A 144,179-nucleotide genomic window follows, 5' to 3' on the forward strand; every position below is an offset into this window, starting at 1 on the left:
CACAATATCTTTCCTTTAGTACAGTTACTGTCTTGAATACTAATCGGTTTTGACCTAAGCAAACGCTAACTACACTGTCAGTTGGAAATTTGTTCAGTTCTCTACCACTCATCTCAGAAGCAGCACTGTATAGGAAGTAATAAATTAAATAATACATTGGATTTTTGCCCTAAGTATAACGCACTGAGAAGCGGAAAAAACACTTAGGCAGGATCAAACTTCAAATGGGTTAAGCATGAAGCAGCACAAATATAAATCAACAGTAAGTCTTTCCTGTCATCAGCAAACAGTCATGTAATTGGTCTGTAAAAAGCAAATACAACTATACATAAGTCTGCTGAATGTGACTGCTTGTTAATTTAATAATGTTATGTATTCTGTTAATGTAAATGCATTCTGTATTACTCACTTCAGTAATGCTAGCGGGATCTAAACAAGGAAGTTAACATAGATGTCACCAGAAGCGGAATTAAAAAAATTGATTGAAAAAAAATCCCCCACTTAATTACTATCACCCTGGGTACTTTTAACTTTGTAAGTAAAAAAATACCGTACCCATTCTAGACCACAGTATACTCATAGCTCTGTTGTCACTGTATGGCCATGCATGCCACTTCTTACCCGTGTTGCATCTCCGTCCTGCTTTATCATATCCATTCCAGGCAGCTGGTTTGGAAAAAGGTTGCCTCCCCTCATAGCAGGATCATTAACCTATTGGTAACAAGATATTAAGGAGGATGAATTAAAAAATACATTGGGAAGTAGGCTGGGAATTAAAAAGGAGCATTATAAAGCACTACGCTACTTGCATATACCACAACAGCCACTTTTGAGACGACGCTGCCCTCAGGGAAGCGACTACATAGCTGAGCATCCTTCTTGCGCATTATTCTGCTTCAGAGTCAACAACAAAGATTTTATTCCCGATACTATGACCCTTGCACACGTTTCACAAAACAGTCTCCACAAATTAGGTCAGTATTATTTGAAGAGGACATCCCTGCTATGGAAGTCCTGAAAGCAGAAATGCTAACTCCTTTCCTAACCTCAGTAACACACAGCTTTTCTGCTTGCAAACCACCACACTATTATTTCAAAGCCTGATGAGGTAGCATGTGGGCTGAATTATACCGACTATTGACTTAGCTTTAATGTCACTTATTTTTCTGCTTGTAAGCAATGGGAGAAAGATAGAATTAAACAGGAAAAAGTGCAGGAGTGTGCTTTCCTAAAGGGACAGCCTCAACTATTTTCTGAACATAGCCACGGGAAAGTATTGATGCTGTGAATCTCTGCACAACCAAAGGGTCTGTCATGCTTAGTTATGTGGAAAGAGTAAAAAAAATTTACAGCATTGCTTAATCAAAAGATTAATCTCACTCTGTAGGAACTGGTACAGAATACAAAAAGCAGCCCTTCAGCGCAGTTCTGAAATATTAGAAAATCCAGCTTTCCCTAGAAGTTTTACAGGGAAAGAAAGCTCTTCCTAGGGAGACTTTGTTGACTTGGTTCTCTCTGTTACTTCCCTCAGCCTGGATGGATGTGGTAATAGTGAAGATATGCCACTCCAGATTTTGCTGGAAGGAAAAAGATGTTTAATGTGTCACCTGTCCTTTAGCAGACTCGTGTTGCCAAGGAGAGGAGATTCTGCCACTGCACTCCCTCATGTCAGCTACAACAACCTGCTGCAGCAAGGGGGGAAGACTGTCTTGAATTTACCACATCAAAATCTTCTCATCTCAGGTCCTCCCGTTTCTTGTTTCTGTTGTTATTCACCGATACTGGAAAATGCCATAAATCTAAATCCAATTGCATGCAGCCACCTGAATGGGCGACTTCAAATGCTGCCAGAGACAAGACTGCGGTTCAATAAGAAAGGTTAAAAACTGAAAATATTTTTGCCATAAGAATTTCAACTTGGAAGACACTGATTAAGTGCTGCAAGCCCCCGGCGATGCTTTCTGCTTCTTAATACAAATGGGCAGATTTTTAATCCTGAATGTGAAAATTTAGGGAAGAGAACCACACTATTTTGTTCAGAAAGAGATAGCTTTGCAGCTTTATCTACATGCATTTGACTAAGCAGCAGAATCCACGTTTTAAAAGTGTTTTCTGCTACTGTTCAACATTGATCAGAACGTACAGACAGAAATGTCTTTTCTGTTTATTCAGTAGACAAAGAAAGAAAAAAATTAAGAGCAGAAATAAAAAATTGTATGCTGACATAACAGCAGGTTTGGAACAAAAAGATGACTGGCATGATTTGCATCATGGCAGTTCAGACAGGTACGGAAAAAGAAGACGGTTCCAAGCTGCACACCACAAGAGCAGCAAAGGCATCAGTGAAGTTCCTATCATGGAATCTCTCTTCCAGTGACGATCCAAGATCCTGACCGGCATGGTATCAGATATAACAATAACACAAAAAAAAAAATCTTCTGTTTTGTTATAGGAATGTATTTTCTTCAAAAGTCCTTGAAACAAAACATGTCACATTCATACACTAACTATTCTGACTGCCTCAACAATCCAATCCAAAAAGCGCAGAGAAGGACGAAGAAATTCTTAATTTTCTAAAGATAAGTCAAGTGATGTTATCAGATATGAAACCTGACTAAAACAAGACAGAAGTTTTTCAACTTCTTTGCAATTCAGCACATTAATATAGCCTCCTGCTAATAAAGCAGAATTATAAATAAGCTGCCTAATACGAAAAGTCTTCTACCACTCCAGAGCTCCTTCCACCCAGTATGCTTAGCAAAATGAAAATACCATTTCAAGACAACCCTTTGTAGATGCCATGATAATTTTGGCCTGTGTAGATTAATAAATATCAGCTCTGAGTGGATATTTAGATAGGGATTTATTTCATATAATGAGAAATCTCCCTTTTTGCATAGGCTTCAGAGAATTAATCTGTATCATACAGACATATCCATGATGCAAAATAAGTAACAGGCAAAAAGATCACAACTGTCCACTGTGCAAGCAAGAAGACAAGGACAAGGACACAGTAAGTGGTGAGAATGGTGCAACAGTGGGAAGGTTTAGACTTTCTTGATACGTGGGTAAGATGTTTTGGACAGAGGGAATCTACAGACCTGACAGCTGGTATTTGAGCTTTCCTGGTGGTAGCCTCTTAGAAGGTACAATAGTAAGAGCAGCCTGAAGAGCTTTAATGTAGTCATAAGGTGAGAATGAGACAAGTCTGATCCCTGAAGCACTTTAAAAGAGTCTTCAAGAATCATAACTAGTAAGCCCCTTTTGGCCATAATCTTAATTTTTCACTTGGTGATGCTGGGAGTCTTAGGTAGAAAAGAAGAGAAGCTTGAGATATACCAGTATGAGAAGATAAAAGCCAAACCTAGTATGTCTGAAGACAGGGCCAAACCAACCTGTTTGGTACTAAAGATAATATACCTGCTTCTCACCAGGTGAATAAACCCAGGCACAGCTTTTTACTAACAAGTAATGCATATTACTTCCAAACTATCCAGTAACATGTGAAGTGTTAAGTTTTTTTCAAAAGTTGGAACACATTTGTAGTGTAACCACTGTTCTTCACTGTGGTTAGAAACAGATGAGCATGTGAAGTTAAAATTATGTATTATGGAACAAGAAATGGCACTGAATAAGTAAGTAAAAGTGTAGGCGACTATAAAAAACCCCAAAAGAATGAATGAAATGGCAACAGGCAGCAGAATTAAAGAAATTGTAGTCATTTTGAAAACCACCAGTTACAAGAAAAAGTTCAGCACAGCCTAGGTCAATTGCTAAATAAAGACGCCAAATTGTAAAACACTATGCCCTGAAAACAGGAAAAAAAAAGTATCAATTTTAGTATCCAAATACGTATTTTTATTCATGTCTCTCAGAAAAGAAAACGTGGAGCTGCACAGGAAACATTCCTGAGGACTAAAAAGTACTGTCTTGTGGCCCAGAAGTGGCCCCTCAGCTGTCAGCTGGCCACCTCTGACCTAGATGAAATATAAAACATTTGCTTGCAGAGTTTGCAGCCGACACAGTGCTGAGGTGGTAACTCAGGAGCAAAACAGGTTACTGATACAGAATGAGCCACAGCACTTTGGTTAAACAGACTCAGTTTAAGAAATGCCATTTGGTGTAGACAAAAGGAAGGGCACACATTTGGGAACAAAGGATGCAGGTTTCATTTATGCAGAATGTGCTCAGGAGGATTCAGGGATCATCATAAGGGTTTAAGTAGGTGCTCTCGAGCGCAACATTGTCACCAACAGTGCCCAGGCAGCCCATGGACTGAAAGAGAGATTAAAAGCAGAACTTGACTCTATAGAGCTTTAGTGCAGTCGCTGTCAAATCACCCTCACTGGTTAGTTACTCTGCTCATACTTCTGGAAGGAGGTTACAGCAATGGTGTCTGAAGTAGATCACAAAAGAGACAGACAGGTTGAAAAACAAATGTTGAGATGGATAAAGGCCCTCAGCCTATTTGGCTTACTGGAAGTTAGATAAATGCTATCTTGAAACAAGATCTCGTATTCTACCAGGAAGGAAAAGTGGTGTGACAACTGTGCCCGTGGAAACAGTAGTCTGCACAGAAATATCTGAAATAAAACCAGATCTCTCTCTATAATGCATGTTTCTCAATTCAGATTCCCGGGGAAAATCACGTAGCAGCAGAAATCAGACTGGGCTGTCACCTTCAAATTGCCTCTCTTATCTTTTTTTTGGTTTTACTGTTGTTTTACTACATTACATGTGTGCAACAGGATGCACTTGGGAACTAATAATAACTAATAATAACTAATAACTGCTATAATTGGGCTTAGCAACTGGGAATATCAGAGAAGGTGACAGATTTGGGAGTATCAGAATTACTTCAGGTCACCAGTATGTGGCAGCTGTAAAAGACAAATGTGATCTGGGGCTATATCTGTCAGAGTATTCCAAGAGAAATGGGGAAGAACTAGTGTTATGCACATGGCTCTGGCGCTTGGGAAATACTGATTCAAACCGGAACAGGTGCAGAGAAGGAAAGGGAATTTAAAGTCCACAAGAAGACACTGAAACACTGTGGCTTGTTTAACTTACAAGAAAAACCCCAAGAAACCCCAAACAAAACAATCCAACAATCTCAAAACAACAAAAAAAATCATGCTCATAGAGTGGCTTTTTCTAAAATACAAGAGAGAAGAACTAGTTAAGCTCAAGGGCAGTATTAGAAAATACTCAGTTATCAAATTTAGGTTGGAAAAAGGGCGTACATTAACAAGGCAATAATATAACCAGCTTTAAAGTGAAATGTTATGGTCTCTGAAAAAAAGTTTATGGTATTGTTCACCATAGCAGAAGATGCTGCCTGAAGACATTACCTCTTCTTTCCTGCCAGTATTTCTAAGAGAAGTCTGTAATTTCAAGTCTGTGTTTTGAACAAATGGGAGCTCAGCTCTGAAGCAAACTTACAAACCTGTTAATTAAGAAGACTTGTTTGTCAAATACTTATTAATGTATTGTGTGAATTTAATTGCAGGTTGACAAACGGAAATGTTATTTTCCTTATTTCAGATACCCTAAGTAGCAATCTCAAATAAAATGGACTGCGTAAACCTCCTCTCAGCAGAAAAGAACAGGTTACTTACCTATTGACTCTGCAATCTATTTTATACGCACCACATGGCAAAAAAGTGTGGATTCTGTGCTCTTGAAGGTGCCAGATTGATGGTTCTCGAAGTTGACTGCCTATTGGCTGGTACCACAAATACACTGGCAGTAGACACATCTTCTAAACACTGCCCATGCCAGCACCTTTCACTTTTATCTTTAGGAAGCAGCTGCCTGCCATTCAGCCCTAGCCTCCACTGCTGAGAAAATTAGCCAGGACAGTGGTGATCTGCAACTTTGCTACAGAAACTTACCTACTGAGAACAGGAGCTAGGTCAGGACGCACTTTCCACAGAACTCCAGGAGCAACTACGTGTGCTAGCTACAGTGGTGCTAGGTCAAAATGGGAAATTCAGAAGCAAAAAGTGCCCTCTACTTCATCAGTCACTCTGGTTATCTGAATGCAGAGCTAAAAGTAAAGTCTTTTTAACATCATCATTTCTCAAGAAAACTATTAAAAGAAACAAAATGGCTTACAGCAGTTGCAGCCCAACGCAGCAAACCTGAAAAACTACTGAAAGTCAAAGCAAATCCTCTAGCTGTCATCTCACATCCTTAAATTCTCACCTGCTCAGGACCCATGGAGGACAACCCTGATGTAGGCACAGAGGTCGCTGAGGTCATGCTGATCTGCCCTGTCATCTGGTTCATGTTGTTCATACCACTTGTGTTGGTTGCCATGGATACACTGATGTTCATGTTATTATTGTACATGCTGGTGCTTGCTTGCTGCCCAAAATGTGGTGGGGACTGTTGTGAAAACATGCTACAGCAAGGAATGGAAAAAGCAATGTGTCAGACTTAGAATGCTGAAGCCACTAAGAAACTACTCTCTTTTTAATATATCTTAAGCTAGAATTTGCATATACTATAATTTATTCCAACTTCAAAGGAAAAACTAGTTTTCAGCTATGTTCATGTCTAAGGAACAGATTTTCAAAATTTAAAGTCCCATATCTGTGCACAAAAATGCATGCCTTTGCGTGTGAAACTATGGCAGAGTACAAATCTGTTACACATGTGCAATAACAGCCAGTTAGCTGTCTAAATGGGCTGTGTGTGCATTGTAAACATGTTTGGCAAAGTAATTTTTGGAGGGAAAGGAAAACACCTTTTTCTCCCTCCAGCGTTAGCACAGGACTGTTGAGCTGAAATTCGATCCAGCCTAACAAGCTTAGTTTTTGCAAAAGAGGCTATTTGCACATATCAATACCAGATTTGCATATACAATTATGGCAAGTGGGCTCACAAATATAGACATGCAATTGTGCAGAAATTAATTTACTAAATCTTAGCATCAAGGTTTTGAAAATGTGGCACTGTAAGAAGCAACAAAAAGTCTAAGGCAATTACCCTCTATGCTCCTTTCAGGCCATTTCAGAAGAACTTAAGGAGTAACTGCAGAAGACCTCATCCCAGATTTTATTTAAAGCCAAGTGCTTTCTGAATAGCATCTTCCTTCCCATTATGTCAGAATTCATAATAGAGATCTTTTTTACATTTCCTAAAATCCACTTTGCTGTTTACATACCAGCCTGTTCTACTCTTTGAGCATAATCCAACAGTCAAAGAAGGAATTATTACTGACAACGTATCTGCTTACAGGATCTGCATTAGATTGAAGTGCCATGGTAGTGCTCTGGCGTGTCAGGTGGCACACAGTGACCACCTCTGCATCAATGTCTGACTCTTACTTCCCTGCGAAGCACTGCTCCCACAGCTGAGGAAATCTGTCAGGGTTAAGCACTCAACCTCGCACTTGGGTACTCCATTAGGCTGTTGCTGCGCACTGTGAGACTTGGTGGAGCGCAACGGCATTCTGGGCACAGGACCAAACTCAGAAAATCCCACCATTCTCTTCCTTCCAATGTCATGTCTTTTCAGGCCACCGAACCCCATTTTTAAGTTGTTATCTGGATGGCTGAAACAGCACACTACACATCATTGTGAATACTCAGTGGCTTGTGTAAACGCATCTGACATGTCTCCGCTGTAGAGCTGCAGTTTAGCAAGCCAACCATTAGTCTTATCGAGCTGCCCCTGCTGCAGTTTCAGCAGAGGCCATGACAGTGGTAGCTATGACTCCTGCAGATGCTTCCGGAAGACAGTGAGGAAGAGGCATGGATGAGGATGAACATTAAGAGATAAATCAGTTGCTTTAAGAGGAACTTTACTTGGATCAGCCTCATCACTGAAATACTGGTGGTTTGGGTTTATTAAATCTTTGACAACCACCGTGTAAAATACTTGTTGCTGGGCTGGGACAGTAAGAGCAGCCTGAGAAGTTCAGGATGACAAATGCTCTGCGCTAGAGACAACTATGGGCACCCCAGTGTAAAGTGAGACAGGCTGTAGACCAGCCTCATAGCTCCTCCTGTCTTCCACTCAAACACACAGATAATTGCCATGTGGAAGCTCTTTGCTGCCTATTGACAGCATTCAACGTCCAACCCATTCCATGTGGACAGGCTGATTATTAGAGCTTTACCGACTAGGGCATGAGCCTCAACTGAAAAGGTGACTGCATGCATGAGGCATGCTACAATGCTCTCGGAGAATGACAGTTATATGCTGACCCCCAGTTATGCGCAAGCACTAATGGACTGAACTTGGTTGCACTCCAGCATTTAAAGTGGGAGGTGATATCCTGTCACCGCAATTCCAGAGCAGTAGGGAATGCATAGGCTCCAGCTCAGCTGATCCAGTCATGTGGAAAGCAGTGTGGGAGCACAACATGAAAATCATACGCAGAAGAAATGCATCCCCACAAACGTTAGGGGCTGGACTTCGCTGTGCGGTAGAGGTGCTCCTTAAGGACACACAGTGTTTCATCAGTTATCGTGGACAAAGCGATGCATTGTGTGGATGCAGGTGTCGTAGCTATGCACTCGCTTTGCCTTGCACAAAGACAGAATTTAAACCAACTCGCCAAGCCAAATTGAAAAGAAATCTCTTTCAAGATAGTTAACAACAAACAAACAAGTAAACAATCACATAAAACAAGGCCATAAATAAACATAGACCATAAATGACCCCAGTACTCTGTGTGTTCATTTTAGCTTTGTTCTGGATTTACCTGTTTCCACCCATATTCCCTTGTGCCCACCCGTTCATCTCCGTAGAGGACTGATAGGCAGGATTAGCCTGAGACTGCTGAATCATGGGGCTCTGAGTATGAGCCAGTCTTGGGGACATCAGTGGGCTCTGAGGAGTTGTGGCCCCTGTGAAGCCTGGATCTGGCTGCTGACTAATACCTAAACAAGAAAATGAGAAATTTAGACAATGTACATTCAAAGTTAAAATAAGTCAAGAGTACATGCATGCAGATACATCCTTGCACTTAGGTCACCTGGAACCTTCAACCTTGTGTCCTAATATGGGATGTAGATTAAAAGTAAGATGCCATCAATTAGTATGATGTGTTTAACCTTAAAAAAATCATTCTGCATTAAGTATGTTGGCCACCTGTGTGCCCTACTCACATAAATGGTCTCTCTCCCTTTAAAGACCAAAAGAAAAACACTGGCTAGTGACCTTTTCCCCCCTAGAAACTGCATGCAAAAGAACAAATAAAACATATTACTTCTGTCTACAAATCTCTTTTGGCGAATGTTATGCACAACCTGTTTACTGTATGGCACCATATTTTAACATTTAGGCTATGATTTTCAATTTTTTCTATAGTTGCTAGAACGTTGTATTTTCTGTGTCCCTGCAAAACCAGGCAATGCCATTTTGTGTAAGCATTTAATGATTTTGTAAAATAATAATAAAAAAATTTAGATGCAAAGATAACCTAATTTAAGCATGTAAAATTCCAGTTATGTGTGGAAACTTTGTTTTAAACCAAGTCACTTCAGTCTTAAATTCATCAATAACATACTTAACAGAAACAAACCACTGAATGCTGGGGTAAGAACCAGGTGGTATGGAATCTATTCTTGTATTCACTGTCTGCATGACCTAACCTCTCTATGTTTTTGTCTTTTGTTCAATTTCATAAAGCAATTTCAAATATCTGGAGGGAATGCACTATTATGATGTAGAAATTAGTGTAAAGGATAACAGATCAGTGAGTAGATTGCAAATTTAGAATTGGATGGACACAATTTGTTATATCAGCAGAACTTGCACATAATATAATAATTATACTATTAAAATAATAATGTAATATAACTTAGACAATATTAATAGATAAATAAGCTGTATAACAATAACCATACGGAGGTAACTGCCCCATGCACTGCCAGAACACAGCAGTATGCAGCTTTGTAAAATATACAAATAAAATGGTATTAATTATCACATTACCCACAGGTTTAAGGACAGGGAAGGGAATGCCTTATCTGAAACTAATTTATTTTTAAATTCAACAGTTAGTTGTTACCTTCACACTGTAATGTGTACAAGAAGAATTATCTTTCTTGGGGAAGGATCTATCTGATATTTAAGCAGCATCTCATTATCAAAATTTTAAAAAAATTATGCACAGCTTTGCTTCTGGTTACTTTATGCTGTTCACTAACATCTTACTCCTCATGTGCACTTTTAGTGTATACATTGGATTGTTTAGTTCAGTCAAAATTCAGAGGCCATCAAGCCAATACACACACCTATGTGTTCACGTGTGCATGCACGCTTGTATCTGCATGTAGCTATATATATAAACACACACACACACACACACACACTGCAATTCTGCTGTTGCTCAAAAAGAAGAGTCGTGCTTGGAGAACAGTTGGCAGTAGAGTTAGGAAAGCAGAAAGCACTCTGTTGCATTTACAGATTCCCAAGGGGCCCAAACCTCCACATTTCTTATTGTTCCCAGGGAGCCAGGCATGGAGCTGTGGGAAGGGGGCTTGGACCCAGCATGGGAGGGGATATGAGGGAGTGAGGACTGCTGAAAGGCACTGGGGAGGGTGGAACCAGTACCGTAGTTTGGAGGAAAGGGAAACTGCTGTGCATTTGCCTGCGGGATCCGTGGATTGCTCATGGTTGCTGGTATGCCACCGGTGGCCACCATGCTGGGGGTCATGCTCAAGCCCTGCCCTCGCATCATCAGTGTCCGCTGCTGGACCTGCTGCTGCTGCTGCTGTTGCTGCTGCTGCCTCTGCGTCTGTATCTTCTGAGCAGCGAGTTGGGTAATGGCTCAGGATCTCCCGTTGCCTCTGCGCCAGCATCTGTGCATTGATAGGGCCCTGCAGGGAAAACCACCGCCACCCATCAATAACCCCTTCCAAGGCAACCCCACCAGTGGAGGCATCTCCACTAGAGCAATCCGGAAGAATCGAGCTCTTACCAACCACCCACTCCCCCAACTAACAATAATATTAAACAAGCGAAAATAATTCTAATACTTCTGCTGGGAAAGACTTCCAACAATGCAAGAATCACTAACTGAAACTGCAAGTCAGTGTTCAATGTTGCAGTGATTTGTAATTGCAAACAGAACAGCTTATGAAGAAAATGCATCTTTAGGAAATGAGAAGCTTGGTTAAAAACGCAGCTATATCATATCTCTAGTAAGCAACAATCCACCCCATATAAATATGGGACTTGTCAGAAATAAAACTGTAAAATACCTCTTATCATATAGACTGCATTATTTGTATTCAAGCTTTAGAATTTAATGCATGTATTTGCCCCATAGCATCACTACTGTGTTTAATTGGGGGCAGAAAGAAGAGTACAAAGCAATATTTTTTTTTTTTAAAGCACTATTTGTCTCACCTGTGTTGGCACTCCAGGTCTCAAAGACAGATTCATATTGGAGACACTGCTGATCTGATTTATCAGTGGCTGCCGATTCTAAAGGAAAACACCCAACACCCAAAACCAAAACCCAAAAGTTTTTAGAAACAAAACAAGAAAACGGAAAATCTATATTCAGAGGTATATACATCTACTTCCCAATCAGTTGGTTTGAGGATCTAGTTTTACATACTCAAGCAGAGACTAGTTTTCCTGCTTAAGTCCTACTATCATTCACAGAATACTGTTTCTTAAGGAGATAATACACCATACAAATAACAACACAGGCACTAAGCTGTTTATCAAACATGCTGCCTTTGCAGCTCCTACCCTTTCTGAGTTTGGGACTGGACTGTTGAGGTTTACTCTGAATTAGACCTCATCCTGATGTTTGAAGGCAGACGTGATCCTTCCTCCTCCACTAGAAAAGCATTAATATCTTATAGTACTACAAATCTTTATATTTAAAAAATGAAACAAGAAACAACAACTTAAAATTATCCTTAAAAGTAGATTAAGGCCATGAAAAGGAAAAGATGTAGGCAAGAGTCAAGATAAAACAAATAGAAAAAGACCTGTGTAACAGACAGCATCAGTGTGGCCTTGCTTAAAGAATTAGGCTTAAATACGATGCACATTCTTGCACGATATTATAGAAGGAACAATAGAAAGATGCAAAAAAGACTAAAAATAAAAAACAAGCACTAGGCACTGCCTCAGCAAAACCTCCAGCATTAGAACAAGAAATAACAGGTTTAAGTTAGAATATTGGAAGTTTCACGTCAACATGAGGAAAAGCTTTTTAAACTGTGAGGGTGACAGAGCACTGGCACAGGCTGCCCAGGGAGGTTGTGGAGTCTCCTTCTCTGGAGACATTCAAAACCTGCCTGGATGAGTTCCTGTGTGACCTACTGTAGGTGATCCTGCTCTGGCAGGGGGGCTGGACTAGATGATCTCTAGAGGTCCCTTCCAACCCCTGACATTCTGTGATTCTACAATTACAGCTAGCATTTTTAATGCGTAAGTGGAATGAGGCTGTCATAGAACAGGGTACACAGTTCAGACCTGGATCTATTTGTGAGGCCGTGCCACCTGGGAGAGGAAAGCGGGAGCGGGAGGGGCTGTACCTGCTGTGCCTGGAGCCTGTGCTGCAGCTGGAGCCGCAGCTGGTTCGGCTGGTTCTGCACGATGCCGGTGGGCCGGAGGCCGGGCCGGGGCTGCATCCGGAGGGCTGCGTAGCCGGGCCGCTGCCCCATGGGATGGAAGTTCGGGTCCTGCATTGGGGCGTAGCTGCCCTGAGCCATCTGAGCCTGCGCCGCCGCAGCCGCGTACTGCTGGGAGAAGACCGGAGCCTTCTGCTCCATCAGGATGCTGGACTCCTGGCTGGGGAAGGTGTCCGGGTCGACAGCTTGGCTCTGCAGAAACACGTGGACGAGGGAAACAGTTGGCAGGATGTGGCTTTTCACGGGATTATACAAGGCTAATAAGGCCTCTCCTGCAAAATGAGTCTTCTAGGATGTGAATGTTTTCAAGGAGAAAATTCTGTTTTCCTCACCCAAGTTTAAAAAATAAATAGAACCGCATTTTTGAGCGTCAAAACATATCAATGGAGACAAATCCCTCCTCTCTCTTTTTCATAAACAAAGGCCCAGAATCTTTGTCATGCTCTTAACATAAACATTGTATCATTCTGCTAACAAATAAAAACCTGAAATGACAAATGCCATAGGAAAATCTGTAATGACGTGGCGGCAGCATATTTTTGCCACTGAATCCAAGATAAATTCAAAGATGTTACAAATGAATAAGTAGGCAGATTTTTATCAGTATCTTTAAACAAAATAACAGCTTCAAGTAAAGATGCCTGAAACTATTAGAAAAGCTAATGTGAAGAGAGTGCCTAATTCTTTCAGGGCATTTTCGCACAAACTGATCATCCATCAGCATAAAAAAGCTAACACAATTTTAAACTCCATTCCAGATACTTCCCTAATACTTGCTCTGGCCAGAATAATTTTATAGCTTATTCCACTCTGACTTTGGAAATCAAGTTAATAAAAATTTCAGTGCCCTTTTCAAAGAGACTTTAAGCTTCTATAAAATGTTTGATGGATACTTTAAAATCAGTTTTCTTATCTGCGGAACTTTTCAACTGTTTCCACAGAGTTATTAATTAAACAGAAGGATATTTACCACTTAGTCTGAAATAAACATTAGTAATATTTTTGTGGTGGTGGTATTCCAAAAGCTATGTCACACTGCATGAAAGTTCCACGCTGCAAAATTGAAGTCTGCCAATAAATTATATCTCCAGCTTAACACCTCACTGAGTTCTGTGTAGCACCAAATAGGCTTGAAGATAGTTTTCTTATGTCCAAAGCAAGACTTCATTTGCCCTATTTCATATCTAAAATGCAAAGCTAGTTCTGAAGTTCTGCTCAGGATGCTGACAAGTGCTGGGAAACAAAATAAGTATTCTAGGCTTGTCTGAGAATATTAAATCACTATAGAGGCATGTACAGTTGGTTTTGGAAACAGAATTTTGATGCCAGAAACATGAGGCACTAACTTTCCTGTGCGAGCGTCCCCATTTTTACCTTTCTTTACCACACTTGTTTTGTATCACGTAAGACTGAAATGGTCAAGATAAAAAAATTACTGTGGGGGAAAAAAAAGGAAGAAAAACAATAGAACAAATTCATGCAGCAAAGTTTAGGAAGCATGCTCAGAATTTTTAAAAAATAATTACAATTTTAAAAAAATAATTACAGTTTTAAGTGCTTGGAATGAGATCAGCTGCTTCAGGTGAAATTTGTCCCTTAACATACATTCATCAAATAAGACAGAAAACTATGGGTGAAATTACCAGCTAGAGGTTTGCTTATGCAAAAGCTTACTGCCCGCTTCACACAAAGGTCCTGACCTTGCTCCTCTGCTCCTAGGTCTTTATAGTCTTCTTCTAATATTTTTTTTTTTGTATACACACATTTCTCCCCCACAGAGTCATTCCTCTGACCACCAGATTAAGCAGAAGCCTGATAATTTTTTGACTTGGTCAGGTTTGCCACATAAAGCGAAGTGGCTCAGCACAGGTCAGAAGTGGGAGAGCTAGATGAGAATGGCAGGAGAGAGAAAGGCAGACTAAACCTAGGGCAGAAGGAAACTTTTCAGGTGAGGGACTCCCACCAAAATTGCTTACAAGAAATGTTTTATAATCTCCTTTTCAACTCGTTTTACCTCCACCTTGACAATACATCCTTTAAATGCAATATCTAACATGTGCAATGCCATGTCCAGTATACCTGGCTAACCAGTTCTGGTATTCCTAGAGCTCTGTCGATTTCTTCTAAACCATCAAAATTCCTTAATGCCATGTAGAGCTGATCCAGGAGAGCACCCTCATCACTTGGTGACTCTGATGAAGGATGATTACATAAGAGATCGTCTGGTGAGCTGCCAAATGGTTGCCTGTGAAAACATGTACACAGCATTGGTAAACAGCTGCTGAAAACCAAGAAATAATATCAGAGGATTAGTGCTCAAATTGAACTAACAAGTGGAGACAGATATTATTTTCATCATTGCCAGTTTTGTTTAGGAAACTATTCTGGATGAAAGTTATGTTACATGAAGAAATAACTATATAGGGTGATTAATGCCTGTCAAGACCCTACTAGCACGGTGGATCTGACAAGCCAGCAAACACACAAAAGGTACGTCGGAGTGCTGATTTCACATTACGAGGTCAGCAAAGAAGCGCAGAAGTCAGTACAGAATATAGTCACTGAACACACAAGACTAAATAATTTCTTTTAACTAACCATAAGTTTGAATTTTAGACGTTAGATCAGGCATGCTGTCACAAGTAGGAAAAGAACTGATTTCCACAAACATTCTTCCTAACTGGTTTTCCGTCAGACTAAGCAAGTTAAAGAGGTCACAGAGGGGTCCAAGGACTGTTTGAGCTCACACAAACCTAACACCTGAAAGAGTTGGCCAGAAGCATGAGGGAGAAAAGGACGTTCACCTTTTTGTTTGCAGTAAAACACTTCATCAGCTCAACCCATCTTACAGAATTGCACACTTGGGTACCAGTTTATGCACTTGGTTATGTGCTTCAGAAGGATGTCAGCAAGAATTTGGATGCTGTCAGACAGAGCGTGCTGGCTCTATAAATCCTGCTTAGCTCACCCCTGAATTTGTATGCAAAGCACACTCATGGTTAAAAAGGCAGAATAAAGGTTTATTCCAAACCTGAAGGACAAAACTATTGAGAAACAAACTAAATCTGAAATAACACCTTATCTGCAGCTAAATAACATATTTTTGTCTTGTGGTTTACACACAAGATCTACTTCATGCACAATACTACAGGACTACAATAGAAAAAATAAACAGGAAAGCATTCTGCAAGTGAGGGCAGCTACTATATGCACATTGTGGCAGAATCTCATCCCAGATAATTACTCAGAGACAACAAAAGCTGTCACACATGGAGGGAGGAAACAGAACTATATGTGAACCCTTTTTACATGCCTGTTTGGAAAAACAAAGAAACATGTTTGTGTATTTAGTTTCCATGATGAGATATATGGTTGCCATGGAAGTCTAATCTCTATGTCAAAGCTAAGCAGCAGGAAAGAGCTGCATGGTCAGGTCATACACAAAAAACCCCAAAGGATGACAGGCAGGAAAACTAACAAAAATGTATTATTTTTAATTAGATCCCAGACTGTAAAAAATAAAAATAAGGATATATATGATGTACCTTGAAAACAGTGCAAAGTATTAATCTCACGCAGAGAGAAGTTGCTCTAACTCTCACAGATGAAATTATAAATCAGTAAAATGGAAGACCAAAAAAACCAGTAATCCTTTGAATCAAATTGCTCACAAACTTTAAAGATGACTTATAAGAATACATATGATAAGAGAAAGTTTAAAACATTTGTCAAATTCTGTATGTTAAACAATGACAATGATTTTGGGTTTTCCTCATTTCTTGTATATACCACAATGTTAATGTTTAATTTTTATCTAAAAGAATTCTTTTTACTCATGATTTAACTTTTATCCAGTTGAATACTCATGACAATAATCAGGTTATAAAAATACAAATCCCAGTGATTAATAAAATAAAAAGTGGCAGCACTAAGCAATTCATCATCTCTGTTTGGAAATAAGTGATCAAAATATGGTTACTTTCAGATATAACACAATGGGAATTTTTTCATCATCTTCAGCTCTAACGAAATTATGAGAAATGCAAAGATAAAACAGTTTGGTGACCAAACATGGTCCTGTACTTCATTTTGCAGTGTCATTTTCTAAGTGAATAATTAAGTTATGTAAACAGTGCTTTTGACATATGGACACCCTAACTGGGGGAGAATCAGCACCAGGAAACATCTTGGAAAGCATGAAAAGTAACAGAAAAATGCCACGTTTAAATTTACAGATAGTATTTTCAGACATCCTTTCATAACACAAATTAAGAGAACGTAGTCAGAAGATGAACCCTTTTTTCAGACATACTTCTTTCCCATCTGCTTCCTCTTCATATTCTTTTCAGAGCTCCCCCATTTACAACTGAAAAACATCTCAACGCAATTCAAAATATTTCAACATTTTTCACTTACTTGTCCAGTTTGTATCACTCATACAGTCTTTCTCTCCCTCATTTCTCTAATGTAAGCTGCAAATTTTTTGGAGAAGACATGGCTTTTTTTAAGAAGCATAAACTGCTCTTCGTAGTTTTGATGTTATTTAGAAGTATTAATAATGATCCCATTACATAGGAGTTAACAGTTCTGGTTATCTGAGAAGAAGCTAACTTCAGGGAAAGGCAGCTCCCTTTCACTTAATCTTTCCTTCCTCACCTTTTACAGAATTTAGGTCAATTAAAAAAAAAGCCAGACATAAGTTAACCATGTCACACACTACTTAAAATGCTACTCTGTTGCAGGAAAAGACAGCTATATTAGGACTACAAAGGCTCTGGCATTTCCCCACATTTAGTGTTAAGTATAATTGTTAACAATAACAACAGCCAAATAACGCTCAAATTAATGCTCGAGAGGTGAAACTACCAGAGCACTGGCAGTGTTCACTGTGATACAGAACTTCCAATTCTTCTAATGCATTAAATGGCAAATACAGTATTTGTGTCTGTAGCCAGAGTATTACTGGAGCACGTACACATTTCATGAGCAAAAAATACCACAGGCATGAAACTGATGTGACTGTTTAGTGACTATTTTATGTAGAATTTTGTTTCCATGAGACATACTGTAAAATCTCTCCATGTTTTGATATGACACTAAGACTCACCTGTTTTGATTACCAAAAGTTGCCTGATCTATAGGCAAGATGCTGTCTGGCCATGGCGCAGTCTGATTTGGAGGTGCCTGTTGTTGGCTATACTGAGGTCCTCCTATGTTCATCTCCAATTCGGACGGCCCTAAACAAGGAGAAATAATCACGTAAGTTTTGTGAAGAGAATCTTATTTCTCGTTAATTCTTTCAGTTGAATTATCTATGTTACAGTAAAAGTAAACAGAAACATTAAGACTACAGTACCATGACACTTCAAAGCATCATGATCTTTTGGTTAAAAAATGCTTTTAAAATTTGAAGCAATAAGATGAGAACTCTGAAAGTAGTTTGAAACCATAAAAGAGAAGATACAGCACCATAGGTGAAAAAATGAGTAAGATAAGCATTAAAAAAAGAAAGTATATAGAGTCTGTACCATTATGTACCTGCTTTAAAAGTGATCATGCATCAAAAGTTAGTATTTTACACATCTGCCTTCCCACTTCCATGGGAAACTTTCACTATGGAACATGGTTCTCATCAAATCTATAACTGAGGTAATATTTTCCCCCTCCCTGCTTTGTCTTTGACAATCCAGCTTATCCAAAAGGCACAACTCCACAGGTGTCCTGACTTACCCATATTCATGACCTGAGATGGAAGCATCTGCCTCGGGCCAGGCTGGTTGCTGGGTCTCAGGGGGATGCTGGCCGTGGGGTTGCGGATCATGCCTGCTTGCACCGGCCTGGTCATGGCACCAGCTGTGGGCGCACAGGTCACCCTCACAGCAGGAGCTTGGCTTCCCCAATCTCCAGATGTCATGGCAGGCCGAGGGGCATTGCCACCGATCATTCCTGCACAAAAGCCAAAGACACTCAGGTGCGGGCACATGATTCGGAACAGCTTTAGCATTACGACCACCTGATGAGCTGCATTTTTAGCGACGAAAATGCAGTAGTTTCACTCAAAGCGCGCCGCACCACAACTGCCCGGCCAGATGTGCAAAGCTGCAGAACAATGCCTGACACTGCTTAGTCAAGGGACTGGAGATTATTATGCATTTTACAGGGGGAAGATCCTTTTATCATTTCCGAAACTGTTCAGAGTAAGTGTTCCCACATGTAGTCTGCAACAGGTGCCGAGGGTGTGTGGATAGCTCGAACTTCCTTCCTCAGGAAATGAATCACGTTTGCTGATGTGTATGTCAGTGCCTGACTTTCCAAGTGCTAAGTGAGAATGAAGACTTGAGTAACAACATGTTATCGCTTACACACGTTTACAAATCAGAAGGACTGTTTTTAAATTCGCATTCTGCAAACATCTTTTGGTGGGTCTGTTCTCTCAGAACCTAGAGCCTTCTTAGCTTTGAGGCTCACACAGATAATCTCAAGCCAATATACAGTGCAGGGAAATTACTCACAGGAACTTTCCGATAGATGCTGAAGTTCATTACCGTTATTTAGGGGAAGTCCTCCTACATCTACTGTAAACAACTGATGCAGTTTATTTACACTTGGAATATATAGAGTATCACACTGTGACAGTAGCCAAAAAAACCCCAACCAAACCCCAATGTAAAAGTCCCCCAAACCAGAAGACATGCATTCACAGTATTTACACATTTCAATTTTATACAGTCAAGAGAGAAGATGAAACACTGATTTCACGTTAGACTACTGGTCTCTTCAGTTGCATTTTGCAACATCTTTAAACGAATACTAAAACCACACAAATAAGTATTACTCCTCAGTTCAATTATTTGGCCATATATAACAGAGAAGAAAAACTCTGATGAGAGTAATTGTTTCACAGCTGCTGTACAAAATTCGCTTCAGTGTTACATCGTCAGGTTTGTTCTATTTGTGTACATACTCTACCAGCTGAAGTATGTGGTGTGCTTGAGCAAATGGCAGGAACACAGATAATACTCTCTAACTTGTATACGTAAGATGAATAACATCCTCTAGTATGTATACAGAACATGAAAGTAATAGGACACTTGAAAGACTAGAAGCTGACCTCTAAACTGCTTAAATAGGATATTTCAGTGCCTGGCAGCATGTCTTTTATAATACAGATGCAAACTAAATATAAAATTTTGACAGCGAATATAGCCAGCTGAAAGGACTTACAACACCCATTTATCTACTCAGAGTTCTTAGTGGCTGCTGTACACTTGGACAGCTTCAGACTAGGTACTAGCTGAAATAAATCAATTAGCCAGACTTTTCTCGTGAAACCATCTACGGTATCTTTGTACAATATTAGGGCAATATGCAGAAATTAATACACCATAGATCAGGCATAATCCATGACAAAAAGTAATACCATTGCAACATCTTATAGTTCCCAAAAAGTTTATGTTTCAGAAAATGATGGAAATATTGGCATTTTTTTAATTTAAAATGAGAACTAAGGCTAATAAATAAAGGATAACCGAGAGCAAAACCAAGGTCTGCACAGATACACATCACAAGGACAACATTACTGTCCACAATTTTGTTTTCAAAGAAGTGCCCTCTACAGGGAACTGGTTCATTTATTTGCTTTTTTGAGGCAGAAAGATTGGTTTATTACCTATGTAAGCTTCAGCTAAGTCTGAAACGTTGATGTGAAAAGACTAACTGCCAATATGCTGTGTTCATCTAGAAGAGTTTAGGTAGGTGAAAAGTAGTGCATAAAGAGCAGAACTAAAAATATTCATAAACAGGAGTTCAAAATAAATATTTTCCCCAGAATTTTTGGAAAGTACTTATATTAATCCCAACATTAAGTTACACATGTTTTGGGCTGCTACTCAATGTATTAAAAAAATAAATAAAACAGGAAAGTCGTCTTACCTGTGCCACTGTTGCCTAAAGTTCCTTGACTTCCTATCATCCCTTCATTCCGGCCCATCAGTCCCGGCTGAGGTATCACTGAATAGGGGCTACTCGTTCTTATGGGTGGGAAAGTTCCTGCACCTGTTGGGTTCTGCAGTGTGATGTCAAGTGGTAAATTCTGGTTTGGTAATAACCTGCCCAGTTGCCCTGCTCGTGGGTTATTAAAAGCTAGACAGGAGGAGCAAAGAAAAAAAAGCAAAGTTACAAGAATGGAAACTTCACTTGTTAAAAAAAAAAAAAAGACAAAAAAAAAGAAGAACCCAAACACACGCAAAGCTCTTGGGCTGAGCTATTTAATGCTGCATAATTTACCCACTCCACATCTGCCTGAGAAATAGTCCTTCTTGACATTTTTATGTAAATTTCAAAATGGAACATTCTGACACTAAAACAGATATGATGTATATTTTTAAAACTTTAAATGGTGCAATTCAACTGTCAGAAGAGCCACTACAGCAAAATATACCACAATGTGATGTGCATATTACTGCCAATTAATCCTATACCTCATCGGACTGTAATTGCACGCAGATTGTCATCCTGAGGCAGATTGTTAGGAATTATCTGTTTTCAAAGTTTTCCAGCACAAGCTAGACTCCTGAAGAAGTTAAAAAAATTAAGGGCAGACTGAGGCTATATCAGATCCTGTAGCCTCATTTCTACATCTCTCTCTTTTTTTCTCTTTCCATTTTTTATCATTAATAGAAACAAATACTTCCATGATTCAGCAGCACCAAATCAGCAGTGCTACCGTAATGATTCTGTAAACAGAACCATGCTTGATGCTTGCTGTCACCTTTATACAACTGTTTTCTTCTGTTGAGGTGTTCTGCGCCCTTAAAATCAGCCTCTGCAAAGGAAACTGCAGACTGTCACAGAAAACCGAGCTTCAGATCATGACTGGCGAGCATCTGGCTCAGCTGGTCTTTGGCCAATATTCCAATGAATGAAAGCATCTCCTATGTGCACAGCTAGTTCTCAAACATGAATCAAACACTGACCTTGGGGCTATGATTCCATTTCCAATCATACCAACAAAATATATACAAATAAATTAATATTTTTTTGGTGAAATTATTATTTGCAATACCTCCCCACAGCTGCCTCTAGGAGATTCTCTGATACAATGGCATCCTTAAAGCGACTTCTGTAATTTTATATTTACCACATTACAAAGAAGTTAAAGAACTTCTTTCCTATTTCAGATCAAAGTGGTGATGCTTTTGAATTTGAAAACTTAGATGAAGTTTATTAAGCATCTTAAAAAGTACAGAAACATTACAAGGGCCTCTGACTCTTCTTCTTATTTTATAAAACAAGACTACAGGAGCCCATTGTATTTATTTAGTTTTTTAATATAAGTTCTCTGCCAGGTGAATTTGTTCATACGTGTGTATAGGAAATACATCACAATATATCTAATTCCTAACTATGAGATCAAAATTTTGTCCTGATTCTGTTCAAACAATCAGAGAAAGCTCATTTATGAGACAAAAATGACTTTCCTAAGCTTAGGGGCATCATAAATTCTAAGGATTGAACGAAAACCAAACTTCAGCGAGAGTTTCAAAACAACTTTTCCCAGAAGCCTGAAAAAAATCACATTGGTAAGTTATTAGATGGGTAGCTTTGCCAGCACCAACTGATCCTCCAAAAATGAAAGCTGGAAATGCAGCACAAAATAACAGCACAGTTGATGAGATGTGATGGTGCTCAGATCCCATATTCTGCTCTTGGTCAGGATGAGACTGAAGGAGGCTACCTCTCCCCCACACACACCAAATTAGCAATTTGGCAAATCTAGCAGCTTTTAAGATTTATTTTTTTTAATAGATAAAAATATCTTAAGTATTTTCATGTAAAAACTGTAAGTGAAAGATGGTTATCTCTTCAGAAAAAGAAAAACAAACCCCAAATCTCTCTTGGAATTGTATATGATTTGAGCTTCATTCTACACTGCTTTTCTGTAAGCATATGAGAAGCTAGTCACTATTTCTGTGCACGTGGTTTCTGTACGCTCTTCTACTGAAAACAAGGCAGAAGTTCCCTGGGGGACTCAGGCACAGACTCAAGACTGAGGTGGGGGAAAATGTTTTAGGGTTTTAATTTACATGGGAAACAGGACGCTGTTTTTACAGAACCGCTGTTAATAATCAAGACACTCTCATTCACGATCATACTGTCACTGTACTGCCAGTAGCTCTGAAAGCAGATTTAAAACTAGGTTAACTCTGGAAAGCCAAAATGCTACAGCAGAAGGAACCAGCAGACCTTGCTTCAGAAGGAATATACTAAAGATTTCAGATGCACAGAGATTTCCTTCTGACTTATGTTACTAGCCCCATAGTTACAAATAAGTACATTAAATCTGAGCATCCTTCTCTGTGCAACATTGATAACAAATGATAATTTAAGGATGTGCGGTGGTTTAAACATTAATATTTATTATTAATAGTAATGTTAATATTAATCTAAACATTTTAAGTAATAATTTGAGTTCATTTGAAAGTGTCACTGTTTATTTAAGTATTGTAAGAATGTCCAAAGGTACTATCTAAGCTCAATGTTTTATTAAAAAACATAGCGGTGTACATTTAAGGAAGCAAATAGATACTGTCATCCTAGCCAAGAGTAGAATAAAAATGAAGCAGTGGCTTTTCTTGCTATGTTCTTCATCATTTGTAGCTCACAAGACTCCTGCCTTGCTTGCTTTCCATTACCCTATGTTGGTAGACCAACATTTCAATGCTGACTTGTAAGTTAATTAATTAAGTTAAGGAACGCTGTCAGCTGAAAGTGACTCAATTAAAAGCCACAATTTCAAATTAAACTTGGGCATTCCTCTTAATCATTCGTCTTTCTATTAATCTTGTGGTTTTAGAAGATGACTCTCCTTCACTCTTAGACAAACCTCTCTCACCCCTTTTACCAAAAAGGTGGCTGGAAAGGTGTGATCGGCATCACAACAAAATGCATGTCCTCTCCCGTAATCACAGAAGGGGACGTTTCATTTATTTCGAGGGTAGCCCGTAAATCTCCTTAGAGGGCAGGGGCTTCCACGGGTGCTGGCATGGATCAGACATCACCTCCACATGCGTTTCGAAATGGGACGACCGCAGATGGCGCTATGTCATCACGCAAGACCAGAGTAGGACAAGGCGCTGCCCCGTGTTCCTCTCTGGCAATCATGACCCACTTGGGGAGCTTTCTGGGGTTTATAAGGTTGGCCTACACCCGCACAGAAGGTGGACTCACTGCTCTGTGAAATCCTCATTGCCGGTTTCTGGGTGGCCACAGCCGCGCCGGGGCTGCTGTCACTGGTGAGCTGCATGAGGTCATTGATGATGGCTTGCTTGTCGACCGAGCCCGCCGGTGCGCCTGGGCGGCTATCTGGGAAAAGCTGCGGCAGCTGGCTGTTCTGCAGGTCATCCAGAATCTCCTCCAAGTTATCCAGTTCACTGCCTGGCTGCAATAAAAAAAAACAAAACCACCACAAACCCACAGTACACGTCACTGTTCGCCTGCTGTTGGCGTCCTGCTCCCATCGAGCCGGGCAGCCCGTAACCCTGACCGCCTGCGCCGGCTTCGGATGCTTCCCGAGAGAAGCAGCCCAGTGTGGAGGAAGAAGCTCACAAAGTTGTCAAAAGGGGACTGTGCACACCTCCGAGGGCTCATCCGCCTTGCATTTGGGGAGCCCACTGTGGCACGAGCACCCCTTTGAAACCCCGACATTAGGACATAGGAATCCAAGCGATGTGTACCTCAGGAAAAGGGGAGATTCTCCCCAGGCACTCTGTGATCAGTGACAGACAGCAGGGATAATTTGGCAGGGGAAGAGACCCGACAGTGATGTAGAAGGGGTTTTATGTAGGTATAACCAATATTCCTTTCAGCACAGTCATATTTCTAGTCTTTTTATAACTTGATTAAAAGCTTACGATGGAAAAGTTGCTTCGTGGCTAAAACAATTCCCATACGCACTTTCTTTGTTACAATCAAAACCTTAACACTGAGTAACTCCACATAAGTTGGCTGGCAAGAAATAGACACTTCAATGAATTTCTATAAATTAAAACCTGTCAACTAGTTACTAGCTTAATGAATTATTTTGCTCACAACTTCCCAAATCATTGAAAATAACATCTCTAGAGTAAGAAAAAAAACCCAGAGAAATCCAGTTACATTCAATTGAACAGAAAATTATTATGAAATAAAGATGGGAAAAAACCTAAGTGCATGATACTAACATAAATACTGACCTGCGTGTTTTTCTTAACAATGCTGATTTTCACCAGTATATATCTTTTTTTCTGGTCAGCTTCTCTGTCTATAAACCTTTAGAATTAAAATATTTTTCTGACTGACATTTGGAAATTATTACAAGTATATTCTCCAATCCTAAACCTTGGAATAGGGTAAAACCCTTTTGGGTAATAATTACCAACCAGCATTCCAGTCTCAGTTACCACCAGGTGGAACAGGAAACATTTCACAACAGTATTTATAACAAAAATCTACTCAAAATCATCACATTCATTAGGAAATGTGCAATGACGGAAGAGAGGCATAGAGCGAGCAGCCAGCTGTGAAGGATGGGGAACCGAGAAATAACACCACAAACATGCAAACAACTGAAACACAATTCTTCCTGTTCTTTTTTTTTTTTTTTTTTGATGTGTGTATGTCCTACCATCACATTCTGAACTTGTTGATTATTGAGAGAAAACCTACGCCACAGATCACAGGATAATGTAGAAATACCTGACATGGCTTTAAACTACCTGCCAAGGCTCTCGCTAGGAGGCAATGCATGTTAGTCTGGACTAAACTTCTGCTGCCACAGCTGCTCCTGGGAAGTATGGCTATTTTATAACAAAGGTAGCTAAGATGCCTCGAGGTTACATCTCTACATACCTTTTTTGGATGACTGACTCCAGATAAACATGGTATTACTCTTTAGTCCTTCCACATCGCTTCCTAGTTTTACAGGTCGGAATACACGGCGCAAAAGAGGGAGGAGTTTGTTAAAAGGGAGCATGTGGGTGATCTGGAGGCTCGCAAAATGGTAGAAGTTCATATGGCCACTTGCTAAAGACATCCAGTGACAGAAAATTCACAGCTTCCCCAGGGAATTGGTTTCAGCACTCTGCTATCCTTGCTACTTGAGTTTTTTTCCTCAGTCTCAATGCAAAACCTCCCTCACTGAAATTTAAGCCCTTCCTTCCTGTTGTGTTTTGAATCTGGAGAACAAATTGTGTTCCCCTTTCTTTTTCTAATCTTTTCTGTATTTGAAAACATCTGCCTTTTTGGGTTTTAAGCTGAAGTTTATAAGCAATCTCAACTTGCTGTGTTTTCTTCAGCACATAACCTGTTTTCTAGACATCTCAGTACTCTTGTTGTTTCCTTGGACTGTCTTTAGTTGATCCATGCTTTTCCTCAAGTTCTGTGTTCAGAAGAGAATTTAAAATGAAGCCTTACAACTGTTGAGTAAAGCAGCAAGTTTACTCTACAGAGTAAACTCTGATGGCATATTCCAGAAAAGCCTTTGATTTTTTTAACATTGACACTGTATTGAGTCTCATCCTGTGCTATGATCCCCAGAACACAGCTCTGAAAGTGTTCTAGCTAGTCAGTTGTCCCGTCCTTTTCTTTTTTTTCCAAAATCTATTACGTTATTCTTGACTAATCACCATAAATAGCAGTTCTTCATCCTGAATGTTCTCCTAAGATATTTTCCTCCATCTATCTTGTTGCAGCTGAATTTGAATTCTGTCCTCCAGTGTATCTGCAGACATTCGAGTGTCACACTCAGCTTTACCAACCAAACTCTGAGCAGCTCTTGATGTGGCATGAGCTCCTGCAGCACCTCCGCTTTGGTAGTGAAGGCTTAAATAACTACTTCATGTGTAAGGATTTCCAAATAGCTTCCTACCTGCTCACAGTAGTTTTGCCTTGACCATGCACCTCTAAATCTGCTTACGTGAATGTTGTGCGTAAGAGTGCAAAAGACCCTTACTCAAACCAAGGCACCTGGTGTATGCTGCTCCTCTGGTGCCAAAAAAGCCCACTACCCTTTTGCAGAAGGAAAACAGGCTGGTCCAACATCACCTGCTCTCAACAAACGCCCTTGCTGACTCGCTGCCAGCAGCTGGGTGGGCACAGCACACCAACAGAAAAGGCACAGCTAAGAGGAATCAAGTGTGATTATGAGAAGCCTAAATTGTGGTGAGGAATGAAGAGCAGACTCAGAAAGGAGCTCCAAGAGACAGTCGTGAGTGATGTTTGTAGGAGCTGCATTTTGAGCACTGGGAGATCTAGTACAAGAGGACTGCAAGAGCCAGTAAAAGATACTGATGTAGGTTATCATAAATTACAGAAGGATGATTCAGTGCTCTTTGGGAGAATTAAGACATATGGCCTTCATCAAAAAAAGGGAAGTTTTATATGTTGCAGGGTTTGGTTTTTTTTTTGTTTGGTTTTGTGCGGGACTTTGTGTCTTTTTTTCTCCTTTTTTTTTTTTTTTAAAAAAAAAGTTTTGGCTACTGCAATTCTTTGTTTAAACATCAGATGTAAAAAACTCACACCACCAACCGCAAAATGAAGCCAGAGAAGAACATATTGATCCAACTGTGTTGGAAAACTGCACTCCCCAAGATGCTTTTAATTCCTCTCAGGAAGTGGCAAAGAAAGGCCAAACACAGCAGATGTATTATAACAATACAAATACATAACCTTCCTTTTTTTGCTTAACATAACCAATATAAAATATTTAATCTTTATTTTTTGATGAGATGAGGGCTCTCAACTGCTGCAAAAGCTCCAAGATAGATTTAGAATTAACATTAAGCTACGATGCTACCCTAAGTCTTTCCAGACTCACCCTCAAATGGCACCATATGTGCAGAAACTTGCATTAAAATATTTGCTTGGTTAGTTTCATGGGATTTTTCTTTTATTTATATTCTGTATTTATTTTGTTAATGGTCTAAATTGAACTTTATGTAAATAGAAGGCACACCCTAACCTCCCTGTAAAACAATTATTTGTCATGAATTTGAAAAAAATATGCCTGATAAAATGCTAAGCATCACAAGGAAGTTCTCATGCACATATTTTCACTATCTCTAAGCAATGCAATTACAACAATCTCCGTAGAACTCGGACGCTAAGTGCCAGAAAACATAAGACAAATTGTGCTCAGAAATACTTTTGCATTCAAATAGGTATCTACTTTCAAAGTACTTATCACTGTAGTGTAGAGAAAGGCGGATTAAAGTGTTAATTGCTTATGGATTTTTTTCAGCTCTACTGAAAGGCAGTTATACCTCAACACTAAGTTTCATTTACAAATGTTGCCATGCCAAAATCTAGCTTCCATGGAGTGTAAAGGACTGGGTAAGATCCTAAACTCTCTGTAGATCTCTTTTCCATCACGAGCAATGCCCATGGCTGGCACTGAGCCCCCCTATTCTAAACTTCACACGTGTACACATTTCCTTTACTCCTACGTATGACAGGATGTCTTTTGGCGGGGACACAATTTGAAACTATATCTGCTGTACGTAAACTCCAATTTAGCTCATAAGCTATCTTAGTAGCATGGGCAAAACATTCGGCCATAAAAGATAAACAAAACCAAATCCTTGATCCAAACCGGCCACAAATTTAAGGATTATTAAAAGAATGAAAAAGTAAATCAGAAGTGGAGTCAATATAGTCTTTTTTCTCCCTGGTAACTGCAATAAACATAGAACTGGTTAAAAATCCCATTATATTATGAGGCTAAGCTAGAACTACTGGAAGCAGAATTCTTAATTGAAAGACATTCAGAAAATGGAATCTTCATTCTAAGGTTTTGATAGAATTTCCAGAAGAAACCAATGTCCTTCATTAATTTAATGAGTTCTGACATCAAGAAATAGATTTCTGGAAGATGAGGGGCATGTGCAAAGAAAATGTTTTAGTATTGGGAAGATGGTGGTTTCCACATAAAGCAAGCGGACAGCAGAGTAATAAAGTATGTGCAGAACACCAGAATCTTTTCTGAGTTTTAGGACAAAAAGGAACATGCCTAAGATGATTTCTCTAACAGCAATGGTGGAGACTGTGGCATTGCAAAGTCCCTGTCAGACAAATAGCTGTCTATATTGTCTCCTGGCTAAAATGGAGGAGAGTATATTCATGGAGATAAACATTTTATTCCACACTATACCAAGTGCTTTCTCAGAGAATAAGCTACTTTTACATTTTAGCTCCTTCATCCATAAAATGAATATAATATTCCATACCCAATTTTACAGCAAAGCTTTGCAGTGCAAAACAATACTGCCAAAAAAAATGTTTCTTTAACAAAGCAATACCCAACATCATCAGGGTGTGATGTTTCTCTGACATAACCCTATACTTTCACCCTTCTTCCTCCAAGCTGTTAGCCTGCCCTCGCCAGGTTTGACTATCTGCTGACCATGACATGGGCTGCTCCCAACCAGCAGCAGCGTGTGCCGCCTGGACTCAGAAGCACAAAGAGTTTTTCGAGGGCCAGCACAAGCAGTGGGGCACAGGGAAGGAGGATGCGAGATCAAGTCCCACCACGGCAGCTCCGCAGCAGCTGGTGGGCTGGCAGGGTAATGCAAGCTTACTGCTGAGGGATGTCCTACAAAATAAATCTGTAGCAAATCAGGACTCATGTTTCCACTGCCTGCTTTTTTTTAATAGTGCAGAACGATACGAGCACTCACGGTGCTTGATGGCAACAGTCCCACTACTGTTGGTGTTGTAGGAAAAGCTCTGCTGAGTCTCTTCAGCAGGTCTCTCTTCCACTCTCTGCCTCACAGCTGCCTGAACTGGAATAGCAACCAGCCTAATACAGCTTGAAAACCATCATCCCATCAAGGATGGGGAAAAGGTATGGTGGCACTGGAAATACTCTCTGCAATTTGAGAAAGGCTTCCTGTCAGTGCCTGCTCTCTGCAGAAGTGTATGCTTAAACATACTACCTAGAAGACTGCTATTTTTAGTACAGTGGTGTGCTTCAAAGCACTTCCTGCTCAGAAGTCACACCAAAACCAAAAGGAGAAAATGTAATGGCTCAACACCCCGATCCCCCTTGCAGAAGCCATCCCACTGCCGCTCCGCTGCAGTTTCCAGAGAAACTGCACACTCCAGTGACTAATTGCTTAAAAATACAACATTCCTCAGGGAGGAGAAGTTTTAAATAAACCTGCAAAATAGGTAACACAAGCACATGGCTAATTTTTACATACGGGAGGAAGATGGGGGGAGGGGACGAGGACGCAGGAGGATGGAAGAATTTAGCACAAGAATCTGTGTTCTAGTCTTGTACTAAATAGTTCCAACTTTGATCTAAATTTAGGCAATGAGTACTTCCTGTGGGAGACCATCTTCCAAAGTTAAAGAGTTTTTGATGCTAAATATTTTCAGTGATTTTATAATTGGGGTAAAGTGGTTATTTGTTTAAAGGCCGGGCCTTCAGCTAGAGAAACACTTGCATTATTCCATATTCCCCACCATTTCCTCTCCTACTCCAGGCTGGACTTCTATTTATTCAGTTCCAGGTTTCACAGCATTTTAAGTAGGTTTTAAAACTTTATTTACAACCAACACGAGCAACAAAAGCCCTTCTGTCACTATCCAGCAGTCTTCCATCACAGCTGCAGGACTGCCATCCCCTTACCACCACGCTGAGAAAGCCCCAGCACTTCAGCCCTCACCACTTCATCATGACTTCTGCACTGCTTCGTGGTTTTCTGAACAACCCCAACTTTGGGACTTTCCTGTATCTCCGGGTCCCTCTTTCCTAGGAGACAATCTCTGTCTTTAAACTTTAAGGCAATACAACCATAGTCTATACACCAAACCCCTCAAATTCCTCCCCTGACCTCAGAAACACGAAGCCTAAAAATAATAAATGAATGGACTATTCACTTTACAAAGTTCATAATACCAGGGGGACCTGATTTTCAAATGCTTGAGACACTGAAGTCTCTTTCTTTAAAGTTAGTTTTAGAGTTACATGTTTATATTTAGAGTGAGACTCAACTTGCCTATCTTTAGTAATGAAAAAGTAAGGCAGCTAGTTTGAACTAGTCTTCTGCGCTGCCACTAGTCAATGGGAACATCACTAGAGAGCACCTTACCGTCCCCATTTTAGACACACTTTGGGATAAGATAATAAAAAAAATCTTGTCGTATTTTTTCTGTTTTTCCATCAAGGATAAAAGGTGTTCACAGGACTACCCTGGACTAGGCAGCTAACTTCTAGAGGGCACTAAATCTGTTCTTTGTGAATGGTTTACAAGTTAAGCCATTTTTTGTCTCCTCCACAGAGATCACTAAAGAGGAAATTTCAATTCTTTTAGAAATTTAATTCTTGGGGAGCAAACCACCTGCAGGCCATGAATTTGATCTACTTGGATGGACACAATTTTTCTGGTCATTACCAAATTTTACATTCTTGCCCAGTATCAAATATTGAGAACTGAAGGATCTCTGACTTCAATCCCGTATCAACTTCAATGTGTAGGATCTGAACTAGGAACTGAAATCTATTGGGTATTTTAAAAATAGTTCATTCTTGCCAGTTTAGCTGTGAATTTCTTAAGTGCTTTTCTACTCTAACAAAGCATAAGTTCTCACAGAGAATCTAAGCTGTTCCTCTACAGGCACTACAAAATAGCAGCTGTATTCAGAACTAAACTAACATCCAGGCTTGAGGATAAATCCCTGTAGAAATTAGTGTAATTTGGCTCAGTTTCTCCTTAAAGTATGGGAAGGATTGAAAAAACACAATTCCTCCTACATAATGGCAATAGCTGTCAAATCCTGTTGAAACAGAAGTGAAGTAACCTTAGGAGACGCCTGGATAACTGTGATTTTAACAATGCTGCATCCACACTGTAGTGGCATGTTTGGCCTTGATGTTTTGTTGTTATAACCACTGTTGAAAGAACTGTCAACTGAGTCACAAAAACAGACAAGCTCAAATCCAGTCCTCACATTAAAAACACCAGTATCTTTAAAGTGAAGGATATGCCTGTGAGTGGGAGAGTCGTTAACGTTTGCACAGCGTATGATCTGATTGTGATTTACAAACTAAGGCTTCATGCACTAAGGCCTCATGGCTAAGGATTAATGACCAGCTGTGGGAGTTGATAGTGTAGGACAAAGCTAAGGATCATTAATTCCAGCTAGTTTTAAACTTCACAGAAAATGCTTCATACTAAAATTGATATTGTAATTACCCACTTTATAAATAAAATAAACAGTAATATTCAAATAGCAAATTGCTTTTACTGCATTGCTTTTTCTTGCCAAACTCTCCAAACTGGAGTGCTCTGGGTGATGTGAACCTGGTACTTTTTGAAAATGAATTCTGCATGAAAGCCAGTGAAGCAACACTTTTTAGCACGGGTCCTAACAACACATAGATTATTAGTATGTTGGGCAGCAGAGCAACAAGCCATCTTGCACAGAACACCAAGAATCCTGAATACAAACTGAATGCAGATAACCTTGCACAGCGAGATGTGATCTCTGCACAGAACGATGGGGCTGCACAAGAACTTGGGGCTGGACACACAAAATTTTTAAGTAAAAAACCCCACAACCAAACAACACCCCACCCCACCCCCCCTCAAACTGGAACAGAAACAAGTCTATTTGCCTCGATTTTCATTTGCAGGTCAAATATAGCACAAAGAGCACTAACGCAAGGCATCAGCCCTTTCACACAACTCCTGTCCTTGAGCATGATCCTGCTTTACATGGGAGAAGTGCAGTTGCTAAGCTGGGCTGGGTCAAGAGCCCATCTAGCCCACAGCAGTTCGACAACAGTCTACGGGAAAAGCTGTCAATAAGTTAACATTAACCAACTGTGAGAAGTATTTTCTCTTCATCTGACAACCATCTGGGAAAGGCTCCCCAGAGTCCAGCCCCTGGGTTATCCACTTCCTCCCAGGTGGGGTCTGTTCTTTTAAACAGAGCAATGAGCACAACTCAGTAACACCAACTGGAAAACTGAGCGAAGACTGGATTTCAAAGGACAGGCAACAGCCTCTGGAAGCGTCAAGAAATTACTCTCAGAGGAAGTGAAACAGCAGGAACGCAGGCCTAGAACACGCCATTCGTACTCAATGGAAAGATTTGCTTACCTGTTCGTTAGGCTCAAAGCTTATCTCTTCTTTTTCTGTCCTCATAGCTATTAACTTTGTGCTACCGGAAGGGTCTGTCTTACTGTCCAACCGCTCCAGTTTTGGGGGTATGTCTGGTAAACCAATATCTTTAGTATCATCTTTATCTAGCAAGTAGCGAAGTAGTGCATTATTATTCTTCTTAGGACTCACTGGCTCCTGTTTAACAGTCACCTCCGAACCAGGAGCTGTGCTACTGGACTCCTGGTTCAGTTCTTTGCCTGTGGCCTCTGCTGTGAGCTTGGCCAGATCTACAGGAGAACTACTGTCCTGCAATAGTCTGTGCAAAATTTTATGCTTCTCCTTGAGCGAGGTTCCGTGTGTCGAACCAGACCCAGGCAACCCTCCCGTGGAGTCCTTGCTAACGTCTGCCATGGTACTGGACAAAGGCGAAGGCTCCATCTGATCCGATTTGGTGGTCAGCAATTGTAAGAGCTTTGTCTGGCTTTTTCCATCGTGCAGTTTATTCTGTCCATCAGGTCTCTCACCACTGACGACCGGTGGCACGTTGCTATCGCTACTGTCCTTCTGTTCTCCTGAATGGCAGCTGCTCTCTGCTTGTCCAGTTGTACCTTCCGGTTGCTCCCCATATAGTCCAAAGCAGTCTTTAGAGTCCAGGCTTCCCATCTTGCTTAGCTGGGGGGGATTCATATTCACAGGGGAATTTTGTAAATTTCCCATTTTTAGGTCTGGTGAAGCCAACGACGACCCGAGAGAAACGCCGTGGCCCTCGCTGAGGGCCTGAAGCGCGTTCAGGGAGCTGTTGGTGTAGTTATGGCTATTTCCTGTGCTGCTGCAGACTCCCACGGGTGAATGCAAGCTTCCTGCAGGGGAGAACTGACTGGGTGGGATACGAGGGCTTCCTGCCACTCCAGGGCTCACACGATGCCTTGGGGAGAGCATAGAGTTTGGCTGCCCTGGGTTCACGCCGGGGCTGCTTTGTGAGGGGCTGTTCATTTTTAGTGCATAGTTACTACCCTGAGGAGTGGATGCTTGTATGCTTGACACATGGTTCATTCCCCCTGAACTGCCAAACCTGCCTGCTGGCATGCCCATTTGTTCCTTTGGGCCATTTATGGCAAAATTTATATTGCTACTGATGGTCATATCCTGACCTGGGTTCCCACTGCACATGGCCTGATGGGCAGGGCTGCTGGAGCTAATTGGGTTCAGGATCTTCCCCATTCCTTGTCCAGTCAAATCCTGATTCATTCCACAAACATTCTGCTCTCTATGTGGCAAGGGGAAGAAAAACAACCCATTACCTAAAATGACAGTAGCCAACTTGCAATCACATTACAGAAAAAGAAGCAAACCCCCCAAACCTCACTTCAGAATAATACAATAAACCTACGACTAAAAACAAACTGACAATTTGACAAAAGTGATATGCAGCTCTCAACATGGCTGCACATTAACAGTATGGTTTTTCAGTACTTCATTAAAAAATCAGTAAAAGAGAGGAAAAACAAAATTATACCTCATTTAAATGATAGTCATTAGAAATGTAGATAAGTTACAATTCCAGGCTCTCTCCCTTTAGTGTCTATCTCGCCTCTACAACTTGGCAACAGCTAACTTCTAGAACTGACAGAAATCTTATCTGAAACATACGACCCAAGGAAATACATGTTTTACAGGACAGCTGTGGACAGCTGTTTGCTCCAGTTTTGAATTTCTACGAGTTAGCCCCACCACAAGGCTGGAGTGCGCTATCTGCCCACCAAGTTCATAGTGAAAAGAAAGTTGAAAAAGTCACATTTCTACGCTGCCAGAGTATTTCGATACTGCTCCAAAATAGCATGTGAGCCAGCAGAACTACTGGATACTGCTTCAGAACAGGAACTGTCTGTTAGCAACCCAGTCCTGCACAGGCATTTAGGAAGAAAGAAGAATGAAAAAAGAAACACACAAACAGGAGCTGAAACTTGTATTTTAGAGATACAGGCTGTACGACAGAGGAAACAGAAGAGACGCATCCACAGAAAAAAAAGCTCTTGTGAGAGCACCTGAAGATCACTTGTCCTCAACAGATTTTAATTAGTTTATGGAAGGATGTGATCTACTTTTTACTTCTGTGCTAAAACTTCAATCAGAAAAACCAGACATACTCCCAAATGCTAAAAGCTATAAAAGAGACAGTGTCAAGCACATAAAGAAGAGAAAAAAAAAAAGGTTCTGAGAAAAATCAACTCTGGACTTCCAAAACCAAATACTAACAGAACATTCCTATTAAGTATTTTCTATGAGATGAAAACCATTCCTAAATGCACAGGATAAATGCAGATAAAACTTCACATTTTGCTAAAGCCTGAGACGTGAAACAATGAAGCACACCAAGCACCGAATCTTATTACGTATTATTTGTTCCTTAGGTATAAAAGCAAAGGTGAATAACATTAGCTATCAAAAGACAGGTGGACTTCTAAAACTTTATTATAAATACAATAGTAGAAGTTCTGCTAAAAACCAGCAGGAAAAAAAAGTACCGTTTTTAACTTAATGCTGCTTTTTTAAATTTAAAACTTAGCACTTCATGAAATACTAAGTATATTCACCAATCTAAAGAAAACAAATTTCAGACATGTTTTGGACAGGTCAATTTCTAAATCTGCAATCTCTGTAAAATGGCTTCAGTTTTAATTACATTTAGGGCTCCTTTCTTCCTCTCAAAATAATGATACTGTGGATACAGGGAAACAGTATTGTAATTATAATCAGCAAATAAAACCTGTAACAAAATCTGACACAAATATACCGGTACATGCAATGACTTAGTTCAAATTTTTACTTTGAAGGTCTGAGGTCACTGATTACTTATCATTGACTCCAACATACTATTGCTTGTGTCTTTTTCTAAAAGACTGAATAGGTGAAAGCCACTACTCCATGCACCAGAAAAGACACGGAATGAAGAGACACAAAGAATTAATATATGCAGTTAGTCTAAAATGCAGTTCTAGTTATCATAACACATCCCTTAAAGAAGACCCAGGCCCAACATACAACTGACTGTGAACTACAGGAATTTAACTCTTCCAAGTTTCCTAGATTTAATTATGTTCAGAAGGTTTCTTGTGTCTACTATGAAAAATATAGGAAATTAAAATGCTGAAATTAAGTACATGAGATTAAAGGTAATTTTGTATGTTTAATGGAAGATCTTGATGTGAAAATCCAGCACACCATTTGTAAGCTCTGAAATAAAGATCTGAATAAGTCTTTCCCTGCTCTAAGCACTGATTTCAAAAACTTACTTTGTTTTCGTACTATCAGTTCCAGGTCAACTGAATGTCTATCAGCCTTAAACAGTTTATTTGCTTTGGCAACTTGATACTTTCCCTGTCTCTCTGATGAGTGCATAATATAATAAACCAGCCAGGATTACCTGTGAAGCATATGCAAGGAGATTACAAGCTGAGGTTCACTAGTTGTCTGAGAACGGATGAGTTTGCTCTTCGTTTGGGCAGAAACGATAGTGCCGTCAGACAGGGAAAACCGATAAACAGGACTAAACGCTAGTCCCTGCCTCAGCACTGCAAGCGAGAAAAATGACAGAATTAAATTAATGAGAAACTACAGGTAACTTAGCTGCTCAACATCTGATGTTCTAAATACATCAGCACTCATACCACATACACTGCGTAAATTTGGAAAAAAAAAAAAGAAGAAAAAATTTGAAAATAAGTAGATGGGATGTATATAAAGGATTCTACACACTGCAGGGTGATCAAAAGAAAACCAAAAAGGAGTGACAGCAATAACCAGACAGATACTGTGAGATACAGAGTATTTCAGCAGCAGACCAAGAAGTCCTTGACTCCCATTTCACTTTTCATCAAATATGTGTCTAACTCCTCTTGTTCCTCACATATTTTTTCAGCTGTAACATCTACATCACGATGATTAATATAAAATGCCTTCAGCTTCTAGATCATCTGTTTCCATTAGCCTGTAACTTTTCCTCCTTATTGCCTGCTTAAATTATCTTGGAACAATTATTCTCACTACTTCTTCAATTTAAAATAAATCTCTTAAACAGGATAATTAGAAATAAAAAGAACTGGAACAAGAAATTAATATGTTTTGAGAAACAAATACAAAAATACATAGCTCAAAATAATTACAAATACAACTACTTAAACCAGAACTGAGGCTGGGCTATCCTTTCCCAGTGTTACACATGACTGCATTTCAGGGTTTGTTGGGGTTTACTTCACTGCACATACTCTGCATACGTTAACCCTAGTTCAGTATAAATCTGAACTTCAACAAATTCAGTTGTCTAACTTCTGTAGACCCCTGTGACATTTCTTTTAATTAAAAGTGAAAACCACACTGTGGAAAAGCAAATCTCCAAACATTTATTCTACTGTTCTCTCTTTGCCATGAATGAAACAAGTCTGATCATTTCCAATTCCTAGTCCAAAAGCTATTACATCAGGACTATAGATGTGTCAGAAGGGAAATATTTAACTCCAGATTTTTCATATAATTGCTTAGTGAAAAAATAAGAATGTAGTAGTACAAACACTTTTAATTTCCTATTTTGTTCATACATGCACATTTTCTGTGGTTTTTTTTTATTTTCCAGAATACAATTAATAGTATCATCTGATCTTCATTGCATTGCTTGTCTTTTAATATTTCCTGTTGTAATGAAATGACACGGTTTTCCGAGTGTGGCTTTATTAAATAGTCTCCTCTACAGAGCTACCAGACTTTGAGCCTTGCAGGACTGGTAATGATTGCTTTCCTTCCCTGTCCCCCCCCCACTGTTATATATTGTTCTGCAAGGTTTTACAGTATTATTTAGGCAGTGAGAAAACAGGAAGCACAATTTAAACAACCAGAAGGGGGTTTTCAGAATAAAAATGTAAAGAAAAACAAAAACCTACAACTGCGAAACAATACAAAGCAAAATTTCACTGTTAGGTATGTCATTGTTTCAGTTTAACCTTTGGGCACCAGAAGGTCCAAAGCTCTTAACTTTAGCATATACCACATCAGGAAATTCCAGCACTCAATGCCAACAGGATACAAGTGAAATCTCTACTTAAATCATTTTCCAAACTAATTCTTTAAGCAAACAAGAATGTTTCCGTATTCCTCTTGAGGAAATGCTATTTTTCTGACTGTGGCCAATAAAAACTTACCATACATTTTGCACTTTATACTGAGAGTTAATTCAAAAGCTTTGTGACTTTTACTGTTCATCAAGCTAATGCTGATTTTTTTTTCACACTATAACACTGAAATACATGTTGTTTCTATTCTCAAATGAAAATGACTTAAACAACGCAAATGAAAAGATACTTCTGCCCAAGATACGACTTGTTCTTCTCCAGGCTGCAGGGCAGGGGAAGGAAACGTTTTGGCCATTATTCCTCCCTAGTGCTGGATCTGTTGCAGCAAACCAATTCCACAGGTTTTTCTTCCTCCTCTTACCACTCACTCTCTTCACTTCCAGAAGAAAAGCCCCCTCATTTAGACTGATTCTACAGTTTATAAGAGGATCCTAAGCCTCTTCTGCAAAATGATACAATGTAAACTCCAAAACACATGTATTTTTTATCACTTCACAGAAAGCTTAGAGAGGACCCTCTCAGCACTCCATGTAGGAGCTGTTAATTTGAGCCAGTACAATTTGAAAAGGACTGAAGTAACAAACGTCTGGATGCCACAATAAAAACTCCTAAATCACCTTTGGCACAGACAGGTACATACCTGAAACTGCTCTCTAAACCCCTGATGTAACTTTAATTGCATACTAGTTTCTTCAATACTGTCTCAAATCACAGCATACGGCTGTGAACTTTTAGAACTTCATATACTCCCAAAGCTGTTATCCAAAATATCACAGTATTTCTGTGGCCCCATATTCCCAAAACAAAACCTGAAGGTTTCACAAAAGCAGAACGTATTAAAGAATACTCAACTCATGCCGCATGACTAAAGCCATATCTTTTTTTTTGCGGAGGACTGTGTATTTGGTGGAATAATTTGAGATTCCTGTTACAATTTACTTTCCAATGGACCATGCCAATTGTTTAATGACCATGGCACAACTATTTGTTACAGGCTAGCTGTAAACCCTGTTCTACAAACATGAACCCAAAGAATGATGCTCCTGCACTGGAAATGTTCCAGCTATTCTCAATGGGTTTTGAAAGGATGTTCCTGTGGACGTTTTTAGTAATTTGGACCTGTGTTAGCAGAATTAGCAGTATCAGGGGTTTATGAAAAGAAGTCCCCACCCTGTCACTACCACGGAAACCTCATGGGGAACCTTTCACAGGGCATTACACTCCTACATCTTACCTACCATAATCTTGACTGAGCAGATGTGCTTGTGTTGTATCCTGTAACACTTATCAGCTAAGTTATGGCACAGCAATGGAGGTTTCCAGACAGTATGAGTGCTGCACCTTCTATAATTCACACTGACTGGCTCGCACAGGAAACGTGACAGTAAAAGTCCATTTTTGTAGAGAAAAGGAACATGGGTCAATAAACTACCATGTGTGAGCTGAGGTTCTGAAGAGTAACGAGCAGTGAATGTTTTATTGGGCAACATGCAAGGGTCTTTCTTTCTAAAATAATTGCAACCATTTCAAGATCTAAAGCACCCTCCAATATGGCACAGTTATACCACTGAGGCTAAAACAAACAGGGAGAAAGAAGCAAAACCTCTCTAGAGAAAGTCATCAGTGTGTTAGGCAAATCAGCTTGAAAAAGGGACTGTTGATAGCCCTTGATTGTTCCATGTAAACATAACAACGAGAACACAAGCAAGAGTTATAAATGACAAACAGTTTAAACATAGAAAGTGCTAAAAATATGAAAACTAACCTTCCTGGTGATGCCTCTTGGCAAAAGATATTTCTCCCTCATGCTGTGAATGAAACCTCTGAATGCATCTTCTCACCAAATCTTCCCAGCCAGGTTTCATAGCTGCTCTCATGGTACTTGTGTCCAATGAAGTTATTTTGCCTGATACCAGATAAAACATTCATTACAACAATTTCCCCTTTGATGGGTGGAAAAAAATAAATAAATTAAAACTCCTCTTTCACGATACCTTGTAGATCCTGGCGAGTAGTAAAGCTCTCTGACGAAGGAAGAAGTGGCCTTTCCTTCATTGGAGCTCTTCTTGCAACACAAATCAAGCAAGACTGCAAATCTTAAAGAAAAATTTTACTTTGGTAATTTGTGTAGAAGAGGAAGAAGATTTTTGTTTCCACAAAGAATTCAGACATATTTTTTAAAAGTTCTTTAAATCTTTTTTGGACCAAAAGAACAGATTTTGTATCAATAGAAATAAAGATAAAACTCAGTGGTTTTACATCTTCAGTATTTTCTACAACATTAAACAACACAGGAGAGATAGGCTTTGGGGTATTTTTTAGAAGAAAAGTTATCAACCACAGTTATTACTACAGTCCTTTACTATTAGCATGTGTTTATACATATACCTGTAGCAGATAAACCACTCAGAATAGAAAAGAATATACTGCACATGCAGGGAGCATATTTCTTCAACACTCACCATTTTGTAGCTCCTAAGCCACATTTCTTAAACATGCCCCAAATGCTTGCTGTCCCTGAGAAAGCAGCTTCATAATAAGTCATTTTTACTTATCTGAATACTTAAAACACAATCTGAGGAAATTTACCTGCTGAAGTAGTAAATGGTAAAGGAAATGGAGAACCATGATTGTCCTCAAATTTTCAGAACACAGAAAAATGCCTGCTGAAACTTTTCTTCCAGTCAGCTACATTCTTCTTACAATTGCAGTGATATAAAGCTAGGCTATGTCTTTAAAGTAAACTGTTTTTCTCTCAATCATATCGGTTTAACAAATAGGTACATGCAAGTGTACACATTCAAAATCCAAGATGAAAATACATTTCTACCATTAAACAAATCTTAATATTTTTATGTTTTTCAGGATTTAGAAGCCACTTTATGAACTTTATCTCACTTGATCAACTGCACCAAAACTGCTGGCCCACAACAGCATGGAAAGAGAAAATACTAACACAAATTAAAAGTGGTAATTACCTTCACCATCCTCCTTGAAGGAATTTGGTTGAGAGACAGCAAAGCACTGCATAGTTTCATATTTCTGATGTGCTTCCTGGTTATCATGGCCTTCTTCAGAATCAGTATGAGGTTTTACCAGCATCCGACAATTAAAGGTATGGCTATTACGCCTAGGAGTGTCACCAGACCAGGATCCCCCATTCACTGAGCAAATCAAAGAGCATATAGTCAGATAAATCTGGTAGCAGTCAATTCTGCTGCTTATCCACAGGAAACTAATCAAGGTGCTTTGCAGACTGGTCGGGAAACAAGCTCATTTAACAACAACAATCTATTTTTAATATTAGAACCCAAAGTAGCGAGGTAATTTATAAAATTCTCAGATTTTAAGAGCACTGCTAGTTTCTTCAGCTATCACATTTTTCTCAAGTGACTTATAATGACATAGTAGAAAAGCAGGATAAAAGTCTAAATATCAGTGCGTGTAAAAGTTATAGAGTACAGTGAAAAGCCTACGGGGTAGACCAAGTTAGTTTACATGCCCAGAATAAATAAGGCAGTAGATAGGATCTGTGTAGTGAACTTAACTGTGATTAACAGAAGAGATGGTAGCATTGTAAAAAAATATCTGTGTCCAGATTAGAAATAGAAAGAAAAGAAACTAATAGGCATTTATAAAACCAGGAAGCAATACAATCTGTAATATACCAAAACACAGCTACAACAAGAAAGACTAAAGGATGAGAATGACCTGGGTGCAATGATGGATAAAAGTAAAGTCTAACAATAAAGTGCTTAAGACAAGTAAAAATGGAAACAAAATTCTGAGATGCACAAATATAGGTACTGGATGTCAGTCAGATCGAATTAATGTAACACCATATTAGGAAACAGCAGGGTCATATTTAAAATACTCTTCACTCGCACTCTTCAGTCACAAAATGCAATAAAGGCAGTGATTTATGGGGCTTAGCCATTTATATTTTTGATTCTTCAGGGATTTATAAGTCAAGTAGTAAAATGCTGAAGTGAACCGTGTAATACCTTTTAAACTGTGAGAAATTTTTAACTCTTCCAAAAAACAGTGACAATAAACTCACTATTAACAGGAATCAAAAAATGGCTGCAACAAAAACATTTTTTGAAGGAGATGGGTAAATATTGGTGAGACTAAAAATATTGAAAGAAAAATTCAAACATGAGGATTTTTTTGATTTTTCTTTTATATTCTCTTTTTCTTGGGCCATTATTAGAATAACCAACCTAGATAAAGAATTGTCAGAGAGTTCACATAGCTAATGATGTCTTTCAGTGATTCACTTTGGAGATCCATTAAAAGCATCAGCCAACATGAGCTACTAAGAGTAATTTTAACAAAGAAGAATCTGAGAAGAGTAGAGGATGCTTCTGAGAATAATATTAATCATTCATACAACCTATATATACATTAAAAATAAATAGAGTGTATATTATTAAACTGTAAGCAGTGGAAGGACATTAACTTAAGTTACTGAAATGCTTATTTATGAAACCAAACAAATTAGTAATGGTACGATATGAGGAAAAGATATATACCTAAAGATTTTGGCAGCAGGATTTTGACAAATTCATTGTGGTCCCCTACATGCAGGATGCTATATATGCTTGTGTTCATCAGCTCCTCTTGGTTGTACCTTAGGTACTGTGTCACATTCTCAGAAACAAACACAACGTTACCTTCTGGGTTCACTACAAAGAAGAACCCATCTAGGGCCTAAAGGGAAAAAAAAAGGCAGAAAGAGAAAAAGAGAGAAACATAATACCAAACAGTCAGATTAACAACAAGACATTTGGAAAATAAGTATTTTCTTCAAAAGACATAGTTGAATACTTTTGCATCCATTCCTAGTTCTTATACTCTTGTCTGTAATAGCAAAGGACACATTTCAGACTGAGCAGGTTACTTATACCAAGCCAGCGTAAAAGCTCAGAAAGGTGCACACCTTGCGAAATAAAGAAGCCCATACATGAAAACAAGCCAAATCCCTCTCTCCAAGTGAACAAACAAAAATAAGGGAACATGTTTGGTTCTATCTGCCTGCCTATGACATAAGAAACTTGGAAGAGGAGCTGGTTCTGCTAAACCTAGAGCCTGTTCACTCCTCCATGCAGCACAGGGAGACTGATCCCAGGAAAACATCACAAGATGTGCTGGCACAAGGCAAGGAAAACACTGGCAGAAAGACATCCCCAGCAGTGCATCTTTATAGCAGTGAGGCCCCGTGCAGCTGGGAAAGCGAGGGATTAAAAGCAGAGAAGGGCAAAGGGAGCTGAGAGCAGGCAGTGAGCAGCGAGGATGGGGCAGCTTTAGTCTCTACTCCTGGGACAACTTCTTTTTTTGGTTTTTTTTTTTTTAATTTGACACCAGCTTAATTCAGTCCACACATGATCCACAAACAGGAATCAAGACTTTCACCTCTTCAACTCTTCAGCTCCGTGGTATTCCAAAGGATTTAAAGTTTCAGCGAGGAAGTGTCTAAATTAGTAATTTCTGCTGATTGGTTTCCTCCCTTATCTCTTGTGACAGTGACAACCTAGCTGCAGCATTCTTTCCAAGATAACTGCTGTATGTTATCTGAAGCCTAAGCCAAACATCACTTCTACCTAACAAGGATAAAGCAAAAATTCGAGTAATAGTAAGACTTGTCATGTAAAGTTTAAATTTAAAGCACCAAAGCTTTTGTTCTAAGCATTCTATTAACCCATTAACCCATACAGACTTCTTCAGCTTTGCCTAATTCATTCACCTCTCTAAGGGCTGGTGAGAAATCACTAGAACAGTAGTTAGTTATTGCATCTCCAGGGCTAGAAACAAGTCAAAAACAAGGTAACTCATGATTCATTATAAGTTAATTAAAAGGAAGGGGATCCATACTTAACCTGAACTCAGCTGCTCTAACGAGGAGGAGCTGCTATAGCAAGCATACACAGGCACGTGGTGGCATTTTTTGTATAACCAAACTCACCTACTCTACAACTTGTGTGTTGTTCTTAGCAGGCAGTTCTCAAGTCCTCAGGCTACAGATACATATTAAGGATATTGTGCACTCTGGAGCAGTTAGCAAATCCAGACAGTACAAAAGAGAAGGCTAAGGAGGGATCTTATTTCTGTCTTCAGCCACCTAGCAGAAGGCTACAGAGAAGACAGAGCCAGGCTCTATTCAGAGGTTCACAAGGGAGGGATGAGGTGCGACAGACAGAGGCTGCAAGACAGGAAACTTCATGGGGGTACAAGGAAAAAAATCCTTCACCATGAAGGTGGGTGGTCAGTTACGGTAAGAGGCTTCCCAAAGAGGCTGTGAAATCTCCTTCCCCAAAGATACGTAAACCTTGTCCGAACTCAAATCTGAGCCACCTGCTCTAGCTGGATCTGCTCACACTGGGAGAGGTGGGATTACACAAGTTCCCAAACTAAGTTAGTTAATGATTCTGCTAAAGGGGAGGGATAGTGAAAGCATAAATGCCCGAGCAGAGTGGCTGAGTCAGTGGTTGCACAATGCCTTGTTTGCTCTGTTTTTTAAATTAAAAAAGAATAAAACCCACAAATAAATGTATGAGTACAAACTTTTCCTGACTGTCTCTAAATTAAGACAAACTAGATCTTTTTTTTCTCCTGTAAATTGTCACAAATTCCAATATCTGACTTCTTTTGGTTTCTGATCATTGTTGTTTCCTTCAGTTAACTCACTTTGGAGAGCTCTCTCCTTTCCATGTGCTTTCATAACACTCATGACATTTTTCCTAAAAAAATTTAACTAACAATGACTTACAAGATTTAATTAATTGAGGCTCTAATACAATTTTCTATCAGCATCTCTGCTATGGATTAGTATCTTACAATGACTTCAAGCAGGGGTGAAATACAATGTAAGCATGACCTCTTTGGTTTAGTCCTTTCTAAATCATTACAGGTCCCAGTACTATCTGAGGATACAAAGAGCTGGACCAGAAGCTGAAAACTAATGCAGGAATTAAAAAAAAAAAAATTAATAAAAAATCCTAGCCCCATCAGTCCCCTGAACAGGCCCACCATGGAACCACATGGTGTTTAGTGCTGGCAGAAGGCTGTGGATTTCGCTGAACCATTCTGCTTGGCAACAGTCCGTGCTTACATCAGTTGAAAGGGATTGCAAAACCAAAGCCATAGCACATGTTTATCGAAGACCTAAGGAGAAAACTTTCAAAGGCAGAGATGGCAAGCAAGAGATTATGAGAGTTACTGGCATCCCACAATCATCTTCAGTTTTCCCTACTGCTTCCTACTATGGCAACTTCTCTGGCAAGGAGAGGCTCTGTGCCGTTCCCTCACAGCTGCTTCTTGGGTTGACCACAGAAGTGGTCATCTGGGCCAAGAGTATCACAAGGCTTTACATGCTAGCCTCCCATTTCTTTCTGTTCTGCTAATAAAATAATCTTGTGGGTAAACAGCAGCAGGATTCCGGGCAAGTTAATGCACCAAGCTACCAAAATCTTTTGTAAACTTTCATTTTTGCAATAAATTCTTAATTCTGTGCCAAGATGTATGCCACCACAATAAAAAACTTTTCTTCAGAGCTATTGGGATAATGGGGGAAACAAATAATGGACAACATGCTGGAAGAGAAATCGAGAACAGACATTATTTTACATGATATACTGGAATGGAAAACATACTTGTATACTTTGAGATGTTGTCAGCTCTCTCTTGACTATTTTTTCACCCTTTCTTTCTATCTGCTTTATGCTTTAACCAAGAAATAAGTTAAAATATTCCACTGCATGATGATGAATTCTACCCACTTTCTTCAGCTGGAACCACTATTTTGAGGATTCTGCATTTTTTTTCTTTAATAAAAACAGACAATTACATTTCTAAACCAAATCAACTAATGAACCATTCATCAGCATTGCCACTTTTATTATTATTCGGCAATGGAAAAGGGTAGGTTTGTGAAGAGGTTGTATAAAGGGGCTCTGTAAAGATTAAATAACTTAATTGCATTTCTTTAAGGAGATAAAGACACAAAGTATCTGTAGGCTTTTCAGAGCAAAAGTATAACAACTTTGAGTCCTTTAAAGTTTCTTGGTGCAAAAGGGACCATGGATTATTAATTTAGTTCCACAATCTTTCATTGTTAATATGCAATGGTTTTACTGAGAAGAAAAACTAAATTAAAAGGAATAACAGAATAGACGGGTGACTTTACATGTCCCGTTTGCTGCAACAGCCAATCATGCAAGATAAGCCAGTAAAAAAAAGTCTTGTTCTTATTTTCCCTGTGATTAAAACAGGTCCTTAGAATTAAATTAGTAGGAAATTAAAGATAAATTTTAACATAGGAATGTAGGAGATTAATGTTTCAACCTTGTTTGATAGCAAAACCAACAACATTCATTTCAGTAAGCACATACAATAAATATTAAATTAAACCAAATTATTTGTTACCCCCACTTTTCAAAGGATGTTCTCACTCCAACCTATCTAATCTTCCTTATGTTTAGCATTGTGATTTTGGACCCTTTATTCCATACATAGTACAGAAAACTATGTTTTAATCTAACAAATGATGAAAATTAATGCAAATACTTAAAACTTCTGCATCTTGTTCCTGCAACACTGAGGAATGACAGGATAATTATGCTTCTGCCAAAGCTGGTTCCTTTAGCTTGATTCAGAGTTTGTGGGTTTTTTTATCTGAAGTAATATTTATTCTCCCTTACAGATAAAGTCCACAGAACAGGAATAAACAGTGTGCAAGTGAGCTGAAGCAGACAAAGCAGTAGTGCAAAAGGACAGTAGCATATGACATTAGGATCCCAGATAACATACCTACCCAGCATACTATTAATACATTTAGAAGCTAGGTTTTAACCATGCAGCCTTTTGGGATATCAAGATAGGAAATCTGAACTGAACAAACTGAAATACGCAGCTTGGAAAGCTCTCCTAGATTACTTGCATTTTCCAGAGGGAAGAGTCATGCTGTGAGTGGTGAGAAGGCAAAGCATTAAAACACTATAGCAATGACATGCAATTTTAGAGGAAGCATTATTTATGCGTATCCTACTGTATATGTAAGTCACTGTTTAGGTGCAACAGGTCTCCCAAATCTGTTGTGGTTTAGAACAAACAAAACATGCACATGTAGACTCCCAAGGCTTGCTACCAACTGAAGCCCCTCAAGTCATCTGTGTTACAAAGCAGCAGAATTATCACTTTCTTTGCCTCTCTCCACCCCAAGTTAAAGAGTTTCATCACTGAATGCAACAGAAATCCGCTGCCTGCTCTTAAATGACATAATCCTAAGTAGTCAGGATGGCTTGTCTCTCTTGACCATTCTTTTACAGTGACCTCTGACCGCACTTCTTCATTTCATTACACTGCTCTTCATTCTACGGGGAGCAGAACTGGCTTAAATAAAGAAATTTTGTGCTCTTCACCTCAAGCATCATTGGTCCAAGTGCATCCTTGTCAATGACACTCTGACCCGTAGATGATACATCTGCTTTTTGCACTTCATCTTCATTAGCTGCTGCTGCTTTTTCTGCAATAAAGAAAACTATGTGTTAGATGACAGAGAACTATGTGTTAGATGACAGAGCAATGCTCTCTGAGCGACACAGTAAGACTATCGAGACCAGCTATGAAACTGTTACAGTGCAATAGTTCTGAAAATGAGATTAAGTAAGTCTCCCACAATGATTCAACAGAAGCAGAACCAGTATATTTGCTTCTCAGTTTTGAAGCTTTATGACACAAATGAAATAAATTCCACTGTTTCTCTGCTAGGCATTTTACTAAGCTATAAAATGTAATACTGGGCAAAGACCAGGGCTCCTTACGAAGGTCCAGCAAGCAAAAGTCAGGATCAAGGTTAAGTAAAAGACTGATCTAAAAGAGCATGCAAAGCTCACAGCTGCACAACTTTTCCACGATCGCTATATTTAGAAGGAAAAACATAAGTCCGCAATCTACTGTTTCAGTACTGAGAAACAGCAGTCTCATTTCTGTTCCCATGCCTCCACCCACATTTTACTATCACATAATTTTCATACTGCCTTATTTACCAATACATTATTAAAACAACATACAATTTCAAGTGCTGTATTTCAAAATTACACTCAAGAAAATAATGATTTAAGGTTTCTGGAGCTTATTACAGTACGTTGTACACAGTATGACAGATCATACCCAACTTCAAATGAAAGAGATATTCATATACATTGGAACTTTCAAATCAAGAAGGTTTGTATTTCCTATCAAGTAATGAACTATATTATTTTTTCTATTCCAAGAATGAAATTGGTGCTTAAGGGGGAAGTAATAAAAGTAATAAAAACACTATACAAAATACACATTCTACATTGTAAGTTAATGAAACGAGTAATTTTTTGTTCTATACTAAACCCGTTTTTATTATTTTTCAAGCAATTATGTAAAAGCTAGGGCTATACTGCTGCATAGGGTATTAAAAATAATTAAACATTTTTTATTTTTAATTTTATGCAATACATTATTTTAATAAACATGAAAGCACACTGAAATTATGATAACACGAATTTGTGCCTTCTACCATATTAAACCACAAGAAGATTCATTGTAGGCATTACTGAAAGGACCATGTGTAGATGAAGCAAAAGGCCTTTGGAAAATCACCCTTAGTGAAAATTAAAGCATCAGTCATACAAATTGAAATGCATCCAAATGTGCAGTATTTTCCACTATCTGTAGATGTGCAATACTGCAGTCAAAGTTCCTCCAAACTCTTGGCAGAGGTTATAAGGTCAGCATGCATATACGCTGTTTAGACATAAAGTAAAGGAGAGAATCCCTGTGTGTTCTCCTGTCGGTGACGACCCGCTGGCAAAGAGGCTTTGGTCACTCTCAGGCTGTCTCATCCTAGATTTCTACGGTTTCTTGCTTTCATGAAAAGAGGCACGAAAATCTTAACTGTCTTCTTAGGGTACGGTCACATACAGTATAACACCACTGTGAATAATGATGAAATGAAATTGTTTGTAAGATGGACTGCTGCAAATAATGGAATAATTTTATACCACTTCGATTAGCATAACCTGATAGAAACAAATACGCTAGAAATAACTAGCAACCCTTCCTCTGCCACTTATACTCACCAGGACACAAAATTAGTATTTGTGGTTTGGACTGAGGACTGCATTAGGATTTCCTCCCCCTCCCCCCTTCGCTTTCAGCAAAAAGCAGATATTAGGTTTAACAGACAAAAAATAAATTCTTCCCATACTACAATAGAGCAGAGTTGGCACCATATGAGGATACAATACTGAAAACATGTTCTAAAAATTGCAGAATAATTCTAAAAGATTCTAAAAATAGGGTTGAGCTTTTAATAACTCCGGTGATGCTATTTGTTTCCCATCTGTTCCTGGTAACATCAAGTGATCCCTGGTTTCACACTGCAAAACGTTATAATGGATACGGATACCAGCTTCCTGCTTTCATCCCCTCTCTGCTTCAGCCGTCGATACCATCTTGAGTACAGGAGAATACAGGATTATTCTCTATGTGCTAGAAATGGAGGGGCTGTAGATATGGCCCAGCAATGGTGTGCAGCTATATTCATTACCCAATCTTTCCTCATTTCACTGATTTACAGACTATTTGGCTGATTGTGATAATACATAATACATAATATTTGCTGCAGATTTTTTCCTTTCTTATGACCACAGAGTTAATAAAAACTACCAACAACAAATCTATAAAAACAACTGCTCTCTTTTATGCACACAGGTGAGGTTTCATATAAAGAAAAGGAAGGTTTTAATTACTGTAACGGCAATCAACACAGAAGCTGCAATACCAAGTAAAACCAAGGATCTCTGAAGCCTCACATCCAGTCCCCAGCAGCAGCTGCTCTCCCCTCTGGTTCCCTGTTTCTCCATTTTGACCCTTTGATCCCTGACTGCTTCCATTCCATCATTAGCTGTCCTTCACACTATGCCACCTCTCCCTTTTCTTTTCCCTTAAGACACCCTTTTCCACAGAGGGCCCAACACCTTTGTGGGATCAATAAACACAAATATATTTGCTCAAGGGACCAGTCTAATGAAAGGAGAAAATAAGAAAATGCTATTTAGACACAAATGTTGCCTATCTGCCTCTCCCAGTGATGATGACACCTTACACTGCACTACTCATGACACTTGGTTATGCATTCTGCAAAGCTTTACAAATCACAAGTGCTTCAAAATGATGGACTTCATAATTGGATCTGTAACTTAATTGTGTACGGTGGCTGGAAAGCTTAGAAGAGGCTACCCATTCAGGCCACTGGTTCCTATACATTTATTTAAGTGTCACTGTATAGGAAACCATGGCCTCAGACAGCCTCTGAGTAGGACCAGCAGTAACTTATGTCAATGTTACAAACCGCGGCTACTGATAATGTTCAACTACACAATAAATTATTCATTTTTCACCAAACTACAAAGCCCCTTGTGAAGACTCTATCAGCCCATACAGGAAAAGTAAGTGCAAGCCCTGTCAGCAGTGTTGTCCCGACAGCCAGGCATTGGGAACGTCTTGAAATGCAAATCTGTTCTTCAGAGATACAGCACATGGGGCTAATTGAGAACAAAAATTTTTTGCACGAAAGTTGGAAAAAAACCAACTGATGCACGAATTTCTTGTGCTGACAACGCTCATGCATTTAGCACAAGTCAGTATTTTTTTGTTTTCTTAACAGTTTCAGCTTCTGGTGTTAAAAAGCAGTGCAAAAATGTAAAGTTTACTTTTCCCTTTTTTTAACTTCTCCTATCTCTTTTAGGTTCACTGGGGGCCTTACAAACAAATCAAAAAGCACAGAGAGTTTATTATTCCTACACTAGATTAATGATTTTTGAATGTTAGGGGTTAGGAAAATAGCTGCAGAGGCCCAACCTTGCAAAGCCTCTCAGCAGTCTTCTCCAGCCCCATGGGAATTGCTGGTATTACCCTCTGACTAACCACAGCCGCTAGATTTTTCCACTGTGGCCACTAATGTGGAGAGCGGGAGCCAGTTCCCCAATCTCGCGCCTTCCAGCCATGCTCTCTCCTAGAACAGCGATGCCCCTGTTCCAACGTAAAATACCAGGAACGCGTTCCCGGGCATCCCACGGGCACAGTGGCTAGAGCAGAGCAGAGGTTTAGTATGGAAAGAGAAATACAGCCTTGTGCCGGCAGAGGAAGTGAGCAGGGTGGAAAGGGCTTCCCAAGGCTTCACCTCCACGTAAAGAATTCTCCGCTGGAGAGGGAGTGTGAAGTTACAAACTGGTCCCATTCCTTATGAATATGGCTGCCAGGGATCAAGCATATTTTATCTAAATTACAGCGGAATAAACTTCATGTGCATGAAATAATTATTAGCTCCGCTCAATTAAGAGTTTAGCCTAGAGAGAGAGAAAAAATTTAAATAAAATAGGAGTACTCCTGGGAGAGATACTACAAAGAATATACACATGCAATTATGTAGCATTTTAGTGATGTGTATAATTCAGACTTTAAACTGTGGGTATGTTTACAATTGTATAAGCAGAGATACACTAAAATACATATTCATGTTTTCAATTGGGCATCTTCTTAGTAATCACAAACTGTATTTACTTTTCTACATTAATATACAGAAGAAGAAGAAAGAAGAAAAAAATCCTTCACAAATATTTTCTGACAAATTTATCAGTGGAAAAGCCTCAAGCTTTATTTGAAGCTCATTTCAGATTCTGAAAGCAAACCTTCGTGAAATCACATTAGTTTAACAGAAAATGATAAGTCAGAGAAAGAGAAGCCAAAAGCAATAGTTTGAAGGATCCTGCTATATTTTAACTTAGGAAGCCTTCTTGGTTTTCCACCCTCCCAACTCAAGCTATGTCAGCTCTCTCTGGATTTCTGACAGCAAACTCAGAAGTGCTACTGACGGGCATCACCTTCTCCTGGCTGTGTTTCAAACCCTCCCTTCCTACAGGTGGGCAGGCAGGATCACCTAAACCCCCCGAAAAGCTCTCTTTGTATTCAAGCTGTACTCCAACTTCCTTAATGAAACTGGCCACCAAAATATTTCTCCCCTGATGCTCGTTGCAAAACCAAAATGCATTTTCAAAGAACAAAATCCATAGCCTCTGCTGGGACTGCAGAACGACAAAGTATAGTCTGAAAATTTGCATCAACACACATTTAGTTTATCGCTTGAGGTTCTTCATAGAACAAGAGAAGAAAAGAGATATCGGTGAAATTCATGCTCTATAAACTGCTGAGGAAAGAGGTCCGGAGAAAAAAAACATGACCTGGAATGGACAGAATCAAATTTATTATAGAATACTGTTTAAAAGAAGTTTTCTCAGGTGGCCCATGTAATCCCTGTTCTTCATAATTTTCTGGAATTGCTATTGAAATGCCACACCCACTTCAAATCATATACCAACATTTATATAAGAGGAAAAAAAATTATAAATAAATACATTTATTCTAAGGGATACCAGAAAGCTCAACACTGCACATGAAAAACATCACACAAATCAAGAAAGATCTTTATAACAGTAACATCACTTGAAAGTGATTGTAAATGCTATATAAAGTTTAAACATGCAATTAAATTTGACACTGCAACTGTCTTGAGAACAACTCATCATCTCCATCTTTTCCTATACATTAGACAATACTTTTGTCTTGCCTCATTCCTGTTTGTTGTTAAGTTTACCCCGTGTGGTACTTCTCACCTCTCCTGAATTGCCATGCAAAAATAAAATCCGAACAAATAATCAAAGAAACAGTAAAAGTATGTAACTGGACAAAGATAAGGGTAGATACAATATTAAAAACTAAGGTTAACATGCAATAGATAGTATACTCAGTAAACTGCTAAATTTTAATTGACTTTACAAGTTAAGTATTAGATTTAACATTTGAAATATTAGATTTAATAACATCTGTGTGTGGCTATTGCTAAGTAATGATATTGATTGTGTAATTGACTGTGAGGGAGAGACAGGAGGATTTTAACATGAATAGGCCTATACAAAAAGTACCTTCAACTGTATTGAATAAAAAACAGAGAAACAAAACAACAAAAAACAGAAAACTTGTATTTGGTAGCGTGAGTAGTTTTGGATCACTACACACGATGAAGCAAAGCAGTGAAGAACGTGTAAGTTATTTTGATGCTTGGTTAACCACAGGGAGAACAGCTCTGCCTTGTAGCTGCGGAATTCAAAGCACTACGATCAATGGCCCACGTGGAACTTGATACCCACATGCATGTTTCTTATCCGGTTCCCATCGCCTCGACACAAGTTTTTTCTCCCTGAAAGCAAGCAATTTTTCAAAAGACAAAAGACCAGTGCCTAACTATTTCAGCAATCCATTTTAAGACCAGCTTATCCCATCACTGCGAATAAAGTTAGCCTGTATTTCAGTAGATCACATAGCGCTCATCACACAGCACATGTTGGTCCAAAGCAAAGAAGCTACTAGACTCTTGAATTTTTTTCTCCCAGAAACCATCAATCAATTCTTACGGGAAAAAACTATGCAACATCTCAGGAAGGTTTTGGGAGGTAAAACAAGGGAGAATTATGCATCTGCACTGAACTAAAATTAGAAAAGCTGCCATATGGCTCTGTGAAGCCAGCAGCACGTTCTTATTCATTAGGAAGCATTCTGCTAACATAAAAACACAAGGCCTTCCTGTGCTCTCCAAATGTGTTTATCTTTTCAACATTAATGCACGATATATCATCAGGCTGCTGAAATCTCCTGCGGTGCATATTAAAAAAAGCACAGCTGCACTTCTTCTCAGCATGGTTATTCACTGTGAGCCACCGAAGAGCGCAGCTTTGCCCACCTCCCTGACACGGAGCCTCAGAGGAGACCTTATTGCTCTCTACAACTCCCTGAAAGGCAGCTGTAGTGAGATGGGTGTTGGCCTCTTCTCCCTAGTGAACAGCAACAGAACAAGAGGGAATGGGTTCAAGTTGCACCAGGGGAAGTTTAGATTGGATATTAGGAAAAAATCCTTCACCAAAAGGGTAGTGGAGCATTGGAATGGGTTGCCAAGGGAGGTAGTGGAGTCACCATCCCTGGTTGTGTTTAAAAAAGGGCTGGATGTGGCACTTCAGGAGATGGTTCAGTGTTAGGGTGGTGTAGGGCTGTAGGTTGGACTTGATGATCTTAAGGTCCTTTCCAACCTTTATGGTTCTATGATTCGTGTCAGCACGGCCAGGAAAGGGCCGTGCATCCACCTGTCCACTCGCCACACCTCTCCGTACCCCCTCCACTCATCACACCCACATGGCTCAACTTCATATTTACTACTGCTGCTGGAAGCGCACTTCAGTGGTAAATGACCCTGGGGTTCAAGCTAAAAGCCCTCGTAAGGCTGTAAGTTCAATTACTCTCTCAGCAGCAAGAGCACTTACAGCACCACGATTTCCTGGAGTCAGGGAGGCTGGCTTAAAATGATCTCTAAGGTCCCTTCCAGCCTAGGTCATTCTATGGTTCTACGACTCCTCTTTGCAGTGTTTTCAATTTCTAATGGGCGCAGCTGCTTTCCTGTCCCACCTTCCCACTGTAAAGAAGCACCAGTAAGACACTATGAAGAGCTCTGCATTCTCACAGAAACACCAACTATAAGTAAACTTTCATGGAGCTTTTCAAGGTTTGAGTGATGTCTGCTCTGAGAAAATTCAGTAACAGTAGCCAGTGCATAAAATTTTCATGAACACAGAAAGTAAAACAAGCACTGGAAAACCACGACGGATTTAGGAATAGCAACAAACGGAAGCAATAATACATAAATTTAATAGTAGTTTCATTTCTCTTAATAATTTTGACATTTCTCCATCATTCTTTTTTTCTGTACAAGTCAGCATTTTTGTCACCTAATACAACTTCTGTAAGAAGTACTGCCTGAGAAATAATTGCCCCCAGCTCAGTTAAATTGGAACAAGGACAAAAATAATGAAATTCAACTCACCAAGAATAATATTTAACCGCTCAATAGAAAGAAGCCTAATATCTCTGTATAATTTTTTTGCTGAACACTTTAACATGCATTTTACTACCTTTTCCTCGGTTTCTTCTCTTCTCCCTTCTCATTCTGCCTGTCTCTTCTGTCATATCTACGATCCCTTTTTTCTCTCATTATTACAAAACTTGATGGTCTACTTCTTGGAAGGGAGGAAGAGGACAGACAGCAGTGATGGAAGTGCCCCTTTCTTCCTCCCCTCACCCCAGGAGCCGCTTGGCTCCAAGCCCTGTAAGCTGGGGTTCCGCAGCACCCACGGCACAGCTCCATTTCCAGCACTGGGGCTGAGTCCCACTCTCTGTAAATACACTTAAATAGCTTCTCTGAAGGTTCTAACTCTTGGATTTGACAGTGGTAACTAAAAGTGACAACATTATTTACAGCAGTAGCATTATTTGCAGAAACAGGTACCAACTATTCCCAGATTTATCTACTTCATGCAGTGGCAGAGATGACTAACACCTGAGCTTACCTTAGAAGATCACTAGTTTCTGGTATATTAAGGACTGGGGAGAGAATTAAAACCCCCTTGATGCTGCTTAACTGAAGAATAAAGCATCCTATCTGGCACCCCAAATCCTCAACAGCTTGAATCATCCCGAGCACGCAATAAAAAACCAAAACAACACAGCAAGGAATATAATTTCCCTGCTGAGGTTATTTCTAGTATTTTATGTATTTTTCAGTAAAGACACAGAAGGACAACTGTTATTCTACCATTTATGTGAAATCTAAACTAAGACTAAAAGCAACCCTGGATCCAGAAACTCTCTCTCACTCCATACCTCAGTTTAAACTGTGAGGATACATCAAACTTCTGCACTGTGAGTAGAGAGTTGTTTTTCATCTCTTCAAAGCAGAATTAAGCTTCCATCATAACCATCACCTGTTGAACACCTGGACATGCTGCAATGGAATGTAACTGGGTGTAGTTTTACTCCTGCAGAATTTTTAGACAGGTCTTAGCTAATTAAAACATTTGAATACACTCAACGGCTTTTATATAAAATGAAAGGGTGTGCTTAACTTGCAAACTGACAAATCAAATGTGTATGTATATATTCCTATGTTTTCAAGCTATATCCTTTCTCTTTACTCCAAAAAGACCACTATCTTTCCAGAGTATACTGACTAGAGAAAGAGCATAAATAAATTAATCATCAAAGCATTGCCTGCCCAAGAGACTTTGTTACGAAAAGGCCAGAATTGGTGGTAAGAATTTATAATTTTCACTGACTTAAAATGCTTTTTAAAATGCTGAAGTTTTGGGGGTTTGTTTGGGTTTTTTTTTAATGCATTTACGTTTCCTAGGACTGGTTGTGTTGTAATTCAGAATAGTTTATAAGTTCCTAAAATACAGTACTTGGACAACAAAGGAGTACACTGGCTTAACTAAAAATGCCCTCAATTTAATCAGTCACTTATTATTCTATTCTAGAATCAGATAAGAAGATTCAAACATACGTATCTGCAGTTATATACACAAACATTTACATATCCAGGAAACAGTTTTGCTTCTGTTGATATTTAGATGACTTCAAAAAAATCTCACGTAAACTACTCAACTGTAGATGATAACAAGCACCATGCATTCATCAGCATTGACTTAAAATCTGTTACATTAATATGGCTGAATTTCAAAAGCAAGAGCCAAGCTAACTGACCTCTGCACTGAAATATTAGACACAAATATTTGGCATCACTCAGTTTAACAAAGTAATGTACTGAATTAGGACAGAAAATTTGACTGTATTTTTTGGCATTTACAATTCTATAACTGCTAGATATTTACTTAATGAGTAATCTCATCTTGTTTTGATAATTCATCTCTAAAAACAATATTAATTTGAATGTCTAAATGGTGGGATCCTGATGTTCTTTAACATTTTGGCTGAGCTGATGTATTCAAAAACAAGAAGTATGACAGGATCTGAGAATTTCGTTCAAAACAGGACTCCATCACTGTCTCAGAAATAATATATTGCTTTCAGAATAGTTAACAGCTCTCCAGCTGGTTCTCTGAAGCGTGAAAACACAGGCAAGATTTTGAAAATAAAGATACAAGGGTTAACACTCATTAGACTAGAATCTGCAGATGCAATTGCCAAGTTAGTTAAACTTAAGGTTTCCAAAACATAGGTCAAAATAACATACAGGAAAGGAATATTAATCTAACCAGACTCCATTTCTTGAAGCCTTACTCTTACATACTCAACCAATTGTTAAAAGGAAACAGATGACTCCCTTTCTTCGAATGCCACATTGCCATGATTACAAAATATCTTCTTTATTTTAGGATGCTAGTGATAAATCTTTGTGACAGACCAGATCATTCGCAACAACTTTCATAAATTGCTGCTGACGACTGCAAAAGTTTTCAAGAGACCTAATATGGTGCACCAAAAAGAAATATGATGGATTATGGGCTCCCTATGAGCCCATGAAAGAAAAAAAGCTTCTATAATAAAGAGTAGGCCAAAATGGAGCACAGATAATTGAAGACGGCTAAGGAAGAACAGAAACAAGTTTAATTTAATGTGTCCATGCTAACGTGTGTAACAGGGCTCCTACTGCTTCTAATAGTTCGGATTACAGTAGATAAATCTTTTATGAAAAGGTCTAAATCATTAAGGACAAGTAAAGTTTTCTTCCTATAATAGCCCAGTGTTCAGAAATAGAAGCTGGGGCCTCTCTTCTTGCTTTTCTGAGCCACCATCAAAGGCCTCAGCCAAATATTTAAGTCAATTTAGAAACAGAAATGCTCCTATTACTGCAAGGAAAGCAGAAGGAAAACCAAAGCTGCTTAAAAGAACCTGTTTATTTCTGCATGTTATTTACTTGCAGGACGTTTTTTAAATTCAAAGCTTTTATGAAACTGTGTTAAGATTAATTCCATGTATTTCCACAGTGGCTACATTACATCAGGTACAGCATGGCCACTGGAAGGATAGTAAGGATTATTAGCACATATCTTTAAGATATTCTCTAAAATTAAAAGATCTTTTTTCATCACCTTAGAAAAGTTTAGCTTATCTTGTTGCTAAGATTTACATCCAAAGTCACTTTTAAGCTCAATTACATTAATTCGTTCTGTCATATTTTAAAATGCCTGCTAATAGAACTGATAGGTACAAATGAGCTCCTTTCAGTAGACTGAACCATACTTCCAACTTAATTAATTAGGCGTTATCGTTCCTTGTTCTCTATTTCAGAGTTATAAAGCACCTAGCCTTAAATAAGCCAGTATAACCCATAAACAGAAATATAATTAAACAGTACTGCCTTCTCTATTTTCTCAGTGAGCTTTATCAGTTCTCCTCTGAGAAGAAACTTTGACCTGCCTTGAAAAGTGTTGCCTTAACCACGCGTGACGAGCAGCTCACTGGAAGGGATGTTGTGTGTCGTGGCAGCGGGTGCTGCCACAGCCGGACCAGTAGCCTCATTGCTCTTCCCCAGCCCCAAGGTCCTGACACAGTGCTGGCTGAGAGTGAGGTGGCCCCATGTGGTGATCGTTGCACGGAGGACGCTGAACAAATGTAGCTTTAACCAGGAAATGCTGAAGATGAAGGTATGACTCCAGTCATGTCCCCTCTTTGGCACAAAGCGGATTTGCAGCCAAGCCCATGCATTGGACCAGAAGCGATAACCGAGAATCAGACCACAATTTACAAAAAGGAATTTGCAAAAAGGAATGTGGGTGCCTGCTCCTCACTTCACCCATTAAGAGCACCAGAGGTGAGACCTTTTAAATAATAGTTGTTATTTCCACCGGATTATGAGTCCACCTCGGCCTAAACATTTAAGGATAGCAGCTTTTGAGCTAGGTTTCTAAATTCTAAGCCATTTCCAGATCTGGGCCAAAGCCCTTACTAAAGAAACACCCAAACTGAACAAAAAAAACCCCAACAACCAACCAACAAACCAAAAAAAACACCTACAACCAAACCCCACCTTTGGAAAGGCTTTATGCTGTTGAAATAAAGGATGTTGAAATAAAAAGATTTTATGGACTGGCTTCTCTGCCTATATCACTGATGAAAAAAAACAAGGAAAAGAAAAACTTACTAGGCAACTTTAAACTTTAGATTGGCTATAGCAAACACATAATTATATTTTGAATATTGACAATGGCCTGACAAGCTATATTACAATGTCCAGTTAAAATAAGTATCTCTAGCAGCTAGACTCAACTTGTAAGCTTAATAGTAATCACAATAATCATTTATATCAGTCAATGTAACACTCAATGATTCATTAGTAAATTTTGTCACATTTCCTAAAACTATTCACTGATTTCTTATTGCAGCACTAAGAGAAATAACAGTATCAGAGAGATGACAGGGAATGGAATAAAACTGTGAAAGCTATTGTGATGTTGGTCCTAAAATTATTTTCTAAAGCCACACTTAAGGCAAGAGAGGGAGTAACTGGGCAAGAAGTGTAAAACCAAATGCAGGACAATTATTAAAAAGGATAGAAAAGAAAACAGCAAAGGCTGAAAAATAAAGCCCTTCAAGAGAAGAGGGAGAAATAAAGAAATACCGAGAAAATCCATTCTACATAACGATATCATTTTTGACAGCTGGTGACAGGGAGCATTGTGCGCAGAAAATTCAAGAGGCATACTATGAAATAACTAAAGACAGAAAAAAAATAAACTCAAACACTGAAAAATTTCCTCCAACCTAAGGAGGTGAAAAGTATTGTACAAAAGAAGGAAGACAGGAAGACATTTTACGTTATTGACACAAAATACCTCGATATTTTTCCACCCAACACCAAAACAAACCAACTAAGAAAAACCTAAATGAGGGTCCTTTGGAGTTTTCCAATCTTTATTTAGAATTTACAACCTTGATATCACTTCCTCTTCTTTTTTTTCTTATTTCCAAGTGAATCAATTGTTATATTTAAGCACACTTCCTCTTCAATGTTGAACACAGGCCCAGATCTAATTTGACATAGAATAACCTGTCTCTGGAAGACATGTCTCTCAGAAGGATCATGGGAACTGCAGGTTGTTCCAAGTCTTTCTAGGAAACTAGAAGAAAGAAAAGTACCAATACCTCAGAAGAAAAAGCAGAACGTTTCACCAAGTGACTCCTGCATCATGCCAAGAACCTCCACTGAATTCCAATATGTATTTTGAAGAACTCTCAAATCTGTTCAGAGGGCTGATGGAACCTACCAATTTCTTCGCTAGGTTGCTTCAATTAACTTTCCACTAAGAATCTGCACCTTACATATGAGCTGGCATTAGCCACTGATTGCAGCTGTTTGACCATACTCCACCTCTCTGTGTTAGAGTCCTCTGCAGCAGGCACGCTGCACAGCTCCATTTCGTTTGGCATCAGTACGAAAAGCAAGGTCTGCAGGGACTTGCCTTTCTGCTTCAAGATGAACAGAGCCTCAGTGAATAGAGGTACCACACTGCTGCTTCTTCCAAAGAGGCACATGGATACAATTTCAAATAATATGGCAATATCTGGAGCATCTCCAGCTATGGAATACCTGCTTTGAAAGTGTTGTACTTGAGCAGTACTTAAATTTACATAATTTTCCGTCTCCATCCTCTGACATTTGCTCTGTTCCTCTACAAGCTAAAGAAGAGGGATTTGGTTTCAGAGGAAAGAGGGAGAATATATGTGTGTTTAAGTATGTAATGTGTACACTAGATACCCACTGTCTTGTAAATACACATCAATGTGCCACACACTTAAATGACAAAAGGAAAGAGAAGACATACACATCTCTGCTGCCTAACCCTAACTATCTGCCTGAGGACATCACTAGGAGCTCACCAGTGTCCATGACAGAGCAAGTAACTGATTACTTGCCACATAATCCTTCAAACTTCAGAGGTTTTTTCCTCAGTTGCACCCTGTGAGTTTTCATAAAAGAAACTGAAAGCTGAAGCAGTAATTGTTTTTCATATCCTCAGTCATTTCACATTCAAGGACCTCTATTTCTACCTAACCGTCCATACGCAGAATCTTTCACAGAAATAACAAAATGCATAACTTAGAACAGACGCAATTATCTTGGTTCTAGTTTGAACACAGAGGAGCCTTTGATCAATACCTCTTTAATGTGCTGTGAAACCACAGGTTTTCAGGATCCAAACACAGTATGAAAGGCATTGCACCCTATTGTGAGTAAATATTATATTATCACTTTTCAGGCTGCAGTCTTTAAAAAGAAAAGATAAAAGCTGTGTAACAAAAGCTAGGTTTCTTATAATAGATTATCTTATTTTGACTGAAGTATCATCACTACTCTGAGTCAATTAATTTGCTATTGCATAAATTAAGCTTCACAGAGACCGTCAAAGTAACATGAAGTCTCCTTCTTCATTTACTTGCTTTACATGCTGCTGAGTTTAGTACGTTGCATTCGCTAATCTAACACACACAGCAAGCCCTGATGTTCTACAGTCAGCACCTTTTACATTGCATACTTTCCAGCAATAAAACATCACAAACATATACATGAAGACTTGAATAAGTAGCCTGCAATCCTTCTTTAGCATCTAAACACAGTATTTCTTAGTGAACAGACATCTCTGAAGACAGAGCAGCCGGTTAGAAAACACTAGACTCAAGAGCTTACTTCATATTGTGGAGGGCTGCATGTCAGTCTATATGTCTGTATTTTTTCCCCCCAAATTTAAAATGCTAAATGAATTTATGATGCTTACTGTTTACAGGAGCTTTCATGATAAACCGCAAAAGAAAAACTGTAAAATTTTGAAGTTTAAAGTGCTCAGTGATAGTTTAAATGCAGCCTGAAAACAATGCACTATCTCCAAGGATGAGCCTCCAAAATCCTAAATTTCAAGATGTCTTCATCTTTCTTATATAAGACATTTTTACTACACTCCCAGAAGTACACAGACCATTCTAGGATTGTTAAATATTAAAGTAATAAAACCAAAACATTAATGAAAATATTCCTGCAAAGAACAAAGAGGAACACTTGAGACATAGCCCCCAAAGCATGTTAAATATAGGAGACAAAGCTCAATCCTTTATAGTATTCCCCAACATAGGTATCAACTGTCTCTGCAGCTACAGAACATAAACAACCATGCTCCATTGGTTTGAATGATTTTCTCTCTTGGTCATTTAAATGTTATGAAAAAAAAAAAAGAGCAAAGAAAAGCAAAATACAAGTAGGGTGCAAAACAAACAAGTAAGTTTTCCTGTAACACATGCTAACAACTACTATTTCTTCCTGAAAAAGACTACTGTTTTAACAGCAAGGAGTGAATGTTTTGTTTCTTTTCAACTCTGAACCACAATGTGGAGTCAAAGCTTAGACTTCTGGTCTAAAACTTTAAACAAATTATCTCTAAAACTGAAGTCATCCATCATCAATAAAGTTGAAGCCCACAGAAATGACACGTCTTGCTAAGTGATAGTCATCACTCGATGCTCTGCAATGCCCAGAAGCACCAAAACAGACGCTGGGCGTTAGCCCACAGCTCAGTCACTGCTGGCACCCTTGGACTCGTGTTGGAGGGGGCCTCACCACAGAACCATGGGCAGACAGATCCTCTCCTCCTGGTCAAATCAAAAATACTGGTCAGGCTCACCACATAACTGCACAAATGCTACTGTCAAGGTAATGGAGGGAATGAAATTTATGGCCAAGAGGCAGTCAGGGATAGTGGAACCAGGGCTTTCAACAGCTGCCTCATTTCCCACAGGTGCGGTTGCAGCCTGCACATGAATGTAGAATCATAGAATGTGTTGGGCTGGAAGGGAGCTTTAAAGGCTCTTTAAAGGTCCTACCCCCATGTAGTGAGCAGGTACATCTTTAACTGGATCAGGTTGCTCAGAGCTGCATCAAGACTGACCTTAAATGCAGCCAGGGATGGAGCCTCCACCACCTCTCTGGGCCACGTGTTCCAGTGTTTCACCACCCTCATCGTAAAGAACTTTTTCCTAACATATAATCTAAATCTACCCTGCTGTAGTTTAAAACCATTGCCCCTCATCCTGCTGCTGCATGCCCTTGTTAACATTTTTGGGCCACTTTGTTCTTAGTCAAAACAAATAAAAACAAAATTGACCTAAATCTACATACTACAAAATCTAAATCTAAATACTACAACAGCAGATAGGACTAACCATGATTAGGAAGTAAAAGATGTCAGCAATCCATTAAACCCTACTAAGCGTATAGCTTTTACACTAGTTTCACAATTCTGATTACCAGTTTGATGATTACTTTTGTCTGTTTTCTTAAAGCAAGAGAATCATAGAATCACAGACTGGTTGGGGATGGAAGGGAGCTTTAAAGATCACTTAGTCCCCATCCACCCTGCCAGAGACAGGGAAATCTTTCACTAAATCGCATTGCTTAAAGCCCCATCCAACCTAGTCCTGAACACTTCCAATGACAGGTCATCCACAGCTTCTCTGGGCAGCCCATTCCAGTGCCTTACCACTCTCATTATAAAAATTGTCACTCCTTTTGTCCCTGTCTTTCCTATAAGCCCCCTTAATATATAGAAAGGCCACAGTAAGGTCTCCCTTCTTCTATCCAGGCTGAACAATCCCAGTTCTCTCAATAGTTTCAGCATGTGTGGACACGGCGATATGTCATAAAGATGTCTTCAGTTACTCCTCTCATAATTCATATTAATTAAATTATAACACTGCTTCCACAGAAAACTATTTGTTTAGCTAAAATGCCATAATTTATGTGTAGATAAGGCCTAAGTCACTCTTCTGCATGATATGCAGCTCCAGTAAAACAAGCAAACTCCAGGAAATTTCCCACTTAACAGGTACGCTGGGTGATGACTACTTTTCATCAGCGCAAGAAAAGGAGCTGATGGTCTGCACTCCCAAAAACCAGTTTAAGTTCAGTAGTTCTCTGGAGGCACACAAGTAGTAAAGTCAACATAACTGGATATTTAGCCAAAAAGCTTTACAATGTGCAGAGGAAGATCAAAGCCATTTTCAGTGCATCACTCTCAGCTGTAGGTAGAGGAGACAGCAAAGCAAATTCAGTAATAGATTTTTTTGTAAATGCTCTGCATAAATTGGTTGACTTCACAGCATAAATTCCTCTGGCACTTAATTCATTCTTAAAATCCTATCAGGCTGAAAGTACAGCACATATAAATAATAATAGCCATGCAGAACTCCTTTAAAAAAGATTCAAAAACTGGCACCAATTTTAAATCTTCTGCCATCTCAAATAAGATTAACATTAAAAAAAAAATTATAGTTAAATTGACCAACTACGGTATCTGCAAAACAAAAACCAATCTGCATACGTTCTCTTGCCTTAATATATACTGATTTGGTAAGATATTTAGGCACATTACTTCAGACATCTAAGTAGTTCCACTGATTTAACAGGGATTACTCATATGCTTAAAGTTAGGCAGTTGCTTAAATACCTTGCGAAATATGGATCTAAATTCAGATCTAATAAATTCAAAGTAGCAGCAGTCAAAGTAACACCTCATTACAGCTTTAAGATCATGCTGTTTTCCTTAAGCAAGCAATTTTACTTGCATACTGGTGCTGGAGGCAACAAGACTATCTGTTGGACTGACCCTGTGTTTAGAAAGTAGTTCTGCTATGGGGAAGCAAAAACTGCTTTTGCTCTCAAATGTGAAACCAGAAAAAGAAGATAAATATGATTAACAAGACTTCTTTTGAAATTCCTACAGGTTCCATATCTCTTGCATATCTCTGTTCATCAAGGACTTCTTCTCCCAGTGTTGTTTAACTTTCACATGGTGATTCATTCTGTCCAAGGTCTGTCTTGTAAGGTTATTCTGAAAATGAGATCTGGCAACTCAAAACTGTACATTAACAGCTAGAGTGATAATCACCACCCTGATATCCGTTCCGAGTGCTACTGAAAAGCTGACCTACAGAACAGAAAACCTCTTCAGAAACTGGTGACACGTAAAAGCTGGCCCCTGTAGGAAAACAGAACTGAGGCATAAAATTGCATTTGGGAATACTTTGGCACAGCAGGTTCCATCCCACTGTACGTGAATCTAAGACAGGCAGGTGGATGCCATCCTAAAAAAAGGCTACAGAAAACAGAAAAGCACGGAGAGTCAGAGAAAAAGAAGAGATGCAGAGATGGAATTTAATAAAAGGCACTCAAGGGAAACGAGGAAAAAGCCCTGTATTGTACTTGATGTCAGGACACGCTCTTCAGCATTCCTATTGAAGGGGTCAGGGACTGCTTAGCTAAAAAAACTGCTGAATAAGCTTAAGGTGATCTTCAGTATCCTCTGTACCTGCTGCACTGCTGACATTCAGAGAAGAGGGTAAAAGCACAACTAGATAACACAGGAAAGGATGTTTTGTAGCCTGACCCAGGACGTGTTCAAGAGGCGAATGCAACCAACAGTCTCTGCTTTAAAATGTGAGCTATTTACCTGCTGAGACTGATGTCAGCATGATGGATAAGGAGCTTTAAACTAAGGGCAAAAGTTTAATTTTCATATCCTGCTTAATACCTAGAAAGACAAAAAAAATCAGCTAAAGGAGGACAAATCAATCAAAACCAATTATGAGAAAAAGAATGCTAACATAGTGAAGGGAGTCAAGCAGATGACAAGATTCAAGGAAAAGGACTACTGTAGGTATGAAAACAAATCAGATTGACATGAAACAATTCAACTGATTGTAATCTAAAGAAGAGAATCCAAAATCCTTTTATTTGCTGTCTTCAGATAGAAGAAACCATTTTCAGCCATACTGATCAAACTGAAATGAATCTGTCTTAAGTGCTGAAGTTTTTTCTTAAAAATAAGGTAGGATCATAAAACCAATCAGGTATTAGCTTACCAAGTATATTTCTTAAGTACAAATCAAATGGCTTTATAGCTTCCTGGCTATCTGGCATACAAAGGAACATTCATCCCCAGTGGTCTTTACACTTGCCTAAAACAATCTCTTTTTTAATAAAGCATGTGCAAATTGGAACTTACTGTGCTTGCATTCATTATGAACTTATCTGCAGCACATATAACTATTACTCTCTCAAAGTAACTTAACATTACTACAAAAAACAGGAGAGCTTTCATGACCACGTAACACAACCATAAAACCAACATTTCATATAATTTTTACACTATAAATAAAAAAACTGAGGGATTTTGTTTCCCTCAAGTGCCTGAAACACGTCTCAAATCCCCAGCAGAAATATGCACTTAAGATTTACATTAATATATGTTTCATCTGCATGCTAAAATCACTTTTTTTATTCTTCTCTGGACATTCACAAATCTCTACCCAATCACCATAAGATAATATGGTAAAAGTCCTATGTAGAAAATTAAGCTTTTGTAAAGAAACTTGTCTTCATTTTCCCAAGTACAAAAAATATTTCAAAATCCAGATTAAAACTACACACAATGGTTACATCTTTTGAACAGCTTTAATTCTTCTAATGAATTCAGTTATATGCATGTATTTATAACTTGCTTTCAAATTCTAATAAACTGAATCTCTAAAATACCACAACTGAAGAATCTTTGAAGCATATACTGTGAGAAATGATATAAAGATAACAGATACAGTATTGCAAATATATATTTGCATGTAAAATGGATCAGGATAACATTATACTATATTATATAGTATTTACTACAGCAAAAAAATACATTACTTTTTTCAGCTATGAGCCCAGCAAGATTGACGTGGGAAACGAATATCAATGTGTATTCTTCCTTCCTCATTTTCATTCCTAGAACTTATTCTAAGTCTCCTTGTTAAATTTCAGTAGCAGCTCTAAAACTTGTTGCTTTCAGTGGCTTTACAAGGTATTTATAACAGACTGTACTTTTGTAAGTAATTAGACCTTAATGTGTAAAATTGTGAAGAATATTATTTATTTCAAAAAAATTCAACCTCTTCACTAAAACTTCTAAATAATAAAGCTATAAGTTTTTACTAATTTAATCTAATCTGGTTTTGAAGAAATGCAGAGCAGACCCATTGTGCAAAAACTGAGCTGTCGTAATTTGTGTTAGTGTAAAATCACTTTCATTTAGTTTTCTTCTAGAGGTATTTGGTGTAACACTAAAAAATCAAAGAAACATCTTAACTGTAAGAAAATATGATTTTTAATCTGAGTCTCACGGCACTTTATGCAAATACAGTATTACTAAATGATTCTATGATTTTCATGACTTTGTTTTAAAACTAGCTATTGTTAAAATAATGCAAGTGTTTCTCCATTGTAAAGGTCTTCTAACACATCTTGGCAGTCGAAAAGCAATCAGAAAGATCTGGAACAACCTGAAAACTAATGCATTTAAATGACGAATATATATATAAATATATACATATATATAGACACACACACACATATGCACAGGATTCTCAATGTGAGGTGATAACCTACCAATAAAACATGAGACAGCAATAGTAACAGCCCCATTAGCTCTTCAATCTGTTTGCCTTGCTTAGGTCAGGGTTTTTTTGTGACACTCAACACAAGTATAGGTGTACTGTACTTTTTGTGCAGTTTGACTGTCTACTTGTATGTGAAACCTATTTGTTGATGAAATGCAAATGTTAACGAAATTCCAAATCAACACTGCATTTAAGAGTATTTTGTCATCAAATTATTTTTTGTTAAAAGAATCCTTTTAAATTCCCTATTACAACAAAAAGATGTAGCTTCTATGTAGAAACTAGCACCAAACTTTTAATTAGTTTAAATAAATTCAAGTATTTTAAATAATTTCAAGTAATCTAATCTTTGTTTCTAGATCTTGAGATACTATTAATGACCTCCTTGAAGGTCTTAGCATTTTGCAGTGCCCCGCAGAGAGGGACCCTAGACTGAAGTCTAGTCTGTACTAGCTATGAGTTTTACGTAAAGACCCAAACAGTTCGCAGAAAATCTAATTGTTGTTGGCTGAAAAACCTTGTGTAACATCATAAAGAGTAATTTAGTATCTTTATTGCTCAAGGATTGCAAACGACTTCTACTTGTTGAAATAAGCAGTAGTCATTGTATTTTAGCCCGTATTTAGAATTTTATTTTCAGTTGTTTTTGCAATGAAACTTTATGAGCTCAGAAAATTAAATGCACATTAAGCTTTGGTACAATTCTGGCCTATGGTGACTTCAATAATTTACTTGCAACCTGGGCTGATGAGTGAGAATGTTTTATAACAATATGAAAATTGTTTTTATGGTACTAGTCCTGAACAACAAAACTCTGAATTTTCCAAAGTTGCAATTAGTTAGAGCCAGATTTACAGACCAGATTTTCCAGAGCTGCTGAGAGAAATATCAAGTAGACTAACAGATTCTTCTCTGTGTATCCACTTCCCAGAAAAACCCAATTTTCTTCTCCTAATCCCTTCTCAGTTAAGGATAAGAAGAATGTGTCTCTTGGTGACAGGAAAACAAAAATCCAAAACAGAAAGTGAGAAAAAGAAGAACAGAAAATAAGGAACAAAACTAACAAAAAACTCCCCAAAGTCAGTAAGGTGCAAAACAACGATGGACACACTGCAGGGCTAAGAGGTATGCTTCTAAAATACGGGGCACGGCAACTTCAACAGAATATCCATTTTAAACATTATGGCAACCTAACAGCAATAAGAGGAGAACAAGCTTAGAAACAGGAACATTCCCGAAGGTTAATCAATTAGAGCCACTTTGGAGGCAGCTGACACAATTTGACACTTCCCACTTTCCATTAGCTTTGAGTGGGCTGATGTCTGAAACTGCAGATCTACTTGTCTACTTATTTTAGAAATAAATCTGTATCTAAATTATGCAACATGTAATCTCTACTTTTATAACTTCACCCGGAGTATGGAAAAGGAAGCATTATTTTCCCACAGAAATCACAGACTATGGAGAAAGCGAAAGATGTTAATTTAAGTGTTTGAAAACCAAAGAAATTGCTCTAAATACAGTTTCTAAAGAAATTGCCATCTTTTACGATCAAAGAAAAATGATACACACCTACTTTAAGAATCTGCATCTGCCCCAAACACCTGCGGCACTATTCACGCCTGCCCAGATAGGCCTGTGCCACAAAAACCCACTTCCAAAAATTTAAAGTTTCTTAAAGATTCGTTCTTTTTTTCTTTAAATAGGAAATATATCAAAAAGAAAAGAAATACAAAACTAATCTTCTAGACAAAGAACAGGAAGAAAACTGTCACGTTCTCTGGTTTACATTTATAACAGGACCCTATCTAGAGATTAGAATAGTTTCAAATCTATTGTAGTTGAGGATATGATGTCATCATTTAAGGGATGCAGATAATTTAGTCCACAATATCTATTCATACCAACGAAAGAAAGCAAAAGGGGGATGCAGAATACTTTCACACCCCACTCCCCTGGATTAGTCCTATTTTGCAGGGATTCAGCATCCACGCAGAAGTATGTAAGTAGTCTTTTTTTTCAGTTTTCCCCAAAAGCCATTTGCTAGTTTAAGTTTTGTAAAAGCCCAACTGATTTCAGTTCCATTAAATGCACACATCAGACTGATCGATATTCTCTTTTTGCTTTTTCTGTGAAGCTTATTTTAAAAAACCAACTATGATACTTAACACATTCCGCTCACGTGACATTACAGCATTTTTCATCACTGATTAATGAAAAACCTGGGAATTTGCTAAAGAAAAGCTGAAGAGACTATCAGGTTTGCCAGAAATAAAGTAATAATCAATGCAGATAATATTCAAAGTTAATTAATTAGTCTTCTTACCTTGTTCTTTTATCTGACGAATTTGCTTCACAGTTTCTTTCAAGATTGCACATTTGTCAGGTTTAAAGTTAAAGTTGTCAATATCATTAAAATTTGCAAAAATCAGTTCTGCAAGTTCTTCTATGTATTTATTCTCTTGCTCACGATTGCGTTTTTCAGTGCTTCTTTTAGGGCTGAAAGAGGAGTTTATAAAAATGTCGTATTTAATGTCAGTTTGCTTGCCTTCCGGCCAGCTCAAAGATGATTTCAAATGGTTTGAGAGCAGTTTAGCAAAAAACAAAGAGAATCACCCCTTCGCACTACAAAAATGTAAGTTTCTCAAGCAGAAAGGTTTCCTCTGGAAAAAAGAAAGGAGCATTAAAAAGAAACTTTACTTATTTTTTCGCAGCAGTCATATTTTTTGTTTCAAAAGAGGTCTGAGATTTGAAATTTTAGAAAAAGAAGATTAATTTGGGGGGTGGAATTTGAACATTTACAAGCATCCCTCCACGTGGCGTTGAGAATCCAAAGATTATCATATAGTGACTGTGTATAAGAAAATAAAACAGCTCCCTGCCTTCTTGGGAAATCATGGCAGACAGTTGTGAGAAAAAATGGTGAATGAGTGGTTATACTTTAAAATTTATTTGCGCTGGTAACGCAACTGCTACAAAACTCAAAAATATTTTTCAAGTCCCTGATTATGATGCACAAGGGAGTTGGTAAAAAATCTTAGATTGCCAGAATGAGTGACTGAAGACTCCCTGCAATGAGCAACCAAAAAACATTTTTTTTACATACCTCCTATTCTGTCACAAAATTTTGCTATTTTTGGCACTGCACTGGATTTAAAATAAACAAACAAATAAAAAAAAAGACCCGACCCCTCCATCCCAAATCCACAACAACACAGATTTACTGAATCAGAGTAGTTTGAGACTGACTTCTGTTCTTCTATTTGCAAGAATGCAAAATCTGTCATTTTCTACCTGAAAAATACGTGTACGAGTAACATAAATGGTCTAACCTGGGTCCGAGCTGATCGGGATCCTTGCGCTTTCTTGACTCTGCTCTGGATGGGTCAGAGGTATTTTCTCCCATCCCACTCATCTTGAACACATATCAGCAACTAAAAGGAAGAAAATGCGAGAATGGGTTATGGTGGAAAAATCCTGAGTTCACAGTTTGTATTTCCAAGTTTCTTGTTCCATGCTCAACTCGGTTTTTACTTGCTAAATCTATTATTCGAAATAGAGTTTGTCTGAAAGATTCCCATAAAAACATTGGGTTTATGACCCTACAAAATGCTACATGACTCCTTCAGAAGAAAATCTGTGGTGGGCAACCTAGGTGCTATCAACTCTTTGATTGTAACCAGGAACTGATGAATATTTTGTAAATATAGTCAACCTCATTAGGAAAATAACTTATCAAGCTATCATGTGTTAAAACAACACAGGCTTATTATTATTTGTTCAATAAACAGCCCGTGGAAATCCCACCCAACTTCTGGTCACCTCTTGCCCTACATACTGGTAGGAGTAGATGAAACCCACCTGCCCCAGGTTAAGTATCAATATTTGGGAGGCAGTAATCACTATTACAAAGGGTACAGGAAGATGATGTAAATGACCAAAAGGCTCACGCAAGACAGGGCTGTTCTAGCTCATCGTCTGCTTTTCTGTTGCCAGTTTTGTAAGGGTGATGGTAGAGAGTTGTTGCCAGGCATTTTGGAGCTCCTGTATTGTTTGGGGTTAGGAGAAAAACATGAGGGCCATGATTGAGGTGAGTGTCTCTAGGAGGTGATTCGTACCATGCTTAATCAAGAGCTGGAGCTCTATGATCACTTCATGGTGGCATAAAAAGGAAATCAGGTGTCAAAACAAGGGGCCTTCAAGTCCCTCATTTCTGCCCCATCAGTTCCTTTCCTTCTGCTGGCCCAGTCAGCCATGCACTGAACTTGAGGGAACTGCTGTGTGTTAAAACTGCAGTTCCCTCTCTTTTTAATTTTTTTTTCTTTTTTCCCCCTATCTTTTTTTTTCTTATCTTTTTATTTTTGGCACTTTATAAAAATCTATCAGAGTACATGTTGCTTATAGGATGCTCACACTGGAAATCTTACTTTCCCGGACGGATAATGAGAAAGGCTACTTATTGAAACTAGAGAAAAAAAATGAAGACTCAAAGCCATTTCAGATTCAGAACTGAACACCATCTAACATTTTTCTGAATGAAAAAAAAAGAGGAATAAATTCCTTTCTTTGTACGAAAAATATAGGTGGAGTAATTTTCCTTTTTCTAGATACTAATCAAGTTCCATGAAAAAGACTGGATCATGCCTGGAACATACAGCTCCCAGCTGGTCTTTGACATGGATTATTGTTTTCTCTAAGGAGATTACACACACATATGTGTATCTACATGTACATACGTACTGCCAGCATTCTGAGAATTGCCCACTGCAAGAAGGCCATGGTTCTGCAGCGGAACAGAGCTGAGCTCTCAAAGGCAAGATGTACCATCATGAAATCCATCATTGTGTATCTGCTGGAGAACTCAGAGCGACCCAGTCAGGGCATTCACAGCACACACCAGCGCTGATCCTACTGCAGAGCATGAAACACCTACCGCTGCCTCCAGTGTCCTTGTGACACTGGCTGTTCCTTAACAACCACCTATCTTCATCAATTTCCAGTCCCATCAGTTATTCATATCCTAATTTATCTAGGTACAAAAGTAGAAACATACATTTCTCTAATTCATTAGGAACTAAACACTTTCTTGAAAATGCGCAATCTCACAGGTATCCCAAGTAGAGCTCCAAGGAAGAAGCAAGATACTATTAAGAAAACTGTCACAACAACTAGAGAGACGTTGTGAGGAGACAGCAGTTCCATGTCCCTGCCAATGAAGAACTGGAATTGTCATTGGGGTTCTGTTCCAATGGCTAAATTTTTCACTGACTAGTCAGGATGAGAAAAAGTGATCAGCATGATGAAAACTGTACATTCCCGAGATCATCTGATCTCTGAGCCAGTCTCAGATAGTGACCTAAAATTTAAGAAAAAAAACTTAGGCTGAGGAATCCTTGTTTCTTATGCTTATTCCCAAGTATTATCTGAGAAATGTAAATCAGTTAACTGTTTTAGAAAGGAAGCAAAAATTTTCATGAAAACCTGTCAAAACTTCTGTCATCTCCTCTTGGAGTAGCAAAGGGTAAGCATTTAGGGAGAATACCCTCCTCCATTTCCCCCTTCCTTCCCAAGAACACAAATAGGAACAGTTATTGATAGTTTTCCCATCTACTCTGTCAGGCTTACTTCAAAGGGAAGTGTATTTTTGCAAACACCAATGTTTCACCACCAACACACGGCTCAATTGTTCTTGCATTCACACTGATGCTATTCTGTCAGAATTCCACTAGGTCTACAGTATCAGGCTTCAGAGGACACATTAAAACCAACCTCTAACCATAAACATCTATAGTTCATCCTTCTGTATTTAATGGAACAAAAGTGGTATCATTATTATGAAACTAGCACCTTCTCTCTTTACTAAACATAGTAAATGGTTCTAAACAAATGCATTTTTTCTAATTTTATTCTATCTTGTTTGCACTTACAGGCCATTAAGCCTTTTTCTCAGCAGCATTATCAGTTTGTTCTTAGATTGAGTTACTTGTTTCTTTTTACTCATCACAAACGTTTTCTGGAAATCTATGACCGATTATCATGTTTGCTTTCTGCTCTCCCCTATGTCTTTGTTAAAAATCGTATTCTTTGTCAGCGACACGGACGACAGCACTGAGTGCACCCTCAGTAAGTTTGCCGACGACACCAAGCTGTGTGGTGCCGTGGACTCACTTGAGGGAAGAGATGCCATCCAGAGGGACCTTGATAGGCTTGAGAAATGGGCCAGTACAAACTGCATGAGCTTCAAGAAGTCAAAATGCAAGGTCCTGCACCTGGGTCAGGCCAATCCCAGGCACAGATAGAAACTAGGCACAGAGTGGGTGGAGAATAGCCCCAAAGAGAAGGATTTGGGGGTGCTGATAGATGAGAAGCTCAACATGAGCCGGCAGTGCGCTCATGCAGCCCAGAAGGCCAACCGCATCCTGGGATGTATCAAGAGAAACGTGGTCAGCAGGTCAAGAGAGGTGATTCTCCCCCTTTACTCTTGTGAGACCCCACCTCGAATACTGCATCTAGTTCTGGTGCCCCCACCATAAGAGGGACGTGGATCTGTTGTCTTCAGAGGAGGGCCACAAGGATGATCCAGGGGCTGGAGCACCTCTGCTATGAGGACAGGCTGCAGCAGCTAGGAATTGTTCAGTCTTGAAAAGAGAAGACTTGGGGGGAACCTAATAGCTGCCTTCCAGCAGGTAAGGGAACCTACAGGAAGGCTGGGGAGGGACTTTTTACAAGAGTGTCCACTGATAGGACAAGGGGAAATGGGTTTAAGTTGAAGGAGAATAGATTTAGATTGGACCTTAGGAAGAAATTCTTCAGTACGAGGGCGGCAAGACTTTGGAATAAATTGCCCAGAGATGTTGTGGCTGGCCCCTCCCTGGAGGGGTTCAAGGCCAAGTTGGATGGAGCCCTGAGTAGCCTGATCTAGTTGAGAGGCATCCCTGCCCATGACAGGGAGGTTGGATTAGACGGTCTCTTAAGGTCCCTTCCAGCCTAGGCCATTCTATGATTCTATGATATTCTGTATCTCAAAGATATGCATAGGCTCTGCATTTTGTGTTTCGTTGGTGCCTACACTCCAGAGTAGAAGGCAAAAACCAGAGTTATATGCCTTGGAAAGTGAAGAGCTAGACAGACAATACTAAAGCAATCTAAAAAAATCTCATATTCCAAAATGAATGCCACTCAGCAGTACCTAGTACACAGTACTAAAATCCAAAAGATGTGCCTCCAAGCCCTATTTCCACAGAGATTTAGTGGTTGACTGGGATAAGTGAAGTTCTTCTATTCTTTTGGGACTCAGAACCTGAAGTCCTCTCCCAAGTGAGGAATCCCCTTTTTAGAAAAACTGTGGATCGATAATCTGCTGCTCTGCTCTTCCATAATATTATGTACCAACTAAAACAGCCAGAAACTGGGCAATGGAGATTCAGCTCCTTCTTTGCAGAAGAGCATCCATTTTTCACCATGAAGGGCAGCCTCCGAGGTGGTAGGCGATCTGCTTGTCAAAACTGCATGCTTATGAAGCAGAGAGGGCATGGTTAATTAACTCTGCAGTGCAGTAGGGGTCTTTAGGTGTGTAACCCATATCGCTAAACTCACAGGTAAGTAGTTCAAACACTGTCTTGAGACACAGAGGATAGAGGTTTGAGTCCCTTAGGCTGAGGACCGTAGCAAACCTCTGTGTCCTCTTAACAATGACTCTAACAAGTTGAGTCAAAGAGATGAGCACACTTCCAGTTTCCTCTTGGTTTTCAAAAAGCAAGCAGCGATTTCAAAATTTGTTCCATGAGCTAATTCATGTTCAAGATCTAAGCACACTACTAAAAGAAGACATCTGGAGGGTGTAGGTACCGCTACAAATTTAATGCAGCATCATCAAGAAACTAAAACCACATTTTTCAGAAGAAAGGACTTCTGGGCACAAGTAGTACCGAAGAGTAGGAGGGACTTAGGAAACTTTCAAGTGAGAAGGGAAAAACCTCATGAATTTAGATTGAATTGAGAGATGAACTGTAGCCATACAAACACCCGTGAGTCAGGAGCAGCTAAAGTGCATATAGTGCTTTTTAGGTTTTGCCCCAACTCCCTCAAATACACATTAACTCATCCATCTCAAAATTTCTTTGTTATTATAATACTCAAAAAATCACAACATTAAATAAACAAGTATTTTAAAAATAGGTAATTTAAGACCTTTTAAAGTTGTTCTAAGTATTCTTAGGTTCCTGAACCCCATGGACAGCTTCTCAGACCAGAAAATAAAACTCCCAAGCTTCAAGCTTGATTTTTTCCCAGGAAATATGAGAATTCAAAACTGAAGCCACTGCAAGTACAATGACAGGTCAGAGACTCAAAGTTTTACTTCAATTAACGTCCCCCATAGGGAACTATTTCAGTTTAGAGAGTAGCATTCATCCTGCTCCTCTGATCTTTTTACACATCTCTGCAAGAATTTCCAGAAAAAAAAAGAAAGATAAATAAATTCAACAGTTAGCCTTATTTAGTGCATTAGAAGAAATGGAAGTGTAATATCAGCTCTACCATCTGTCTTATGAGAGAAAAATCAAGAAAAAGTAGGTAAGGCTTATTTGGTGTGGTATAGAATAGGAAAAGGATTAACCAAATTGGGAATTAGTAAAAACAAAACCAGCAGTACTCATTGCACTGAGGAGAGAGAGGCAGTGAAATATGTTTGTTAATGAGAAAAATAGCATCATGGCATGTCAGATGCTGAACTAAACCAATTTTTTTTTGAAAGAAAATGTTTTACAAAGCTGGATTTGAATGCCTGTCTTGCAGAATGAACTGTCATGCAAGACCAGGCACTCCCTTCTTTATTGTGTAAGTTGTCTGGGAGCTGTACTGCACTTGAAAATACAAACATAATATCTCACTCTGGGATTACTATTTTGCCTGCAGTGGTAGAAGCAGATTTTTCTTCTCAATGTATATTAAGGTTTTTCCATTTGTCTTACAAAAACTCTACAACAATAACTAAAAACTGAATTTCTAATGCTGACTCAGATGCCCCTCAAGCTTCAATTCTGCTGGGCACCAGTGAGGAGCAACAGAGCAATGGAAAGATAAATACTCTCAGTGCAGTATTTTCATATAAGGAAGGAGATAATTAGAGAAGCAGAATTATTACTACTAAAAATTCCTACAAAGCTAATTTTAGGCTCTGAAAGATGACCTGTACCATCAGGACATCTCAAGTAAGTGAATATTTTCTTTATATTTACATTTAACACCGTAAGTATATTTTCCAGCTCTCTCCATTTCACTACCACAGGCATAAGCATCCAAAATACTTGTAGACAAAATCACTGTTGAATTTTTCCAGACGTTAAATGTAAATTGCAAGCACTGAAAAATTAAATTAATAAACTCCTGGACAGTCTATATTAGTAATTACAGTCACTGAGACCTAACCAGTTTCTACCAGATGTTGGCAGATTGAAACGACTGAGCCTGAAAGAGGCTTAAACTCTTTTTTCTCTTGTTATCAGGAGCAAAACAATAGTTTCTGCTCTTGTCATGACAGCACATCCTCCTTCACATCCTCCACCAGCAACTGCTCTAAGTTAGAGAACACAGAGAGACTTAACCTAATTATAAAGCAACAGTAAACATATCTTTACGAGACATTCATCTTTCAAGTGGAAAAGACAGTAAAACAATGTAAACCCAAAAATAAAACACATAGGAGAAAAACAAAACAAAACTAACACAAAAAAATGAGGCTCTGTGAAGGAAGAGACAAAAAAAAATCTAGCACAAATCAGTTATGTGAATTTGTAATATCTTTTTCACTCGACTGCCATGAAGGAACACAGAATGCAGAGTAAACCTCCCAGCACGGATCCTCAGCACCAGTAAATTCAGTTAATCATCCAGAGTCAATGTAGAAGAAGATAATGTGCATTTTATCTCTTATCAGGGCAGGCCATCTTCCAAACAAGGCCTGTTAAACTGACAGATTTATTATAAGCCTAGCAAATGCAGTTAAAGAATAAATGAGGATTACACCTTCAAAGCTGCTATTTCAATCTGAAAAGTAGCAAACAAAAGGTAAAGTACCATATAGCAGACAATCAGGTAGCAGTACTGTACTACCCTTCCAGCACACCAGTACATGCATTTAGTGTAGATACAACTGATAAATACAAAAGTGATTTACTAAAGTCACTGTTTAATTGAGTAACTAACAGCAGATATACTGTTTACTGTCGAAAAATACTACTAGTCAGTGAAGAGTTTGGTAAACATTTTCTCTAACAGTCCCATTTAAAAACATAAGCAGCTCATATTTCTGTGGTTAATTTTAAGCTCAAACACACATCCATTATAATTCATTCTTTTTTCCTGTGAAGTTCCCATGACTAGAAGCTTTCAGTCTTGGTTTCAACATTACTGGTCCACTCTGTGTAGCATTAATTCTGGTAGAAGTCGGAGGAAAGTTGGAAATCACATGCAACTTGTGATTCTTCACATTTTTTTCCCACTTATGAACTCTTTTTTTCACTGGCTTCATTTCTCAGTCACAAAATATGTAATATTGATATATACTGCAATCCTCAACCCTTCTGCAGAAGGCAATACTTGCTAGCCACTTTCCCAGGTGTCAAAAGGAAATTGCTGTCAGAGGCAGGACAAGATGTTAGATGAGAGACTGGACCCCCTGGAGCCTAAGGCCAACCTTTTACTGGTGAGCTACAGCAGTGGAGGAGGAAAGGGCCCCCTGGATTCCCAGACTTTTCACTGTGGCACCTGTCAGAATCCCAGGCAGTTAACAGAGCCCACCCGACTCACGCACCACCCCGTGCCCCAAAAAGTTCAGCCTCCTCACGTGCAAACTTTCTCTTGCACAGGTGTTTTGACATGGATAAGGGTCTGGAAATGTGTGTGGGAGAAAAAACAAAAACACCACCAACAACAAAAGAGGTGAAAATCAAGGGAAATAAAAGGAATAAGAAAAAGACCACTATTGTCTGGTAAAATTAAATTAAAGAAAGAGATCCACTAAAGAAATTTAAAGCTATACTAAACCATTCTCCTGCATCCCTGGTATACATCTGCCACGTGTTCTACAACCAACTTACTGTGCTCATCCTTCATCAACGAACACCTGGAACTGGGATACACCCCAAACAGAACAATGCCAGTCTGCCAAAATAAGCAAGATATCGAATACCACAGTTGGTGATGTGAACTTCATATTAAAAATACAAATTAATTTATTCAAGGGTATGCTTTTTTCCTGAAACAGCACTGCCACTTTCACTATAGATGAAACTGCCTAAAATCTTTGCTATCCTACAACAGTCACACAGTATAAAGTGAAAATAGAAAACACAGTTTCTGTAAGAAAGGTGGTAGCAGCAAGCTGATAAACTCGTCAGCGTAAAAAACCTAGTACTAAAATCTGATGCACACCTGTAGCCTTTTCTATCTGAAAATAACACTTGTTACTTAGAAGACACTATGACATTTGAAAGACAACCTGTTGCAGGTAACATTAACACAAGCTTGATGGCAATATTTCTAAATTCTACTTTATTCTTGAACTCCACGAACTGGAACTAAGAAAAGGAAAATAACTTACTAGCAAAGCCACTGAGCCTGTGTGTAAAAGATCAGAAAAGTAGCTCCAACACTTCACATCTTTGCTCCATCTACAAAAAGCAGTAACCGACCATGAACAAATGTTTAAGCTGAAAGCTCCTTCCTCAACAATACCTTTTCCCTTGCTCCTCTGTAATGGCTTTAGAGTGGTGTATTAGACAGTAGGAAGAAGATATATTCCATTTGCAGCCTGAAAGCCAATAATGCTCATGAATTTTTTACCTGAAGAATGCTTCAAGATGCCACTGGGAAGCCCATCTAATAAACACATTAGGCTGTAAATGGGTGGCAGCAGCTCTTTAACACACGCTGCAACAATCAAATAAAGGGCTAACATTCATGTTCACTCTTTCTGACTGGCATTTAACATGACTTTCTTTTAAAATCCACCCAATAGTTGAAGGAGAAGGAGGTTTTTCTCAGCTACTCAAAACCACAGGTCTGAGAAAACCTCAGTTCTGTTTGAGACGTTGCAAAAAAACCCAAAAATCCCTCCAGGCTGACCCCAGCACCGTAAGATGGTTCCTACCTTCTGTATTCTCATAGGCTTAGGCTCTTAGCAGAGCCACTCACCCAGCTGCTTACGGATTAGACTACGTCAGCCACCCCTAATATGCCCAGGAATAGCAAGTCTAGGCTTTAATAAGGCAACAGAGAAAAAATATCAGAAGAAATACAATTTTTTTTTAACATAACAACAGATTTACCCCATTTCCAATTTTAAAGAGGAAAAAGGTCTATTCTCACCAAAATGCTATCAAAGAGGTGGCAGGTGGTACTATGCAAAAAATTTCTTGAGATTCTGTATCATAATTTCAGGTTTGGGATTCTCCCTCTCTCTTGTTATCAAGAATTAGTTTTGATTCTTAATGCTCAAGGACAAAAGAAAGGTAGCTTAATACCACTAAAGCTTCCCTTAAAACACCAGATTAAAAAATAGAATACATTGCCAGAATATTATTTGTATACACGTCAGTCACTTTTGCATCCTTTTATTTGTGGTGGGTAGGTAAGTTAAAAAGAATACACTAAAAAGGGAAAAAAATTAAATTCTAAAACCATTTAACCTTCTAGGTTACATTTGATACATATCAAACTATGGCTGCAAAAAATATTAAGCCTGCAGGCATTTTCACTGGAAAAGAAGTCCAAATTTCCACGTTTATTTAATATAGAGTTTTTCTTACAGTTCACAATTACCATCAACTTTACTTATGAGAGTCATTTAGAAGTGTAATATTTCAAATCTACTGTGATTTAAACTAAAACTTTGTGAATAGCATAGGTGACAAATGAAGCAAAACTAACAATATAGAAAAGAATAATATTATAGAAAACTTGGTATTTAAATAGCTTTAATTTCCAGTTGATGGTATTTCTAGAACAGTGAGTTAAGTATATTTCAACTCCTACTGAATCCTCTGCCAATCTCAGTTTCAAAACTGTTTTTGTCCACTGAAATTCCCACGCCAACTTTCCCCCCCAGAAACCACGAAAGAGTAAGGGGGAAATCAGGCCAGAGAGAGGGGAAGAGTAAAACAACTACTCTTCCATGTGTAAGGCACTGTGGAAGAACTCAAATCCAGGAATATTTTCCAACCTCATAAATATAACTGATAGAAATGTATACATTACTTACAACACCAGCAGCTTACACAGTTCATGTGATTTTCAAGAAACCCATCTTAGCAGGGAGAAAATTATGATGGTTCACAATAGACAAAGGCATTTACGCATCTCTATGGCGTGGGCATGTCTATGTGAGGATTGAATTCCAGTTAACTGCCTGTCAAACACCAGCCTGTTTACTTTAGAGAAACATATTCCATTAATAAAAAGCTGAAGGAGCTGGGTCTCTTTAGCATGGAGAAGAGGAGGATGAGGGGTGACCTCATTAATGTTTATAAATATGTCAAGGGGAGTGTCAGGAGGACAGAGCCAGGCTCTTTTCGGTGACATCCAACGACAGGACAAGGGGCAATGGGTACAAGCAGGAACACAGGAGGTTCCACAAAAATATTAGAAAAAAACTTTTTCACTGTGAGGGTGACAGAGCACTGGCACAGGCTGCCCAGGGAGGTTGTGGAGTCTCCTTCTCTGGAGACATTCAAAACCCGCCTGGACACGTTCCTGTGTGACCTACTGTAGGTGATCCTGCTCTGGCAGGGGGGCTGGACTAGATGGTCTTTTGAGGTCCCTTCCAACCCCTGACATTCCGTGATTCTGTGAGCTCAGGAAAGTGGGTTACTTATAGGTAAAAAGTAAAAAGCAGAGGGCAAGCCAGAGAGAACAGCATCATGTTTTCACATCAGCTATGTAACGTAAAATATAGAACCTATATGTAGAGATATCAAACTTATCATATCTGAATTTGAGTTCTATCACCTAATAACCTCTGCTTCAATGACTTCCAGCAGCTAGAGAGCTCTTGGTCCTCCTGGTCACTAGGATCAGCCAGGCATGTCTACATGTTCAGATGCAATGTCATGTGCAACCCCAAGCCTACACTGGAGCTCCTGAGAGATGCTTATATTTCATAGCTCCAACCTGGCCATCAAAATAATGTTCCTTCAGTCCTGGAGTAGCTACTGTCATTGAAAACACACGATCTTACTGATTTTTTTTCTACAGTTCAGAAAGCCCAGCTCTATGTGCTTAATCAAAAATTGAGTTCTTGTCTCTGATTTTCAGATAGCTGCAGCACTAAGAGGGTTTATTGTCTCTTCTACCTGACCACTTACTACTAGGAAGCCCACTGAAACTTCAGGCCATTCTTTCCACTGCCAAGCACTCAATTACACCTAAACACTATCCACTTTCCACATTATCTACAAGATACACTTACATACTCTACACTTCCTTCTAAAATAATGACATGCTGTCATAAGCATGTATTTAGTTTAACAGTGTGTAACAATTACGTTTCAATTTAGTATCAAGAATCCAAGCATCTTTGTTCCAGAAGGTTTCAAGTTAACAACATCCTAAAGTCCAACATACTTATATTGAAGCTGAAAAAAACGCTAGTAGTCAGCTCCACAAACAGCCATGGTCATAGTAATGTTAACAGCTGGCTATGAGGTGAATTCAGCTTCATTGATATCCTCTGTCAATCAGCGACATGGCTGGTGCCCACACAAGGTTCAGAACCCTGCACCAATTCTTGAAATTGTTTAACCAAGCCATCCTCTTCAGTAGAGTGCCTGGCTTACCTATCCTCTCTGCCTCTGAAACGCATTTAGAGGATCTCCCCTGGAAAACTCAGTGACTTCCTCAACCTAAGGTGACTTGCCTCAGCCCTGTTCCCAGAGGATGTCCTGGTGACAAAGATGTCATCCCAGATGTTGTGCAAGAGACAGACAGGGTTTGGCCCCTACTCCTATCCTGTATTTGCATGAGAAGGCAGTTTCCTTCGGGTGCTTCCTGCCAATACTGGTATCCATGCTAGTATCATCCATCTACACTGCAGCAGCAGTGTTAAGAGCTGGGAAGTAGAAAATTTTTTATTACTCTTTTCTTACTAAAGTTTGAAGAACAGCCAATTTAATACATGCTTTTTGAAGGAACACAGCTATGTGCATAGAAGATTATACTTGTATCATCTCCCAACATACAGAATTATAGTTTTATAAATAGAGATGAATGTTAGATGTATGTTGAACTCTTGGCAAGCCATTGAGAGTACTAACCATGCACATTGTTACTAAGCACAAAAGTCAAAACTAATAGAACAAATTATGTCAGACACACACAAGTGTCTTGCACTTGTGAAGTAAAATTAACTTGATAAAAATTATATGTCTACAGTAGCTTGTACCCCCTAATCAAATACGTACTTAATACACCCATGAGTTTAAAACCGGATCTGTGAACTTGAGTAACAATTACTAATGACTTCAAATTTCATGTTGGTCCTCATTCTATTTGCTTTAGTGCCGTACTGCAATCAGCAATAACAAAAGAAGATAAAAGGTCAACTGCAATTTCAAAGCACTTAAAAGGAAAACAAAATTCATAAAAAACTTATTAGTCAACTGCCAAGGAATAAAACCTCATGGACACAAGCTTTGTACCCATAAGCATCCGTCTCCCTTGATACACACACACGAATACAGACTATGACTAAATAAAATATACATAAGAATGAGTCAAATGAAAGGGACATTTAGTTAGTGACTGGTCTGTCATGAAAGCCAATTGGAGGTCCCTCAGAAAAAGCACGAGGAAGCTGCAGATTGATTCTCCTCCCTGGTATCTCAGTTCTCTGCCTCTGACCATCAGTGCTTCAAGTTTAGCTGTGGCGTTGCTGTCCCCCCTCCTCCCTCTGAACTCATCTTCAGTTGTGCCTAATGCCTTCTTAAATCCATGTATACTTCTCGTCTGTACAACGCTTACAGGCAACACCGTATGAGCTTTATCACAGCTCCCTTACCTGCAGAAATGATTTTCTGAAAGAAATTGAAGAGTTCTAAGTGGACAATATGAATCAACTGAAATAAACCAGAATTTTACCACTGACTTTGCTAAAGCTTGGATTTTACTCCTAGTCTACTAGAGAAAGATGTCAAACTGTTTTTTCTCTCTTTTATAGGACATAAATCACTCCACAGGCCTGACACAACTATACCTGTATCCTGCAGCCCAAGGAAAACAAGGTTACTCTACTACTAAAGCTGAATGTTCATTGTCAGTGACTTTATTCTCTTTGTAAAAATAAACTGAAATTAATTTGTGTTAATAATGAAATCATTTATGGTAAAGAAGAATCACAAGAGTCAAGAAAGAATTAATGTATACTCTAAGTATTTTTAATTTTGTAAAATAATGAAATATAAGTACTAAAAAGGGGAACAAACACCCATTACATTCATAGAAGGAGTTGACAAGAAGCCTGCAATATACTGATCCAAAGTAAAAAATAACACACATTTAAAACTAGTTGGACTGAACATGTGGAAAAACTTCAGGAAAAGCAACAAAAAAAAAATTTATCACCACGCAGTTTTAACAGAAATTTCTTCATGAGAATCTTGTGCTAGATGGTCACTCAATCACAACAGCCTATGCTATGTGAAACAGAAAACTGGAGCACTGCAATATCCTGATGAAGTTTGTTTGGGGACAGCGTGCACAGGAGAAAAAGAAATGGGAAGAGGAAAGAGGAGATTCAGGTACACTGCACCGTGCAAATTAAGTGCATTTATCCTAAACTTTTCATTTGATTCTTCATTTAGGATTTTCATCAGATTCCTGTAATCTTCCTTATGCTCAATATCCTCCCACCCGAGCCAGCCCTTCCCCACCCCTCACTGTACAGCCCCAGGGAAAGCACCCGCAGGGTCAGCCACAGACTCCCGGGTAGTGAGAGCAGCCTGCTTGTGAACCATACAGTCTTTCAAATCTCAACCCTCACCTGCAGAGACTAAAGCTTTACCTGTGAACAGTAAATTTTATTCCAATTTAGGCATCCTTCTATCACAGCTGAACGCGAGTAAGAAAAGTTAAGGAGGAATGCAGGCAGTAAGACCACTCCATTGGGATTTCCTCACAGGTACGCTGATTATCAACTTAGAAAGAATCTTCTCGTTTACTCAGCTCTGACAGCCTGGCTTGCAGACCCAGTCAGTCCTTAACTCAGCTTTCTTTTTACCATTATGGGGCTATTCTATAGTAGTATGCTAACGAATTTATTCCATTGATTAATGAAGCAGATTCCAAGAATCAAGGTTGTTTTCAATCCTTTCCTCATTTTTTCCCTGTTACTAGTCTAAGTAAATAAACAAAACAGCACTGCAAAGTCTAACAAGACAGCTGACTTCCTAATGACATTTAGAACTAAATACTGTGCTAAAAACTGTGGAGTGAAATAAAATATTTCAAAGCACTCCTCTAGTTCAGACTTTCCAAGGGCTTTTTTTCTTAGAACATGGTATATTTGCGATGCAGTCATGTCTTCCCTCCTTCCTTGCACAAGAAATTTACCTTAGAGAGATGACGTCAAAAAAGAAAAATTAAAAAGAAACAAGAGAGAGCAACACCTTTGAACATTACCAGCGTAACCTTGTTGACTAAAGTAGCACACAGAATTTGTGCTCAGGCGGGCAAACAATATGACTCTGGTCACAGATAGTGCTTGAAGTTTTATATATGCTACATGCCATACTTTTGTAAGAAATTGCTCATGAAAGAAAACACCCCAAGCTGAGTTTTGTGAGAGCACGGAGCCACCTGAAGAACACAGCCTGCACAAAAGGTTGATAATGCTCAAACTCCCACACTTAATACACCCTAAAAGACATCAGGCATATCAAAATCACTGTAAAAGCAGCAAAAATCTGCTTTTCTACAAAACATAGGTCAACATTTCAGTAAGCAGTACTTGGCCCCCACTATCTTGTTAGATCTTCCACAGTGAAATAAAGGAAGAAAACACAAGAAGCAGAGAGGAAGTTTCATTGTTCTTGCAACTTCGACATTTGGTGCCGTGACCGTGACAGGCTCTCAAGCCTCTACTCAATGGCACTGCCTGCCCCAGGCCTCTTTATCGAAATGTAGGTATATTGCAATTAAAATAATCAAAGCAAGACAAATGAGGACAAGCAAATAAATAGTGCTAAGTTGTTTACATTTCTGGCTCTGCCCTCACAGTACGAAATAAAGTCTCTTCAAACACATACTACATTAATTTGAAAAACAACAATATTTTCCTTCCCCCCTCCTATCTCAAAGTAGCATGAGTTTTTCAAAGTCCTAAATAAAATAAACTAAGGTATTTCCTGTATTAAATGGGTTCTAAGCATGACAGTCACCACCATTATTTCAATATGAATATGGAAAAACACATTTTTAGCAAACTGTCAGTGCGCTGCAGTAATGACTGGTTACATGCATCTTTGCAATCCTGCCCTTAAGTCTGGAGGCAAAACTGTAGAAAAGTGACGATCGGTACTGCTATGTAAACCACAATACTTCATTTTATCTTTTTCTTGCAGTCCAGGATTAGTATTACTGCTGTGAGGTAAAGAGCAATGCTGGGCTTAATGCTATGTACAACAAAAATAAAGCCAATGAGCCTGCAATAACTTCCCGGGCAGGGGAGCACTTACTACAAGCAACTAGCTACAACCTTTTTCAGAGGATATTGTTATTCAATTAATCGGCAATATTAAATGTTGCCCTCTCAAGGTTAAAAGAAAGGTAAATACTGCCAAGATATTTAATGACATCAGCATGCATAACCATGAGATAAATACAAGGTCTGAAGATTAACTGAATGTCATTCTGTTTACAGGATCACATACTTATAAAGAAAACTTAAAATTAGAGAATAAAGTTACATAATGACTACTAACGTGTCAGTGTGTTTTGTCTACTTCAGCTCTTGGTCAGAAAGAGAAAGTTTCATTGCAAAGATGTCTCTATCTGACTTACTCTGTACTTTTTCATGTGCATAGAAACTGCTGAATATTGAATAGTAATTACTGCAATGAAAAAGACACTCTTAGGCTCCACCTCCTCTTGACAGTGGGAAAATATAGATGGGTTTGTGTATTATTCTGGATGCCAGAAAACTTGCTTACAAAAATATTTCCTGTGCACTTACTAAGATACATTTAGCCTCATAAACCCATAAAACTGTCACAGGCAACCACAAGTACACCTGCAAGCACTAAAAAGGAGGGAAACGACAGAAACTGGAGAATCAAATTTACATTATTTCTTTGTTACTTAAAAACATCATCTTTAAACTCTCTTGCTCAAAAAGAAATCAGCTCTTCCTCCCGCTCCCCCAAACCAACACCCCCCTTTGCCTCCCCCCTGCAACATCCAGATACCTACGATGCACACACAGGAGCTCACATACGTGCAAAAAGAGAACACTAACAATGAAGTCACGCCACTTCAGAAACACACCTTGTCGTCTTCCAGCCTTTGCAGCTGAAGGCAGATCTCACTAGTTTTTCAGCGTCTTCAGATTAAGATGCAGATAAACGCCCATCCACCACAATGGCTTTTTATTAAAAATAGGAGGAAGAAAAAAAAAGGAAAAAAATAATATAAAAAAGGAGAGATAATTACCAGTAAATTCGCAGCCTTAAAATATCAGCTCTCCATTATCCCAAACCAGTGTTACGTCTTGATGTAAACCAAAGCACATGCTGAGTGAGGACGTGCGCACACAGCAGCTTATCATCTCTGTCATCTGCTTCTAATGACAGCTGACAAACTGGCCACGCTAATCCTTCCCTAACTGCTGATCAGAGAGATCCCCCTTTGACAATCCAGCATGGTGGAGTACTCGAAAATTCCTCCTGCTTCTGTTCTGTTGCTGCTCTAAAAAGCAGTTTCCTTTTCATTGAGATAATAGCCTTTTCTGCAGTCACGTGGTGTCCGGGCTACATTAGCGGAGCTTGATGATAATAGACAGAGTAACTCCCCTCCCTCCCTTTTGCTGATTTTAAGGGTAGACTCCAGGAGAAACCCAAACCCGGCACGCTTGAAATCATTTTGCGTCCTCCTCCATTGAAAAGCAAATCGTGCCGTCAGTGGAGATGAGGAATATGTGCACTCTACCTACTTCTTGCACCAAAACTAAGTAACAACTATGGTTTTAGGCAGTGCCTTCACTGGGGCACACGCACTGGTCATAAACATGTCATATGAGACTAAACTTAATATTAAGCATGCTTAATACTGAATATTTGGCATGCTAGAATTACTCTTTTCCCCCTAAAATACTTGAAATTTTTGTCAGTAATTTTAGTTCTGCTGCAATAAATACTCTTCGCTCAACAACATCCCATGGTTCAACTCCTCCCAGCACCCAGCTCTTCTGCAAATACAAAAAGCACAGATAACAAATGATTCACACTACAACCTTCAGTGCAAGTGATTTTTTTTTTTTTTTAAAGTATCATCGTTTATCTTGCTTTAACTCAGTACCCTGACAAACTTCTTAAGCATTTTTGCATGCTGCCCAGGGGGGAAACCTACCTAAGCTTAAGATTTCCAATCCCTCCCAAATGCCAAGCCCCGGGTGAGTTTGTACCTCACCATTCAGGAGGTTTCCTGCTTGTAAAATGTGAAGTACACACACAAACATACTGCTCTGTCCCACCTTCACTGAAGTATTTCACAGACTGAAAGCAGAACAAACCTTTCCTCCTCTGCACTGGCTGTTACCCAAGCAAGCAGCATAAAAACCCTGAGCTTACTCCCCCAGGCTCTGTCCACCTCTGACAGTGCTGGGCAGTGCAGGAGGGAGGGGACCGGTGCAGTCTTTCACCTGACATTTCAGTGCTGGAGCTTGTGAATTGTTTGAGACAGCTGTGGATCTTAATAAAGCATCTTAGAGTAATTTTCAAGCCTGCAAAACTACTTTATACCTATTCTTTCCCCATCCGATCAGAAAAGTGAATCATCTCCTTTCTCCTTCCACCTTTTCCCATTACGCCTCAATCATTCTCCTTAGAGATGGCATTGATCTTAAAACTTGCAGTTTCTCTAGAAGCTGAGAAGGTTAATGTTACACACTGTGGTGGTACTTACGCGAAAACTTTTTTTGTTTCCTTCTCTCCCCAAGGACAGCCTCAATCGGGGAAGCAGCCCTGCCTAAGGCTCTGGGGATCCCTTCTCCAAAGCTGGGATCCTTTCTGCCACAGACAAGCTGGAAATGGGACAGGAATGGGGCCCCTTCTGTAGCAGAATGAATCCTCCTTTCCAATCTTTTCCGCACTTTACAGAGAATACATACAAAAGATCCTCAGTCCAGGAGGAAATAATCTGGCTCCATAAGGAGACCATATAACACACTGTATTCAGAAAGAAAAAAAACAACAACACACGTAAACTAAATGAGTATTTTTTGCCAGTTCTTTTTAAGTATGTCCTTCTATTTCACAGTGCCACACTATATAGGGTAAGCAAAATGAACATTATTTGGAGTTACATATAATGTACATAGCCCAATGGAAAAAGAACTGCTTTGTGATCTTAACTTTCTTTTATTAAAGCAAATTGTCACTTGCACTTTCTGTATTAATTCCTTTGCTGAAGAAAGGTGAATCAAGCATACTGGTTAAATTGGAAAATGATACAAATGTGAGGAAAACTGTGAAGATTACAGAGAGCATTTCTGATATTCAAGAAAATATATTAATAGACAAGCACCAGAAGGAAAATGAGCTTTCACAAGAACACACACACACAAAATACTTCACTTGTGAAGTACAAATCTAAGGAAAATATAAAAAATGGGAGCATATCACTCGGATATCATAGCTAGAACTGTACTGGTGATATTTACAGGAATTACAAGACGAGAAATTCAATGAGAACACAATATTGTAAGCACAAACACAATCCTACTATAGAGAAAGGAATTATGTGCAAATAAAAAGGATGTAACAGAAAAGGCTCATTGTAGCATTGAAATACGAATTGAAGACTGAAAGCAGTGAAAGTATACAGATGTTATTAAAAAGACTGCTTAGTGAAGAACCGAGTACAGCTAAAGTAAATGAAGAAGAGGGAACATATCACTGCAGTGCACAGACTGATTCTAGACAAAAAGGGAAAGAAGAAATCAGTGAAAAAATATTCCTGTAAGAAATCATCAGTCTGAATATAAATAAGGAAACATGCAACTGTAAAGCAGGAAAGGCTCTTTGGTTTTATCAGGCACTGAATACATATGCTTCCAATGGAAACATCAGAATTACTGCTTCCTTTTAAATAGAATTTCACAGAAATCATACGCAAAATTTGGGGATGAGCGGATGACCTTTAAAACTAATTCTGGCACTACACTTTTTCTTACATTAGGATAAGACAAGCATCTTACACAGCAGAAGAGGTTCATCTAAGTTTTCTGTAAGAATTGTATGTCATTTCTTTTTGTTTGCCCAGCCACCACAGGTGACTTTGCAGTAGACACAGGGAAGCTGTACCTTCATTAAAACATTTGAAATTTATGCTTCAACGTGATCAAATAACGAAATTGATAAACAGAAAACAGCTTTCATAGCATGGATTTCACAGTTGCCTTGAATTCGTGTTTTCTTTTTCTTTATTTTCTCTTAAGAAAGACTGAATTGGGCAGAGAGAGAGGCGTATCACAACACAGCGTTTTTCATTCTTCTTCTAACATACCTGCACCTGCAGCAAAGGCCAGTAATCCCAAAACATATTTTCAGTCTTTTTAATCCCAAAACATGATTCTCCCTATACCATATTCAGGAGGATCCAATTCCACCACCATTATCCCTCCAAACCTCTCAGCTTGGAAGTGCCCAAAGGAGGACCATAATTGTCCGCTATAGTGACAGCCCTTGTCTACACCACAGAATAGGAAAACACTTCAAAATGTGTTGGAAAGATTACAAAGCTGACTCACTAGACTTCATTCAAGGCATGAGGCCACTGACTTTTAGGAAAGCTGACCAGAAAGCATTAAGGACTACTTGTGAGAAGGACCGGAAGGCCAAGGCCTCGCAACGGCAGAGAGCAGAGACAACGAGCAGAAATTACTAGGACTGACTGCCAAGAAGCAAAATAAGGATATTACTGCTCAGGTCAAGAATAAAGACAGCAAAATGATTTTCATGTGTTACATTTCAAGAAATGTACAAGGAAGTACACAGTTTTCAATTAGTAGGTCATATTTTTTAAATCCTCTACCTAAACGCTAACAGAAAGGTAAGGGCTTTCACATCAAAACTGGAAATCTGTTGATGTACATGACTATATTAACATTTTGCCAGTTCAGGAATTCCTAATCCACCCCTGCTTGACAACTAAGTAGGTTTTTCAGTTTCATTTTACCAGCTGAAGAAAAATATATAGGATACTGCAGATAAATCTATTTTTTCTGACCTTTGCATATCTTCTTGAGGGACACAAGAATCATATCAAATGTACTTCCACTGGAATTTGAAGCACTTGGCATTTCTCGCAGTCAGCCTCTGTATTAACAGTACATAGACTTACAGTGTTAAGTACCTTGTGACTTCTGTCCATACAAGGGCAATGAAAAGACACTCCCTCCTCTCTAACCTCTCAGATATTACTACTGACTTCTCTTCATTGTAGGAAAATGCCCATGATTCTTGAACACAGCCTACCAAGGCTCTCATAATTTTATAAGCATACACCCAGACACCCACTCAAAGTATTCTCTGTGCAAGTTTCTGCAATATCTAGCTGGAGAATTCAATATTGCAGTGTGTGCTATATATAGCAATTAAGTTCTGTATGGGCATGTCCACTGACAATTGTGCTTGGGTTTTTTATTTAATACAAGTTTGATGACTAAGTTAACTGAGATTTTTGAGTAATGGTTGGTTGGAATTTTTTTTTTCCATGTCTACTGCTTCACTCCCTTACTTTTAATTAAGAATGCATATAAGAGAAGAAAAAGCGATGCTTTCATTGTGATCCTGGCTCAGCTCCTTCTCCTCTTGCAAACCAAAAAAGGGTCAGATACCCTCCTCTGAGTCTCTGCTCTGAGGTGCTTGTCGGTGCTCCTTGTGGGTTATGCAAACCGCCGGTGGAGATGGGCCTCAACCCACAGAGAAAAGTTCAAGACATCAGGTTGCTTCCATCCGCAGTGACGGCAGGAGAGGAACTCGGCACAGGAAGTTGAGCAAGCAGAGGAAACCAGAACCAGAATGGAAATACTACAGCATAGACATAAGTGTTGTATTAACACAGTACATTACATAAATGTAATAACTTCTAATGTTACCATCTGTTTTTAACAGAATGTAGCTAAAGTATGAGGTCAGGGATTTATTTTTTTTTTTAATAAGTGACTTGTAGCTCTATAGAATGTGCTTTTCAGTGAACATATTTTTAAAATCAGCTCAAACTCTTTATTTTGCCTCATCCCAGAAGTACTTATATGGGAAAAGACTTCTGATAGTAAAAGGTTCCTGAAACTTGCAGTCCAACAACTGCAAGATTCAACGGCTGAGATTTCAACTAGACAAAAGTTTAAATAAGACAAGAGTCAGACTAGAAAATGTTTATTATTAATAATTGAACAAAATCATAGTAATTCATCCAAGGAAAAGGTAAGTTTTCTTTCTTGTAGTCTCAACAAGAAACAAATATATTTCTAAGTGACATCATAAGGCTCAGTCAAGCTAAAAGATTCAGGAAGAAATCACTTGGTGAAATTTTATGGTCTCTGATAACCAGGCAAGGCAGCACAGTGTAACACTCCATCTGGCTGTAACAGCAACGCTGTGTGAACTCAGCACAATTTGATGCATTGCCTGTGGTCTACCTTGAAATAGAAAGTTGCCGTCGTGTTTAATGCAAGTGGGACCTCTATCTCTAGTTCAGGATACAGCAAATTGCTCTACCATACCTAGTGATGAATACCTGGGTCTCTGCTCCTAGACCTCTCTCTGAAGTGAATGTTAACATTTCCCAGTAGGTCATAAAAGTCTCATGTCTGCCTGTGTTCAGTAGTTGTCTTCTATCTGCTGGTGGTTTGCAGACATTGCCTTGCATTTGAAAAGTCAGCTCCCATGAGAATCAGGGAGGAAATGCACAGACCCTGTATCTTGCAGACCCTGAAATTCTGGGGTTTCACATCCTTCCAAGAGAAGAAATGTAGTAAAAGAGTCATGTAATAACGAAAATAAAATATTAATAGTGATGAAAATTAATATAGCAAAAAGAGAGAGAGAAATAATTCATCCCTCACTGAAGAAGGGAGATGCTACCAATTACCACTAGATTCACGTGGGAGAAAACAGAACATGGACAGTTGCTCCTTACAAATTTGAGAATAAATAACAAGTTAATTTAATGCTGCATCACCTACTCTAGCCAAATCTTACAAACATGTCAAATAGCACTAAGTCCATGTAAATGCTAAACAATAAACAGTCATGAACAGCAAATGCTAAGGACTGACCTCATCTTAACTGTTAGGAATTTAGTGCACAGTAAAAGCAGAATCATGCCCCAAATTTTGGTATTATTAAACATCCAGAATATCAGTGGATTATGTGAGGAACAGAAGTGAAACTAAAGAGTTAGCTTTCTTACTAAGAGTTTTAAAGCATTCTGGTGTGTCCTGCTTTCAGCTGGGATGGCAGAACAATTTTCACTGCCTTAATAGTGGTAAATCAGTCTTTCAAAGAATACTGCTTCAAGCATGGAAAAAGGTGACGACAAAATTTTCCAGCCAGTTAGAAGAAAAGATAATAAGACAGCATGTACCTGGTGCGTACGTTGTTTAGAAAGTTTTACTGAGCTGTATATCCTTGGGAGTGTGTAGAACCAGACCTAAGTGGGGATATTCTAGCCAAAACCCTCATCATAGAGATCAGTGGGTAACAAAGCATCAAAAATTGCTTATGGAAGGCTGCAAGTGAGCCAAAATTAAATGTGGCAGTGGGAGATTGCGACCACCAACTTACTGCAGAGCACTGACAACTTGCTCCCCCATACCATAAGGAGTATGCATGCTCACTTACATGAGAGGCAAAGCTAATTTAATATACTTAATGAATAACGAATAGTTAACACTAACTAGTAATTGTAGAATTTGTAGCAAATTAGGTGTTTTTATACTACTGAAGTTACAAAATAAATACGTTGCAGCTTTTCAATGTGGTATGCTCGTTAAGTCTAGCATCCAAACTTGGCCAACTTTGCTTTTTCTAAACTATCACTTGGTTTAGAGAGTTCCTTCTTTGCAGTTGCTGCTTTTAGTGACAGAATGGACCTTAAAGATCATCTAGTTCCAAGTGCCCTGCCACGGGCAGGGACGCTAGTAGCTGGTACAGTGCTGTGTTTTGTATTGAGTACGAGAACAAGTTGATAACACACTTAATGTTTTCAGTCGTTGCTAAGTAGTGCTTATCTTAAGGTAAGAATTTTTCAGTTTCCCATGCTCTGCCAGTTGGAAGGTGGGAGGCAACAGCTGATCCAAAGTAGTCCAAAGGATATTCTATACCATAGAACATCATGCCCTTGGGGCAAGGGGAGCGGATCGCTGCTCAGCGACTGGCTGGGCATCAGTCAGCAGGTGATGAGCAATTGCACTGTGCAATACTTGGCTATTCTTTAGTTTTACTTCTCTCTCACTTTTTGCTATATTAATTTTCATTGCTATTAAACTTTTACTTTTAAAAAAAAAGTTTTACTTTTTTTCCCCTGACTCTCCTCCCCATCCTGCTGGAGGGGAGAAGTGAGTGAGCAGCTGCGTGGTGCTTAGTTGCCAGCTGGGGTAAAATCATGTCATGGTGATAGTTTCCATCAGTATCAGACAGAATCACGAAAAAAACCCACTGTTCAACTGAGCCCAAGCCCAAACACTCCAGAAAACTACAAGGGCTGTCAGAAATAATACTACTTGATGAGAAAAACCGAGAGCCAGGGACTGCAGCCTACCAAGTAAAACAAAACTAAAAGTAGCAGCAGCTGGAATTAATTTGAAGTAAAATCAAATAATTAAATATTCTGAGATGAAATAAGTATCAGCTTTAGGACAACTGATCTGTGCTCCTTTTTATAATGAAGTTGATACGACAAAACTGAGATTTAACTGAAGCATTGTAACAATTCAAGAACTTCAAATTTTACTTGGTATGGGTAAAAGACAAGAAACCCCAATAATCTTGTGTTAATACAATGGCAATCACTGAATGTAGGGCATTAAAGAATATTTAAAACCATGACAATTCTGTGTGCAACAGAAACCAAACTTGTACACTTCTCATTCAACAAAAGTGCAGGTTTGCTACTAGTGCAAATAATAACAAACAACAGCTCTAAAACATGGAAGACAGTACTTCATCAGAACAAAGAAACAGCAAAATGTAGCTATGCAGGTAATGTTTTTTGCTGTAGAAATGAGATGGAGCATTCTAATTCTGAGTAAACATGTTACGCAATTCAAATAACTGCCATTGGACTTAACATTGAAGTCTACAAGAGAGAAAACATGTCAGAATTTGGGTCTATTGCTAACTCTTAAGAAAATAGTTCAACACACTGAATTCCAAACCAGAAATCTATTGTTTAACTTCAGGTTGTTCTAGGTTTTCCTTAAAATGAACTGCAAAGTAGGTGCATATGTATGACTAAAGGGGTCTCAGAAACAGCGTATCGCTCAATCATTTTAATCTGAAATATTTAGAGTGTATAGCAAATCTTGCCCTATCCCAAGAACTCTTAGACACACATATTGATGTTATATTGTACATCAATATGAAAAGTTACAGTCAGAAGCAATCTTTGAAAATAGATGGCAGACACATTACAATTGCTACCAACTACAAATAGTAGGGCTGACAGATCTTGCCTCAGTGTAACATTAGTGGTTCCCCACCATGTTTACACATTATAAATTTTCCTCAAAAGCATTACCTTACTGTAACTTAACAAAAATACCAACAATATGGACAGCGCATTTCGTTGTCTTAAAGATTGCACTTGAGCATGTTTTACTGAAGCATGAGATAATATGAGGTCAGTTAAATGGGGAGAAAAGTCAAGTTTGGAAGAAAACATGGCTATTTCATTGCTTTGCTTTTGGCAAAGAGACTCCCATCTTTATCTTTCAAACACAAGGTTGTCACGATTGACTCATCTTGCAACTGCAGTACCTCACAATTCAAGGGACTATTTCTTAAAACACTTAGCAAATCACCCTTAATATGAGATGAATTATTTAGATTTTTACAAATTACCTGTCCCATGTTCTGAAGAATCCCCATTTTCTAAGCTTTAAGTTAATAACGTAAAAATAAATAACACTGTATTAGCCATTTACCCTGAGTGAAGAGGGTATCCTTCTGAGAAGAGATCAGCCAAGTTCCTGAAATTAACTGTCTTTTCTGCTGTGCAATTTCTTTCCTGAAACTACAGAGAAAATAGGCAGAACATGCAACACATCGAGACAAAAAGGCCTCCAAGAGCACATTTTGCTGGCAGTTTTAAAAGCGGCGTGGCAAAAGAAGACAGAGACAATCTGTGAAATTATCTGGACGTAAAGTCATCTATGGCTTTCAAGAGTCAGAAATCCAACCACAAGCCAACAGACAGACAAAGCAACCGTGAGAGAACCAATGCACTCTGTGCTTCCCAACTTCACCTCCACCTAAGAAGCAGATGCCCCACGGAGCCACCTTCAACACTGAGTGTACGGCCACAACTGTTACCCAAGGGCAATCCAGCCAGCTCCGCTTGCTGAGCAACATTTCCAGACCACCTGTAGTCTTGATCTATGATGTGCATTTGTATCAACCGATTTACAGATGACACTGTGGTGCTAATTTTAATTGATAAGGCCATGGAGGGTCCTGAACGCTGGAAGGCTGATTTTCTCTTTATTGCATATGATGGGAGTTGCAGGTTTGGGATGCTGTTGTTTTGAACGTCTACACACTCGATAGCCACTCAGATTTTGGAATTGCTGCTAACGTAGCCCAGCAGAGCTAAAGTTCAGGGACAGTCACTTGTTCTACCAGGCAACAGCCTATCAGGGGTGAATACAATATAATTTAAGTGAACCAAGGCCAGTAATTAATATTTAAAGTAGTTTTGCTCTCAAACTGGAGTAATTATCTTGACAAGCATGTTTGACACTGCATGTGCTTGCTATGCTATGACTCTAAGAAAGTTAAAGCACTGGGGGCAGCTGCAGGATGGTTTTTCTTGAAAGGCCTTTGGAAAAAAGAGGTTTTCAGTGTTTTATTCTTACATGGGAGAGGGAGCAATATAAAATGATGACTGTCCAGAAATATAATCCCTTACAGATCAGCAGGCAAAAAAGTAAAAGAATTTTTTTTTTTTAAAAAAAAGAAAATTATAAGAAGCCAATAAAGAATGGCAGATTTATGACTCTATTAGCCAAGAGAGATACAATTACTTAAATTACTTGCTGTCAGGAGACTTTGGATTTAACACAATTCTGAATACGCTAGCTGTACATACTACATATAAACATATAAGAATTGGCACTGAAGAGAGTTACACTTGAGAATACTTTGAGAGGAGCAACAGGAGAGACTCCTTCAGTGGAAGTAATGAGTGACGTGTTGGGAATTAAGTAACAGGGTCAATTAAAATGCTTCAATTTTAGAAAATCAGGCAATATAAGATTACAGCTCCTGGCTGCAATGTTGTTTTTCTCTACTAAAGCAAGGTGTTTTGTTGTTTGGTTGGTTTTTTTAAAAAAAAAACCCCAAACAACTACTGTGGTGGCAATACTATTTTATGAGTTTAAATATTTCATAATAGAAGGGGAAAAAACAGCAAAGGGAATACTGAGCTGCCTATACACATACCTAACATTGACACTAACATTTGTATTTGCAATGGAGATTACTGAGAAGGATAAGGAGAAAGAAGAGGAAGCGATAAAGTACCCATTTAGGTTTTAGGTACTTTGGAAGCTTCCTGATACCTGCAATCTTTAATACATCATGCTCACTTAATATCTATGCTATATGTAAATTCATATAGATAAATTAGGTTTATTAATTCATAGCCTGCAGTACCTCAGTCACTCTTAGAATCAGAGCAGTGGGCAAACAAGAGAAATCAGACAAGTAAAGTCCTCAGACTTTATGGCTGTGAAGAGGGCTAGATAAAAGTATCAAATAAATACAAAGAACAAGCAAAACGATGCCTTGAGCCTAATGGAAAAGAACTAAGATGGAAGGCAGCATGAAGGGAAATATTCCTGGGCAGATGGTTCCTTTTAACCAGACAATTTATTATGGCCTAAAAGTAGCCTTCTAAATCAACTGTATTGAGACACACAGAAGTAGTTTTCCTTTGAATAATTTTATCAAAAATTTCTTCCTTAGGTATCCGGGCAACCTGATCTAGTGGGGGATGTCCCTGTCCATGGTGAAGAGGTTGGAACTAGATGATCTTTAAGGTCCCTTCCAACCCTGACAATTCTATGATTCTATGGTAGCACTGCTTCCCTTCTCCATCATGTTTTTCTTTCAAGTAACGCTTCCCCAAAGTTTCCAATTGGACGTGACTTCAGCTATAAAACTCCACTTCATCCAGTAGTGCAGTAAAGGAACCAGAGTTCCCAAGAATCTCTTATCCCCAGGGGAATTTGAAAGTTTATGCAAGAACCCTCTTGCCTCTACTGTCAGTATTAGAAAGTCTGGGCTTATCCCAAATAGTTAAAGGCTCTTTTGGATTTAGCAGGATACAATTCTGACCTAATCTTTGGACTTGGATTAAAGGCCAAGGACTTTAAATGTATGCTAATGTCATGGATCTCAAGGCTAGATATTTTAAGCTTGCCCTGATGAAGACCATTCCTGAAAGTCTTTCGGAGACCAAAACTCATATAGAAACCAATGGCTGAAGCAGCATATCTCGGCAGGATCTTGTATACCAGTTCCTCAAAATCTGTGCTGGTTGCCTACTGATTTCCAAGTACAGTTAAAGATGTTCACATTTAAGTGCAAAGTCCTACCTGGCTTGCAACATGCCTATTCCTGCTTTCCGTAAGTTTAATATCTATATCTATCTATATGTATATGTGTAGCTTATCTTGAATAGTACACGCCTAAAGTAATATAAATAGTAAGTAGAGAATATACTTTGATGAAAATAGGGCCTACTACAAGCCCTAGGAAACATACTAAAAGATAAATCAGTTTCTTTCAAAGCATCCTGCTGGCATCTCATATATTAGGAAATGGATGATGGCTACATATATTAGGAATCACCTGTAAGTCAACTGATCTGTTACCCTCTAGTAAACCTACCCCAATTTTGAGTCACAAAATTCTAATTCCCTTACTTCAAAATCCAACCTGGGCCCCATCTCTGACTATTCTTTCCAATCTTCTCATATTCATGCTTTATTTTAAAAATGTTTATTATTTTGAAAACTGCATTTGCACTTGTCAGAGGAAGCTAGGTATTAACACTTGAAACCAATTCCTTGGAGATTGCAAAGTTTCAATATTAACACATACTCATAAAGATTATATTAGATTTCATATGATGAATACTTCTTCTCTAAGTAGAGCTCTGAAGGTATGACTTCTATTCTCAGGGGAAAAAGGAACAGATAGGATTTCTATAACCCTACAGTCTGCATGCTGTGCATGTCATGTAGCAATAAATAATTCATATTTTGACCTTATGGGATACCTTTTACTCGTGGATTTCAAAGAGCTTTTGCAAAGGTGGATATATGTTTTATTATCTGCAGTTTATAGATCTCAGAGATGAAGAGAGAAATAAAATGACCTATTCAAGGTCATTCAGTAAGCCAGGTGTATTTAGGTGAGTAATACCAGGCATGCTGCCTTTTTACTCAGATGGTAACTTACAACGACACTACAAAAACAGTCAGGTATCGCCTTGAATGTCAGCCATACTCAGGGGAGAGCATGATGGATGTTAGCTCTTTTACAAATATAGAAGTCTAAACATATTCACAGGGAAAAAGGAGAAAAAAATACTAACTCCAGGAAGTGGCACTGGCTTGCAGGCAGAGATGTCAGGATTTGCTGAACAGAAATCAACAAACCCGTCCTCTTGACAATGGGAATTTCTTGGAGACCGTTACAGATACCAGATTGAACTTGAAGAAAGCAGCAGTAGTTGTAGTAAGCTACTATATGAATTGTACAGAGGGTACTTCCGCTGATTATTTTTTGATACTGATTTCATGACACCTTGTGAACAGTCCAACCAGAAAAAATTCATTTTAGAAAGACTCATTCTGCTTATAGCAACATTAACAGAAGAAGGTACACTACTAGGACTTAAGTTATTGTCCTGGTTTCAGCCCGGATAGAGTTAGTTTTCCTCCTAGCAGCTGGTATAGTGCTGTGTCTCGGATTTAGGATGAAAATAATGTTGACAACACACTCACGTTTTAGTTGTTGCTGAGCAGTGCTTACATAAGTCAAGGACTTTTCAGCTTCTCACACTGCCCTGGTGGCTAGAAGGCTGGAGAGGCACAAGAAGCTGGGAAGGGACACAGTCAGGACTGCTGACTCAAACTGGCCGAAGGGATATTCCGTACCATAGGATGTCACATTGAACAAAAAAACTGGGAAGAGTTGGCCTGGGAGTGCTGCTTGGAGCATTGGTCAGCATGTGGTGAGCAACTGCATTGTGCATCACTTGTTTCCATTATTATTATTATTATTATTATTATTATTATTATTCATCCCACCTCCTTTCCTGTCCTATTAAACTGTCTTTTATCTCAACCCATGGGTTTTACCTTTTTTCTGATTCTCTCCCACATCCCACTGGGAGGAAAGTGAGCAAGTGGCCATGTGGTGCTTCAGTGCCAGTTGAGGTTAAACCATAACAGTTACGTAAAACTGAACTGATACACATTTAAAATTCCAGGCAATCTAAGATACTCTTTTATATTTACAGGAGCTAAAAAGTCGTGTTTTCCCTCATGTTAATATTTCACTTTAACTTATGAAAAAAATACTTAGATATAAATAAACATGCAAAAACTTTTGTAGAGAAAACTCTTTAGCTGCAACCCCAAACTGATACATAAATATGAGAATATTTAAGATGATGTACCACTGTAGGAATACAGTTTATTTGTTAGTTAACTCCATAGCAATAATGCTTTGGATTAAATACTTAATCTTGCAGTTCTCTGAACTGTCTTACCTAACGTTAAGTCCAAGGCTCCATTCATGTCCTTAACTGTAAAGATTATGTGTAAATGCTTTCCTGGAGTAAGACCAGGATGTTCTTTACTTTTCAGGATGCAGTCTTTATGTTGTATCAGACTGCTGAGGACTTAGAAGCATATAACCTGCATAAGTTATCTGTTCAGCTACCCTCTGAAGTGCAGCAGTAGTAGGACCCAAGGTCCTTATGTGTAAGCCAAGAAAGGTAAAAAAGAAACAAGCCTTGGGTCATTCCTTTGTTTTGATTGTGTTTGGTTTTTTTTCCAAAAAAGTAAGAACATATTATAATTTGTATCAGAGGGAGCTTATTGTCTTCAAATAAAATAATGTTTAAACAAACCAAGGATTTATAGTTTACAAAGGAAAAAAAATCACCACCAGCTTATAAAAATTGGTAGTAAACCACTAATAAAAGGTCAAAATCAGATTTAACTAATATCACTGTTGTAATGCTTCCTCCACAGAAAACGAGCTTTTAAAAAAAGACAGGGGGGAAAAAAAAAATCACAAACCACATACACTCCTTATTCTGCATGTGCTAAAATGAGGTAAACCCAAAATCTGGCTATCGACAAACCGAAGTATCGTCATGAAAAACCACCCTGATTTTTGTCTATGCCATCAGAATCAAAGAGAGTTAAAAGACATACAGCATGCACTAAGAAAAGACAGATTTGCCAGAATTTTCCTGGGATTAATTACAGGGGAATCATTTTAAATCCCTCTTTTCTTCCCAAGCCTCTCCAAGCTGAATTTACTCCATTTAGGTAGCAAATGCAAAGTAGGCAGGGAGGCATTTGCTATTTTCCAATCAAGTCGCTCACAGCAAAGCAATCTGGTTTAAAGAAGGGAATTTTTTTAAGCTTTTGAAATATAAAATCATTCAGAAGACCAAATAAAATACACTCCTCTGTGCAAATGGAGTCCTCCAGACAGTAAAACGAAATATGCATATATGTAATCAAAAAATTCCTGTGCAGGATTTACAAGAAGTCGTCGAAAGTCTTGAAATTTATGCTCGACTGCAAAATATTTTAAGGTACCAGAGGGGTAAGTAATGCTTCTCGGTGGAGTTCAGTCTCTGACACCCCTACAGCTGACGTGGGAACAGGAACATCAGCAGGGAGAACCAGGACAAACACAAGCCCCCATGCGGATGGAGCCGGACAATTACGTATTACCACACACAGCACACGTTTCACCACAATTCGCCCTGTCCCTTCTTCGTATTTAAGCTCCTTACCTTTTTTTTCGCTACTACTTTCACCACCTGTGCTTAAGCAGAAATTATTATAAGCTTATTAGCTTTAAGTGGTCACGTCTACAAACATGGGAAGGGCCGGTGCTGGGTGCCAATCAGCTTTCACTAATCTGCACCCTACGAGTGCTCCCGCTGAGCCTCGGGATTGACTGTCAGGAGGTCAAAACTGTCCCGTCAGCCAATGGGGAGCACAAAAAAAAAAAAAAAAAAAAAAAAAAAATCACAGTCCTGTCTCCCTCCCTTCTGCTAAAGCCCAATATCAACCTAATTCTCACATCTACAGAAAACAAATATGATGAGTTACTTTTTTTTTTTTTCCTTCCCCAAGGTATTCATTATGCCACGTACATTGTGCAAAGCCAACAATCTCCACAGCTTGCACGGGAAGGTGTTTGAAAAGAAAGTCTCTCTCAGAAGATCACTAACCTTGGGAGCGGGAATGTTCTGAGTTCCCATCTCGTTAACAAATGAAGAAAGTCAAGTGCAACACTTTACTGTAATAAATATTTCACCTTAATTATGATGCTTTTATATATATGTCAATGTAAAAAAAAAAAGGTCAAAATCTGCACCTTGTCTGCTATTCTACCATCAAATTAAATTTACCAGGAAAAACAGTTCTTTCAGCTAACGTATGGGCAAATTATCACTTTTATTCTCCAGTTACACAGTCAGCACTTAGCTTGGTGAGAAGCACACAAATAATTGTCTGATACTCTACAAACTATAATCCATGTATTAATTTATTTGTAATGATTATACAATGGTTTAATGATGAGTTAAAAACATCTTGATATCCAGAATATTTCCATGACAATAATTTGCTTGTAGTAAGCAAAATATTACTGGTATGGCAGTGATGGTGCTCTCTGGCCACACTACTTTCAAACCTGAGTTATACCAGGTAAGTACCAACACAGCAATGCTTCGATACAGAACAACAACGAAAGATTCCACCGGGTTTGGAAAGCTGTCTTCTGGGAGCAGAAAAATCCCATCATGCTTTCCTTGTATCTATACGAAAGATGCAGTCCAAGAAATGATAGCTTTTGTCAGTTACTCTCTCAGAGCACACATAAAAGAAAACTAAATTAGATATTTAGATAACACTGAAAGGATACTAAGCATACACAGGCATTTCACCTACTTACCAAAATGCAGATAAGAACTTTTTGTGCAACTCATAATGGAAACCTTCGTAACTAAGAGTGATACTAGAAGAGTCATTTTAACTACTTTATTTCCAGCAATGACTAGAAAATACAAGCATCTCTCTTCTACTGTGGAAAGAAATAATGAATTTAAAACAAGAAAATGCAAGCACTATAAAGCATGTGTCACTGGCAATATGTACTATATATATATGTGTATATATATATAGAGAGAGAGAGAGAGAGAGAGAGAGATTGAGAGAGAGAGGTTCTAAATAAGTTCCTCAGTACAAGGATGGCAAGACTGGAATAAATTGCCCTGAGAAGTTGTGGATGCCCCCTCCCTGGAGATGTTCTAGCCAGGCTGGATGAGGCCTTGAGCAACCTGGTCTAGCTGAGAGGTGTCCCTGCCCATGGCAAGGAGGTTGGATTAGATGACCACTAAGGTCCCTTCCAACTTAAGCCATTCTATGATATGATACCATGAAATACTGTATAGAGATCATATAGTATATTAAACTTAATTTATCCCTCAGTTTGGTCATTGTCTTAACATGTGTTACATTTTATAGAAACACAAAGCATATTTATTAAGCAGAAGTAATTGTTGGAGATAGTTACTGGAATACAAAACTATTTAGCCTGTTATTTAAAAAAATAGCTGTGAAAAGTACATGTTCTTCAATTAGATTTTTATTTTAATGAGTGGGAATGGGAAAAACTATGTGAATAATCCCATAATACTCCCAAAATAATGTTTCAATAACAAAATTTTAGTAATAACATTTGAATACCTTTTTATACTTCAAAAAGATCATGAAAGAACATAAATAGGTAAAATTACTTCCTTTCTCAAATACGAAATCCATCTCTTTAATTCATTCTTCCTTTCTACTCCATACATGAAGGATATTTTTCCTCTACCAACTTGCTTTTGCATCTCCTGAGTACAACAAATACAGAGTACCTCTATGAAGTTGGTCCTTAAAAGGCAGAAAGCTGGTAGTAATTGCCCACATTTTCAGGAGAAGCTTCCATGCAAACAGCCCTAATTCATACAAGTCATTAACAAAACCTAGGCAACCACCTCACATTGAAGAATTACACTACTCCCTTCAGATTAAGACAACTCAATTACATTTTAAACAAGTCTGTCGGGTAACTCCGTCAGCCTCCTAACCCAAGCCCCAAGCCCAGCCTGGGCAGGAGCATGGGGCAGCGCCAGGGCGTACAGAATCACAGAATGTCAGGGATTGGAAGGGACCTCAAAAGATCATCTAGTCCAGCCCCCCTGCCAGAGCAGGATCACCTACAGTAGGTCACACAGGAACGTGTCCAGGTGGGTTTTGAATGTCTCCAGAGAAGGAGAGTCCACAACTTCCCTGGGCAGCCTGTGCCAGTGCTCTATCAGAGGAGATTCACAAGCCTCCTCTGAAGAGCTGGGGCTTCGACAGGTCCAGGCAAATTTCAAGCACAGCTCAAACCTGGATACCTGAAGGCTGCTCATCAGTAAAAGAGGGGACTGTGTAGGTGGTGTTTTTAAATGATTTATCGGTGGTGGTGGTTTTGGGTTTTTTTCTGTTTTGTTTTAAGGGGGTTAGAAAACTGTAGAAGGAATTAATCCACAAGAGCATGTGCTGTTTGGCATTTGAGAAGATCAGTTTTCATTTCACTGTATTTTAACAACCAGGAAAGTTCCAAAATCTTGTGTGACCAGATCAAACTCATGGGGCAGCAGTCACTGAGCCGTTCTAAGTGCCTTAAAGCTTTCAGCAGCAGCTCTTTGCTGCAGGTACAGGCATGGCTGAAACGAATGCAATTTGTCTCCAAAAAGACATGGAATTAAACCCAGCAAGCTGCAAGCTTCAGCATGATTTTAAATGAAAAAAAGCCAACCAACCACTCTTTATTTTATCAGCATTTGAAAACTCTCCCTTCCTCCAAAAAGCATTTTTCAGTATCTTATTTAGCTTATGGCCATATGCTTGCAATTTCTACTCTCCATAGAAATCATTCTGGAAAACCAAAGGAAAATTTTTGTGAACCACAGATATAATAAAATAACCCCCTCCACGAAATGGTCTAAAAGCTTGAATTGCTTCTGCTCCACCTCCTCACATCTGGCACACGCATCAGATTACAGGCCAGAAGGCAAAGTGAAAAGAGATGGAAAGGGAGACAGTGGCTGGATCACAACTAGAAGGAAGCACGTCTTCTATAATTCAGACTTTTTTCCCCCCGAATGCTGATACGTCAAAGCACGATAAATAAGACCAAACACCAGACAAGTCCACACGCATGCACACACAGACACACAAACATCCCTCCCACTTCAATCAGTTCCCCAAAAGGTAATGAATTATATGAAACAGGCTCGGACGACGTCAGAATTAGTGTTCCATGCCAGAAGTGCAACTTGGCTTCTGATTTTGTTAACCGACAAAATTCACAGGAAAGCAGCAATCATTTGTCTGTAATTCACAAGACTCATTTGTGAAGTATTTCATAATTACAAACAAAACTGAAAACCACTGAATTGTCAAAATGCCACAGCATTTTCATATAAACACAGTTTATCAATAGGTCTTTTGGCTGTTTATGTTCTATAAACTTGAAATGCAGCAAGGAAGATGTGTGCATCTGCATAAGGATGTAAGGGAGCTGGTTGGGAAGGTTGTTTCCCAGACCTCTCTAAATCCACTTTCTCCTCGTCCCTTCAACCCCTCATCAGCAGCACAACGGCATAAAACTTTCACTGAGTCTTTCAAGCCTAGCAATAAATCCGCTGCAGTCTGAATTATCAAAATTATTCTGACCGTACAAATGATTTTTTTGTTCCAAATGGACTTGGCATGCTAGTCAGGAACTCGTTGAGTCAAACACAAGCAACAAAAGTGGAATTCTTCTGGCTAAGCTAATTGATGGTCCTACAAAAACAAAACACGCAACTGCATATTCAAAACTTTCAAAGACACACTGTATTACAGTTACGGAGCTCCTTCCCCTCTGTGCCTGGTGTAATATGATCGTAATTGCTGTGAAAGGGCGAGAGACCAACTATATGTTAAATCCTGCCATCTGTAGGTGCTTTACACAGTTCCATTTGCTGCTGCCGGGTCAAAAGTTTACCCTATTTTCGCTTGTTCATAACCAATCACACAAGTCTCTGCTATGTGTAATCTTTGACCCACTCTCAAAGCAATTTTTGTATTACACAGTCATATGATTACACTGAAAAAACCCACACATTTTATTAAGAATAAACTTCTTGTTGGTTAGTTTAATAATAATAATAATAATTATTATTATTATTTCCATATTCAGTAAGTGTACCGTACCGACCTTGTTCTTCCCAGTTAAGTCCCTTGGAGCACAACTGTAGTGCCATGAATTCTCCCCACATAATTCTCCAGCATTTCTGCCTAGCTGCAATCCAGAACCACATGCAAAACACTGCTGGAAAGCATTCACAGTACTTGTCATTCTAAAATGAGCAAGAAGCAACTGCTCAGTTTGTCCTAATAGGGAAGGAAGATGTTCTGTAAACACTGAAATTAATGTTCACAACAAAAACAAAACTTGTCTCTGAAAACTAGGACTGTCATAAGAACATCCCTATGTATTTACCTTAAAAATTAAATATGTAAAGATATTTTGCATGTAAACATCTATGCTACTGATATTATTATTATTAAAACATCTGAAGAACAAGCAGTCCCATGAACAACAGAATTAATTAAACTCATCTCCCACAGGTTTACACCTCCTGGTTGGTTGATTTTGGTGTCTAGAAAGGTGAAAGCTTTGAACGAAGCTTTTCCCACAGCTGGGACATTTGTTTAAAGTGTCTCTTTTCCCATTACTATGATTCCCAGGCAACTAATAAGATTACAGCGATTACTTCATGCTGTAACCCTTCCCACTGTCGGGGCACCTTTAGGTGCTTCTACCCATACTCACCTATTTATTTTCACAAAACTTGCGGGACTGAGTTTTGAGACCTCTACTTGTCCAAAAAATGAGATCAAAATGACTGAGAGATTTCAAAGCTACTGAAGGGAGATGAAGGGATGTGTGTGCATGTACACAACTGCATGGTGTGACCTCATTAGCCTTGTCTCCATAGGAAATGAGGCTAAAAATAAAGAATATTTGACCTTATTATAATTCCACAGAAAGTTAATTTAGATGGACCAAACAACACAGCTGGCTATACTAACAGATGACCTAAAAGTACTACCACAATATTTAAATTCACCTCATAGATTTTGCTAGAGCCTTGTCAAAGTAAAACAGACTCACAGACGCCATTTATCTTCTAACGGGAGATAGAGATAAACAAAGAGATACTTTCCCATAGACATGTATTTTACTATAATCTATGAATTGTGATAGATTTGCATTCCCTAGGTTTTTTTTTTTAAATCTAGCATTTATGCAAGTGTGTTCTGTCTCCAAGGATATAAACACAAGTCAGCACTCACATGAATAGTTGCATTGTTCCATTTCACGTTTGACTCTTAGATGCTAAACTCTTCATAAATGTAATGGCAGCAAAAGCAAGCCTATGCCACTGAGAAGATCAGTTAAGTAATATATACCAAAGAATAATCAAACAAATAACAGTATTAAGCTATTTCTAAGCAGATCATAAAATATGTTCACATACAAAATTCAAGTAGTTATGAAATTCAACCATTTACTAAAATACAAAATAAAAATTACTTCAAATAAATAAATCAAAATATAGATTCCAAGGCTAAAATAGTCCATCATCTCACCTCTTGTACAACAAAGACCATGGGATTTTCCATAGCAGCTCCTAAAGCAAGTCTGATATTCTGTCATCCGTCAGCAGAGTGTATTGCATTTATGCATCGTTACCAACCACCCACTCATTTCAGACCCCACCATGTCTGGACACACATGTACTGTCAAAAGCAGAGTAAAGAAAATCTGCACTTCTAAACCAGTGTCTGGAGATACTTCCATGGCTCTGTTATTGAAAATAGAGTTAGGAAAAAAAAAATTAAAAAATGTTCCACTCTGAGCGAGCCGCCATTTGTGTCCAGCAGCTACAACAAACTTCTAGACAAAGCAGACCTCTGATATATTCGCCTACCTAATACCTGAATAATTCTCCACGTGCCCATAAAGATGCTGATTTTCTCATTTTTGTGTCCCTTATTAACAATGGTGACAGAAGAATAATTTCAAATCCTGCAGAAACAAGCAGAATTCCAAATGTCGCATCTTTACTGAACCCTGTATTTTTCTCGCTGTCGGAAAACATAGGAACCCTATCTGAAATGGAAATGAAATGTTCTTTCAGATTTGAAGGAACAAACAACAAACAGAAGTTAGGAGAAGCCCTGAGAGCACCTTTTAATCATATAAGGTAAAAAGTGGAACCTTAGAAAAATCTTCTAAATGAGAATATTGCTAGTAGGAGTCCCAGTAGAATGAAAATATAGAGGAACTCAACTCCAGCTGTTATATACTCTTTAATGAGGTACAGCTCTTTAGAATGGTATCCCATTAAGTCATATATTACTTCAATTATATACTTCTTCCATAAATTGATCAGTCTCAATCAATGCCTGATCTTTATAAAATAGGAAAAGCTACTGGTCATGTTCTGCTTGCCCTAAGTAAAAAGTAAAACAGAAATCAACATTTTAAAGTAATGAAACAAATTTATCCAACTGGAAAACATGGTGGTAGATGTTATTTTATAAAATAATGTTATTTTATAAAATAATGAATTATGAAACTATTAATGCTAACAATCATATAGCACATATTATCTATGAGATGCTATATAAAATTATATACAATATAGATGTTCATTTTACATATAAATATAAAAAATATAAACAATGTAAATATAAAATAAATACATGCACAGTATAGAGTCTGACGAGGCTCAGGGGAATTTACTAGTACCTGGATTTCATATAGGTTTCATATAGAGCAATGACATGAAGGAACTGCAATGAAAGGGAATTACTTTAATTCACTTTTATTTAAGAACAACAACTCTGATAACACATACTAGAGGCCAGGCTAATTGCAGTAACTTTTTACAATAATTCAAATATTTCTCTATTTGCTGTATTTTAATTAAGTAATCCGTATTATTTGCATAAACACATACACAAAAGTAACAAAGCTTTTTCTGACATCAACTGAAATACAGTAAGTTGAGATCTTAAAACTATCACCCTCTTTGTCTTTGCACGTAATTTTCCTATTTTCATTTTCACCTGAATCATCTTCATTTTACAAGAGCTTAATGGTTTCCTAAGTGTGAAAATTCTTAAAACAGTGAATCTGAAAAAAATCCAGAAGTTAAAAAATGTCATACATATATCTTAATTTTCTATTTAACCTTCTGATGATAAAAGCACACAACCAATCTAGAGATAATTGTTAGAGGCATTTGTTTTGGATGATCTGCATAGATTAAAAAAGTATTCAGTGCTCTCATGTAATGGGTATGCGTATTATCTCAGGATAACAAAAACTTTATAGACTATCATTGCATGCCAATGAAGAGCACAGGTACAATTTTTTTAATTATTTTTCGATTATATATACACCGGAGCTTTCTAACTCCTCATGCTCATTTCAGGTTTAATAGTTATGGTCTGAAATTAATTTCAAAATTCTCCTAGAAGGCAACATAAAATCATATCAAAATCCCCTCAAAAATTAGTATTTAACTTCTCAAATGCCAATGAGAAGTTTTAACCTGCTTCATATGCAAACAAGATCTTTTTACATGGCATGGTAGCTTGTAATTGATAAGGGCAATTTAAATGAACTGTTTAAAAGGATGTGGTTTTCTGCTAAAAGGTCGCTTATTACAAGGAGTTTGCAATTATATCTTGGTGGTTGGATGCAGAACCTCCCACCAGCTAATTCTCACAGACCTCACTTCCTAGTCCTCAGAGTAGTCACCAACTTGACCCACCTGCACATGCCACAAGTAGCTATTCTATCGTCAAGGTGTCACCATGGAAGTAAGATCAGAGCATGAGAGAAGGGGGGGCTCTTCTACCTGGCCCACTCTGCTCCACCTTCTTCCACGCTCCTCTGGAGGCAGCCTCTAAACTGCATTGTGGCAAATCTCCAATACAGTCCAGCTGCTGGGCAGCATTTGCTGCTGCAAAGCTGCTCTCCATCTCCTTTGGTAAAAAGCAGAGCAGATGGAAATTTCCTGTAGGCTGGTCTTGGCCCACAGACCAGTGTTTGGACCGTACTCCTCTATGAATAAGAGCAATCTATTCATTGCATCGAACTGACTGGCCCCACTGTCCTCTTTTACAACACAACCCCATCCAATCCCTTCACTCAGTGATAAAACACAGCACAGTGTGAGCACATTTCATCGCCTATGCTTGCGTTAGGAACTAAGCCATGTAGGAAAATATGGCCATGTCACGCTAAGCAAAGAAACACATGAGTAACTCTGGCAAGCATCTAAGATAAGGCTCCTCTGAATGACTGACGGTAATGTTATATTGATGTTATAATAAATTATTACCTACACACAGACACAGAGTAAGCAGAAGCAGCAGCAGAAGCTGCGCAATCATCCCCTTCCGAGTGGCAGCTGCATGTTCTCTTAAAACACTGGAAGACAGGAAGGAATCCCTCACACAGTTAAAGATGTTATAAACCTTGCTGTGTCCTAAAAGTTTCCAAATTTTCTTTAGAAGGAACCACCTCAACATATCCAACAGCCATGCTTTTTCACAGGAGGCAAAGGAGTTCTCACTTCCATTGGTTTTTCCTTGTCTCCCCTGCTAAATTACAGGTCAAAACACTATGGAGCTCAAAGTGAAACTGTCCTGATTTCTGTTCCCTTCACAATTGCTGTCAGATGTACCTTTGTTTTAATACAAAGTCTGTTAAGATTGTTTTTGTTTTTTAAAACTCCATTCACAAAGATGAGTCTGGCCATCAGTGTAGCTGTTCTGGTTGCTTCAGTGACAATAAAATGGGGTTAATCAGCTTTTCCTGAAGAAGGAAAAACCTTGGGTAGCACAGGATGAAATAGTCCTTTTAAGGTCCAATAACTTTCTCACATAAAGTCAAAAGACGAGCACTACAAATGCTTATTTCATAAAGTCTTCAGTAAGTATTCTCCACTATTTATCTGATAGTTGAAAAAGTGAACTAGGAAAGAGAAGGGAAATGCTTCATATTATGTTTAGGACAGAGTTATGTTTGTTGAGCTTTGCCTAAAGGTTTCTCGCAGGACTTTGCAAAATGCAGTGCAACCTCTTACATGGAGAAAAGCCTCCCTCCAAGAATCTGTCACAAGAAAAATAGGTTCACTGCTGATTACCACAGGCAGCAAGTGCTGCAGCTCCAGTAACCAGCCAGAGCTTCCCTGGAGAAGCTCTCATGGGAGACCTCACTTTCTCTGGGAAGGTTCCTCACCAGCTCTTCACAGCAAGCAAAGCACGTGGGTAATATTGAGCAGGTATTTGCTGCTCAAGTGCCTGATATCCACAGAGACAGAGAAGCAATGACAGGCCTTTTCTGGATGAAAAATTAGGGCTCTCCTCAAAGGCCTCCAGCAGCCTAGAACATATCTGAACCAACCTGAGAGTGTACAGGAGCAGAAGAGGAGCTCTACCTTATCCTTTTGTACTCAGACTTTTCTGACATACTAAGTGCATGAGCAGAGTCAAAGGCAGGACGGGTGAATTACCTCAGAAAAAACCTGTTCAAAAAAGCTGAGCAATCAGTCCTCCAAAAATTAATGATAAAAGACTTTGAATAAAGCCAATTTGTAATGGAATGTAAGAAGGGAAGTCCCTAAAGAGAAAAACTGTCTACCGGTTTTGCTGCCCCATGCAGTTTACCATGGCAAGAAGCCAACTTGGCAAGGCTCGCTCTTCTCCAAGGAGCCTGGCAGCACGCCAGCCACACTCACAGGTCTCGTTTCTGCTGCCAAGCTCGAGGGGCAATCGAAGATCCTGTTCTGTGAATCTGCAGATCTGGTTATGAGCGAGAATATTTGTGTTTTAAATGTTCTTAAGCAAGTCAAGTTCCCTCTGTTTATACAGTGACTGAACAGGCGAAACAGAATACTTAACCCAGCTAGAGAAAATGAGCCACAGATTGTTAATTATATGGCTATTTGCACTTTGGCTGGAAGAGGAAGTAAGCTGGTTATAACTACTTTGGGCTTTACTCCTGCAACTGCTTCGAAACCGCATTTATGACAGCTGAAACTATGCAATTTTATATAAATGTGGGCACTTCCTGTCTTTGAATTGAGTCCTCGGCTGCTCAGCTTTACCTCACAGTAATGTTGCTGGAACCAGAACGTATTATATGTGCTCAGTTTTTAAGACTGGTCTTAAGATCTTATTTTACTATTTTTAAACAAGTGGATAAAACACATATATTGGACTACTGCTGTCAAGCATCGCTATTTCTAGAACCAAACCCTACTCCTTAGGCTTTAGGAAACACATATGTTTTCCACGTGTGAGACTGAAACGCCTAGCTGTCACCCGGGGCGTGCTCAGTCCCTGGTGACGTGGTCGCGGTCACTCTCGGACGAGGAGGCAGGCGCGTCACATTCCACCGAGCAGGCAGGCTGTGCTCTGAACTACATACGCCATCAGATCTATCTTTTTCCACTCATTATGCTGTATTTCAAGTAATTTCTAATAGCAGCTTTGTTATTTTGCACAGTACAGCATTAATTCCTCATCGCGGCAAGTATATGTTCAATTTTATAGACACTGAGTATGAGAAGGAACGCAGTCCTCCTGGCATAAATCAAAGAAAATAATTATTTGACTAGAAGATGAATTCAAAAATACCATTTAACAACCCTCGTAAGCAGTAGCACGTTTCCTTTGTCTTTTCTTTTACTTTGCTTATTCATGTTAATTGGATCTCACAAACTGAACTTCTGCAATGAGTACAATTATATAAATCAGCACTCTGCTTTTCCAATGGCAGTCATCTTCCTAAGATATTACAGCAGGAAGACTGATCAAATTGTTCAACTGAAAAGCAAATGCATATCCAGCAATTCCTGATTAGAAAATGCAATAGTTCTGACTTGCAAAAAAACCCCACCCATATTTCATTTACAATGTATTCCTCCAGGTTTAAGATGTACTGCCTGAGAGTCAAGTACCCCCTATAAATGCAAATCCTTAACAGAGAGAAGCTGTCAGCATTTCTACTACCTTTGCTCTACTCTCCAAGACCAGACCCTCATATTTCTGACCAGTAGATCCCACACTTTAACTGTGAGAACTTGCCAGCTCTGTAGTGCTAACGAAGCAAACAATTACAGACCTCTTAGTCTCAAACAGAAGAAGATTAAATAAAGATTCAGTCTAAAAGCTCTTATGCAAAAATCTCCAACTAAAAGAAACTCTAAAGCTAAATTTTCAAATTCAATTACACCTAATTTATTGATTTCTCTTCACTTTCAAAGTAAACACAGTATACAGCCTAACTCACACACTTATTTAAAAACACTTCCCTTGGTTGTGCCTTCTTCCTGCCTCAAGTGGAGGCACAGTTTTGAAGTGCCCAGCAAGCCAATCTGCAACTCGAAGAGGCAACATGTTCCTTCTGTCCCTCTTCCAGGACATCTTCAGACCAGACATTGGTCCAACTCTGGACAAGTTCAAAGGGTTCAAGAGCCAGCAAAGTAACGCAACCAAAAATGTGGTTAGCAGACCACTGGTTTGGCTCCTTGACTCAACTTACTGCAGAGTCGTGGCAGCAGCAGTGCTGGCACAAGGGAGACGGGGTTAGCAGGCTGCACTTCTGGAAGCTGTCAGACCAAGGTCATCTGCAGTGATGCCACATTTGTAGCATCCTCATAAAAACTGGCTCCATGTTCTGCTCCTGTCCCCCAACAAGGGAGGACACAGAAAACCCAATTTAGTGAGTGCAGTCTAAAGCTGCCCTACTACCATAAGAATTTCACTGAGCTACAAAGTCTCAACTCCTCTTTTGACTTTTTTTTTTTTGACTGAAGTCTACATTGAAGCACTCAAGTTCAGATCTTTGCAAACTTATTCCCAAAAGTAATGCAAGTATTTCTAATAAAGAAAAGAAAAAAAGACTTAATGATTACAACCCGGATTAGCTAAATGATACATCATAGTGGAACAATTCTTCTGTTAAAGATCATGCAGATGTTACGATGGAGGCAAAGAAAGCCTTTCTTTTGCTACAGCACAGCTGCTGTATATGACTTCAAAAAGCCTTGGCAGGGTACTTTAGTCACCAAGCTTCCCCCTCACAGCATTTCTTGCACGTCATCCGAAACTTCAGCAAGCTGCACCAAGGACAAAACTGACACAAGGGGAGTCTGGAACATTTTATCAGCTCTGGGGCAGCTCCTTGTGCTGCCAATACTCACATGCGCTTTCACAGAACTTGACTACACGTTCCTATTTCTCCTCAACCCAGCAATACATCAAAAGCAATGATACCACATGCTGCCGTCCCTCTTATTTATACCTGCATTATCTTCTGCTTTAAAGAAGACAACCAAATTATCACATAATCAACAGATATTTAAGCTTCAGAAATAGCCATAACAAGAAGCAAAGGGAATAATCTGTTAAAGTAACATTAGAAAGTATTATTAACTTCCATTCACATTCTTTACACACTGAGCTACTCTGAACTGACACCCTGACCACAAAGCTGGAAATGCCATAGTTTATAATCACATTGAATGCACATGCTTAATGCTGGTCTTGTATTTTCCACACAGCATACGCATTACAAAGGAAATATGTATTCACTGTACAAATTCAAAATTCAGCTTTTTTCTTCAATTGTGTCTAAGTACTACAGCTAGTTACATGTAGTGCGCAAGAACCTGCACCGATTTTAGATTTTTAACAGTAAAACATACAGATCTTAGTCTGATCTGCATGCTACCATCATACTTACCTGTCATTTCCTTCCAGTGATGATATCAATAGATGTACCTGAGAAACTTAAACTGCTTTAAGATGTGTGTATGTGTATGAGATTAAATTAGAGCATTCCTGATGCACAGGAACAGAATCTTAGAAAATGTTTTTAATTTCTCCTTTTTTTCTGCTTTTATTAATTCATATGACATCAGCTCATTGACTATTATGACATTCTTAGTGAAGTCATAAACTGATCTGTCACCTACAATATTCTTCCCACAACTCTGAAGTCACAAAGAATAATTAGTTCAAACAAAAAAACAGCAGGACCTATTAACTGTTAACATTTAAACTTGCTGAGTAAAACATAGTAGAAAAAACTGCAGAAACAAGGAAATACAAGCAGAAATGCACTAAAGATAATATTTCTTTTTAAAAATAAGTATTCAAATAACCAAGTTACTTCATTACTAATAACTTGATAAAAAGCTGGTAACCCACAACTTTAAAGAGTATTAGTAATGTTGATTAGCAACAGTAGAGAAAACTCATTAAAGCAAAGGTAAAGATTGAAATACTAAAAATATTAACCACAGTATTACTGTATTCATGAAAATATAACACTTCAAAATGACCTACTTTAATAATAGTAAAAAAAATGAAAGAATATGAGCACTAACCTCCTGATTCTACTGGTTTTATAAAACACCATCTAGTTCTCAGAATTAGTAACAGACTCATGAAACTGAACCAATTTGTTCAACAGATGTTTCAGTTACCCAAAGGAATTTTATTTTTCTATTGTAGAAATAGAACACGCTGAATAAAATTCCACTATTATTAGCAGCTTTTAAAATATATTCGCTCAAAATCAGCTTCCATTTCCATTCTCTCTTTCTTTTACAGAGCAGAGAACATTTTCCACACTGGATTAGACGTGCCATCGAAATAAAGTAGGCATATTGATAAAACCAGTCGCTCCCACCCCGCACCCCGCGTTTTATGAGATATGCAGTTTTTATTTTTCTTGGCGTTCCTCTCTCCACATTAGCCGATAATCGTCCCCGTGTAGCTCTGCCAGCGCGCTGCCCCGCAGCCCCACAACACCCCTGCTGTTCCAGTCCCGTGCTTTTCTCCAGTGGGCTCTGCGAACCGGGCGAGCCTTTCGTAATGCGTCCCATTGCATCAGTCTAATTGCAACATAATTTTCAAAGCTCTAGGTAAAGCAAACAATTTCATTTTTAACTTCTGCTCATCAAACAGAGATTGTTTCCCCCGCCCCAAGAACAACTTGCACTGCAAGGCAGTAGATAAACAAAAATATCTCAGGTTTTCTTAGAAAGCAGCATTAAAAACACTGCTCGGCGCCTAAAGCATTACTGCAGTCTTTCATAGAGCCTTATGCAGCAGACTGCCCCATGAGCAGGCTGCGAGGGGAACACTGTGCATTCTTACTTTCTGTATTTAATATAAAATGCAGCCACTATCAAAGCCTCGTAAGTTTTTACTGTCCATCTCTCTCCTGCAATGGAGAGTAACAGCTTATCTGGCAAACACACTCACTACGTTTCTGGGCACCAAAGACGCCCTTGGTTAATTCATAAAATCTGATCTAATGTTAGATATTTTGCATTCAGGTTAGCTAAGTTAAAACAATATTTAGCTTCAGCATGCCTTGGCCAAAAAATTCTCTGTTATCTACTGATTGCAACAGCACTGTAGCTAGCTATGGACAGCACACTGGGAAAATACAAATCCTGAGCCTGAAGAAATGCAGATGAAATTCTGACCTCAAGCCATTCTGATAGCGAGCATTACAAACACTGTCTACTTTGTATCCGATACAATAACCAGGCACAAGAGGCATTTTAATTTAAAGAACGCCGAGATTATTCAAAATCTAAGCACATGATACTGACAGAAAAATTTAATTGCACAATCTAGATATAAATACCAATAATAAATACTTAAAAGTTTTTAAATATTGAATACCCTTGATTTCACAAATCAGCTAGGTCACTGTAAAGGATCCGCTTAATGAGTTAGAAGTACTTCCTCCAGAAAAAAAAAGAAATGAAAAGATCTGCAGTCTTAGACGAAGCACGGTAAAGAGTTAAAGCATTTCAGCTCAGAGGTAGTGCTAAACAAATCCAACTAGAAGCCCATTATGTTTGAACTATGATGAAATAACATAGTAAAGTGCAGAAAGACTGTAAAATTTACAAAAATAGCAAAATTGCAATGAATGCTGAATTCATGTCTTATTTTGGTTTTTACGTATCTATATTATCTGAGTTGACAGCATCCAAAACCCTGTGCTTCTTGCACTCCAAACAATATTATGGGACACCAACATATACACTAAAAACAATATGCAGAGGCAAGCACTCACAGGAGGAAATGTCAGAAATAAGTTTTAGGAACCCTAAACTTTGCCTTTGTTTGTTTCTGTGGCGTGGCATACACTGCAGTTACCTCACACCATTTCCACAGCACCTCTGCTTCATTCAGTGTACAGAATTACCACTAATCAAAACAGTAATATGTTTCACTCTTGGTATTTGGCATATGGTCTGATACCTTATTTATCGTGTGCTACTCAATTTTTTTTTTTTTTGGAAGGTGCAACAAGTTATTTCTTTGTGAATTCAATGGTGCAGCCAAAATGCTTCATCAACTTAATGATTACTCTGCTACTCCTAACTTAGAATAACTGTTATTCCTAACTTCCTAACTTAAGCAGTGACAGCTGTATGGTCAAAATGATTCTCCAATGCTGAAGACAACTTTGTCTCCAGTTTGGCGTAACTCGGATCTAATTATTTCACAAGACTTAGCTTTACATTGTGTTTTATATAGCACTCTCAAACCTCACCTTCACCGCTTCACTCATTAGCAGCGCTCAGCACTTTTTTTCCAAATTGGATCCAAGGATCTCAAGTCACACACAAGAAAGGAAGACATGTAGACAAGAAAAGCTGGAACTGAGCAACTTACCTAGCATCACCTAGGAAGTCTGCAGCACAGCCAGGAAGAGAGGCCCACTTGCCAGGGCAGCATGCAGCTGGGCAGAGCACCAGACCGGCTTCTGCCTCCTGCGATCCCCTGCCTCGCCCGTCACGTGTGTCCCGACTTCTGCTGGAAGTGAGGCAGGGGTACTACAGAGAACAGCCTTCCCCACCGCATCAACCAGATTCATTCCCGGCGCAAGTCCATCCTGGGCATGGAATGAAGCAGGGGCCCTGTGGAAAAAAAAAAAGTAAAAAAAAAAAACCAAAACCACAAAAAACAAGCACGTCAGCTCGCGGTTAAAAACTGTTAAGTTGTAAGGCTTCCTCACGAGGAGCCATATGAAAGCTTTGCAAAGATAAGCTTGGTTTCGACATTCCTTGCCTTGGACACAGTCATGCTTGCAAGGAAATGTTTGCATTTGCCACTTTTAGAAGAAAGATTTTGAGACATCAGACCTTGTACAATGGTGTCACCCTGACACCTACAAAAAATCAGCAGTGGGGTTGAAGTCTTTAGATATACCAATGCAGCTCTTGTGGCAAAGGGGTAAACTGGTTGCAAATGCAAACCAATGCCCTGTATGGGGACTAGCCACATGTGATGGCTAACAACATAGTCTCAAGGAGTTTGTTGATATTCAAAGATCTCTATAGAAAAGGACCTTCCTGAACAAACTCCTCTGCCTGTTTTCCTCAAGCCATATTCTCTAGCCCATGTTGATTCAAGCCCTGGTCCATCTTCATTCCTCCCTTCAGTGACCTTGCCAAGCAAGTCTCTCCTCAGCCCCTCTCCCCAAGGCTTTTCATCTCTGCCCTTGACTCCCCCCCTCTTTACTCTCTCCTTTGCTCCCCAACACGCTGTTGTTTGAACTCTCACTCTCATCCCAGGTCTATCTCTCCTCTTCACAGTCTGTAGTATTTTGGGGCTGGGACCACATCAGCGCCCTGTGTGTGCCATGTGCCTCACGGGTCCGCTTCTGGCTCTAAGGGCCTGGGTACAAGGCATCGGTTTTGTTCCCCAGCTCAGCCTCCTGCTTCCCTTCATACAGTCATTACATGCTCAAGACAGCACAAGAGAACTGGGATTTCTTTAAAAGGTTACAGTTTGGTTACATCTGAGATTTTCACAGTGCTGACAAAGGCAAAGCCGTGACGCATGAGCTGCTCCTCTTGCCCAGTGCCTATCACCAGTGCTTCCCACACTACCATCCAACTCCTTCTCTTCACTTCAAAGAAATGGACACTGAGCATTTCCAAAAAAAGATTATTTTTTTTAAAAAAAACCTACAATGAGAAATAACTTCTTCTACACATTCTTACAGATAGCCCCAAAGGTTAATGTTTTGCAAAGTCACAAAAAATTCTAACCAGCAGCCTATACTGGGAAGCATCATACGACCTTCCTTACTGTAATTCCTGGCACTCCCCTTTCAGCCCTTAACAGCCCAAGTTATTCAGCTCGCTGAAGCAAGAACTGTGTAAATATTAACACCTGAGACCAGTGGTCAAACTTAAGAGTAGGGGCTGTGGGTGGACAGTGCTGGCGAGAACACGACTCAGCCTGCCTCTGTCTTCACCACCAGGTTTATTGTCACCAACAGGCAATGTTCAAACAGCATCCTCACACGACAGCACAGAGTCCAGCCAGCATCTCTTCGGATGCCACCGTTTCCATCCCAGAGGTACCAAAGCTTGCCCAAAAAGCTACAGCTGCTCAAGAAATACTTCTAGGCCAAGAAAACCTGAAGTAAAATGGGTTACCTTCATTCCTGATGAAGGTCACACACAGCTAAGAGATAATTTAAGCAAATCCATTTTACTTCACAGTTGGACTAAATTTGGAGTCATGCATCAGTTACAAAGAGGAAGGGTAACTTTGTACAATACTGTAGCTTGTGATCATCTGTCCTTGTCTGGAGAGGAAAGAATCTTCTTGTATGAAACTCTGGGAAATTTTCTCTCCTTTTCTCTACTTAGCAGTTATTTATCTCAGCACGAATAGCATATGCAGCACATCATCAAGTAATATACAGAAAGAGGAAAACCCCTCAAAACAGATATCACATCCTTTTAGAGGAAAATGCAATTTACAGATTTTTTTTTTTTTAAGAGAGCTCTTAATAGCAAACAAGACAGCTGTTTCTCAATGGCTCCTCTAAATAATTTTGTGCAGACATGACCAAGCAGAGTAGATCAAGAAAAAAGAAGGAGGGTGTCATGCATTCACAGATGGGAGCAAATTATTGTATGGATTAAATGCACTATGACGTTTATTTTTCAGTAAGAATTAATTATTTCCAAGGAATGAGTAATTATTCCTGTGAGACTTTACTTAGTCTGGAGACATCCCATGTACCTCATTTTCAAAAATTACAAAAAGTATGTGACCCACATGCACACTCCAAGAATATCCATGTTCATTTTTATAAAAATAAACATCGGTATGTAAAAAATAATGAAGCATTAAAAGCACATTTCAGTTTTCAAAAATTACTAATAAATAATTGTATTATATGTTGAATTCAATTTAAGTAATGAAACTGGCTATCAAGCATCTGTAATATTTAGACTGTATTGTTTTAAAGCCAGAATAATGATCTAATCACTAGTTACAGTTAAGATAAAAAAAAAATATAATTAGGTTGAATGAAACGTCAGTACTTCAGTGTAAGTCATGGAAACTACACAAAACTTCTTCCTTAAAAAAGGAGAGCAGAATTTCATGCACTATTTCATTTGGCAGAGTATAACATGCTTGCTGTCAGCAAAGGACTTTTTTTCAATGAAGAAAAAGGAAAAGAAAGTATTTCCATTCATGCCGCTTTGCCCAGCTGATTAGAACTATCAGGCCCTGGTAGTTGTCTCTCAACTGTAAGCAACTCTAATAAATTTAGTTCCTACAGACCAGCATATAGTGCTCCTAAAAACTCCTCTGAAATGCAGCAGACCTTCAAAAAAAGCTATCTGTTTGTTTAAAATAAACTAACCTAATTATTTTTGTCATTGAAATCAATATTTATGGGCTAAATCACTAAATCAAGTAGGAAAGCTTTAATGGAAAACAAATCATAAAACACTGATAATAGAAATGCTTGAAAAGGCTCTAGGACTACATGTATTTATATGAGATTTGTGAATATCTAAACACTCTGTTATATATGTCAAGAAAAAGGTGAGGCTCAGTGCAGTGAACAAATCATCAGAAAGACTAATCTTCCTTAGGACAAGTGTATTCTTACAAGGACTTAAGCCAGCTGGCTGAATTGCATTGAACATCTTACCCAACAGAAAAGATTCATCCAAGACCATTAATTCACAGTAAAACAGGATTCCCTTTATTTTTTTTCTTTCTTTCTTTTTTTGTCCAAGTAGTTTCCAGCATTTCTGAAGTACAAGTCATGCCCTGAAAACCTTCAGCAGCTTTTTGTTACTAATACAGTTACCACAAAATACACACTACAATGCAAATAGTGTATTTGCTATGATCAATGTACTGGCATAATTTGAGGAGTGGTTCTCCTCTACACGGTAAAATTAATTCCGTTAAGTTTGTTTAATCAAGATGTTATTAAATCACAAGAAACAATTTCCTACAATAGTAGTACTTCAGAAATCAGAACTCCCAGAATCATGCCTGCCTTTTTTATTTCAAGAAGTATCTCAAAAAATTGTAATAGCCTATATAACTAATGCTACACTTGCATCAACACAAAAAATACTTCATGCATTCAACAACACGGATAATGTAGTTTACTCTTTTATTTCAATCTGTTCAAATAACATGACACAATGAGCTCACTATAAAATATTACAGTTCTTAGGCAAATAAACAGACTCCCACATTAAGGTTACTGCTCCACAATACATTGCCCACAGCTGCTTACAGCTTGTCCTCACACTGAAGAGTAGATTAAAATGAAATAGCAACCTTATACCTGTATTCCATTAATTTTATTGACTTAGGGTATATAATAAAAAACTACAAAAAGGGGGGTGGGGGGGGGTGGGGAAGAAAGAAACCAGAGTAACCAATAACCATAACAGGATCTACGACTTCTAGATGGTTCCTGCCATGGAACTAGTTGATCTTTAAGGTCCCTTCCAACCCAAACCATTCTATGATTCTATGACACAGCATTCATAATTCTAGGGACATCAACTCATGTCCTCCTTTGATTTTCTTAGGATCTACAGCAATTCCCAGCACCTCAAGCACTTTTCTGACTGACTGCAGGTTTTATCTGGTCATAAATGCTTATTTCAGATGAATATTTAAGCTCATCTCACTTCTTGTACTTTACAAGAGAGTTTGTTTTTCTTAGTGTGCAAACAACAGTGCCCAAAATAGCTACAACGCAAATAGTAAAGTGTATACAGTAGTATGTTATCCACATGGTATCAACTAAAATAAATCTATTTATAGTTTCACAGAATCACAGAATGGCCTAGTCTGGAAGGGACCTTAGAGATCATCTAGTCCAACCTCCCTGTCATGGGCAGGGACGCCACCTCTCAACTAGACCAGGCAACACATGGGGACCAAGCGGGAATCGAACCCGCGACCTCGGTGTTGGTCCTTGTTGCCAGCACCACGCTCAAGCCACTGAGCTAACCAGCCCCAGTTTTGAAAACAATACACTCGAGTCTCAGATTCGTGAAAATTGGAAGATATATACTTATGTGTAATTTTACTTTTTATATTGAATCAGAGTTACAAAACTGAGTAACACAATACATATAGAAGGCTATCTTGCATAGAAAGCTAACAGAAAATCTTAAGAATAAATGGAAAGACACCTGTAGTATTCTCTGGCCACTGAACTGGCTCTAAGGACATATCTCAGAGTAAAGATGAGTCCTGGCATACATTTAGCAGTACTGTACCAAAGTAAATCTTCTAAAGTTACCCTCCTCTTATTATTGTGGCTTGCAACAGGAATATACTGTGACCATATACTTTTGTGAGCAAAACCGCCTTTTTGCTACAGGGCTTTATGACTATTTTTAAAACATGCTTTAGTTTTAACCTAGGTTACTTTCAGAAATTCAAAACTATGTGAAAAAAGTCATACATATGCCAAAGACACAAGGAAGTTCTCCACAGACTAGAGAACAAAAGACAGGAGAATTAAGAAATTTTATTGCTCCTAAGCATACAAAAATGCATGTCACGCACCGGCTCCTTAATAAAACAATGATCATTAAAGTCTATTATGCTGTTTGTGACTAATCCACAAGATTCTTTGAATAAAATGTCCTTTTTTACACCATCTTGCTATTCCAGTAGTCTGCTTAACTCTAGAAATTCTAAGTTTTAAGTCTGAAACCCATGATGAGAAGGAGCAGAGAATATTTTTTTAACAGATGCTCTGCGAACAAATGTGGGTTTGGTGCCTCAAAGCTTGACAGCTCTGATCTAATATGCTGATTTCTCCTCTATCCCCTGGGCTACATTTGTAAAACTCAATAATCTCCCTTCTGAGATCTCTTACTTGAACCCACAAATCCTTCCTCTCATGGAAATACCCCAAACCACCATCACATTATTCTGGAGAGAAATGTTCAAAGCCTGCTGTTACACCAGGGTGCTGAGCCAACCTTACAGCTAACTACTAGGAAAAAGTTCTTGTGCTCCCATTCCCTTCTTTGCATTCATCTTACATCCTTTAGTAAACTTGTTCAGTTCACTAATCTGCCATAAAATTATTCACTTTTCTTCTGTAGATTACCGAACTGTATCAGTCCATCAAGATCTGAGAGAGGTATTACAGCCAGCAAGATGGGGGGACAACATGACACAACCTGGCCAAGACTGTGGAGAAGAAGATAGGGAGAACAAAAGGACTTTCATTTCCAGAAGTTACCATTTTGTTTTGCCCTTACCGGATTAGCTCAGTTTACCCCACCACACCAAACCTTCTCACTCTCCTGTTGATGCTTCTCCACTTGGCATAGATAGATTAACACCTGCTAGCCCAAAACAAGAAATCAGGAATGTTTGCTGTCAGTCTCTCTGAACCATGGACCTCTGTAGCCTGATGGACTACCTCCATCTCCTTTCTCTCTCCTGCTGAGGATGGAGAATCTCTAAATATCCCAATCAGTAATTTCCAAACTGTAATCCATATTGCTAGTCTGGCACAACTGCATCGTACACCATAATTACCTAAAGTTCACAGAGTTATAGCAGCAGCCAATTAGTAAGTGGGGGAGGCAGGGGAACACCCTCAAAAGCTTAGGGAAGCACTGAGTGATCAAGCTTGCCTGGCCTGGGTCCTTGTGCAAGAACTGAAGCAAGCCCCCAGAACGGTCGGCAGCCAGAGCCAGCCCCATTCTTGACCTGCGCTCTCAGCCATATTTCTCTCATCTTCAGCCAGTGTGGCTGGACACCAGGAACACCACACACTTAATACACTTCAAACTGGACAGTGCAGCAGTTATGGAAGTTTTTGTAAGTCTTTCAGCAAAAGAGGAAAAAAACAACACTAACTTCAGTATTTTGGTTCAAATTGAGCTGCCTGGTTTCTATTATTTTTGGATTTCTTGCCAAGTGTCCTATTTTGTGGGGGTTTTTTTCCCTTTAAGCCAACTTGCCAGCAGATCACTATGGAACCCAGATGAAGAAACAGCTTTTTATCACATAATCTCCCCAAATGTGAAATGGTTTTAATACTTACCTCCAGTGTCAGTTACAGCACAGAAACAAAAAATTATTATATTTTAATCCCATGAATTTGAGTCAAAAAGAAAGTACAGCATTTAAATACAAGTTTAAAATGACATAATTTACTCAATTTACTAAAAAAATCAGGTAGCACATACTATGAGTACGTAATTGTGTAGATAGACACGTGTGGGTATATAAAACTAAAAAACATATATAATTTCTAATGCTGGCTAATAAAAACTGCCCCAAAAATGCCACTCAGTTCTTCTAAAAATCAAAACAGCTCCAATTTTATGACCATATTTGAAGACTCATTTTCTTTTTTGGTTCCAGGATCCTCCTGCAGACATCCCCAAAAAATGAGGATACTCTTTTTGTTACTCCTGAACATAAATGGAGGAAGTTGCATCCCTCACAAGAAAGAAACTATTTTAATTGCTTCAAGTGTTCTGAAGTGCAAATGAAAGTAAATGAAAAATTGCCATATCTCCAGCTCAGTGAAACTTCAGTCCACAGCTTTCATCAACTCAAAGTAATTCTCTCATGCAAGGTAATGACGCACCTTATCCACTCCTTGAGTTACACGAGGACTACTCCTCCCTCAACTATTTGGGAAGCTAAGGACCTTTTATATGATTGCTACCTGACTGGTTTCTAACCAGGCAGGCCAGTTTTACTGCTGCCTTAACGACTGCAAACAAGACAACTGAATTTTCCAGTTTTCCGAGTAGCCACTCCACCAGGGACATGTGGAAACGTGGGCGCACACGCCTGGCCATGGCCCTGCAAACTCTTGCACCATGTCTGTGCCGTAGCCCTGGCATGGCTGTTACCACTGCACAGGGCATCTCAGCATACAAACCACTCACCTTTAGATGCATTTTGTGGGCATTTTTTTTAAAAAATGGCCAGCTTGCAGGCGTCACTATGTTTCTCCCCTCTCATGTCAGCGGGACAGCCAGCCTCCCCTATCAATAGCCTGCAACAGGTTTTTAAATCATCCTTTGGTAGCACCAGGGCTTCCCACCTCACATTTCTTCTACCTCCTCTCTCACCCCGCTTCCCACCCACCCCAAAAACTCATGCCCACCCATCCTCCTTCTGTTCCGGAGGTAGATCTTTCCGAGTGCCAGCTTTCTGAGCTGCACTAGGCAGATGGGCAGAGAGGGAGCTGGGGGGGTTATGGTGGGAGGTGTTAACGGCCACCATCACATGGTTCTTTGATCTCCAGGCAATTACAGAGCTGGGCCTGCTAACCAGATGCAAGGGGCTCCCTCCTTCCCCTGTTTCTTCCTTCTGCATCCCAGACGGGCAGAAACGCCATCAACTTGAGTGCAAGGCCCTATAAACCAATTACAGGTTTATTTTGAATTTTAAAAGAGCTACAAGACTATTTTGCTTTCAGAGAAGATGTCAGGAGGAGTTTGCAAACCAATACTTTAACCCTGAAAGACTCCTGTAACAACTTCCGTCTGCTTGAGAGTTGTTTGAAGATGTGCCATTTGATTGCTGAAGTTACACAACACTTAAAAGTTCTCATGACAATTATAAATAAATAGAAATAAAAAACATATAAGGTTGGCTTTAGTGCTTTCTACTCATTAGCACTGCTTTTATTAGACAGAGAAAGAAAATGACAATTTTTTCCCTAAACTGTCAGTGAACAGCCAACTTAGTAAGCTGCTTTTCTGCTTTCTGTGACAGGGCAGTGGGAAAAATCTATTTTATTTATTAGGTTTACAGAGACTAAAACCGGCCGGGAGTCAAATTTGCTTTGTAAAATCCCACATCCATTGAGCCACGTGTAGATTTCATAATTCTTTACAATCTGTTATCAATACCAACTTCACAAAAGACAAACCTTCGGTATCTTCCAACAATTGTTACTGCAACCCTTTACGAAAGGGAGCAAAAACCTGAACACAGGTTCAACACAGGAAAAAAAATAAAATGGCAGTACCAAACTAAATTCTTATTAAAATCTAAGATCTCACTGATTTTGGTTTTTTAAGTTTTATTTTGCTAGATGAGCTTTGCATAAAGATATAAAACGAGATCTCCTATAATGGTGGATAAGCAAGCTGGATAACTATTTACATTTTAATAACTCTGATTGCTCCAAGCCCCGGTGCCTGTACCTATGCTACTTAAAGTGGCAGTTTCATCACCTCATTTGTGATTGCGAGGCAGCCAGAACTTTTCATGCAGACAGACAGGGCAAGGCCTTAAGCTGAAAGTGTACCGATGTCAACCAGAGATAGAAAAATATACTTTTCCTTAGAAAAATGAGGCTTTCAGGAAGGAAGAAAACTATCAGAGTGATTGACTTGCTTTTAACTACCACAAAGACAGATTCCTAGATGGCTTTGATGAATTGATTAAAATGCGTTGCCTCATTAAAAAGGTACTTCTCATATTGAATCAGGTGTACACTATGTCACATCCAGGAAAAAATATTAAACCTCAATTTTCAGTAAACACACCCAACATCACATTCTCATGTTTTCTAGAGAAGAATCTTACATTTTCCATAGCAGAAGTTTACAAATAACAGCAGACACAACACTTTTTTAATATCACTTGAAAACTGAAAGAACTAATTAATCATTTTATTCAACTGAAATATGCTTGCTATGTTAAGACTGATCTGTATCTGTCTATACGACAGCATTTGTTTGAACTGTCCCATTTTTTTATCAGTGGATTCTATTACATTCTTTAAAATAGAAAACTGCAAACTAAGTCAGTAAAGTTTCCCACACTATTAAGTACTGTAAATAATTATCTTACCGTTAAAACAAGTAGTTCCTGTGAAACACTCCATAGGCTTCACATAAGTTAAAAGTCTAGTGTCCTCATTCAGTACGTTTGCAACGTTGCAAACTTGCTTCTGACACAACCTGAACATTAGCAGTCTTAATAACACCCTTCCATGCAAGTTAAATATATTTATCAACACAGCTGAACATGGAAACGTGCACGTGATTTTCTTCAAAGTTTAATAAAATCTGCAGGGTCTTTAGGTCTCCCGAAAGTATGTGTGATTTTTATCACCACCAGATAAACAGCCCTCTTTAATACTGCTCGCTACGCAGCCTACAGATCACAGAGACACTGAACTTAGTTTTATTTGCACAAGAGCACAGGGAGCGTCACACACCCTTATTTCTCATATGGAAAAGGAGCGAATCTGTACTCCTCACCCACAGATTCACCACAATTCAAACTCCAGCCATAATTTGCCGACAGCCTGGGGGTAAGGAGTAAAACTTTTTAGAAGTAAACGCAGCATTCATGAATATGGGGATAGAAACAATTTAGCACCACTTTAGGGATACAAGATATAAACACGGCTCACCTACTTTCTAGAAATCTGCTGCAAAATGTTCAAACTCTCCTAATCTTTGTCCCTCGCTTGAAGCAAAACAGCTTTGTGTTGCCTCTAAAAATAGGGAGGGAGTAGTGGGGGATGGGAAGAGGAGAGAATAAGAGGATAAGTGGGAGTGAGAAATGATACACCATACTGGCATTAATTTATAAAAAGATCAGTGAACAGTATCCTTAGACTATGGCTTTTCTAACAAAATCAAGCACATTCTCAATTATCAAATAAAAAAGGTCATCCTGTACTTTTTATTTTGTACATGCACACGCAAAGGAAAAAAGGAAAAGTTTTGTTCCATCTGTTACCAAAACCACCACTCCGCAGTCAACACTTTTAATGAAATACAGGCCAAAGGATTAGTCAGAGCAGATTCATGGAAAAGCAAAGGAAATCTGTATGCAAATACAAGCCTATCAGAGTAACTAAACCCAAGAATGAATCCTGGTCAAGTACCTCCGCATACTGTCCTGCAATGCTCCCTGCAACAGCTTCTACTCACGCCAGCTCCACAGCAACTTTTCTAGCCACTGCCCAGAAGAAGACTCAGTGATATTAGTATCATAATTGAAGCACTATCTTAAGTACTCTAAATGTGCCAGCAACATAGCCCATAGGTGTTAAAATTCCTACGAGGATTCTGTTAATTTTTTTAGCGAAGAGAGGAGGCAGGGACCTGGTGGGGAAGGCAGGAGGTAAGGATATGGGGGATGCTACTGGGCTGTAGGAAAGGCTGCTGCAGAGCAATTGGCCAACTAGAAAGATGAGTTATCTGAAAGCAAAGAAAGTCGTGCTTGTCACCAAAAATCAACTCAGTTGTTGTGAGGAGCCAGAGGCTGGTGGATGGATGGGCCATGAGGGCAAAATGGCACCATCGCAGGCCGGGCACAGAAGAGGTGGAAGCGGCAACCCAATGCCTTCCACGGCTTAGCTACGGACCATTCTCAGCTGTATGATTCTAGGAGTTCTTCTCTGAGGGTTATTTTTAAATACCTGACCATACGAGCTTCCTTGGAATAAGAAAAAAAGGGAGGCAAAACTAAATGGTCACTACATATATGTTTAAATATAACATTAAAAAAACCCACAGGATATTTAAACTGACTAGAAATGTTCACTTTCATTTTAATTTTAAACCTGGCAATGGACCCAGATCAAAAAAAGGTTCTATTTTGAACGAGATGTAGCAGTGTGGAGTTTCAAAAACCATTCATTAAAACAGTTCAGAAGAGGGGAGGGGGAAAACAAACTTGCTCAAAATCTCTCACGTAGAAAAGCAGCAATTTGGTTTTGAGTCCTTATTCAGTTATGTGCTAAAATCACTCTGAGCAAGAAGAGAAAGCTCAAGTAGCAAAGGCAATGGGAGTAAAAGGGAGTATGTGGCTGCACAGAGTTCAGTTAACAGCAGCAACATCAACAAATAAGGTCAGGAAGTTTGACCCTGAGTTTTCTCAATGCTATTTTCCCTGCAAGCAGCATCTGCACTGATGCCAAAAAGACACTTGTAAATCTTTATCTACTTCTGTTTCAAAATACAGACATAAAGACATCTAGGTCTATGTAAATCATCTTAGAAAACACAGTGGGATGCTCGGAGAACACATGATCACAAGCGTCAAGCATTATCAAGAGAAAAGGCTTAGAACCAGAAAGAAAACACATCTAATGGTACACTTTGGGAATACTGATAGAGTTTGACTGCTGGGAATGCAATAATTGTATTTTTCCAGCAGTTTTCTGCTAATATATTTAGAAATAAATTCTATAATACTACTTAAAATTACAAAGCAAGTAACTGCTTGAAGGCATGCTTTCAGTTTATAAGAATTTTTTTTAACAGAGAGAAGTATATGTTTATCAATTACTCTAATGCAACTGTCCCTTTCTCGTTACTTGGGATTTTTTTGACCGTCACTGTCAATACCACATGCAAAAACTTTCATAGCTCTGCCATAGTGCTGGTTAATTATCCATTTGCTAAAGTTCTGAGCGAAACTGGTTTATTTGCCAAACAAAAATGTCTTCTTAACAGAGTGTTTCGACAATAGAACAGCGTAATTGAACAATGGAACAGCAATATTTAAATATTAAAACTGCATTATATGATCACAATATACAACAGTATTAGTCACTGAAAACGAGGCTCTTCTTCCAGTGTGCACATCATCTTTCACAGTTACAGTAATTCTTTACCCCCAGCTTCTCTTAGTTTTCTGACTTTGGAGTTCTGTATCATTAGAAGAAATTGACTTTTTGGTTTCAAGAAAAAATACATTCGCCCCACATCTGAGAGTGAAAACACAGAGATACTAAGCCTTATTTCAACTAATAACCCCCTAAAAAAACCCAATCCAAACCCAAACCAGCTCCCCCTGCCCTCAAACCTACAAACAGAAGAAAAAATGCCAGAAAGACGCAACCTCAAGTCATATTGGTTAATACTTACAGATTTATTCATCTTAACGGTTGGATGTTCAATAGATTTTATTGAGAGCAGCCCTGCAGAAAAGGACTTGGGTGTGTTGGTGGATGAAAATCTGAACATGAGCCAACAATACCTGCTTGCAGCCCAGAAAGCCAATCGCATTCTGGGCTGCATCAAAAGAAGTGTGGCCAGCAGGTCGAGAGAGATGATTCTGCCTCTCTGCTCTGGTGAGATCTCACTTGAAGACTGCATCCAGCTCTGGGGCCCACAGTGTTAAAAAAATAACAGAAAAAAGACATGGACCTGTTGAAGTCACTCCAGAAGAGGGCCACAAAAATGGACAGAGGGCTGGAACACTTCTCCTACAAGGACAAGCTGAGAGAGTTGGGGCTGTTCAGTCTGGAGAAGAGAAGGCTCCAGGGAGACCTTAAAGCAGCCTTCCAGTACCTGAAGGGGGCCTACAGGAAAGCTGAGGACAAACTGTTTATCAGGGAGTGCAGTGATAGGACAAAGGGGTAACTGTTTCAAAGTGAAAGAGAGTAAGGTTTGGATTAGATATTACTAAGAAACTCTTTACTGTGAGGGTGATGAGGCATTGGAACAGGTTGCCCAGAGAAGTTGTGGAAGCCCTCTCCCTGGAAGTGTTCAAGTGGTAAGATGTCCCTGCCCATGGCAGGGGGGTTGGAACTAGATGATCCTTCAGGTCCCTTCCAACCTAAGCCATTCTCTGATTCTATGAGCTAACTTATTATGTGTACATATTCATTTCTAGAACTGCAGAGTTTTCTTTTGCAGGGCAAAGCACAAAAAATATTCTGCTCTATCTGTCCCAGACATCTTCCTTCACACTATGTACACACAATATATTTAAGATGATCTGGTAACTCACTTCTGGCTGTGCACAAGTACTGCAGTTAATGAAGTTCTTGGGATTTTTGGTATATTAGAGGGGAAAGGAAGAGGTTTATCGACTTTTAACCAAACTCTGTGATGCTGTAAAACACCTACTACAGTGATCATTCTGAAATGTTCATTTCGGTTCCAAACCAGCAATTTTCTTCCTGAGCTTATAGGATTCTCTCAAAGTACAAAACTCAAAAAGAAAAAAAATCAACCAATCAAATCAAAAATGAGCATGAGCATTCACACGCCATGTCCCACATGTGCACTAATCATCTACAGAGACAAACCCCTCTATTTTGTGCACTTCTGAGTATCAGCAAGTTCTGTATATATTAATATTTGCAATACCCATACGAGTCCAAGTCATGTCACAGAATCACAGAATCTTAGGGCTTGGAAGGGACCTCAAAAGATCATCTAGTCCAACCCCCCTGCCCCAGAACTCTTTATCTCAGGCAATTCATTTTGGGCTCCGTCACCCCAAAGAGCTGACAAAAGGCTGAAGGCAATGAACTGGGATGAACAGGGGAATGAAATGAAACATTCTGTGAAATTCAGTATTTACAAGAGAGGATTTGGAGTTCCAACCATAAATCAGCTTTCTTCAGAGAAGTTTTATCCCTTAGTATTTATAAACAGTTATAAGATAATAGTTAATTTGGCATCAGTGCAACTGAGTATCTACAGAAGACTGAAGACATTAAAACCATCTGCAGGCAGCAAGTAAAAGCAAGTTATCCCAAGGCTACTTCTTTCTGCTACTACCTTTGTATCTTGAAGAGACACTGCTGCTTTTCCATCCATATAAAACTTTCCAGTGTTCAACTGAGTTAAGCTTTAAAACTATAAGAGGAAAAAAAAGCACAGAAAAACCCTTGCAAAAATCCCTTAGCACTCTCCAAAACATATTTGTGAGAGTAAGGGTTACAAACTGCTTCACTTTGCTTCCATGTTAATGTCCTACCTCAAGAGCTAGGACCTACCCCAGCTTGCCTGAGTACATCAGTCTCCTCACATGGATTAATTTTAACCACACACATAACCTTTGCCACCTGTGCCGCCCTCTGTACTTCACTGCAATATTCACTACATTCAGTGTTTTGTCTTATTTCCATGGCCCACTGCATTACTGCGGTGCCATTTATTGCAGTATTTGGAAGTGTTCAGTGTCAACTACTGTTTTCATAAGAGAACTTTCTATAAAGTTCATCAGGAAGTTGACCTGCTTCACTTAGGGCATCATTTGCATTCAGGATCAGCACTATGCCCGCTTCCAGCATGAGCAACAGGCAATATATAAATGTAGGTGGTTATTACAGAAACTCAGGCCCTTATTTTCCAGAGTACTTAGGAAATACATATACTTAAATATTCGAAGCACATCATCTCCTGACTTAAAGTACAGCTTCTCCTTGAGAAGACTGAACGCTCAGCATTTTTGCAAATCAGCCCAAAGCTGAGCACATGCAAGCAAGACGTGTATTAAGTATCAATCTCCTAAAAACCTGGAGCGACATGCAAGTATCACACAGGACGTCACTGGCGGAGCCCAAGGCAGAACTCAGCTCTTCACAGCCTCCTTGGTAATCTTCTGACTGAGATCCTTGCCCTGTTCCATTCTCACCTACCAGTAAGACTGCAATTCCAACAGGCATCCCCTATGAAGAATGGGCCCACCACGTGTGGTAAATAAACCATAGGTCTAGTAGTAAAATTATGGCAAAGCTACACTTGCCCAAATAATTAAAATTTTGGCAATTGAGTTCCATGCCATAGCTTTCGCACCATTAGTATTCTTTCGGTATTTTTGGTATGTCATTTATTGCGTTTTAGAAAAAGCAGCAAAAGCAAATCATCACTCAGCATCAGGACTGAAAGCATGATGAAGACAGGATGAGCAAATACCTCATGGTCCCAGAACAGATGTCCAGCACCTCAAGCTCACAGGGCAAACAAAAGCAAGCGAGAGAGCCACCTTCTTATGTGGGCTCATTTCACCGATAGTATGAAGAGCAGAAAGACAGCAAATCTCTAATATTTGTTTTTATTCCTAAATAAGACTATTTTTTTCAATTATATGCCTCCTGCCTCCTCTTCAGCACAGTATGCAGTACCACCATGGACTGCTGGGCGTATTGACTCTCCAGCTGCTCAACCCAAAGCGGTTGTGCCTCCTTTCTCAGCTCTGGCCCCACCTGCCAGCCTCCTGGCTAGGCACTACACCCTCTTCTGGAATAAGAAACGTAAAGAAAAGAGGGCAGAGCTAGTCCCCGCAGGTAATGCACTTATTTCTCAAAAGAAGTTGAGCAAAGCACAAGCATACTTCTGATGTTTCATTTACTGATATCAAACTATCTCAAAGCTTACACTCTGGTCAATTTTGCTTGTTTTTTTCAATGGGACAGAAAAAAAAAAATGCATTACAGAACTTTGTTCTCGAAAAATAAAAATCTTCACTCCAAAGCACACACTCTATAGAACTGTTAAAAAACAGGACACAATAAAGTTTTAACCAGTCTCAGTCTCGCTCATAAAAAGAGCTAGAAATTTTCCACTGAAAAATACAACACAAGTATCTATTAGTATAGCTTTAGGCAGACACTTACCACAAAAACTTCTTAAAGATGGAAGTAACTGAAAATCAGATTTAATATTCAGAGAGAGAATTCACGACACTTGTCAGCATAAATTACATATTTTATATCAACAGTTTGGCTTAAAGTATTACCTTCTCCAACTCTTTGTCCCTATAATGTGGTTTACCAGCTTTACAGGCCACAATTTTTTATGTATTGAGTTTTATTTTTATATTTCACTGTGAGGGTGACAGAGCACTGGCACAGGCTGCCCAGGGAGGTTGTGGACTCTCCTTCTCTGGAGACATTCAAAACCCGCCTGGACACGTTCCTGTGTAACCGACTGTAGGTGATCCTGCTCTGGCAGGGGGGCTGGACTAGATGATCTTTTGAGGTCCCTTCCAACCCCTGACATTCTGTGATTCATGTTCCTACATCTTTAGCTATCTTATGTATAAATCACAGAACGTCTCCAGAGATGAAGACTCTACAGCCTCTCTGGGCAGTGCTCCATTCCCTCACAGCAATGAAGTTTCTCCTCAATGTTTAGACAGAACTTCCAATGTTCAAAATTGTGCCTGTTACCTCTTGGTCTGTCACTAGGCACCACTGAAAAAAGGACTGCAGGCTTCTATATACAAAAGACTACATCCAAAAATTTATTTAAATATTAATAAAAAAGACTTTGGGGAGATGGGATAAGGAAGACAACTTTTATAATTTAAGTAAATTAGGTGTTAAAGAATAAAGCATCTGTTCTGGAAAACCAGACATCTAATGAAGAAAATCTCAGCTAAATGTGAAATACATTAAAAATATACTGCAAAAGAAACTGGGTCTTCTGCATCATATTTGTTACTGAACTGTTCATTTATGGACTACTACCACAAGTTTCAATCCAAATGTAATGTGCAAAAGAGTCTCATTTCAAGATGTCTGTGAACTAAAAATAATAAACTAATTCAAGTCTCATATGAAAAGCCAGATGTTTATCATGCTGGGGAACTGGGAACTTCATATGATGATGTTTTCCCCCTTCCCTTTCGACTTCACTTAGAAAGAGACTCACACTATTAATGCATGTAGTAAGCAAACACCTGATCACATTACAGAGCAGAGATTAGTAAACCAGAAGATCACCATTGTGGTCCAACAATCTTATTACAGGCAATAAAACTAAATTAATTTTTTAATTAATCTTTGAAGTAATGCTTTTCTTCCTAGAAAGACATCTGTTCTTGATGAAAATTTGCTGTGAAATCCCCTCCCATATATGGCAACATATTGCTCTGTTGTTATCCTTCCTATAAAAACTTGCACCTCTAGCTTTGAATTAAAGAATTTATCTAGCATTCTTGCCCCTGGATCTGCTTGTAGATTTGTTTGCTTAAGTTATGGGCCTGCTATCGCAGAACTGTTTGTTGTGTAGGAATGCAGAGGCAAGCAAAGGTCATCCCTTCCAACTTCAGCCTCGTGTTTTCAAAGGGAAGCACGCCCAGGTTTGTGGCTCTTTACTCAAAAGATCTGACTTGGAGCAGTTCCAGTTTATGAACCCAGCTTGTGGGTGCCAGCAAACTAAATAATTACTGTTGCTTAATACAGAAATTATACAACATCTGTAACACATCTCTCCTCTGCTCTACGCTTTCTGTTTACACAATCGCATTTGCATCAGTCCTTTTCACCAGGGTTATTTGGGAATTTCTGATTTCAGCTGATTAGTCACTACCACCCTTCCACTAGCCACATTTGCCAGTTTCTTTCTGGATGTAGCACTCCATATTTGACTGTATTCAAATGCACATTTTATTAGCTTGCTACCACTTGTCCAGTGATCCGTATGGCTCTGCAGTAGTACCTGGTTCTCTTCACTGTTCATCCATTCAAACATTTTGTATTATTTGCAGACTTTTTTCATATGCAAAGTTCTATTTCATATCACCAATATTAAAGGGTATATAACCAAATAAGTCACTGTTTCCTGCTAAACTAGTTGCTCGGTGATTCCCCATTTGGGACATATTAATTAGCCAGTATTAACGTAGCAGGTATGTATTTCTTTGAGTTTGCCTTGTTCCAATTTCTTAAAATTCTGCACAACATCAGATCAAACTGTATGGTCCATAGGGCCAGCTAAAAATTTATCCACAAATGAACTGGCAGTCATGATTCTAATTACACTTGGAATCCCTGCAAATCCTGATCACTTACTCTCTCTGTTTGTGTATGTCACTGTGCAAAACAACTGAAAGAAACATGAGCAACACCTGATAGTAAATGTGATTTGTGTTTGTTTTTTTTTTTAATTTTGACTACAGTAAGGGAGCTCTTTTAAGGATAAAGTCCTGATTCCTACATTTTCTTCCAAGATCTATTTCTGTTCTGTTTCTCAATGGCTCTGAATTAAAAGAACAAAATAAAAAATTTTTTAAAAAAATGCATAAGGGAACATTGTGCTGTCCTTGAACAGCTACTGCTGGGGAAAGGCAGGAGCTGGACAGCAACCTCTGCATTTAGTCACCTCAGTTTATCTGAGCTGTTTCTGGAACACTTTGTATCTTAGCATATTACATGAAAACTACTAATTGTTCCTCCAGATAAAATCAGATATCATCTTGTTAAATAAACTGTCTTGGCTAGCATTAATTACATTGCTCTATTTTAATTCCTGCTTAATCAAGTCCTTGGTCATTCAAGATTTTATCTAAGATTGGAGTCAGGTCGTTCACTCTAGAATAAGCAGCTCAGCCTGCCCAAGACAATACTAAACTTCTTCCAAGTACATCTAAATATTTCACATGTCACAAGTGTGTGAAGGGGGAGATTAAAAAAGGGAAAACAGCAAAAAAAAAATAAAAAATCAACATTAACAGTACAGATAGCTCTGCAGATAATCCCATGAAGTTATGAATAGAATTTGACAAACTAACCTACTATGTCCAACCACTCTGCTGTGTCATAGACTGCTGAGCCTGTACAGCAAAGGCACATGTTTCATCATCGGCTCATGTTATCAAAACATTGTAAGGTGGTTTTTTTAAAACAAACAAACAAACAAAACCAAAGAACAATAAAAAATCATGAAGATAAATACATTCTTCATTTTCTGTATTGTTAATTGCTACATTAGAGTTTTTACCTTGGGTTGCTTCTTTTGTTACTTTCTACAATCACACACTTATGGTTTGGATTTGCCTTTCACTGCCATCCCCCATCCCCATTGATTTCGTACACATCATTCCCGAACTTCCTTAATCCTTATCATAATATTGAAGGCTTTTAAATCATCATTTCTCATCTATGGAGTGTTGGGTTGTTGTGGTTTTTTCTAAAGCTATACTTTTTCAAATTATGTGGCTTATCATTCGTGTATTATACCTTCCACAGTGTAAAATACACAAATATACATAAATTTATGTGCACCTAGCTTCAGATTTGTACTTTCTTTCCCCAGTCCCCCTAGTTCAGGCTTGATCATCACAGAATCACAGAATGTCAGGTGTTGGAAGGGACCTCAAAAAATCATCTAGTCCAGCCCCTCTGCCAGAGCAGGATCACCTACAGTAGGTCACACAGGAACACGTCCAAGCGGGTTTTGAATGTCTCCAGAGAAGGAGAGTCCACAACCTCCCTGGGCAGCCTGTGCCAGTGCTCTGCCACCCTCACAGGGAAAAAGTTTTTTCTACTATTTTTGTGGAACCTCCTATGTTCCAGCTTGCATCCATTGTCCCTTGTCCTGTCTCAAAACTTGCAGCACCTTTTTTTTCCAGTTGTGTGTTCAGTCTTTTTATTTCACACAACGGGATGTAATGGCTTGCACTTTTTTTCCAGGGTAGGGTGCAGAACATCTTCCATAAGGAAGCTGCTGTCTCTAAATTTAGAAAGCCCGAAGTTACGATACTACCAGAAGGAGCCTTCGCATGTACTCCTCAGCTTGCAATCTCCCATGATATCCTCCTTTCTCCTCTTCGTCCTCCTACCTCGGAGAGTAAAACATTGTCATCTGTAGCACGGCTTTAGCAGATCTTCACCTTACACTCTACCATAAATATCTAAAATTATTTCCCTCAAGACTATCTGAAAAACCATAGAAAAATAATGACATCATTTCAGACAAAGTCATCTGTCCTCAATAGACTTGGCCTACTCCAGTTTTCCAATCACAAATCTGTATGTGAGTTGGGTTTTTTGGTGGTGGTGTTTCGGAAGGGTTTTTGTTTTGTTTGATTTTCAAAGATTTCCTAATAGAAGCAGATCATAGATGTTAGAGTAGATTTTTGGCTCAAACACTTTCACACAAAAATATTCATAAATTTGCAGTATTGCTCTCCCTTAGCACACTACCTTCCAATTTCCTTACACCAAGAGATGAACCTTAAATGTCTTCTTTCCCCAAGGAACTGAAAAGAATGATATAAAATTTCTAATAGTCTTTTTTTTTTTAAAGTACTGTAGCTTCCTCCCCGTAAAGAGTATTAGTCAATAGTCAAAAATATAAACATTAAAAAAAAGAAAAAAATCCCACAGAACAGTCTCATCAAATGCCTTTTGATCTTTGGATTTTGTTACATAAATTAGTCATTTTTCTAACATACAAAAAAGACTTAATCAGTGTTTGTATACAAACTTTTATTTTCTTTTTTTTGCTATATATTTATAACCTGGACCAGATGTCTATATACTGAAAACAGCATTCTAAAAAGTCCACAATGATTCCCAAGAGATGCCTTGACTTGATCCTTGGCTCATTTCCATCTAGCTGCCTTTTAGGGGAGAAAGTTCACTTCTTCACTGCCATCTTAATTTTACTGGAATGGAAAGTGAACAGAATGGAAACAGTAAGATTCCAACCACAAAGAAAAAAAAATCATCTTCAAATGAGAAGCACAAAATGGTGAAACCGGGGACTGCTTAATTTTTTTTGCAGCACAAGTAAATCAGTGCTGTACCCAAATAAGCACAGATACGGAACTGCCACCTGCATCCCAGCACACAGGGCACGAGAACTCCCATCACTGCTCACATTAAAGGCTGGCATCACTAAAGTCCTCCAAAACAATTTTACACTGACGACATCCTCTGTGCAAGGCGGTCATAATTCCACATAAAACGTGGTTGGTTTGGTTTGTTGAAGGCACCTGTTAGGAAAAGCGTTTTGGCTTGGAATGGCTGGGACCTTGCATCTCTGTTCACCCTCTTCAGCATTATCTTCACCTACCCTGGTCCATTTCCATCATTACTCCTCCTGCACATAAACATCTACCCTGTATAAAAAGGGCATTATAACTTACTATCATAATCTGTCTGACCCTCATAACTTAAAAAAAACACACCAAAACCACAACTTGATTTTCCTTATTAATAATGTGAATAAACCAGCTAAGCAGGACAGGGAAACAGCCTTAGTCCACAGAGGAGCCATAGTGATCGCTTTCGTTCATTAACCAGAGAGGAGAAACATGGAAAAATGAAGCTATGTTCTCAAAGCAGAAAAAGACTAATTTTATAAATACATGTTTTACTATACCCGTCTGAGACATTTTATATATTTTTGCACTTTATTACAATCTTAACAAAACCAGAACTAGAAGCAATAAATATCAGTTTATTACTATTACATTTCTGACTGGCATAAGAAATGTTTAAATTAAAACTTTTCCAAGGCAGTGACAATGCTAGAAATAGGTCCAAGATTTGCCACAGAAGTTTCATCCCATCACACAATAAATGTGTTTCTGAATTAACATAAAAGACAACACATCTGCCAGCAAAGAAAAATCCACTTCTTCCAGATTATCTAAACAAACAGATAACGTTACAAATATGAAGCAAGAGTCTTACAGGAAAAAAGAAAACAAACTCCTCATTAAAAAATGCCCTTTGCTAAGCATTTCTACACACGTCAGAAAAGTGATCAGCCTACTCATACCATTATGTATGCTATGTAATCCATATGGACATACACATGTTGATTTTCATTCACATTAAAGGGTGATAATATATAATCAATGATCTGAATGGTGTCAAAACTCAAAGAAAAGCCTTACACGTGTTTCCAATCGAGAAAATCAAGATAACAAGTCACTCTTCAAAACAACCAGGATATGAAAGGTTTAGATTAGCCTAGCTTCATATACCATCTCGAATTGCGATGACAGACTGATGCTTCCCAGAAAACTGAAGCATCTTTCCCCTACAATTGCACCTAAATTTTGTCCACTTACGTATACAGAAAGAAAATCTCTCTGACCTGACACCTTGGCACAAGCTACTTGAAGAGTCTTACTAGCAAAAAAAAATAAAACCGTTTATATGGAGGATTATACACAAGTAAGAGATGTTTCAATCACCCTACAGAATGGCTTTCAAAGAGTCTACAAAATAACATTAAGAAATAAATGAATTTGCAAGCCTGTTCTAAATTAACTTTTGTTCTGAATCAACTTTAGTCCATCATCTCGGAATAAGCTTTGACTTTACTAATGACACTATAATGTATCTTGAACACACTTTTGAAATCTAAAGTAAAATTAATTTATTAGTTAATTCAACATGCACACAGTGAATTGCTGACTTCCAATAGCCACTCTGCTTAATGCAGATTGCTTAAAGCAAAGCTACTTGTAAAATACTACGCACTTGCTAAACACGGTCATTCAGCAAGCACTGTGACTAACAAAGCTTGCTTTCCTACAGGTTTGCACCATGGGGTTGACTGACTTTGTAAAGCTCTTCCCATGTCCGAGATGTTCACTAAATCACCCTAACCTATGCCAATTCGTTTGGGTCTAATGCTTTTTCTTCCTCAGTTCAGGTACTAATAAAGTCTCCTTCACTCAACTTTCTGTGGTTATAAATGTTAGAGATATTTATTACTCCTACCTTTGAGGTATTTGCCAATATCTTTTGAAAAGGGCTAAGAATTCAAAACTAACAAGCCATGAAACCTTAAGACAGGCACACAGACTAATCACAGTCATTGCTTTTAATGCAAAACAAGTTTAAACATTGAACTTCTGAGTTTTTCATTAAATCCTTTCTAAGAGAAGGGTAACTTTGTGTACAGGGAAAATAGAGCACCTTTCACTGCAGTTGTGTTGTAGTACTCTCGAAAGCTTATGGGAACAGAGAAACTGCACTGAATCACAGAAATCCTTAAATTATGGAAGCACACAGTTAAGGCACCACCTTGTCTGGAAATTAAAAGCAATGTTGGATTTGGTACCTGTTTTGACCTAAACAACTCCTTACTAAAACTCTAGTGAGCAGAAATAAATTGTTCTTCAAAAAGTGCTAAACCTCACAAGTTAACACTTAAACTTTCCCCTAGGCTTTAACTCCATTAACTAGATTAATTAGTTCATTAGATTGATTAGCTAATTAGATTGAGCCAGGTAAATTAGTCAGGATCACACCTTTAAAGCCTGAACTAAACAAGGCCTAACCCTAATACATACTGAGTGGATAGATTTATTAGCATAACTGCCTAGTAAATATCCCACTAGACTTGTAAGCACCAGTGCTTATAAGGGGCAATAATATAAACAGATTAAAAATTTATTGTAACAAAGAAAAGCAGTGACACTTCGGTTGGGCTAAGCGAATGCAAGCCAGTTAAACTCAACAGACACTTTTCCTTTAATTGGATACAGGCTACCACCTTCCAGTGTTACTTAAACAATAAATGTATACCTCAATATCTAGATAAAAACATCAGCACGATACTAGTCTGCAACTGGGTTTGACTCTGAATGTATGATGACAATCCTGTAGAGGATGTAAGGTCCCTACGGCCAGCAGGAACCCAGTCCTGGTGTCCGGCATCACACCCATAGCACCGCAAATGCATTTTTAGTCCAGCTTTTTACCAAGGGATAATCTGTGCTGTATAGCTACCACAAGTAATGGCAAAGGGGAATAAATGCAACAGGGTAAGAGGATGCACAGAAAACTGAGCTTTAACTGACAAATAATAACTTGCTCGCACTGCACCGATGTGAATTCCCTTACTCCAGCCCAAGCAAGACTTGGAAACTAATTCCGAGAACAAAGGGCAGCTCACTACTCCTTGGACATTTTAGTAACATGTTAGTGAACAGTTCCGGAGAAGGGAGGAGTAAGTGCCATGCAGGCAAGAACCTGTATTTTCCCTTTACTATAGGTTCAGGTGCAAAATTGCCAGAAGAGCAGGATGTGAGGGCATCCACAGTGTACAGAGTACTTCAGAGATGATCACAAGAGGCATTTATTAATTTAGTATTTCTATTAAAAAAAAAGCTAGATAGAACAATTCCAGATCACTTTCTGCATCAGGAGTTCTCTAGCTTTTCAGAATTGAGCAGTTTTATTTCAGGTTATCACACAACTGAGAAATCCTGCTGACTGAAACTTTGAGTAGATCAAAAACCTGTGATTTTTCTAGAGCTATCTTGCTGGAAACAGCCCTTACATTCATACCCCTCTGAAAATGTTAAACATGTGCCAAGTCTCCTACTTTAGGCTCCTCTTCTATCCATCTCCCTTATAAGGGCAAAGTTTTCCAAGTTTGAATCGATTCATACCACCGATTATGTATTAAAAATGTCATGCCAAAAGTCTAACTAAATTATTGAACAATTATTCAATTATTTCCCCTTAACTTTTGCAAAATAATGTACATTATTTAAAGAAAAAAGCTAGATCTCAATTTCAGTCTCTCTCAACCAGCACTACTGCCTTTCAGAGTTTGAACTCAGGAATAAAAGCAATAACCACACTACACAAAGCTTAACAAATTAACAATTAACAAATGTATGCTTTAATAGGTGGGGTTTTTCTTATATAACAAGTAATTCAAATACACTAGAGATATACAGGAGAATTTTCAATGGACTATGTCAAAATTATGTTCTGATAAGTCTAAACTACTTTTTAGACCAATTAGTATATATAATAATTTTTCTTCAAACTTGCTTTAGCATTGCACACATAAACTGAAAATAAAAAAATTTAAAAAATACATATTTCTACAGACTGACCTTCTCCTAGGTGAGTTAATAAAAGAGACCTATTGTATGTATGTAGCTCCTTACAAGTGATGTAACCAACAGCAGAATTCCAGTCTTATCAGAGACTTGAATGCTTTCATGAAGACAATGTACTCAGTTTTCCATATGACTGAATCTTTCTTGCCTTGGCAAGTCATGAAACTTTGGCTCCAACCCCATGAATGCCTAGATTTCATTTGATAATATTTGAAAATAACCAGATTTTTCTAACATCAGCTTTAACTTCATGACTCTTACTCATGAAGCAAAAATAAAACCAGATAAAAAGTAATGCAAAGAAGTGGAGAACAAAACCATTAAAAGGCATTGTTACTAACTATTTTGTTATTTCTGCACAGATTTAACATCAATCTAGAAAAACTAAAAGATGGTAGATATGCAAATCTCATTCAGTTAGCAGGCGGCAGCTATTTGTAACCCTAAATCATAATTTAAAGCCTAGTAGACTTTTGGGGTTGGGGCAAGGGGGTGTTGGTATTTTGGTTTGGTTTTTAATATACTTGTCTACAAAATGAAAAACAAACCAAAACACCAGACCTCCAAACACAAAAACAAATCAAAACAAGATCCTGCAACAGTAACCATTTTTTTATTCCTCCTACAGACGAAATATCCCACACTTATAGCCTCCTCCTTTTCAACACAGAGAAATTGTGGTTGTAGCTAAAAATGCTCCAGTCAACGGAAAACAAAAGAAGCATTCTGCCGTATTTTTAATTTGGCTCTATCTTTATAATCAAACTTTGCTTGCAACCTTTAAAAGTCAATTGTTTAAAGCAGATGGTAAACCAACATGGTATTCCATAGAAGGCAAAGAATTGGTTTTAAGGCAATAAAATGAAGAAAGCATTACTCTAGTAATCACAGTTATGCTAGCAAGGACTTTCTAAAGATCTTATCAAAGACAACTTAAATACTCGAAACTTGAATAAACAAATACAGACAGACTAGAAAGACAGGCATCTTGCCATTTTGTAGAACAATTAGGAATATTAATTTCCAATCTACTTCCAAAAATCTGTCGTATTCTAACTTACCCACTCTTCCAGTTCTTACCTGCGAGGAATTCACCCTTTCAACATTTGTAGCCTTCTTAGCAAATAAGTCTACTTAACTATTCAGTGTGCTCCTTTTATATGCAAAATGTTACATATTTTATAGAAGGAAAAGTCTGAGTTAGGATACTGGGGGTTTCACTGCCTTAACAGGTGAATGTAACTGGGAGCACTAT

General features: G+C 38.8%; 1 protein-coding gene across 1 annotated transcript; it reads right to left on the reverse strand.

The window, feature by feature from the left end:
* Positions 1-621: 621 nt before the first annotated feature.
* On the reverse strand, positions 622-70,714 carry NCOA2 (nuclear receptor coactivator 2; the record flags this gene model as incomplete). The annotated part of the gene is made up of 21 exons (XM_009873891.1): positions 70,632-70,714; positions 69,626-69,798; positions 47,304-47,407; positions 42,420-42,597; positions 40,863-41,048; positions 39,879-39,980; positions 39,650-39,790; positions 36,186-36,333; positions 32,759-34,028; positions 23,844-24,054; positions 20,547-20,756; positions 18,345-18,560; positions 17,722-17,851; positions 14,694-14,859; positions 12,519-12,806; positions 11,371-11,448; positions 10,786-10,838; positions 10,573-10,754; positions 8,717-8,894; positions 6,208-6,406; positions 622-711 (listed from the first exon to the last, which is right to left on the reverse strand). Coding segments are annotated over exons 1-21 (4,386 nt in total), but the record flags the coding sequence as incomplete, so codon positions are not given.
* Positions 70,715-144,179: the final 73,465 nt, after the last annotated feature.

The sequence above is a fragment of the Apaloderma vittatum genome, unplaced genomic scaffold (genome assembly GCF_000703405.1).
Source record: "Apaloderma vittatum isolate BGI_N311 unplaced genomic scaffold, ASM70340v1 scaffold13097, whole genome shotgun sequence".
Taxonomy (NCBI): domain Eukaryota; kingdom Metazoa; phylum Chordata; class Aves; order Trogoniformes; family Trogonidae; genus Apaloderma; species Apaloderma vittatum.